The sequence below is a fragment of the Phalacrocorax carbo genome, chromosome Z, assembly GCF_963921805.1.
Source record: "Phalacrocorax carbo chromosome Z, bPhaCar2.1, whole genome shotgun sequence".
NCBI lineage: Eukaryota > Metazoa > Chordata > Aves > Suliformes > Phalacrocoracidae > Phalacrocorax > Phalacrocorax carbo.
Genome location: NC_087548.1, coordinates 15,392,034 through 15,536,212, shown reverse-complemented (window position 1 = coordinate 15,536,212; position 144,179 = coordinate 15,392,034). Strand labels below are relative to the sequence as shown.

At 37.6% G+C, this 144,179-nt stretch overlaps 1 protein-coding gene across 1 annotated transcript; it reads right to left on the bottom strand.

Moving 5' to 3' along the window:
* Positions 1-59,500: 59,500 nt before the first annotated feature.
* On the bottom strand, positions 59,501-130,317 carry SLC1A3 (solute carrier family 1 member 3). Its single transcript, XM_064438438.1, has 10 exons — positions 130,156-130,317; positions 128,309-128,583; positions 109,402-109,539; positions 81,230-81,434; positions 79,802-79,844; positions 70,896-71,191; positions 67,632-67,865; positions 64,882-65,076; positions 63,310-63,444; positions 59,501-62,074 (listed from the first exon to the last, which is right to left on the bottom strand). The coding sequence occupies exons 2-10, from the start codon at positions 128,487-128,489 to the stop codon at positions 61,870-61,872; spliced, it is 1,632 nt and encodes a 543-aa protein (XP_064294508.1). The 5' UTR covers positions 128,490-128,583; positions 130,156-130,317; the 3' UTR covers positions 59,501-61,869.
* Positions 130,318-144,179: the final 13,862 nt, after the last annotated feature.

The following is a 144,179-nucleotide window of genomic DNA, read 5'->3' as shown; positions in this document are numbered from 1 at the left end:
TGCAAAGAAACATACTCTTTCAAATAAACTTTTTTAGGATTTGTGTACAGTCTTAAATTGTGTCAGTTTCTGCTAATATAATTCATAGCAGATGCATTTTCATAATAGAAGGTGTCACAGGAAAGGGTAAAAACTGTTTACAGTTGTCTTAAAGCATCATTTAAAGTCTGTGCTATGCCCCAAATGGATAAGACTGCAGACACTAGGTCCATGGCCAGGACATATCCAAAGGTGTTGCCATTTAGGGTGGTTTCCATACCATGACTCTTATCTAATCACATCAAAAGAATGAAGAAAGCTTCCCCCCAGTAAAATCTCAGTGGAGGTTAATGGTGCAAATACTGCCTGCTCTCCTGCAAAGATGTATCTTGTGTGCTCAGTGGGAGTAGTACAGCCTCATCTGGAGCAAAGTTTCATCTGCACATTGCGTACCTGCAGTGATGAACAGCCCTCAGAATCTGGAAGAACAACATGCTGTGTCTTCTACCCAGGAAAAGCTTATTTGGAAATTGTATTGTTACATTTTGGTAGCTCCTATGGACAATGTGATTCCTTTCTGGTCTGGTCAACAAAACAGCCTGTTAAATGCTAATATACTGCTTTACTTTCTGTTTCACTGGCTAACTGCATATACTGCTAGGGAATCTGATGGAATGAAGTGTGGATTTTCAGAGAAATTTCCTGCTTACAATTCTGCAACCATTTAATTATCCTAAGTTTCCCTAGGACTCTAAGTAGCTATTGCTTCAGACCTAACAGATGTACTATGCTATTATTACCAAATCATATTATTTACTTCCTAGAATGTTCATAAATGATTCATTGAACAAGACATACAAATAAATATATTGAAATGAACAATATATTAAAATCATATTCAAATTAAGGTGCACTTCCCACAAAATATACATTCTAAATTATATTATTAAATATCTTACTAAAACAGCAATTAAAGGAACCCTCAAAAAGAAACAATAAGCTTAAAAGGTTTTCTTATTTGGCTGTAAATTATCTTAGGGGAAACTAAATGAAAATATAAGGAGACTTTTGAAATTGTACCAGCCAGTCCATCCATTGTTCCTGATATATTTTAGTATTACAGGTCTATGAAATAAATTCAAAATAATTTTTTTCCCTAAGTAGCAATGTCATAATAATATAAATATATTTTGATGCTTGGATAGGTATTTGGTAATAGGCTAATAACATTACCGTAGCTTGACATCTTCCTGGCATTATTTAGCTGTTGAAAAACTGTGGATCTAAGACTTGCATCAGACATTTTCTCATTTTAAAGAAGTTCTGTTACCCGTAATATTAATATATTTGTTAATGTGGATAATTTGATTTAGTGTTATGAGTTTGCCAGGTTTAAAAAGCATGCTAACATTTTCCTGTTTGAAAACCTAGGCAGTAAAGCACCCATTTGCTCAATGAGAACAAAAACAAATTAATCAGATAAAAACTAACTGTCCAAGATTAATTAAATTCAATTTAATACAAATAGGACTGAGTTTATATTTTATTTACAAACCACCACATTAAGTCATTTCTTCTAGTAAGGTATACTTACACAAGAAATATCAAAATAAAGAGCTGGAAATCTTATTACCTTATCAAGATTGTGATCTGTTTGGCATAACAGTAACTTCATAGGTTGTCTCATGATTGAAGTATAAATATAGAATGTTAAACCTTATTAGGAAGGACAGACAGAAGAAGAGAAGTATGATACTGCTCTGTATATTGAGGCACACATGATTGCTCTGAGAAGCAGAATCTGTCAGGAGATAAACCTGTTTAAAGTCCACAGTGCAATAAAAGAGAAAAATAATAAAGGTGCTTTCGTGGTTAGTAAAATATAAAATATCAATCCAAGGTGATGACGTGGATTAAATCATTTCAAATAGGCTGAACTTTGGTAGAAGTACAGCATGTAGCAGGGTGCAAAGTATGAAGGAGTTCTTGGAACACATTGGCCAAAATTTTTATTGCCACAGTAAGAAGGAAAACAGGGTGAAGTGCATCTGACATTGAAATCGTGGGTATAGAGTTATTTGAGAATTTGAAGGTGAAAAGCAGCATTGATGACTGTGGTAGCAAAATTATAGAATTCATGATTCCTAGGAAGGGAATAAAAATAACTTCAATAAACAAAATCCCATAGGAAAGGATTCTAATGGGAAAAAGAGCTCAAGAATGCCATCAGAGACTTAGAAAAAAGATATTAAGGGCATAAATGAGAACTATTTCAAAGTGAAGGGGGTTGGAATGATAAAATGAAAAATGCAGGGTGGACAATGACAAATTTGTAAGGTAAAATTAGGGAGTAGTAGTAGCTATCCTGAATATCTATCAGCACTGGCATGCTCCTGTCCAATAATCAAGCACAATATTTAGATGCTTAAGTAAGAATATAATCAGTAAGATAAATGAATATGTGCACTGTATTTGAAACTGATAAACCCTAAAGTGAAGTGTTTTGTTCAGTTTTGATCCCTATATTTCAAGAAAGTTTTGGATGACTGGAGAAAATCTACAAAGGATCATTGAGAATAACCTGCTGGAAAACATGACCCACCTGATAACTCTGAATGAGTTCAGGTTGTTCAGCTAAAGGAAGGAAGGCTTAAGGAAGGTCTCAGATCTGTGTTCAAATATGCAAAGTGTATCTGAAAATGGCAAGGGAACACCAGTGTTTGCTCTGGACGGGACAAGAAGTAACAGCTCAGTTTGCAGGAAGGAAGACTTATGTTAAGCATAAAAAAAAAAAGACATCAGTATTTTCACACTCAGGTAAATACAAGTAGATGAAGTAGATGGCCTGGATAGGTGCTGTGAATAGAGTAGATCTTGTCATTGGGCAAGAGAATGGGCTAAATGAGTTTGCTTTCAGTTCTTTATGGTTCTTAGATTTTATATCTACTTTACAGAATGAAGTCAGCTGTCACAGAGTAGTGACAAGGTAAATAAACAGGGTTTTTGTCTGGCTGATTATCCTCTATTAATGCAGGTAGAGATTTGCATAGTGGTTTTAAAAACAAGAGACCTGCATTTTCAGGTTCTGGCTGAAATGTAAATTTGCAAGAAAGAATGTAAAATTTCATCTCTCTACTGAGACATTGATGATGAACATGTATTTTGTAATAAGTCATTGTATTCTGGAGCTAATGGGATTTGTATTGAAGGTATTTCCTGTAGATCCACACTAATATAAGAGAGGTAAAGCCAAAATTCTTTCTCAAGGAGGTCTGATTTGATTTAAAACCCTTCAGATTATATTTATTGTGGAATTATTTATTTCTAATGAATCTGCATTAGGCAATAGCTGCAGAGCATCACTTGTAGGTCTGATCCCTAGCCATCACAGTGGCTCTCTTGAGGCTGGTCTTGACTGTGGTACTACATTTAAGATATTAAACAATATTAAAGAAATTTAAAGTATGGAACTGCAGTCAAGAAGCTCTTTGGCCATTAACACTATGCACATTAGTGAATAGAAATTCTATTCTTTTAACTTTTTATTGTTTGTTTGGGTTTTTTTCCACAGACTACAGCAACTCATAGATGATACAAATCTTTCTCAAGTTGAAAACAGTAAGGAGTTTGCTATCAAAAATTGCTTTTGATTAATTGATTTGCTTTTGATAATTTCTGCTTTGTTATTATATTTACTTTAGTATTCATGAGCTATAATTCAGATATTATAAGAGTGGTGTGATAGCTATGATGGTTTAACGATGTAAGCAAAGCTGAAATTGTCCAAGGTTATCAGGGATTGTAGATTTTATATCCAGTGGTGGTGATGATGACTTCCCTGCATAAACATTGAAAGTAGCTCCCACAGGATAGTCTGCTTTCTTCTCGTGTGTATGTTGGGGGACTCCATTTCAAATAACACATTTCAGTGTCTTCTGTGTTTTAGTTAAGGTATGTATTACGGTTGTGGTTTAGTTTTGCTCTGTCTATTTGATGCATTTGGTTGGTGAATTATTCAGGGATGATAAGGGGCCTGACCTAAAATCCAATTCTCTCAGTAAGAATTTCGTATGCACTTAAAAGGAAATAGAGGTATGCTCTAAAGAAGTCAGCATGGCTTTAATAAGCAGCTTTTATTCCAACAAGCTATTTCAATTTTGCTCTTAGTTTGTATAACACAGCCTTTGTACGTTTGTAATATTAGGAAAGACAAAGAGTACAGGGGTCATCTCCAGAATGGAAATTCACTTTTTGCAAGTGCATGATTTTTTTTCTGCTGTTTAACATTTTCCAAGGAAGGGTGATCATCAAGGGAAACCCAGACTGATCTGATTTTATTTCTTTGTATATTTGTTGCAGGGGGGTTGTGCCTACAGTGACCAGTTGAAGCAAATGACTAAGTAGCTATATTTAAATTATTTTGTATTTTACTTTTCAGAAATGTAGAGGATGCATCTTGAAGAAGCACAGGAAGAAACATTTGCTAGAGGATTACAGAACTACACAGTTCTATTGCATTTTCCAGAGTGAAATAAATGGTCACTGTTCTCATGTCATGTACATTCAGTTTTTAATTATTACAGTAAAATCAACCACTGCCTGTCCTCTAGAGGTTTTATTACTAGCACCTGTCCAGCTCCACTGTGTTACAAATGTATAGGAAGGCTAATTTCAGTCTTCACCCCAGCAACATTCACATCTCTTCTGCCCAACAAACGTCTACTCCAGACAGCATCCATTTTGCATTCCCTCCTCTTGTCCTTGTGATTGGGAAAAACTCTTGTGACAAAAACAATGAAGTAATTTGTTTCACAATTCTTTTCCAAATCTTTTCCCATGATGCTTACAGTGACTACATTGTGCTCATTTTTAGCAACAGTTATATATATAATTTTACATAACTTTCTTGTTTAGCTGCTACTTTGTTGTCCCTTTCCGTGCATGCACCTTATCTATTTAATTTCCTTGTATTTGAAGGTGGTACTCTATTCTTCTTGAAACAGGTAATGGCTTTATTTTTGCTCATTATTTAGGACCATGATCAAGTCTGTTGGGTGGTAGATAACCCAGATAATAACAGTAAACAAGAAAAGAGATAACTTGTTGGTTTCAGTAGGACTTCAATTCATGCCTTATATGATTTGAATTTCTGGTCTGAGAACTTACTTACCTAATCATGTTCCTTTTGGGGTGTCTTCAGTGTTTTTCCAGGGATAAGGTTAGCAAGTTGGGTGCACTAGCACTTAATTAAATTTGATTCAAATTAATATGTAAGTCCTAAACTTGCATACAAAAAGAATTAGTTTCCCTGTAGAAAAGTGACACACATTTAAAAGTAAATCTTGGTAAATCTTATCAGGTTTTATTTCTCCTCCTCATCTCCTGATTTTCTGAATATCCACCATACCTTTCCTTTAAGGTGGTGTTTTTCTAAAAAACTGCTTTCTGCAACACTATTCTATCATTAGGCAATGCTGTTCATTCAATATTCACTTAACATCATCAAATTAATTAAAGGTGCGCCTTCATTAGTTTTTTAGTTTTGAAGCAACTATCTCACTCAGCTTTGGTCTGCATTGCAAAAGAGTCTCAGAAAACGCTGAAGCAGCACGTGCATGCCAGTGCACCCAGTGCAGTCTCACCACTGATGGTCATTCAGTTCACGGGACCAAGGCCCGCAATACAGGCAGGCAGGACATTGGTCCTCAGCACTGATTTCACTGCACAAATTGACTCCTATTGCCCTCTGCTACTTGCTAACACAGACAGCACTTGTTTAATTCTTTGAAGTGTTTGTATCTGAAGGAACTATTACTGTTGGATATAAGCAACTGACATAGTAGTTTACGAAAAATTGTGGTCTCCTGTAATGAGAGACAAAAGGAAGGCTGTATTTTAGAAAATCCCTGAATGAGGAGTTGGGTATTTAATCTTTTTTCCCCTAATGCTGTAAAAATTAATTTAGTGATGCTTAGCTGATGTTAAACTTTGAAAGTACTACTCCAACGTTTTCCTCTTCATCTTTGCAATAATTCTGGCTGCTTTGAGAAAAAAGGTGTGACAGGCTGTCACTGGGAAAGAGGAGACTAGAAGGCTGTGAACTGAGAGGAGGAAATTACTTCAGCTCCCAAATTCCTTGTGTTCCACAGGTGTGTACTCACAAGCTTGTAGCTCATGCAAGATCAATTAATTTTCACCATCATCACTTTTTTCACTTCATCACATTTAAAAGATTAATTCCACTAACACATACGAAGCCAAAGGACAACCGCCTTAAATACTGGTTTTTTTATGTATGAAACAGATTTCTGGGTTTGATGACTGTATTTTTAAAGTATGTTGAAGTGATTTTGGCATAAAAAGTACTATGGAAATGAAGATGGCGTGTTTTCCTTCTGTTACTGTAGTGTCATCCCAGTACGTGACATCATTGGGATTGTGGGATGGGAAACTAAATCCCTTGAAGATAAATGATGGAAGCAATGTCATGACAAATGAGGTTACAGAAAGTAATTACTCTCTACGCCCAATAATGGTTTTCCAAATGTACAAATACTATCATTTTTAATATAGTGAAATGGCTCCGTCTGTTAGCTACTTGAAAATGTTACTTCTTCAATGTAAGTTCAAAACAAGGGAAGATTATTTTCAACTCAGCAGGAAGAAGCAGAAATCTATACACTTTTTAGAAAAGAAAAAAAGAAATATTCCATCTTTACCAATAGTATACTATTCACAAAGCTCCAGGCTATTTTAGTGTGTTGGAATATTACAGGCTGTAGAGTGGGCTTTAAAATAGAAAGTCAACCCAGCCTTAATTGCAGGAGCGTTCCATGCATTATTATAACAACAATTTGTCCTGTGATTCTTTTTCCATTCATTAAATCTGGCAGTCTTTGGCAGTTGAGGTGTGCATTTATAATCATATATAGCTTTCATTTAACACCATTAAACCAGAAAATACTTTTCTTGTTACGAATAGACAAGATATAAGTTCAGTGGCCATGAATACTGTCACCTTTAGGGTGAAATGTGGCAATGTAACTAAATGAAGTAATGCTCCTTAGGTATCTTTAATATGAGAATAAAGATGATTGTATCATGCATCAAAAACTGCAGGAAGAATTTTGGTAGAAGTCATTTTACTACTCAGGATACAATTTGATGAAATCACAAAAAGAAGGTGTCAGTCAGTTCTTAATGATAGGATTTGCTGTAAGTGCAAATGAAACAGAGATGTCACAGAAAACATAAACCCTATCTGCAGCAAATATATTCCTGACAGTTCTCCAATTCAAAGGCTGGCCAGCTTGACCTAATGTAACTTCTCATGTAATCTTGAGATAAATGTAAAAGTGTGAGAGTGAAAACATCTCTTTATCTCTTTCATTCCCACTAATTTATAAAAAACATAATTTTTTGCTGCAGTGATTCACTTTGTATCTCCATATTTCATAAGAGAGATCTAAATATGTGCTCTTTGTACATAACCATTCCAGTTGAGTACAGCTTATCATTATTTAATCCCTGTTGCTTTCTCTGATTGCTATATTATGAAGGTTTCTGCTAAAAAGTCCTTCAGAAATTAATGTTCTGGTCTCTCATATCCCTACTCTCACTCATCTGTGACCATATATTAACGATACTTTTGAGACATCGATTCCCCAAAAGTTCTATCATTCAGTATCTCCATTGTTTATATTTGTTTATTTGTCCTCTGAACTACAGCTTAAATCTGTGGATTCATATAGCCTCTGCTTCTGCTGACGTCCTTATTCATTCCATAATTATCTCTTATTTTCAACCTTACAGTTCTTCCTTTAAAACAATCCTTTAAAAAAGCCCTTCCTAAATTTTGAGAAACAAACTAGTTGTGGAGACTGACCATATCAGTTTATTTAATTCTCTTATATGTTTGTAGAGTACTAATTTTTTGGAATCTATATAACGATCCCCTCCCCTGGCCCAAATGTTGTATCCATCATTTGTTTTTATTCCCTTGGCTGCTCTGATCTTATTCTCTTTGCAGTAATTCTTGCATGTTTGAGAGAGGAGATGTCAGTGGTGACAGTGCATTGTCCCACAGAAACTAGATCTCACTTTAAAGCCTTCTGTTTGTCCTTGGCCTTTCCTTATTGTTTCATAACATTACACATACTATGAATATTACAAAGCAGCAGGGAGTGAATGAAAGCTATATTGTTCTACAAAGCAAAATTCAATGCTTGGACACATAGAAAGATTATATTATCTGTTCAGAAATTCAGATATTTTTTTATTGGACAACCACTGCCAGCACCGATAATGTCTGATGCAAATGCCTTGGCTAATAAAGCTCTCATACTTCCTTTGTCTCCTGTGTTTTTCTTTATCAATAATGTAATTTTACTGTAGTTATTTTATTATATTTTATAAGGAGTTTACTGCAAATTAAATTGAATTTGTATTGTTTGAAAGGATTAACTTTTTCTACCACCTTTTTCTGAGAAATTGATTTCTTCAGGACCACCTTCTGAAAAGAGAAATGACCTTTTTATTTTTAAAGACAATAGCATCTTATTCAAGAAAGTATGATTTTTCAAATATAAGCTAAAACCAGAATCCCTTTCTTTTGGGGAAAGACCCAAAAGTAAGGGTATAGCAACACTTCACCTCTACATAACAGTTTGAAGTTTCCCGCAGTTACTGCTTACTGGTTTTGTCGCAGGTCAGTCCCTTTCCTTCCTACCCTCCCATATTGGGAAATGCTGTATACAACCATAACAAAACAATGTTCCCCATTCTTACAGCAGTTACTGCAGGGTAACTAGGGAGACTGAGGTAATTAAGAATAACACACATGAGAAGCACTTTCAGTTACAGGCTGGGAAAAGCAAATATTGTCCCTGAATAAGAAAAATAATAAACATGTTTATCTTCATATAAATTCGGGTTAGCCTCACTAAAATTACTAAGTCTATTTTCAGCCTGGAAGTTTAGGTATATTCCCTGATTACCCAACTTTTCACTGGTAACATACTAATGTCAAAAATTTCAAAACATTTAATGAACTTCAGGTAAATATAATGACAGACCATTGTCTTCGAGCTAAAACTCTGTGACAGCTTCTGATCCTGCTCCTGCAAACCAGAATGACTAAAACTCCATGAACTTCAGTGAGACAAGTTAGGGCCCTAAGAACACGTTTAGGATACCAAGGTACTAGTTGGTTATGAATATGGCTTTGTGTTGAATGCCACTGAAGACTTGCATACTCTTCCTAACAGGATATTTAGTCAAGTAGAATGTTATAGATTGTCACATTTTTTGAGTGACAGCTGTTCTGATGAAGTAGGATGTTTCTCATAGAAGTTCTTCTAAAACAAGTAGGATAGAAAGTTTTAACTTTGTATAATTTCAATATAAATCTTACTACATATTGCATTGTGTTACTATCTTTATTCTGTAAGCTAAGAAAGTGACATTAAAAAATATTTACTGGCAATATTAATATCTTCTAAATACCTTAGTCCTTTGAAATACTGTTGAGAAATCAATGATATTTACAATTATGAGAATCTCTTATACAAATTAGCAAATAATGGTGTTTCTGAAGATCCTGTAGCTGGGCCTGTAATTCAGCGGAGGAAATCGTTATCAAGAAGAAAATAATTCTATTCATCAGCTGCATGAAAATTTAGAAGGCAGTTAGTAAGTGTTTCTTCTTGTATTTGATGATGCAGGCAGTAAAAAGATCTTCACCTTAAGAATTGAAAGGAGAAATTATCATTAGACACTCACGTGATGAAAGCTTGAACACAATAAATCCTATCACCAGAACAGAGCATTGGCTTTCTAATCAGACAAGATTAGGCAGAGTTCAGCATTGAAGCTGCTGATTATGGCTGAGAAAGTCATGTAATATGGCTGAAATGGAAACTGCTGAAGAGATTTAAGGAGGAGGCACAATATCTATGTAATTGCACAGAATGTAATTATATATATTCTTAAATCAATGGCAAAATAATTGCTGATACCAATAGAAACAGAACAGAGTCAATTATTTTTGAGCAGCAAAATTTGTTCATAGGTTTTTTTATATGTAGCCAGCACATGCGTTTACAAAGAAACGAAACCTATGGGAAGTATGATGGACCAGTAAAAAGTTATCTTTGATATAGGGTCAAAGAAGTGTGAAACAAAATAAAACCATTTTAGTAATTTTCTGTTGTTCTGCATTAAAAAAGTATGACAGCTCTCTGTCAAAGTTCAAAGGAAGATCCTACTTTATATTCAGTGTACATCTTGTAATTTCTAGGCAGAGGGAAAATACCGGTGCAGGTTACAATACTACTAAACCAAAGTGGTAGAAGAGTAACCTGGTTATCAGTCTTAGCTATGAAAAGAATGCTGTGACTTCTCAATATCAGTTATTCTTTTGGAAAAGAATTGGGGTGATAAAGTACTGCCATTTTGGGAAGGAACACTGTTCTTTGGTGGATTGGCTGAAATGCTATGCATTTATACTTTTTGCTGTACAGGAGAAACACCAGTGATTTAATCTGAGAAGTTTTACAAATTAGTAGGGAACCTGTATGAGAAAACTTAAACATACACTTTATGATTGGCTGCTGAAGAATAATACGTTTACATTACTAGGTTTTGTATTTCATAAGTAAGTTGATTCACCATTGCTGTGGTTTAGCCCCAGTCAGCAACCAAGCCCCACGCAGCTGCTCGCTCACTCCCCCCTGGTGGGACGGGGGAGTGAATCGGAAGAGTAAAAGTGAGGCAACTCATGGGTTGAGATAAAGACAGTTCAATAGGTAAAGCAAAAGCTGCGCGGGGAAGCAAAGCAAAACAAGGAATTAATTCACTCGTTCTCATGGGCAGGCAGGTGCTCAGCCGTCTCCAGGAAAGCAGGGCTCCATCACGTGTAACGGTTACTTGGGAAGACAAACACCATCACTCTGAATGTCCCCCCTTCCTTCTTATTCCCCAGCTTTATATACTGAGCATGACGTCATATGGTATAGAATATCCCTTGGGTCAGTTGGGGTCAGCTGTCCCAGCTGTGCCCCCTCCCAGCTCCTTGTGCACCCGGCAGAGCACGGGGAGCAGAAAAAGTCCTTAACCAGTGTAAGCACTACTTAGCAACAGCCCAAACATCTCCTCATTATCACCACTGTTTCCAGCACAAATCCAAAACATAGCCCCATAGTAGCTACTACAAAGAAATTTAACTCTATCCCAGCTGAAACCAGGATAAACATGTAGCAGGAGATAAAACATAAAATCTGGTTAAGTGCCATGTTTTAAACTAAAGCAGTGGAAAGATAGGGGACTTCTGGGTGTGTTTACATCACTAATATTACAGATAAGATATGCAGTCAAGCAAAAGCAGACCCAAAATTAATCAGCTACCCTTTTCTGTTACTGCTACCCAACATGCTTTCATACGCAAGCATATTTGCAAAATTAGTATCAATTATTATTTCTTTTCTTTTTTATTTATTCTGGCCACAGAACAACACCCTTTCAGTATTCTTCCCTTCGTTATAATTGCATCATTACCAATTATAATCCAAGCTAAATCCTGCTAATATGAACAATGGCAAACTGCTTTTTAAGTGCTGTTCTGTGGGTGCAGAATATCTATTCTCCATTCCACTCCTCCTCAGACATCGGCTCAGTGATGTCTCTTTCATCTTCATTCATAAAGAGGCAAGTATCGGACATTTCATGAACCTACACCAGCAGTGAGAAATAGGTTGCAAAAATTAGATGTGATGCAAATTATGCTGATCTCCTTCTCCCTGATTCTGAAAAAAAGTCCACCTTGAGCTTTACTGCATAATTTTGATGGTCCACAGTTGGATTGATAAACAACTTCTGTGATAACAACATTCTGTGCTTTGCTTCTTTACAGTTGTTTGCTTGCTTAGATTTGTTTCTTTAGGATCTGCGAGGGTATAAGGTAGGTATAGTTAGGAGTGGGACCATTTGACACATTGAAGAGAGGCAGACTGTTAAAGCTCAAGAGCCTTTGAGAGGTTCAGTTTGCTTATTTTAATCACATTAGGCTAACTCTGCTGTGTGTTCTAAATTGTGATATTTATATGGAATAATGTTACTTATTTATACCACATAAGGGAATGTCAGTTTACATTTGTGTTCGATATCTATATGTGATAAGGAGGCGTTAATTACAAGGAATACAGCAATAAACTGTGAGAATAAGATTGCTTTTTGCCTTTGATCCACCTGAGAATTACATCAAATATCTGACTGTTGCACACCTTGAGATGGCTTATAGCTATCATAGTGAATCATCATTTCATTTGGGAGAAAGAAAATGAAAATGGTAAGTCTATAAGTAATGGTCACCTCCCATTTTAAAAATATTTACCATTTGTGTTTGCTGTTTGCCAAATACAGCACTTTGGAGCAGCAGCTGCTGCACAGAAATCAATACAGGCCTTTGATTTCATAGCTACTGAGAAGTTCGAGCTAACTTGTTTCCTCCAAAACAGCAAAGCAAAATGTTTGAGGGGACCACAAACAGCTGCTGAAGAACCTTATCTGGATGTGGAGTATTTTGAAACTGTCATTTTGGTTTTCTGTCAGTAATTCTTCTCATCCCCAGTTCTTATGTGGGGTTATATTAGCTTTTTCTTTCCTCTGTCCTGTCTTTCCCATTTCCTGCAGCTGGTGTTTGCACGTGTCATTAATTGGTGTGTGATTTGTTACTATGTCCCAGCTGAGCAGGGTTGAGAATTAATTCGTGGGTGTCCCAGTCAGGAATCAGGATGTGGCTTTGTAAAGCCAGTGTGTGTAACTGTGTTTTCAGAGTGGTTAATCACACCTTGTGGTTTGCACTGAAACTGTGATAGATGTATTCCAGTATGATAAAGTAGGGTTACATATGAGAACAGTGCTTGTCAAGCTTCTAGCACCTGGATCTTCGCCATTTACTTTGAAGATTCTAGATATATTTATCTCGTAAATTGTAATTCATTGCAGTTCTGTCTATATGCACATACATACATAAAGCATCCAACATATATGTACACGTGCATTCAGTCTTGTTAGAACTAATGGTAGGGTTTTGCCAGAACTCTTTTAACATCTGCAGAATATTGTGGGTGATATCTTTAAGCCAGTTTGTAAGAAAATGCCTGACTTGCACAAGGAGGAATGAATCTTTTGTAGGAGCCTCATTTTATTGTGATTGAAAAGAAATATTTCGTGTGTTCTAAGAGAAAAAAAAAACTTATTAACATTTTCAAACTATGGGTGTAATCATTAACGTCTGAAAATAATATTTAACAATATTTGTAGGACATTCTCAATTCCAAAGTTCAAGGGAAATTGCATCTAAATATGCTTATGATATTTGGGATGATGTGGGACATCCTGGACTACCCATTTGAAAAGCAGAGGGCCTGTGCAATAAAATCTGTGGGAGACTCTGAGTAGAGGATCTAAATTGAAGATGTTTGTAGATTCTTCAGCTACTAATTTCTAAATCAGTTCCCTCTCAGATTTCTCACAGCACTTATTTAGTTCTTCTAAAGATGTTTCCAGGAAAAAATACCTAGTATGTACCATTAAGCAAGAAACCTGTAATAAGCTTTAACTACTATAAAATTGATGTGTAGGTGATAAAGTTGTGAGGCAGGTCCACCTGCCTGTAACCTGAAAAGAACTTTCAATTAATTAAAAGTACTTTATCTTTCACCATTCTAAAACATGACTAGTATTTCCTTCTTATGTTTCTGTGCATGGTGTTTCTAAATGCAGTCAGTCAGTCTGATTTGACTCTGTGGTGTAACTGCACATTTTTGCTTAATGCTCTGTAGTACTCCCATATTTCAGACTTAAGAAATTTGTTCGACATCACTTCTGATTTTGTAAATTCTTTTGATGATCCTTGTAGATTTCTTGTCATTGGACAAAAAGACACATCTTGTCATCAGAGGCAGCAAAGACTTTAAACTCAATAGATAGCTTACATTGTTTTAAGACATTAAAAAAATTATGGCAAATATTTCCAGATTTTATTGCCTAAACAAAGGGACATTTTTTCCCCCCAGAGAAGATAGACAAATAAAATGGGATAGATTTAGTAAGTGAAGATGACTTGCTGAAGTATGGCTTTAGGAACAGTGAAAAATGTTTCACTTTTTACATACTTTTGTTTGTTTTTTTTTCAAATACCTGCTCAATTAATCTGAAACTTTCCCAAAAAGCTCATCTTCAGCATATCATGTTGTTCAGGAATGGGCATATGTCAGCAGTGAATTTGAACTACAATATAAAGTTAACACTAGAATAACTACACTGCCACCATGGTATGTAGGGACTGAAGAATATTGTTTGGGACAAATAAGACAATTAAAGGATAAAGTTCTAAAATGATGAGTGTTCTTGCTTTTTTTGTTTCCTTGGATTTTTCTTGTTTAATATTTCCATGCCTGCTAGTGTTACAAAAAGTCAGAGAGTGCTGATAGAAGAACTTACTTACAAAATTTGACAGCAAAAATGATTGACAAACTTTTAAGATTCACTGATTTGAGATTATAAAAAAGAGGGATGTAAAAGTTGGTTATGACTATGTATTACACCCCTGAAAAAGACAATAGTTAGCCTGCCTTGGATCAGATAAAGCATCCCTTACAACAATCAGGAATAATTACTATACAAATAAAAGACACTTACAAGCCATAATCTAGGCCACTCTAAGCAAGACTGGCCTCCCATATTTAAGTAAAATGAACTAAATAGGGGAAAATTCAGAGGTTTATAACCATTAAGGAAATGAAGTTTCATGGCAGCTTTCTAATAGTTGAAGCAGTAGTGAGTAACCTGTCTCTTTTGAAAGTGGAGCTTGATAAATGTATGAGAAGATATATATTAATACTGAATTTGAAATTATACTTTTAAAAGAGCACCACCATCTCTTTAATGCCTGGACTGTGGTTGTGGTCTCTGTGAAGCTGTCATTTTTCTGTAGATGTCCCTGAGATGTACCCAGCAATTTTCAGTGCTGAAGCTTTATTCATCTTAAGCAGTTATTGCTGTAAATTGGTAGAACTGAACAGGGATCCATGCATTTCTGCATCTCTGAGACTTGTAGAAGTACAAAAGAAATCTCTTTCAAAAAATACATCTGAACTGGGGACAAAGGCAGTTTCAAAGTTGTTATATGACAAAATTAAATAACTAACCAAATCATCTTTGAATTTCCCTGTAATGACTTTGAAAGATTCTGCCTTTGTCGTGCATTCCAATGGGAGAAGCATTCCATGAGTCCCCTGTACTCCATTAGTCTGTCAAAATGGCACTATCCTATTTTATTGCTAATTACTCTTTTTTGTTCCATGGGTAAAGACGCTTTGCATGTGGTTTTTAAGTGATTTACTCTTCCTTTTAATTAGATGGTGTGATTAAAATATACTTTATATTATGTCACTGTTTCTTTTAAAGAATGTTGGGGGGAGAAGAAGCTTATAAAATAATGACAACCTGCTTTGATAGGATTGTCCCTTTAGTGAATTCCTATGGTATCAAAAGGCCAGTAATTTTTCTTTGTTCACAAGTCATACTGTAAAAAGGCAATCTACATTTAAATAGTATACTGTAAGTTATTTGAGAGCTTATAAAAATGCTTACAAGATACAGGCTTCATTATCATTCTCTTAGAAAACACAGCTTACTAATGGAACACGGGAAACTTCTTGGCATTCTCAGCCAGTTTACACGGATAGCTGTTTTCCCATGAATGACTCATTTTTCTGTATTTGGAACTAGTTCACCAATATTAGAAATTAATGAAGGTATCTGTTAGGTAGTCGTACTCTTTGTCATTTATTGTTACATTTATACATTTTTCATCATTCTTCATGTGCTATATCCAAGATATTTCATATCTCCCTCCCCCTTTCCCTTTTGCAGTCAGGCACTATGCTCAATTTCAGACAAAATATTACTAAAAATATTAATTTTATCATGCTCCTACAGAAATCCTATTAAAGATATCTGGACTTGGCTCTTCGACTAATATTTACAGACATCGATAACCTCTGATTCAGTTACACTGTAGTGCATACAATCTACAAAGTTTTAATTGGTATGACATTTGTTGACATTTGCACTATCAGAGCAGGAGCTGGCAGTGCAGTGGAAGGAAGTTTGTCACAGTTTCCTCACCCACCAAGTGACTAGAGGGCATTCTGCTGGTTAAGTAGGCCACAAAGAAAAGATGAATGGTTATCTAGAGAAAGAACTGATCCTGGTTCGAAGGACTATTCCTGTATCTGCTAACAATTTCTTATGAGGCCTTGAGCATGTGTTGTGGTTTAACCTCACTCAGCAACTCAGCACCACGCAGCCGCACGCTCACTCCCCCAACCCTGTGGGATGGGGGAGAGAATCAGGAGGGCCAGAAGAAAACTCGTGGGTTGAGATAAGAACAATTTAATAGTATTATATTAATTATATACTATTATAAGATATTATAATGATAATTTTAATAATAATAATAATAATGATTATTATTATTATTATTATGATAATAATAATAATGTAATGGAAAGGAAAACAATGAGAGAGAGGAGCAAATTCCAGGGGAAAAACCAAGTGATGCAACCACTCACCACCCACCAACCAATGCTGTCAGCCCCTGAGCTGTGATTGCTGTCCCCCTGGCCAGCTCCTCCCAGTTAGTATACTGAGCATGATGTCACATGGTATGGAATATCCCTTTGGCCAGTTTGGATCAGCTGTCTGGGCTGTGCCCCCTCCCCTCTCAGATTCTTGTGCACCTGGCAGAGCATGAGAGGCTGGAAAAGTCCTTGACTAGTGTAAGCACTGCCCAGCCACAACTAAAACATTGGTGTGTTGTCAACATTATTCTCATCCTAACTCCAAAACACAGCACTGTACCAGCTACTAGGAAGAAAATTAACTCTATCCTAGCTGAAACCAGGACAGCATGTCTCTCAGGGTGACATCTGTAATACTTGTGAGAGTTTCTTTTTTAAGGTCCCAAGTACACTATTCTGAGGGGAATTAAATGGGTCCCTGGCTGCAGAAACCTAGATGGGGACAAGAAGGTAGCACGTGCTTGTTTTCTATTGCTCTGCTTATTATTCACACGGTCCTCAGCAAATTTGACTCTGCAGGCCTTGTGGGCTGCTAGATGTCCAAGTCCCCATGTTCTTACCACTTCTCCACATCTGCAGGCCACATCTTCCAGACGGGTGTGTAAAAGACTGTGCCTAGCAGTCCTCAAAGCAGTTATTTATAACCTGCATCTGTGAGGAGCTATAGTGCTGGCACAAAGTCGTACAACTTATGAGACCTGACGTGTGATTAATGTTTGCCTGGACTGTGCCTAGATACAGGTGTCTACTGCTGGGAAAGCTCCAAGGCAATAATATGAAGATACTGGGTTGAAGTTAAGCATCTTCACATAAACTGGCAAATATCAAGTTCAGGAAACTTGTTGTTTCATACACTGATATGATACACAGTCATACACTCTCATGTATTGTGTCTACAAAGAAGACAAGAACTCAGCTTACCTGCCAATTGTATGGTAAGTTGTATGAGATATTCAGCAAGGAGCTGAACTTGAACTTCTGACAGTCCAAAGTCCAAAGGGTGTCATAGGTAGCTGACACCAAGGAAATCAAGGGTATAAGGGAAGGACCCTTGTTGCCAAACCACAGAAGTCCACATTGTCATCTTTTCACTGTCAGAGGGATTGGCTAGTCTAGAGCCAGCCTCTGGTCTGCCAGGAGCCTAGATTTAATGCGTTTTCTTAAACATCACTTATAGCATCCCAAATGCAATCCTATTCAAGAGACACGATCCTGGCAACCCTCCTATGCAGCAGGTTGCTGTCGGCCAGTCAGGACAGTCCAAGGAGATTAGAGCACACCAGTTTAAGTTCAGTCTAACTAGGGATTTTATGTTAGATCACCTGCCACAATCCACTGGTCTCAACTATCAAATCTATTTTCCAGAGGAGCATCTGAAGTAGCAGAAAGTTCTCAATCTGTTCAACATTCATAGCTAAGCTGTAAAGATGCAGCAAGGACCAGCAAGTGTGGTATCTCACAGAGGAGGTCTCACACAGAAAGTTAAAAGCTATTTGTTTTCAGCTAAATATATAGATGAACTGAAATAACTTCAATTAAGAGATGTAGGAAGAAGAGACAAGTTTTCCAACAGTATATTGAGAATCAGCTCTAGTTGGTGAAACACAGGGAGCCTCATGCCTGTTCCCAGAAATCTTAGAGCTAAATGCATGTAGCTGAAGCACCAGTGTAGAAAGAATATAGTGGCTGTTGGAATCAACAATATCCAAAATATCCAAATTCCAAAGATGGAATCAAACCTGGACATGTCTAAGGTACCCTCATACATATATGCTACGGCAGAGACAAGCTTCCATGTACTCAAGGGTGCTAGCTGCTCATGATTCCCACCCAAACGGTATATGGAAACGTGAGTAGCAGTAGCCTCAGAAAGAAAGTAGATGTTGACCCCTCCTGCCCTGATCTCTTACAATTTAATTATTTGATATTTAAAACCCCTTAAGATTTTTGAAAGAAAATGGTTTCTCAAAATGGAAATGCATACAGACAGAATGAATTGAAAACTGCATTTCTGAAATGCTGAAGGGGATGAAATCTTACTAATTGTTTTGAGTGAAGTTTCCTGTGAGACTTAGGTATTATGTAGAAGTATAATATATAGGAAAGATGGACATGAATTTGGAAATAACAAATACTTGCAAGGATAGTAAAAATTCTGTAAGCTATAAAAAATGAGGGGTTCATCTAATTAAAATAGGATATGAAAGAAAGAGGATTGGATACAAGGACAAACATTTTTCATTAAGAGACAAAGAGATCACAACACAAATCGGTGGCATCAGGCAAAAGGCTGGTTGTGTCCTCCTTTTAGTAAAAGGACCAAATGCATAAACTACCTGCTTTTCTCCATGGTTTTCCAAGATTTGCAGAACCATTGTTACTGAGCAATAGGACAAAGCTCGGATAAGCCTGCAGCAATGATATCTTGGTTGGATTTCTTGACAGGTGTAGAAAGTTTACCTGAAGAGTGGTTTGTGACTCCAGAAAAACACTAACTGAAACTGAGGTAGGTGGTTTAAGTTGGTGTACGCCAGCATTGCCAAAACAAAGTTGTCCTGCTCTCCTAAGTCACTGCTGCTATCAGCCCCCTGTCCGTTCTAGCGCAGGTGTTCATGCAGCCAGTGAACCCTATCAGACTTTTTGCCTGTGCTGGTTTTGGCAGGTGTTTCACTTGTGGCTGGGAAAACACTTGTGCCAGGACAAAGAAAATGTTGCAGAGGTGGGAACAATGAGAAGTTAAGACTGCTTGTTTGGCAGCATTGCTGACTTATTTGGCTCAAGACATACATAAAATTATAGCCTGCATTTCCTGACAGGCACCCAGCCACAAAAAATAAGCAGAGATGAGAAGATTACAGTTCCGCAGGAAGAAATGGGTTGTTTTATACAGTAACACAAAGGCACCTGCATCTCAAAGGGATTTGACCTGACTTCAATGGAGAAATCCCACACTTTTGAGTGGAAAGGCTGGGGCGTTAGGTTGAAGCGTACAGTATTATCCTGGTATTATCCAACAGACCTAGAACTTGCCTAGTTGCCCTATACAGGATGCAAAAAATAATCTTTAAGGACTGGGTGACTTTAGTAAACTAGCATACATTATAGATGGTATCTCCTATTGACAAGGATCCCAATAGGATGTAAAAAGAATTATGAATTAAATGACTTTTAAATAGCACCAAGAAATGAATTACATGATTTTCATGTGGCAGCAAGAAATGAAAACACCTTTGTGTTTGCCAAATAATGAGATTGCTATTAAACAAATATGCTGCTAGGTTACTGGACAATCATTATGATAAAACCAGATAAGCTAAGAATTATTATAGACCAGAGTAATGTCCTTAAATATCAGCATTACATCATGAAAATTGCTCATGGAGAGATTTTCAGCTGTGTATGCAAGCAAAGAGTTTTGGCAGCATCAGTTACATAAAAAAAACACAGATTGGAATTTTCTTCACTCTGTTTCTATTTATGTGACTTTCCTTCAGTATGGCCTGAGTAGCAAGGCACACTGATCTGAGACCTTCAGGGTGAAAATAAGTATCAGTGAGTTCTTGATATTTGATGAGCTTGATGACAACGCTGGGCTGTGTAATGCTCTGCTAAGTATGAAAGAAAAGAACTTGTCAATGAAGAGAAGCAAATGCCAGACAGGACTGAATGAGATTAATTTGAGACATGCTTAGTAACAAAGGCACAGGAGAAAGGTGAATTGTATTGTACACGTGGAAAATGAGAGATTATAAAAGCTTCATGATACTAATTAACTTATTTTGGTTAATTAATCCAATATTCAGTAAAACTAAATGTTTTGCTCAAAATTCCTTGGACTGAGTGTACAGAGTGAGGTGAATGAGGTGAGGAAGAGAAACACTGGAAGAACTATAATTTTAAAAATTAACAACAGCAGTGTATTCTGAATATTTTTTGAAATTAATCATATAATCTTAATTAGTGTAAGCACATGCAGCATGGAAGTCCTTTTTGTAAGATCATCAAATTGTTTGTGTTTGCCGAGCACTGAGTAAAATGGAAAAAAATGGCTGAAACAGGAAAACTGGCAATTGTTACGTTTTCAAGTGGCTTCTTGGATCTGTGGTCATTGGGAGTTCCATTACATTTGTGTAAGGCATTATCTACATTTCAGAAAATTATACTGCCATTACATAATTGATTGTTAAATGTGAAAAGCAAGCATGGACAGGAACTTCTGAGTCATATATTCAACTAACTACAAATAGTGAAAGCAAGGAACTGCTTGAACAGGATTCTGAAGGGGGTGTAGTGCAAGACCTCCAAGTTTTTAGAGCAAAATTTGAAAATCTTAAAGGAAAAACACATAATGATCCAATCTGAAGATCTTAAGAAAGAAACTGTACATAGTTGCTCAACAGAAAAATTTCCAAGCATCTGGAAGCAGAGAAGTGTTCTGGGCTATTGAGGTGAAATTGCTCCCTGTGACGGCATTGTGTACAAAGCAGTATTAATATTTCACAGTTTCCAGGAAATTGATGTAAGGCTATGTTACACTCACAAACAACTTAATTTCTGTCAGATTTAGATAGACAAGTTAGAAATTTTCTGTAACAGTGAATGGTTTGGGTCTTTGGTCTGGTTTTTCTAATGGATTCTTATCCCTTCTGACAAGATTTGGAAAACTACTGTATCACTGAAAGGAGGATTTTCTGTTCTCAAGGTGTGCTGCTAATTATTTATTACAATATAAGTTCACGCTCTTCTGAACAGACACACCCAGTCTCTTGTGAAGGATTCAGGAAATCAGTCTGACTTGCACATTTCTGTGTTAGAAACGTGCTTTTAGAATTACCACTACAATACTTTTACAGCAGTGAGCCATTCCTCACAAACAGGAGGGTCATTTTCATTGTCAGTGTCTTGTTCAGAGGATTTAATGAACATCAAAGTCATCCTTTTAGTACCCAATTTTGCCTTTATATACCGTAAGTGGTTTATCTACAGATATAGCTGATCCTGCTGAGATACATGGTAGCCAGCAAGATCTACTGTCATTAGTAATGCCTCTTGTTTGTTCTGTATTTTTTAAAGGTGAAAATGCAATTTTGCATTTATTTAAATGGGATCTACACTGTAGTGAAGAAAATTCAGTGAAAGAACATAGACACTATTCTGGGCTATAAGGTACTTACTGCAAATACTCTAACTCACTTTTTGCTTGCAATGGTAGTGGTTGAATATGGCACCTCTCCCTTTTGTCATGTTTGCACTTCAGAGTGTCAACTTAATTTTCCATCTTATTTTTTAACTGTTCATTAGAAATTGCTAATGTTCTTGAAGAAGGTTATTCTTTGCCTGATGCCTTCCCTCTGGATACCAGGACACTATGACAGCAGGGTGGGGAAGCGTTTCTGCGTTTTGAATATATTAAGAGCATCCCGCAAATTTTCTTGGTTAAGGTGTTTACAAAAATAGCATAGTGCACAGGAGCAGTTACAGAAATGACATATTGTTTCTACAAATAGAGCGTTGACTGCTGTTTTTTATTTTTCACAACCATGGTTTATTATAGTACCAGTGTGTACGAATCACACACTCCCATAATTCTGAACTCAATTTATGATTTATTTAACAACTTGGAGTATGTCAACATTTATTTAAATGGTAAGTGGTCTACCACATCCACATCAGCCCTCCACAAAGGCAACACTTTAATACACTATTCTCGGGAGAGTTAGCAGTGAAATTTCTTCCTCCAGACACTGCTACCATCTGCACACAATGAAATGACATACTGTTGATCACCACTGACCAGGCCGGATATTTGCAGGTCATTTGTGATAGGAAAGGAAGGCAGTTTCATCACCAGAGTGAATAATGAAAGAGATAAAATGTAATCTTGATAGATAATCCTGTTAAGAGGGAAATTGGAAAGTATTTAAACATCCTGCTTGATACTAATAGGCTATTCTATAGGATTAGATCTAAGATTAATACTCAGCGTTCATAGACAAAGCTTCCTCTGCACAATTACAAGCTTCTCGTAAGTCTTAGGTGATTTGGTTTTTTAGAGATATTCTTTTCCTCTGAGTATCAGAGCAAAACCATATATGCTTTTAGAAAAAAATAGGATTTTTTAAAGGAATATCTATCAACATTTTATTCTATTTATTATTATTATTTTATTTCAAAGACACAATTTATTTTCTTTTAAAAGTTGACCTATTTAATAATTTTCTTGTGAGTTGAAAAACGACTGGAAGGCGTTTCTTTCTACCAGCTGTAATGGAAGCTAAAGTACCTTTCCTAGGAAACCAAATCTTCAGGTGCTTTCTTGAAGCTAGGTTCTGTTTTACACAAGAGGGGAGGAAAGAATGGCTCAGGACTGCTCCCTGCTTTGGGCGGCTCATGAAAATGCCAAGTAAAGTTGCAGCCTTTTTGTAGATGGGGATGGAAAGGGCACTTCGCATTCCTGCTCTTTCCAGTAGAGTAATACAGATCTCCACTGCACTGTAAACTATGTTTAACAGATTAACTCTCATTGTTATCTTGGGACTATCTCAACATTTGCTCTGTGCTAATGTAGAATTAGTAAATATGTGAAACTGATGTGTTTTTAGGTACAATTCATCATTCCTTACTAGCATAATAAAGATTTCATGATTTAGTTGAAGTCTGAACAGGAGAATATGGACTTTAGATAGTTGAATGCATCTGTTGGACATATCATTAGACTATATAGTTAAAATATTTTAGGAGCAACAGGAAAAATCTGTGAGTTGTTTCAATCTGCTAGTTTTTATGAGTCCTAATAATAAAAGTAATTTTCACATTTTAACTTATCTTTTTTATACACCTGAGTGAAAAATTGAGAACTAGAGATTCATGAGAATAAAAATACCTGCAGAATTACACCACCTCTTCTGTACCACTTCTGTTATGTAAATATGATAAATTGAACTTTGAAATATACAATTGTAGTAGGGTCAGATTTTCAGAAGAACAGTCATGTGCAATTTCTACATTTGAATTTTGGAGAAGAATGCGAATATCTATGCAATAATGTCTTGAATATTGACACCATATGGCAAGGTCTGAATCAGTGGAAACCAATGTACATAGTTAACTCCATGTACTTTAACTTATTCATCACAGACTGTATTTATTTTTACTTTGCTGGATTAAGGCCTGTGTTACAAACAGTGCAGTCAGAAGGGAGAGTCTTTGGAGAGTCTTAGGGGGCTAGAAGAGTAAGAGATTCCTGCAGCAAGAACGTGAAGAATGAAGTAGGAGCTCTGGAAGAAAAGAGGGAGGTTGTTTTGAGTTAAAACAGGTGTAACTGATGTTATGTCAGTATCCAGCATAGATAGCTATAAGCATTATGAATGGAAAATATTGAGATAATGAAAATTGGAAAAAAGCCTGGAAGAAGAGATCACAACACAAAGTGAAACTACTTTGTATGACAAAACATTGTATAGATGACAAATTAATGGTATAATAATTTGATTATAGATGTTATTGCTTTTGTCTTGCATTCATAACTGAAGCATTTTCTCCTCTTCTTCCCCTTATTTTCTTCTACTCTATGCTCCTTCCTGCTTTGCTGCTTCTTTTTCTTCCCATTGAACATAAAAATTCTTTTCTAATCTGTGATTACTATGATTTTATGGTATAATGTGCTCCACATACCATCTTGTTAATATATTTAGAGGAGCTTTATGTGCATTTTCACTGTAAACAGAAAGAAGTAAAAAATATATATTGAGTTATGGATAGGCATATTGGAAATGAATGTGGGATTCAGATATTACTACACTCTGAAGGTTCCACATGGAAAGAATGCTGTCAGCCTGCCTCAGGGAAGCTAGCTGTGGGACCTGTAACTGAAGGGCCACTATAGCCTTCCACTTCGAAACAGGAGATGCAGTACAGAATCCTTTCACGAGGCTAAGTGTTGTTTCCTGCAGACTTGAAAAAAAGAGGTATACCTGGATGAAAAGAAGAACATTAACAGAGGCGCCCCAGTGTGTGTGTTTGTTACTGTGATTGCAGCTACCCTGCACTTTCACAGGCTATGCAGAGAATGTCTTACACATTACTGAGAAATATATAGGGCAGCAAAGAAATATTTTCGCTAATTCTAATATCCTTACTATGACTCCTTCCAATTCCAGGCTGTGAAAGGTGTGAAACAAAGAACAATACTTTTCTGCTGAAGAGTCAGGTTTGGGAGGAAACGGCAGTCTCTTCTCTCCTAAAAGCTAGTTGGCTTTTGCAAACCAGAATAGAAATGGCTCTTTTCCTATCACTCTGGGGAAAAGAGAGGTAAGATTTAAGATGTATATTGAAAGAGAGGGGGAGAATTCTTCCACATGGGAAGTAAGATTTTTCCAAGCACTTGAGGCAATATGAGAGAAGTCACTGAATTTCAAAGAGACAAAAAAAGCTCTGAAAAGAGGAGTGAGCAAAGCTTCAGTAATACTGAGGAAGGAATGTAAATAAATTACCTTGACCTGTAGTACAAAATAAAGTGATTCAGCTGCATCTACCATATATGCTTAATATCTGAGTGGAGGTCTGAAGAGAGTGTCTTTTTAGTGGTTTTTACTTCTATAGCATAGAGCTGCAAGGACCAAAACAAGTACCAGGTGTAATGTATGAAAACAATATGGTTAAAGAAATACGTAAACATTTTATTTCAGTGTGAAATGACTCATTCCCAACACTTGACTTAGGATAACAATCTTGTCAGCATTAAAGCTGCCACACCTGCTAGCTTTACAAACTTGTTTCAGTACTAAGAGTGGAGACGTTTGGTGCATAAGAGATCTGACATCCTTAGGGAAAAAGGACACAGATGCAAAGGGTAGGAGTTAGCTCAGGTTCTGGTGATTGTTTACTGAAAATAACACTCTGAATCGTTGGTACTGAAGATCTCACACTAAACTAAGACAATGCTGTGATCAGGAAGACCCACCAGACATCACAGGTGGGAATACAGACCATATGAGCAATTTCTAATACTACACACCCTTGGCACACTGAGCTGCAGCGCAAACTAACCCTCTCAATCTTGACTGGAGACAACAGTTTATTGGTAGGTTTTCCTACCAGTGTTGTCTCTTTCATCGTAGCTAGAGTGAGGTGGTTTTACCAGAATGCAAGGACTGTGGCATTGTCATCTTCTGCAACAGGCTGACAATGCAGTTACAAAGACAGCATGGAAAGAAGTGTATATTTCTTTCTTCCATAGTGTTCAGGGAAGATAATCTGGAACTGGCTGCTGAAAACTTTTCATTTTTTCTTTGCTAGCTTTATAAAAGCCGTATCAGACCAAATCCTCAGTGTAAATTAGCTTAGTTCCTTGCCTCCTGAATATAGATAATGCCGAAGAGTGTGGTTGTTTGAAGTTGTTTGCTTTTGATGAGTGATATACAACATGTCCTACCGGCTCCCCACCCCGCCTCAGGCACACACACCCCGCCCCCCCGCTCCCTGCCCCGCGGTGGTAAACAGTGAACCTACACATCCCATCCAGCCCCTGAAGGCACAGGCACTGAGACATCAGGACCCGGAGTCAGGACCTGACTAAGTGACTGAATCATTTACGAAGTGTTCCACAGTGTTTATTGCTTGATTTCAGTGTTTACTGATTGAGCTGCTTTTTGGAATTTTTCAGACCCCTTTCATCAGTCTGAACTTGAGATAATTAAGCTCTGAGGAGGGGTTTAAGTTTATCAGCTTTTACTTACATATTTCAATAGCTTGGGTTTTTTTGTTTCTATTTCATAAGTTACATTAATATTACATAGTCTATAATAAATGTTCATTGATTACTTAGTAGGGTTAATTTTTAGGTGCTATTGTATTCTATCTGAGTTTGCTAAATCATTCTGTAGCTTGACTAGATAAAAAATGACTAATTTTAAATAGCACAAAGGAAATTTATCACTTATGATAGAGTACTAAGAGGTCCTCATAAAATATTACAAGCTGATACTGATGCTTTAAATCTTATCAAACTGTAAGTTTGCTTATTACCTCTGAAGTATTAAAAATAGGGAGGTCCAAGGCATGCATAACTTTGAATTCAGTATTTTCTTCTTCTCTTTCCTTCTCCCCTCTCTTGCAGAAAAAAATGTTGAAAGAAGTTGCTATAGAAATGCAGGCATCTCACTTAAAAACTGCTGAAGTTACAGTAAAAGCTGAAAAAACTTTAAATGAACTTCCTGTTCATCTAGTTAGCTCCCAACTAAACATTGTTTTATTATTATATATGACTCCAATGGCACTCATGAGGAAGGGTGGAAGAATCTGGATCTTAGTTAATTTCAAACCAAAGATTTAATAAAATTAATTATTCTTAAAGATATTATGGAGATTCTAAACCACCTATTACAGCATGACTATTCCATCAACATTTTTCAAGAGAGATAAGAGAAAATAAGTAGGAATTAATTCACTAGCATTATAGCTATATGGAACATTTATTGTTGTAAAATGAATCACACATGAGAAAGTTTCGGAAGCAGAGCTTAGAAATGGGCCTGTCTTCATACATTGGGTTATGTGACTGGATGTCAGATGGACCTCTAGACCTTCTAGAAGAAAATGGGGACCATTTTTTCTTTAAAGAGATGAGAATAAGAAACCATGAAAATAAGCATTCTGTTGTTTACTAACACTAGATTAACAGTAAAATCAATATTTGCAAAAAATTATTCAAAAATTTTAAAGGATCTGATAGAACAGGATGAGAATATCTGAAAATTACTATCTGCTATTCAGTTTGTAATAATTCAAATTATTATAAATGTAGTTCTTTAATATTTGCTTTACTGTGTTGGCCATAGACCTCATCAAGGGCTTTCAGTTTAATTCTACCTTTCTTGATTTAATAGAATTTTTCTGTAATTACAGTAGCTCTTATATAGCATTTTTCAGCCATAGATCTTAGAGCATGATGAATAAAATGATATAATTAATTATGTGGAAGATATGCTTAGTCAAACACACACCACTGGGATTAATGTAACACTCCCTTTGGCCTTAAAAATCTTGGGATGTTTGCACTTAGTTTACAAATGAAAGTAGAGAGGATGGAAATGAGTCAGCAGAGTGAGATGCAGTAAAGCAGAGCAGAGATGACACGTCTCCTGTTTCTACATTGAACACCCTCTCAAGCCCTTGCCGAATTTAAACAGAAACCAACTACTCTAACAAAAGTTAACGGCACTATTCAGGCCTCTGAGTGACACAGGCAAAATCAGAATATCTCTTTCTACTTAGCAAACTAATAACTGAAGCTGATAAGCAGCACTTGCTGCAGTCAATTGTGTCAAAGTCCACTTTGACAACATTTGGTTTGCAGATCAATAACTTGGAAGACAGTAACTACTCAGAGTCTACTGCAGTTAGTGGATCAATAGAAGTGTTGTTTACCGACAAGCTATAATAGTTAGGCAGGAGATGTTTTTATATCTTGTGCCAAAGATGATTGCATCACTGACTTTATAAAGTCCTCTGAACTGTAACAAGCTATCTGGTCAATGACATACAGCTGAATCATAATTTTGCTATTGTCTGTGTGTACATGCATATTATACAGACTAAATAGTGTGCATTTGTAAAGATAAATCCTGGTGTTACCCTGTGCTCCAGACAGTCATTTTCATGCAGGTGCTCCCCATTAGGCCCCTCCTTCCTTTACTTTGCTCATTTTGACTAAGGAGATCAATGCTGCTCTGTGCGACAGCTAGCAAGCATCACTCAAAACCAATTCAAGATGCTTGATCACTAAAGGGGACAGTTCAGGTTTCCCAGGTGCTGCTGGTATGAAGATGGAGGTACCAAACTTCAGATTGTCAGATATGGTCAGGGTAACAGGTGGTTTTATGTGTGCAAATGTCTCTGTTTTCCAATTTGTCTTTCTGCTCAGTACTGAAAATGCACATAAGTCTTTTTTTAGTTAATTATTATTATGATTTGAATTAAACACTAGATACCTAGAACAGATAATAGCAGTCTGGAAAAAAAAAACCCAAATGTCATGCAGAGTAATAAAAACAACATAAAATCTGCGGAACACTGCACACTGCAACTTAGTTGTTCCAAGAGATCCTAAAGGATATGTAATTAAAGGAGTTTCCACTACATTAAAAAAAATGTTATCAGCCTATAATCTGAAAATATTTTTGTTTAATTATTTTATAAAATGTATTTTTATTCCTTTGTTTCAGGAAAGGGTACAGAAATTTAAGTAAATCACCCGTACATTTGCCCTTTTCTAAAGTCAAAAGAAAAGATCAGTCTTCTCCAAATCAGTTCCTGCCCCTGCATCTGCAAAAGATGATCTCCTGAGGAACAAAGGAAAAGTCTTTCACTGAGTTTATCAACACTGAGTTATCAACAAAAGCTGTTAGTCGATTTAGAAGGAGCTTATATTGTAAGTGGAAGTCTTTTACTTTGCAGAGGATAAATAAATAACAGCACCCTTCTTTATCTGAATAGCAAATTATCGTAAGGTTCTATCTGACCTTAATTATCATGCAGATCAGTGACAGGTGATCTCTTTCGACTGTGTCTAGGACTTTATAAACCAGAACTTCAATGTGGAAGCAAAGAGGAAATCATTGTAGCAAGGCATAACCAGTCAAAAAGCTGGTGTAACTTCTGCTCCTTATAAACCCTCATGTAGTAAACACTCAGTCATGTCCTTTGTGGATTTATGTCTTTAGTGTCCTAAAATGCATTCAGTGCAGATCACCTGAAGTGATTCAGTCCAGATGTCAGAGGCATGGGGGAGCTGAGGGAACTCTGTAATGACAGGAGAAGCCTACAAGAGATGCCAAGAGATGTGGAAAGAATTAGTGCTACTTGTGATTTGAGGAATTACTTACATTGAAGAGCATATTGCAGCTTGAACAATCATTAATGGGAGCAGAAAGCTGTGCCTATCAAATGTAGGATATTTTTCTGCAAACCAATGGCGTGACTATAAACTTGTTTGGCCTGTACTTCATCCCTGTTGTGCCTTTTTGTTCAGTCACGCTTAGCAAAGAAAGTTTCCGCTGGCTAATTGCAACCAGTGTCTATGCGTTCTGAGCAGAGCAAAGGGTCTGTATTTTACTTGGAATGCAGCATGACTGCTACACTTTGGTCTGTTGCAGACTGTTCACAGGCAGAGATGATCCACAAGCTGCTCTAGAGTGAATTGACTCTTTGGAGGTACTTGACTGATTAAATAGCCATCCTGCTGACTCAGTGTAGAAGTCAGACTTCCTCAGAAGCATAATGGATAGACCGTCCCTGAGGTGTAGACAGAAAGGTCAGAAATGAAGCTGTCCTGTCAAACCTGAGGTATAGTGAAGTTCAGACTGAGATTTATGATTTTTATTATTCAACTTAGCAAAGAAAGCAAATGAGGACAGGGAGGACATATACACCATATCCACTGAAAGAACATTAGAAACAATGGAAAGTGGGCTGGCTGGCTAGGCAGCGTCTGGGAAATGGATCCTTATCCTTTATGCGAAGTCATTTGTGTTGTCACCATCTGTATTTGCACCTGCAAGTACCACAGCTGTTTATACAGCTGCATCTGCATGTGCTGTGAAGAATATTTTTATAGCTACTGTATTTATGTATGTAAAAGGTCATAAAAGCAGCAAGGACAATTTGTGATAAGAACAGAAATGAACAATATGTTCATAAGAGAACTAAAACTACTGATTTCTCTCTAGGGCTGGTCAAAAAATATACTAAGCCATCAGTTTCTGGAGGTTCTTCTGCAGGAAAAGGAAATGTGGGGCATTTGGATTTTTTTCCTGAGCTTTATTTTCCATTAATTCTAATCTCCTTTTGACAGCCTTGCTCTACAATGCTTCAGTGTTGCTAAATAACTTGATAATTAGTTTAAAATACTAGTCCAGCCAACTGAATTCACATCTGTGTCTTGGATATAATCTACATTTTACATTCCTCTAAATAAAATTTCGTCTGTTGACTTTGATATTTTTTATTCACTTTGATAGTGTGTTTTTATAATAAGCTCTAATTTCTCCTGCCTCTGCCTTTTCTTAGTTGGCTTCTACTTGATGACACAGAGCAACATTCGTCTAGTAGCTGTGCTGGGTCACCAGCATAGATCAGTATCATTGCAGTCTTATCATCTAAGGATTTGGGAGGGAACAAAAGCAGGACTGCATGTCAACCACAGAGAAGGTGGGGAAGCTAGTAGACCTGCCAGGCTCAAAGTGGATTAGGGAATCTGGGTAACCAGGGTCTTTTTAGTCAGAGAAGGAAAAATTTCTCTGTGAAAGAAGGTCCTTCACTAAGGAAGAGGTGACATTTAAACAGTGAAAGCTGAATAGTTCTGACCACATTTCATAGCCAAATCCTGTGCCTGGGTAGGAAAAGGGTAGAACTTGGTTAGTACCTAGAGGATCTATACATTGCAGCTTGTGGAGTGCTTTTGTGCTTTTCTGCCAGAACTTTTGGAAGTAGTGTATTACCCTGGTCCCTTCACTGTGCTGAAATACAGGCTTGATGTATTTCCAACTGTAGAGAAGTTTTTGCTTTGGTCACGCAACCCCAGTGCCAGGAGAGTGAATCTAATGCATCATTCATTGTGCTGTTTATAAGTTCAGTATGTGGACTTCTGTAAGACTTGCCTTGTATCTTAAAACATACTAAGATGAATGTGGACTCATAGTATCTAAACCGACCTGTTTACACACTCATAGTGTCTAAAAAAACCCTATTTAAATGTGCACAAGACCTTACTTTCCAGAGTACTAGAAAAGCCTTCCTTTGCCTAGTAAGAGTCTTTCCCTAATACACATTCACAGTATGGCTACACTTTGAACTTTTAATGCAAATTCATGCTGTTTAGTATTTAAGCTGCTTCTCAGCTCTGTTAACTTGTGGAGTCCAGTGTATACTTTGTTTGTGCAGTGGATGTTGTCAAGACATAAGAGTGCTACCTGTAAGCTACGTCTAATTGTCACTCTTCGTTACTTAGCATATCTAGAAGAAATATTTCCATTCTCTCTATCCTTTTCTCTTCACTGTGGGATTTAAACAAGCACAGGTGAAAATTAAGGCTGTAATTTACAACTATAAAAAGGCTCTTGTTGGCACTGTAGAAAAATAGTAATGAAAATGTTCTTAAGTGTACAATATGAAAAGTGGGAAAATACATGCAGGTTGGGCAGGTGAAGGATTTGCAACATCTTTGTAGTAGTTTCAAAATCCTATTATTCTGAATGAGAAACTATCTGTATGAAATCCAAGTGTTTACATTAGCATGTGCTGTAAGCAGGCTTGGCCATGTGGCTGAACCTGACTAAAGCTTAGCATCTCTTTCTTCTGGGTTCTAAATAAAAAAATCTATTAATAAACAGGCATTGGCTACCACACATCACATGAGTCTTCAGAAAGGATTAACCTTAGAAATTCTGAGACCTCAGGGAAACCTTTTCTGTACTTTCTGCCTCTCCCTCACTCTCATACAGACTATATATCCCTTTCTGCTACACTTTACAGAATTATTTTTTCTAGTCAGAGCTAAATATTTCCTTTATGCTATGAAGAGGAAATCTCTTGCAACTACAGAAAAATACCATCCTGTTGCATAGTGACAGCTCACTATTCAGTGTTCCTGCACATTACCACAGTGGCAGGATGTGTTGCTAGGAAGTTTTTCCAGTGTTTCTTAGGATGCTGACTCGAATGTTTAAACCTTAAAAAGACTGCTAGAATGTGCATTTTCAATGATAAGCAAAAGAAATTAAATAGTTCCTTGATACTAACAGGTTGTTCTAAAATGCTCAGCAATAAAAGCACTTTTGTAGCAAGACCCCAGCAATTCTCGAAGGTAGTGGTCTAGTTTTCTGCTCCGGTGGCCTAGAAGCTCATATAGCTTCTGGGCAGAATTCAGCTATTCAGAATTCAGTTTTCAAATCACAAATCTTTGCTGTGGCACCAAAGATTTTCTATTACCTGCCATGAGAGGAAGCTGGACAGCCTTGTTCCCCCTGCAAAGAGGTTGTCCAAAAAGCTCATTACTGTGTTTATGTCTGTGTTGCAGCCTGAGGCTCATATTCAGGATGAGTTTGTCTAAGGACTAATTAAGGGCTAAGCTGAGAAAACACTAAGATAACAGAAGGAGAATGAAGCAAGAATGCTAAATAGGAGCCCCACATTTCTTTTCCACCTTATTCTAGATAAGCAAAAGGATCTGTTATGTTGGTCACATCTACTTTCCTACTTTTCAAGTTATTGCCACTGATTGACTCTTGAGAGTTATTTTAGGCACAGATGAAATTTTAAAACTGGAAGGTGCAAAACATTCCTTTAACTATGTTACTTAGAAGATCAGAACTGAAAGAAGTTTTTGTATCTTGCTTGTTCTGTTTTGGATATCGCTTAATTCCTCAGAAACCATGTATTTAAAAAAATCCATTGCATGGATTGCAAACCCTGCAGGGACTGTTTGTCTTCTTTAACATACTGTTATTCCATTTGGAATAAAAAATACCTTGAAACACTCTGCTAGAGTTTGTAATATTAAGTTTTATAAAACCCATAATCTGGGATTCCATTTAGGTCAGCAATTTCTCATTAAAAAAATTAAATAATGAAAAGTTTGCAAAACTGATTTGGGGAAGGGGAATCCGATTGTTTGTACTTTACTGCAGCAGTGTAAATGTGCTGGAAACATTTATAAGAGAAGCTTCTGAGCTTGCAGGCATGTATAGAGCAATACTACCTGAAATATCAAATGCTGGGGCTTGCTGCTGTTGTATGCTAATGAAAAGTAACAAAGAGATATGCTATTACACTGCAGAGCTCAAAGCTATTACATCAGAGAGGTTCTGCTAGAAAATGTGTCGTTTTAGAAGGAACAGTGATCTGGATAATTTTTTCATTCCTCCTCTCTTCTCTTTACGTAATGTTCTGAACAGAGAGGTCTATAGACCAGGCCTATGTGACAGATTCTACATAAAGATGTCTTTGCCTGGAGGTCATTGAGTGTCATCACTTTCCAATTCCCGTTTCTTTCGTATCATTCATGATTACAACAATGCAACTCTGCATCATGAAGTTCTAAGGCTAGGACTGGGAGAGAGGTTTGAGAACGAATAGGTACAGTCAGGTTGTCCAAGTGTAATTAAGCTAAATTAACAGCATTGGAGAACCTTAAAAGTGTAGTTCTTAAACTCGCACTCAAGTAGCCTTTAGGGTCAGTCCCATGGCAGATGTGGCTATTCTGCCAAGATTACAAGAAGAGATTGGGAGGAGTAAGCAATACTAAGGGACTTACACACCAACTGGTACCTCAAGCAAAGGAGTTAAAATCTGAGTTAACTCATCCTTAGGGCTGCAGGTAGAGTATCTTTGTAGATTTATAATAATAGTTTTGAGGAGAAGAATCTGGGAAAGGCTCCTAGTTTAGGATTTATTATTTATAAAAATAGGATTTCAAAATTAGACATAAATCTTATTAAGAATTGGACTCCAAAGTGAAAAAGCAGCTGAAGACTTGTGTATTCCTGGTCCTGCTATTTGTACTTCTGGTTCAGTTATTATAATTTTTCTGAGTTGTTCTCTGATTTGAAGTGCAGTCCAGAGAGGTACATAAACTCAAGTTTGAGCTACCTCTGCAGTCATATTAACTGCTGGGTGTCATGCATAGCTCACCTCAGGTCAGCACCATTTAGGTGACAGTTGAGTCAGTGCCTGGGAAATTTCTAAACTCGGAGCCATAAATATGCAATGTTTGTATATGGCTCTAAGTGTTGGCTAATTTTCCTTTCCTGCTGTCCTGACAGTTTTTCTGTTACCAACACGTAATCCGTCTTGGTGGGACTCTCCTCTATTCATGCTGGTGATATGACTGGAACTCTTTACTGCCAGGCTGACTTTTGGGAAGAACTGTTCTTATATGTGACAGAACTGTGCCTGTATTTATAGCTAGTAAATCCTGTACTTTTGTGACTAACTTTTCCATCCAGGTGAGGGACTGTTTATATGGAAAAAACACACAATGATGTAAGGTCCAGACCGCATTTATGTATTAACTGTCTACTGTCTGTATCTTTACTTATGCCTAGGTGTCCAGGCTATAGGAAACCTAACACATACTTCAGGAGAATTGAGTGCTTCAGGTTGAGAAACTGTAAATAGTTTTACAGTTTTATCCTCCAAACAGACTTAAAAAATAATAAAAAGCAGTGCCTGTCAAACTTGACTAATGCAAAATCAACAACACTTAGAAGGAGCATCTGTTCTGCTCTATTGTGTTATGAGGATTCCAGTCTACTTTAACTGTCCAATACTGCACCCCAGAGGTAAGAGAGCATTGCCAACTTTCTAACATGAAAGAAACGAAAGCATAATGCTTCAGTACCATTTTGGCCTTCAATGCTCATTTTAAGCACCATCTAGCACAATTCTGATCTTTCATAACTGCTCTGTGTCTTGCCATAGAATGACTTGGTTTTGCATTTGAGAATTAATGTAAGTAGTGTATTTTGTCCAGGACAAAGGGCTTAGTTGCTGCCAGTGCCACTACATTGCTAGTGAAACCATCACTAGTGGTGCCTGATGGTTAAGTGAGAAAGCAGTTGGATGTGTCAGCAGTTTCTCATTGCAGTGTGTCCCAAAGATGTATCTTGGCTCTATTTTGCCTATATATTTCCTTTCTTGAACATGGTATTAGTGCGTGCAAGTTTTGTGCAAATCTGCTGAAGCCTAGGCAGATTCTGAGTATCGATGACCCCTTTAGAAGCCGAATGCACCTGTGCTGCTCCCACAAAAGACTGGAATATGCAGTGGGCATGTATTACAACTAATGGCTAAGGAGAACCTCCTGATGGATGTGAATTCAGCTTGTGCAAAAGGCAGTTTCAGATTACAAAGCACAACACACTAAATGTAACATAGCAGCATTGAAAACACTCACCTCTCAGTGTAATTAAGAGCCCAGTAGGCTCTGCTTTGAGTAGAATTAGCCTGTCTCAGTAACAGGAAAGTAAGAGTCTCACGTGAAAACAGTGCTTTTAACAAGATAAGTAGTAAATATTGCCTGGGGAGCAAATCAAGTTGTTGCAGATGTGGATTTCTGTTCCTAAGTCTTTAATTCATGGTGTGGCCAGGCTAAATCAGATCCTACCCCTTCATTTTCTCAGATATTTTCCCAACTTTTTTTAGATAAAATCTAAAAGCAAAGTATTAGCACTGCTGCAGTTCTGTTGCCTTCTGAGCTATTTCTCTTCTGATTCTCTCTGGTGAGCATACTTCCACTGCACAAAGCTTGCAGTCATTTTAATTACCTATCTTTCTTTTGATTGACAAGCCATTTTCTAGAAACTCCTGTCTGTCTGTACAAAATAAGCACTTACTATATGTGATGTTTATAAAATGTAGCTGATTTCCCAGGTTTTGGGAACCCTGCAAACCCATGAATGGAATGTGCCTTCCATCATCACTGATAACATACTATTTCTGTATCTTGCTTTGTTCATTTTATACTGCATACCTGCAAGTTACAGTTCCTTAAGTTTCAGTGTGGTCTTTGGGCCTTCTTAATTACATTAGTATAAATGTTACCATACTGAAACCAGGGAGAGTTTAATTTCTGTAACAGTTTTCATATCTGGGAAAGCAGTCAGTTCCTTTTGGAACTAAACAATCTCAAACTTTGAAGAACTCTTAAGTGGGGCTTTTGTTCCTAGGCTGTTACCCCTGTGGTTTCAATGTAAGAAGCCTAGAACTTCCTAGTGTCATGGGTCTTGAGGTAAATGTCTTCCTGTCCTCATTGATCTGGGTGATCCTAAATAGACATCAAGACTGTCTAGATACTGGTTCCGCATAACATCCTGTTTTCTGGATTATAGTAATTTTGTCTTTCTTAGAAGCACCTTCTATGCTCTAAATGGCCTTTCTTTGTTACTCAAGTCTGAGTTTTATTTAAAACCTAAAGTGGAAAGCCAAATACTCTGCAGGCAAATGACATGAAATGAAGAGTCCACTCTCAATTTTGTAAGAAGAAATATAACCTCTGAAATCATCTACTCTTTTTTAGCTATCAGTTTCGCTGTAGTTCTCCCTGCCCTCCTCCCCTCTGCCCCTTGCCCCCCACCCCCTTTGATCAGTAATTTAATCATCAGCTTCCTTAGATTTAACTGAATAGTCAGCTCTACCATAAACACAGTTCTGGGGTTCTTCTACAAGGCAGTATTTGCATATACATGATTGGAAGAGATTCTGTATATAGATTTCATGCCAGCAGTAGTAAAGGCATCATGCGCTGACTGTTGCACATCAGCAGATGTTCAAAATTAACTGAAGTTTACCCAGTTAGTTAAACACCTTTCTCTGCCTGAAAATGTATTGAAGAGATCATAGTTCTGTCTTGTTCTAGACCCCCAGCATCCCACACCACCTCAGAGTACAAATTCAGAGCGTCAGAACAAAACGAATTGATGCATTGTTCTGTTTTTGTCATTTTCTTCAGAATGCCTTCTTTCACATATTCTCATTGCTCCTTGGTATTTTTTCTTTGGTATATGAAAGTAAAAATCCCATTTCTGGTTTTCTATGAAAATTAGAATGATGAAAATGTTGAAGAAATGAGATAATGTATTTTGAGTTTTGTAAAAATGGTTTTTAATATTTATATTTACAAAATTTGAATGCTTTAAATGCAAGATGGTTTCGTTTAGAGCCCACTTTCTAGTACCTTGTAAAATCAACCTTATTACATTGCCCTCTGGTGGTATGAATTGGTAGTTTAAAATACTTTTTACATCGTGAGGAAAACATTGCCTTGAGGAATTAATTGGAGAAAACCCAGTTAAGGCAGCAATGATATTACAGTTCAATATCAATGTGAAACTAATCAGCATTTTCTGCTCTGGTTGAATACACAATCATTCAAATTATAGAAATTAGTTTGGTTGGAACAATTGCAAAAATAAGTTTGAAATAGCCTGTAATAATTTTACTGTCCTAAAAACTTCCAGTACAATAATTTGTCCTAGAGGTTTTCCAATATGATGCTTTAGAAGAGGGAATTTAATTTTAAAGACCAAGATAACAAGAATAGTCATCCTTTCTGATAAGCACAAACAACATGCTTGCTTGCAATTAAACATGGATAGATATAATGAGAAGGCTTTGTGCCATTTTTATAAAGGGCTAGAAATTTCAGTAATCTATCTGCTGCAGATAGATTTCCACTCTCATGGAGAACTCACTACAGATCATATGAATAAAAGGTCAGTATTCTAAGTTGTTTTATTTTACCTAGAACCTTTTGCCCACCTGTACCTTACTAGAATGTATAAACAGAAATAAATAATTAACAATCAACAATAATGTGCCACATTCCTCACCAAATGGCAGTTCCTTATTATGGCATGAAGCTCCTCAAATACACTAGGTTCTACACAAATGTCTAGGAGCATGCATCCCTGCCTTTAAGCAGATTACCTGCTTTACTTTCTGTGAGAAAACAAAGTGGAATTTTCTGCTAATTATTCAATCTGTAAAATTTTGTCTTGTAGTTGGATTTAAATTACTTGGCATGAGTTTACTCTCAGTGTTACTGGTTCTGTATCTGCATCAGTACACTGCTTTCAGTTGGTTGCCTACTTCATAAAAATGAGAGAAAATAATTTTGTGCCATTTTGTTCTCTAGCATAGCATTCCCACAACCTGTAGCTGAAGTAAAACCCTCTGCTTCTCTCTCCCTTCCCCCCAAAAGAAGAGATTTCATGTTGTACAGGCAAAGTGTCCAGTGTAAGCCATGCTTTCTCATCATGTCTTAGGGTAACTAACAGCCTCCATATGCAGACCATAATTATGTGTAAGTGGGGTAGTCTTGGTCTTCAGTGCGTACAGACACTTAGCAGTAATAGGCCATATTTTGACACGTTGTTTCTTTCTTGCTTGTGCTATGAAAGGAGAAAGTGTCATTGTCCGCTGTGCAGAGATTCTCCCCGAAGTAGATGAGCCTGTCAAACTCCTGCTTTGGATGTAGAGGTGCAGTTCAGTGGCTCCCACCTCTTCTCCTCTTGATGTGTTATCTGCCTTTCATGCAGTGCCGAACTGCTCTTCCCTCCCCTCCTGCTTCCAGCAGGGCTGTGAGCTGTGACCTGCTGTGCCTGACTCAGGGCTCCTTCACAGGGGACAGGCAGTGTGCAGGTAGTATTGCTTGCTTCCTCCTTTTCTACGACACCCCTGCAGCTTGACTCAGAGCAGGCAATGCTGCATCTATCACATAATATCCTGTGACCTGGTTTGTGATCTTGGGATGCCAGCTTTTTGTTCTTTAAGATCTTCATGTTCTTGCTGCAAGCAATATCTGACGAGTAGAGAAGAAATGTAACTTGACCACTGGCTATTCCAGCTAGGTAAAAGTGGACAAGACAAGTCATAGACAGGAATAACTAAAACCAGCCTTAAGATTGTTCTTGGCATGGAGTCTTAGGTCACAGGGAACTGCAGATTTGCATATATGCCAATTAAGTCACATCCTCAACTGATTTTTTTTTAATAAATGTTTTCTATTAAAGCATCAAGCAGTATGTTGCCAGTCTGTCTTATTGCTCTTAGCATTTCTTGAGCATTTTCAGATAACTGATTTGCTCCAGGAAGTGGCTTATTCTTTTTCTCTGGAAAGAAGAACCACAAGTGGTGGGGTTTAAACATATTGGAGCATGGAAGAGTTTCAAAACATCTGGCTCCTAGAATCATCCCCCAAAAGTCCACCTGGGAATGAAAGTTAAACCATCAAGGCAGCCAAACAAGGCTGACATCGATCTTAGCACTGATCGAAAAGATGCCACCACTGTTTTGTACAAATTTCAGGTATTATGTACCGAACACAGCAAGCTAGTTTGTTTTTCCTAAATATAAATGAAAATTAATGTGTCATTTAGCAGAAATTTCGCTGGATTATTTATAATTTCTCTTAAAACTGGTAAAGTGTGCTATATCACAAAGCATTATTTTTGAGGATTTTTTTAGTGATATTTCTCTTTCACTAGCATTTATGAAAAGATTTCCATTTTGACTTATAAATTAGAGAAAACGGTGAAGGTCACAGGATGCTTGTGCCTGCGGTCAAATCGGGAGGATGCAGAACAGTAGACTTAAGTGATATTTAGGGGTTTTACCCTTCTTTTGGGTCTCTCTAGCCACCAGTTCAGTCACCACATATCTTTCCAGTGGAGATACTGTCTGCAGAGCCTCGTTGGGGGTAGAGGAACAAAATGCTTCCATGCACTGATGGAGGACATGAGCACCAGTCCAGGGCTTCTGGTGGGCTCATGGCTTCCCTTTGCAATGAGCAGCCACAGGGACTGCAACATTGCAAAGTCAACAGAGATCATTGTGCTTTCCAGAGTACTTTCAGTGATGTCCTTAAAGGTTGAAACTCTGAAGATAATGGAAATAGCCATAAAGTTGCCGTACATTTCTGGGAGAGACAAAGGCAAGTCTGTTCCCATTTCTTGTAATTGCTTCAGTCTTGCAAAGTCATTTCTTTCTACCTGTTTCTGTTACACTGATAGATGTGTTTCCAGAGTATATCCGAGATGGGCAGAGGAACCCAGCAATGTTGCATCAGATGTAATTGGAAAAAAAAAATTATCCTAGTATTTGCCCTCATGCTGAGCTTCTGGAAGACTGTCTTGAGATTGTTGGATTCATTTGGACCAAATCTGTCAATCTGCCTTTGACCCTCCAACACCTTAGAAGCAGGAAGCTTTTAAACTCTTATTGGAAAGAGCCCATAACATCATTACACAAAAAAAACTCAGATAAAGATGATTTAGTTGATGTAATTAGTGCAACAAGTAGACCAAAATAAACATTTCTCTCAGTGGCAACCATTCCTTTTTCTTAACATTTGTCTCCTGCTACCTCTGTCCACTGTATCCTCTCTTGAACACTAGGACCATGGCTACCATTGGGGCTAAAGCCAGCAGGAAATTTCCTTTGCACCAGAATTGACTATGTTCTTCTCACTTGTCCTCTCATCTCTCTGCTCTCCCCCAACTCTTCCTTACTTTTAATCTGCTTTGCTTGGCCTGTTGAATGCTCAGAGCTTCACTAACTGCAGAGCAGCAGAGCCTGACCCAGCTCTAGCCTGAGAGACAGCAGTTCCTAAGAAGCTGATAATGCCAGCTGACCTTCTGATCCCTGTAGAATGAATATACTACCCTGTATCTTGTTTCAGCCCAAATGTCCCTGGATTTACCACAGCATGAGATTAGTCTTCTCTGTGTGCACAGGGGCTGTAGTTATAGTGATCTGCGGTTAGTCGCAGGACCCTTTGACTAGAAAGACCGATAAAACAAGTAGATCCGCATTGCTGATTTTCCTGTACTTTTGGTTATTTGTGTGGTGCTTGCATTGGATTTGGGTAAGGAGAGCTTTGTCTACCAACATTCAGTCCAACTACCACATTTTGACACCAAGGAATTGCATTTATTTTCTTTAGCAGATGCACAAGGAAAGAAGCATGTGAGCTTTTCCACAAAAGGCACCATTAATGCAGTGAGTTGCATGCACTGGGAGTGATGCTTGCCCATTTCTCCTCCTTACACTGTATGAACCATGCATGCTCAGTGCCCTGAGCTTCCTCCTGGAAGCAGAGGACCCCGACCTTAGTGGAAAATCTCCTATGCAATGCAAGCAGATTTTACTCTGTGGGACTAAAATTCCCAGAGTTGAGTTAGAACAAAATGATACAGCAGCAGAAGGGATGAGACATGGCATATATGAATCCCTTCGTCTGATCTAAAGCAGACATGTAGGCTCAATATTACTGAGTAGTATGAATGGTTATAGGCAAAAGCCTGGCTTTTTGATTATACTGTAACTTGTACACACATCTTTTCTCTGGGTATACTGCATGGCTATTATTTATCCCTAGTGGAGAAGCTAAAACTTACAGTTATGAACCTGCAACACATTGTGTTGGACAACATTATGCTCAAACGTTTCACAAATATCTGTCCCTGCCCATTGGAAACTAGCCTCTCTGTAGCATTTCTCCTAATTCTGTGGACTTGTGTTTGGTGATTTTTCCTGGGACGGATTTGAGGAAAGAAATCTGGAGAAAGCACATTGTACACCAAAGGGATTTTACATACTTTTTTTAGACTGACAAGCAACAGTGTTTTTTGTTTTGTCTGTTGTGAAATCAGTGATGTAGAATAGGAATAGAATAGAATAGAATAGAATAGAATAGAATAGAATAGAATAGAATAGAATAGAATAGAATAGGAGTAATTCAGTTGAAAGGGACTTAAAATTATCATCTAGTCCAACTGCCTGACCACTTTAGGGCTGACCAAAAGTTAAAGCCTGTTATTAAGGGCACTGTCCAAATGGCCTTAAACACTGACAGGCTTGGGGCATCAACAACCCTTCTTGGTAAAGAAATGCTTCCTAATGTCCAGTCCAAACCTCCCCTGCTTTGAACAATTCCCAATGTAATTCTTGATCCACTAAAAAGGCTTTTGTTTTGGAAGAAACAGTGTACAGTGATCCATACAAAGAAGCTGGAGTTATTCTGGAGTTTGCCAATTTGTGTAAAATAAATTTCACCTTTGCATTTCTAGCTGCTACCAAACACCTTGTTCTCTGCTGTGCTGAACCAGGATTGCAAGAGGCAACATCTTCTATTACTCACTTCAAGGAGCGATTACTCTGTTTTGTAATGTGATGAGAGACTAATTTTTAAATCCTGCTCTTTGGCTTTATGGGTATATCTTCGCAGTAGCAGAGGTTTAGTAGTCCTCTTTTACGCTAGTTCAGGTTGTATTACTTGTGAACCTCATAACCTTGCTTTTCCAATATACGAACTTTATAATATCTATATAAGCTCAGCCTACAGTGAAAGAAAATTAGGCTAAGTCCCATTGCTTTGCAATTGCTGAGGACTTAGAGATTAGTTTCCTGCAGCTCACCCAGTGTTCAAAAACCTGTTTGCCTTTGCCCACAGGGATGATGTTACAGTAACATTGATCTAGATGCGAAGTATGAATTCTGTTTTTCTGTATAAAGCCTGGGCCAAGGATCTTTCTGGGATGTCAGACATGTGACTGAAAAGCCAGGCATAAAGCTGCACAGCAATAACTACAGAGCCATTCTGGGTCCAGCATGGATTTTAGTTTTGTTGTTCATGTTTTCTAATAAGAAATCCAGATCCCCAAGATGATAGTCCATCTAGTTTGCATCCCCAAGATTCTCTCCCAGGTGAAGCAGCTTACAGGATTAATCCTGTACAGAGGTTGATGAGTAGGGACAGCATAGTGCTTAAATCATTTGAACAAAAGAGCTGATTAAACATCTCTCAGGACAGAATATATACTGTAATCTCATGAACATCAGTAAAGGCTGGAAATGAGCTAGGCTCTAGATTAACTTGGTGTTTTATGTTTGCAGTATTCTAATCTCTTAATTAACAAGATCTTAGCTCCGTCACTTTACTTTTTGGTGATCTCAGCTGATGCTACATCTTCAGATTCTATCTTTGTATTGACAGATCACAAACCAACCTGAGTCCTTCGGATCCACCCTCCTTTCATCCACTCATTTCTGTCTTTGCTCTCTTATGAGATCAGTTGTTCACATTCCCACCCCAACCCAAGCCGTTGCTGCTCCCCACATTTCCAGGCATTAACATTGCTACCTCCCTGCTGTTTAACCTTCCACTCAGCCACATAGCTGGGGACTTTTACTCTGCTTCCAGGACTTGTTGTTTCTGTGCCTAAATGAGGGACGGCTCCACCCAGCTGATAATGATCCTAAGAGATAGTTTGGATATCACCAACTGTTACAGCATTTTTGTCCTAGGGCCATCCCTACACTTTGCCACAGCAACTACTCTGTTGGTTTCAGATAGAGGTGTTTGTGTTAACCCACCACTTGCCCTAAAAAAACCCTTTTGCTCTGCACCTTGGTGAGCTTAGAGGTACAAGCACAGTTTTATCAGGCTTTGTGCATGATTTTGACTATAGGTGATCAGTAGGATCTTCCAGTTTGAGACTTGTGGGATGCAAAACAGTTGAATGCTTGGGGTGAGGCTGATTCCCATGGATGCATTGTTTATAGTTTCTTAGCATTTAATTTTGAAAGCAGTGATAGGTTTCCTGTTCCCCTTGGGTGAAAGGAAGTGCTGCTGGAACCACAGACCTCCCCAGGGCTACAGGGAAGTATGGCAAATTTATCTGTCTGCTCCCTTTGCTCATAAGGCTTCCATATATCCTGCTGGCCCTGAATGCACCAATGTAATGCCAGAGGCAAGTTTGTGGTGGCAAGGAGGGTTACACTGCAGTAACTCCCTGTCTCTGCCTTGTGCTTTGGTTTTGTTGCCCTGTTTGTATTTTGCTTCACACATTTTCAGAGTTCACAGAGGAATGGAACAGAAAGGCTGGAATTAGTCCTCAGTGTTCAGAAAGCATTTCAAAGATGCCAACACATGACTGCTATTGCCATTGTAAAATGCATCTTCCACCTCTACCATGCATGACATAATCAACACATGCTTGTTCTGAGGGCAATCCTACCAGCACTTGGCTCTCTCAGGTGACAGTGCAGAGTACTGCTGCCCTGCTGGGCCTGCTTACTAAGCCATCCCTTTTTACATCTGACTCATGCATTTTATGGTGGCTGAATAATTAGCCTCTGAAGTTAAAATGGTTCCAACCTATGTACGGCAGAGATTCCTTACTTTAAATTAACATTAAATGTTGCGTGCATGAATCCTGCATAGATTGGAAAAGGAAGGGTGGGGTTGTTTTGTGGCATCCAGTTCCCACATCAGATGATAGGAAATGAATAAACAAGTAAGTGCCAGGAGCTGGGTTTTCACAGGCTGGCTAGAAGTGCAGTGGAAGATCTTCAATATAGGAGAACTGTGGCTGCAAACATGACTTGGGCTCAATAATGAAGACAGTGGGATATTTACTTGAGTGAGCTTGAAAGGCTCAGACTGAGATAGATTTGCTGTTTCTGGCAGAAATAGATTCCCCAGGAGAATTTAGTCATTTGAAGATATCTGCCAGCAGATTCAGACAGGTGCTATCTTAGCTTATAGAACTCTTTGTCACCTGATCTCTCCTGTTACAAATGTCACTTACTTCAAGTAGGAAAACAGAAGATCTGCGAAATGAGCAAACAGCCAGTTCAAATAACTAGTTACCTACTGCTCAAGATGACAGTAAATACTTCATTGAAAATCTTAGGATCCATGCAGAAAACTGAGCTCACTGTGCTGGCTTAAGAAAAGATGCTGGTGCATCTGGCACAGGGGCTGTATCTGGCCACATTCCTTCCCAATTTGCTGATGTGCTTAGGTAAATACCTAACAGTGAGCAGTTGGGTAGTTCCTGTGGCTTTTGGAGACTTACAGGTAGATCCTGCAGGAACATCTAAAGTCCTGCATAGGTCAGAGCACAATATCCCATTGTCCATGCCGAACTTTACAGAAGTTACTCTGTTGCTGAATCAAGATGATTTATTTCCCTTATAAAGTTACTCAAATATGAACTGAGAAGGTCCGTGATCATCTGAGGGGAATTCAACACAGTCCACTGCTGGCACTGACTCTGACAGAAGATAAACAAATATAATTTCATACCTTGTTCTTTCCCATGCTGGAAAATGTGCTGAAAAATTTTATTGCATTTCCTTTCTCACTTTCCCAGCCCCGCTCCCTTTTCTTCCTCTCCCTTGCCTGATACTAAACCCAGTTTTAATGAAGATGCTTCTGCCAGTAAAATGGTGGCTATATTTGTTTAATGAGCCTGTTCCAATGTGTTGTTTAATTGCTCCATTATTTCCTTTGTCAGCACTCTGGATAACAAACTTATTGGTATTTGACTGATTTTTCATGCTTGAATTAAAATATATCGGTAAATACAATGTCAGCTGCGAAAAGGAACTACCAGCACACTATAGGGATTTAAGTACATCCTTTTTTTTTCTGTCTCCCTAAACAGTAATTACTGAGGTAAATGAAACTTCTGGGAACTGTTATTTCAAATTGAATTTTAACTGCTTGCTTCCTGGAAGGGAAGACATCAAGCTTACTGTCTGAGTGAAGCATTACCAAGAATAAGTATGGAGATACTTGGTGAAGGACTTACAGGGAAGGCAGACAGTGGGATGTTTATGCTCAGTGTTATGCCCTTCATATTTAGGTAACAAAAAATGAAGTAACTCAAGTGACTGCTACCAATGTAATGTTTTTATCTGGGACAGGTTCGTCTCCTTCCCTGATGAGATATACTCAAGAGGCGTTTCAGGTCCATTTTCTTATTTTCCTTTCCAAAGAGGGAGGGGCTTATAGCATGATCACTTGGAAATCAGAGCACAAGGCTCCAAGAGTAAAATACGCTGCAGTCCCTATGGTGGCTGCTGTAAGGGCAGGACTAGACCTGGCTCCTATAGTACGGCTTCCTCTGCAGCCTGTGTCCACCTCTCCTGTTCCTCAGGGAAAGGAAGGGAAAGGAACAGAGAGAGGAGAGAGGAGAGGGGAATGGAGGGGAGAGGAGATGAGAAAAGAGACGGAAAAAGAAAGTCCGATTAAATTCCACACTGGGCTTTTCACTATGCCTGAAATGAGTGGTTGGGTAAGCAGGTAAGGGTAGAGTGTGACCCATAGTGATATAAAACCCAGCAACTGTACTCAGAGAATGAGCGGGTAAAAGCAGGTGAAAGCTCTGTTGTCTTTTTGCAAGAAGATACTTTCAAGGAGAACTTTCAAGGCAACAAAGACAGTTTCCATATCCTTTTAAGCTACAGAAGACAGAATGCGTTGCTGTGCAAGCCCAGGCTTCTATAACCCCTTGAGACATCCTGTCACTAATTACCATAGAGCATCAGAAAGCCATTGGAAAGCTACCTGGGACTGTAACTCAATCTCATTATAAAACCTGTGATTGCTGCAGGACAACATCCTTTCTAGCTCACTGCATTTAAGCACAGGGCAGCACAAGGTGAGATGAGAGCAAGTCACTGAAAGTCCTACTGCCACAATAAGCATAGTGAGGAACAGAGGAGAGGTGGGGATCTCAGGACTCTCTGAGACACATAAACAGAGGGGTTTAAGTTAAGATGTGGTTAATAAGGTACAGCTGCCACTTGGGGACTGTGCTCTTGCATCAGATATTCAGGTGCTTTCATCATGGTTGTTTGGACAAGACGACTGGAATTCAAACCTCTAAACTGATGCAACAGTGCTTATGGAGCTGGCAGCAAGGGATTAGTTACCTCTGTGATGGAAAGGAGTGAAAGGAAAAACTAAACATACAGTTTATGCTCTGAATTAGAATACAAAGGAGACCTTCAAAATAAACGGTGCTGCAGAAAAAAAAAGTGTGAGATAGATGAAATTTTATCCTCTGTCAAAATAATAAACAGATCTTTAAAAAAAAGGATAAAATCTGGAAAGGGCTAGTACTTTACTAAGGCATCTACATGGGGAAAGGCTCCATGGAAAAAGCCTTAGGAATGCCTTGCAGCAAAGGATAGGAGATTTTGGAGCATGGCAAGACTCAGCTTTCCAAGATAAGTCTCCAAGAGTCTATATGATTTTGTATGTCTATGTTCAGACGTTCTATCTGCTGAACATCTCTTTTGATTATTGCATATGGAAACATGGGATCAAAATACCTACCTTCTTTTAAATGTAATATGATGGATTTCTGGGCAGGCAATGTTACATCACTGTTCACATACCTAAGAGAGAAAATCTCTAGATCTCAGTTCCTGCTTCAAGCCACGGTTACATGTTTGTAATTAATGGATTGTTTAATATAATTATTTAAGTGTGCATTGGGTAAATGCCAGAACATAGCTGTGTATTCAAATCACCAAACAACAGAATGATGCTATTTCTAGCTCAGCATCTTAAATTCTTTTCCATGTAGTGGTACAACAGACTACACTGTTCCCATCTGCCCCCATCCTGAGAGTTTTTTATAGGGCTAGTTCTTACCTTTTGGGCAGGTGCAACCACTGCAGCTGTGTAATGAAAGGTATTTTCCTTCTGCTTTATCCAAGAATCAGTCAAGGGGAGAACTGCAGCCTTTTGCTGGCAAAACAAACATGGCAGAGCAGCAGCCATTTACAAAGATCTGTCTCTTCCAGAGAGAGCAGGGTACTTTGCAAGTACAAGCAGGCAGGCACTGCTGGATTACTCTGTGATGAGTTCTTGCAGGAAGACTGGAAGTGGAAAGTTACCCATTGACTGAAATTTTGTTTGGATATTCTTTGAATAGTTTGAATATTGTAGAAACTGGTAAAAATTTTGTGCTGTTCATAGATGTAATGAGTCTGTTAGCTGTCTTAGGAACTATTTACAAAATGTAGACTTTTATGTGTTAATAATAATTCTTTTAAAGTAGTAATCAAGAACAATAGGCATGAACTCTGTAGAGTGATTGAAGTGACTTAACTTTTCAAGTCTGTAGGATCAGGGCTTCAGGCACGTAGAGAGGAAAAAAATGAATACTTCAAATGGGCAGCAGGTGCATCTATTTGACTGATACACGGTGAAAACATTTGCTTCACTAGTTACCAGGCTTAGGTGGATCTTGGGTGTATTTGTTTGTGCAGGCACCAGTGTCCCTGTGTATGTGTTGCACAACAAATACTCACTGTACTGGTTACCAAGTTTCATTCATGCTTGAAACAGGAATTACAGGATTGCAGGGAAATTATACACTAAATTATAATGAATAGGTTAGAGTATATAGTCGTTTAAATATTATTAAATAAACTGAATAAAGTCCTAGAGAGAATGTGAACAAATACAACTAATTTTCCTGAGAAAAACAATTTACTAGATCTCGTTTATTTGGTATTCAACATAGTGTTTGTATGATGCCTTGAAGAAAATTATTAACTGAACTGAAGAAGATTGATTTGTGTAGAACTGCTCAGGAGTTTGAGACACTGGTTGAAAGAGAAAGAGAGAAACATTGAAGGGGGGGGTTACTAGTGAAGTTCCCCACTTGAGACAAGTCTTAGTAATTCTGTTAACAGCTTTGATATAAAAAGAAGTCAAGTACTGATTGAATGCAATGATATTAATTTTGCAAAGTGCAAAGTCATTGCACTTAGGGACTAATAAAAACAATTTTTGCTCTAAACTGGGAGATAATTAGTTGAAAATGTTTAAAGGATGACTGCATGTGGAGAGAAAGAGATGGTAGGAAATCAGTAAATGAGATCTTGGAATGTGCCAGTGAAGTATTTGGTAGCTGTTAGGAAGAATTAATGTTTTTGTCATCTCTAACTTCAGTTGAAATGCCATCAGCAATTCTGGTCACATATATGCAAGAAGGGTAAGGGCACAAGTGTAGAAGGGGACTGCTACCACAATCAGGGGAGCAGAAAGACGTAGGAGTAGACTTGAAAAAAGTTTACTCAGTCCAGCCAAAAGAAGGCTGAAAAGGAATTCTGTAACTCAACGTGGGGAGTGAAAGAGCTACTTATATGCTAGAATACCTAGAATAAGAACAAATGGATATAAAATAATTTTATTAAATAGGAAATTAAAAGGGAATTCCTAACCATTGGATAGGTTAACAAGCAGCTTCCCAATTATAATGACAGAGGTAAAAAGCCAAATCCTAATTGCTTTTAAAATGGAGCTTGGTAAATTCATGCCTGAAGATGTATGATTTGGTATCAATGATAAAGAGGGCACCTGCCTTGCAAGCTCGTGCTTCCTTGCCTCCCCGTCCTCCAGCAAAAAAAACATACAGGTCTTTTGTTTTCACATGCTGCTGTGGTAGCTGGGGACATGAGAACTGCCATCCTGGATCAGACCTCCAGTTCATTTCATTTGATAATTTGATTTTGGCAACACAGCAAGCCAAAGCTTCAGAGAAAGTGCAAAACTGCTAAAGAAGGCATGTGATCTAGCATGCCCCTGGGGGATTTTCCTCCTCCTCAGCACACAGAGACTGGTGGGTGTCCTGAAGCATGAGAATTTCTACCCTTTTAGAATTTTATATATGAATTTATCTGATGTGTGTATGGATGTTCTCATTGTCCTGACAAACATGGAAACTATTCTGGATTCTGCTGAAATCTTCACCTCAATATAATCTGAATTGACTAAGTGTAATGGGTGAATTTTCAGCTTCTCATTTCGTGGACTGCCACTTTGCTTCATTAGAAGGGAGCATATATAGCACATCTTCTTTCCACTTAATGCAGATCATGGCCACTTAATGTCTTTTTAGTAGAACTCCAACTAGTTCTACTACTTCTATGCTTCTTTCATCTAGAAGGTTTACCATTCATTCAATATAATCTCTCTTGCCTTTCTTGGAATGCCCTTTTGCTGTTCTGTAGTTTTTGAAGTGATACAGCCAAAGATGAACACTGAGGAGTTGCTATTCAGCCCATTGGAACACCCCCCACCCCACCCTCCAACTATTTTCTGCTTTGATATATCCTTTCTGTGTATAGACTTTTTTGATACTGTGTTTGATACTAGTAGTTCTTTGGTATTTTTTTGTAAACTGTAATTGAAAGCGATATTAAATCCTAAATGAGAATAATGAAGAGTGACAAGTAAGGTATATAAAATCCAAGAAGAATTTCCACATATCACTTATACGGAGTGCTAAATGTCTAAAGTGAACATGTTTATTCCATAAAATCTTTATTTTGGCTATTTTTAAAAAAGAGGATGATTGTGTAGCATAGTACAGTTTTTTTACTGGTCATCTATCAGAGCTCTTCTTCTGCACAACATGCTTGTGCACATGGCAAAGACCCAGGGCAAGTGATTCTCTTTAATATTGATTGACATCTCTATACTTTTATTTAAGTTTTTACTTCACTTGAAAGGTAAACAGAATACTGATAAAAATGCTGATTTAAGTACTTTTCAGGGAAAAAATGCTAGAAAAGGCCACAGGTCCACCACCTGAAACAGTAAAGCTTCACATGATGCTCAGGCTGAGTCTGTACTACCCAAAAGGGGAACTTGAGGAAAAAGCCATTCAGAGTTGTTGAAAGTATTTCTGTTTAGGACCACTAGATGTCAGACAGAACAAAGAATTCACACTGCCTGATTTGTGGTGAATTTCATCCTGGTGTAAGGCATGAATCCCCTTGAGGAAGGGAGGAGGAAACAAGCTCACAGTCCTTGGACTGGCTTTCTCTGCAGGGCTGTATGGCACATCTACTGCTCAAGCTTTCTCTGAACTTCTCCGTTTGGTGAGCCTCTGCCCTTATGAAGATTGAAATTAGATATTGTATGGACAGTGCATCTTCTGGACAAAAGCAGTCTGCTGAAAAAGCTTTAAACCTCACCAACTTAGTGCAGCTTTTAGATCCAAAATTTCTAGCACGTTGGAGCTAACAAATTCCGTGCTGCTCCTTGAGTCAGCTGATTTCATGTCTTGAGCATAGATGACCACTGCCCATTCTCCGAGAGGGACTTCAGAGAGCCCTCTTGCTTAACAATGACTGTACAAAAAATGCCAGTCCTAGCTCCAGAGAGCACGAGGCAGGAGGGAAAACTGAGTAAAGAAGGAAACAGATTAAAAGAGTTAAAAATCAAATGAACAGAGGTGCTATCCTTTACAGTTTGCTATAAATGTGTGCTTCGTTCAGTGATGTCAGCTGAAGGAATGTTTAATCTTGGCAAAACTAGCTAATCAGGCAAATGAATGATGACCCCATGGTTGGGTTATTACTGTTCACAGTCCTGACCTGTTAAGGGGAGGAAATAATGAGTCTTATATTCCCTCACACTTGGCATGCTAGTTAAAATAGAGACATCACATTATATCTGGAGCCCTCAGGATTTTACTAGTAATGATATTTGTGTCAGTCATGAATTCTCCCAGATAAATGCATTAGAGGGATTCTAAATCAACTTGTAAGTCTGATTTGCTATATGGTACAAACCTTCTGCATACTTTTTTCCAGAACTGCTTTTCAACACAATAAAAACTTACAATACTCAGTACCTTGTGGGAGAGAGAAAATTAGCAACTTCATAGTACACTGTTTCTGAATATCCTTATGCTGGGTTTCCTAAGTGACTTTCTTTTAGTAACGTGATTTCATAGATTTGCTAACCAAAGATGAAAATCCATTAAAAAATTGTACAAAAACATTTTAAATAATATTTTATTAACAAATTAATAATTTAATTTATTCAGATTAAAATAATAATTTGTATTAACAAATTAAAAGTAATTCATTTGTTTTGTCTTAAATTTTAAACTGAGCTCTTCAGTGATTGAATCTGACAGCACTTTCATTAACAGACACTGAATTACTGTAGCAAATTGCTGTCTTTATCTCCAGTCAAAGGAGTGGGATGAATCTGGAAAAAAGTCTGTTTCTGGAGTCTTTTTTTTCACAGTCCCAATAATTCCCTAAGTTCTTTGAAAGGATATTGCATAAAGTGGCAGAAACACCTGAATAACAAAAGCAGTATTTCAGGAAAATACATGTAGATGACCTGAAGTCTCTGTGCTTCAGACTTTGAGTTTTCTCTACATGAGTGGATTGGCTGGAAAGAAACGGAGCGCAGCTCTACAGCTTTGTATCGACACTTACCAGGCCACTCCAAAAGGAGGTTGGATGTGTTGAAATTAATTAAGGAACAGAAAAACAAGAGATGAGAAGATATGACATTTTGTTCACTATTTCTCTTGGCCTTCCTTGCATTGCCCAAACTACAAAATGGTACTTACTGGAAGATCTAGGAAGCAGGTCTTTCTGCTCCAAGTCTAGAAGAGAGGTCTGTGCCTAAGGAGGTCATGACACTTTTGTAAAAGGAAACAAGGGAACTTTGTAACATGCTGCAAAGGAAGATTATACACATAAGCACACACAGTGTGAAAGTAGAAAATTGTTCTTCCTGAGAGATATTAACAATCAATTTGCAGCTCCAGGGTAACAACTATATTCAAGATGCAGAATTTCAAGGCATGAGTCAGTAAAGTGGGAAGCTGCAGAAGGAATTACTGGTGCCATAGGTTACCTACCAGCAGATTGCAGAATGGGCAATGTTGTGTTGCCCAAATGCCTGCTGTTGTGGGACAGGTGGAAAAAGTAAACACATTAGAAATGTCCTGCTAGGTCAGACCAATGCTCTGTTAAACTCAGTATTTTCTCACTGCCCTGCAGTGGAGACACTATTTAGTGAAAGCATGTGAGCTGGCCACTTCTGTGACTTCCTTAACTTCCAAAGCTGTTGTAGTAATGATGCTGGAGGATTTGTCCTTCCTTATTCCTTTTGCTGTCTGCTTTTAGGCCTGTTCATGAATGTATTTAATCACATTTTAAACCTGTTAATACTGTTGCCTCCACTGTGATACTGTCTGCCTGCACATCCTGTGATAGCCAAGTTCCAAAGTTCACTATCCACTTTGTAAAGATGTACTCTCTTCTAGCTAGTTTAAACAGTATATTTTAAAATGCTTTTCCAGGAGTGTCATCAAGTTCTCCCTGTGTCTAGTGGTGTTGGACATGGTGAATAGCAGTTCTACATTTACCTCATGCGTTGCCTTGTTGATTTTGTTATTATTCATCATAAAGCTGCTTCAAGTAAGGAATCTCAGCCTTTTTGTATCACCTCATCAGGCAGCTGTTTTATTTCCATTCTCATTTCTCTGTACCTCTCTTAACTCCATACATCCTCCTTGAAATGCAAAGACCTGGACTGTCTATAGGTCTTGAGATGTGGTTACACCAAGGCCTTTACATAGCAGCAAAATTATGTCCACTGTTATTCTTGTTCTGACTATTTTTGCTGATGACACCCAGGATCTCGTTGCCTTTTTTTGGCCAGTGCATTGATCCAATGATTTCAGGAAACTATCAGTGACAACCCTAATATCATTTTTCTTGGCTCATAACTGCCGGTGTTGAGTTTAGCATCATGCAGACATGGTTTAGATTTTTTTTCCATAGGAGCACTCCATTATATTTGTCTAAAGGGAAGCTTACCTGGCAGCCATTTACCCAGTCAATTTTGTGAGCTCATTCTGGAATTTGGCATCATTGGCAAGGAATTTAACTACTTGAAAGAGCATAATGTCATCTGCACACTTAAAGAGATTTCACTGCAAACTTCCTTCTCCAGGCATTGATACCAGTGTTCAATAAAACTAGTCCCAGCACCAATTTCTGTGAGGACTCACTTTGGACACTTCTTAATCCTGAGAAATATTAGTTAAGCCCTACCAATTTTTTCTTATCTTTTAACAAGCTATAAGTCAATAAAGGACCTAACACTTATTTTCTGTATTAACCTTTTGTGTAGGACATTTTGAAAATTCAAATATATTGCATCCACTAGTTTCCCTACTAGAGCACTTACAGAAATCCAGCAGGTCCATGAGGCAGGTTTTCCCTTTACAGAAACTACGTCAGCTCCTTCCTGATACCCTGTTTGTCATGTGCTGAGTGGGTTTATGTTATTATCTTACCACAGCAGGACAGGAAGCCAGAATTTCTGCTCTGTAGTTCCCAGTATCTCCCCCAGCACCCCTTTACCATTCCAATACTGTCTTTCTTGTGTTCACAGCTGAGCTTATATCTGGAGAGTGCTTTACTCACCAGACTAAGGTATGCTGTGAAAAGTCATGAACTGAAAGGAACGAAAGAACAGACAAAGCCTGACTCTGTAGTTCATTGATTGTGGCTCTGAAATAGAATAGACATGATTTTAAAACTCTTTATATTTTTAGCATATATGATGCGTTTTTTGATAGTGGTGGAGTTTCACGGTGGTTGGTTGTTGCTAAACTGTGAAAGTCCTAGTGCAGTTTGACACAGATATTAATCAACATGAATTTTCTCAAACCAGTATTTGCTGGACTAGCTTTTGAGGGATGTTATTTTAGTAGGATTTGGTATTACAGACATAGGATTCAGTATTACAGACATCAAATGTTCAAAATCATGAGTTCAGCCCTTTTAAGCCTGACTTAAATATAAGAATTTGGAACTCTTTTTCTTTGCTTTCTGGTCCTTTATATCACATCATATTTTCAGACAGCAGTGAGGGCTGGAAATGTATTTTAAGACAGTGTAAACAAAATTCTCCTAATTCTGATTCTAGGAGTTTGCAATACAATATTCAGTATTACAAGGCTTGGCAGCACTGCTGCTATGCAGAGGAAAAGCTCAGGCGCTGGCCAGATGCCACACAGCATTTGCTTCATGCAAACAGAGAGCACCTGGTGGATGTGGCCCTGGAAGATCTCACCTGAGTCACCTGAATTCTGAAGTAGTTCAGAGATTTTTGAGGCAAATCATGAGCCCCCCAGGAGGAAACACAAAGAAGAAAAGTTCAGGACTCATGCTTGCTTTGTACTCTGAGGTGCTCTGTAGCTTGTCAGCCAGTTACAACAGCTGAGTTGGGAAAGTGGCCTGGGCCAGACTCTGTCTTAGCAGAAAGAAAACTCTTTTGTTCTGTATGTTCTTCTCTTCATCAAATATATCAAATGCTCTTTGGCCACAGCTGACAGCCTGGATGATATTTTTTCAGGTTAGGTGTTAATCAAGGGTTCCTGTAGAAAGACTATCATTTGGCCTGACTCTCAAGTCCCCTCAAAATATGTTACATCAAGGTACTGTCTGTATACTTCAGTAGGGACGTTTGGCAGGTATAGATTCCAACTGTGAAATCTAGCATTTTCATAGCACCTTGGGGGGACATAATATTACCAGGAAAAAGCTCCTTCAAAGAGAAAGGATTGAGAAGAGAACTAAATAGCTGTGTGGAACTCCACTGTATTAGCAATTAGTGTTAGCAAATTAGCCCATACAACACCATTCCCCCAATATCTAAAAGAATGTTTCAGAAACTGTGGCACACATTTTCCCTTGCCTGAGAGATGCTCAGATAAAGTACACAAAAATGAACACATGCATAAAAGAATCAATATGAGAATGAAGGTGTTCATAGGTGAACCTCTTTAAGCTGTGCTAAACAGAGGACAAGATGAATATTGTTTATGTGAATAAACTAGATTATAATGATTATAATAACAACAACAACAATATCATTCTGCAGCGGAGGCAAACGTTAAGTGCTCGAGTTAAGGTTAAGTTGTGCTCAACTGTCACAGGATTTAACTTAATTTTTTCAATTGGGGGGAAAATGTTACTTGTAAAAAACATTTGCCACGCGATGGCAGCATAATCCAATGAGACAAGAATTTCAACTGTCATTGCTGGGAAACATTTGCAGTTTTTAGGAGGCTGATTGTTTCGGAGGCACAGTACATCTGAAAATGAAGTGTTGGCAGCATCTGAATAGCTCTTTCGCACTGCGGAGGCTAAGTGGCACAGTGGATTAGTACCGTAGTCTTTTTCTTCTGCAGACTCAGCCTTACATCCTGGCTTAGCCTGTAAATGAATGCAAGCTGGGTGGTCTCATTCCAGTCCCCATTTGTGCATATCACAAAACCACCAGGCAATTTGGCACGACCAGGAGTTGCTGCCTGGGAGAGGAGCAGGATTCAAATAGGAGAGGAACTGCGGGTCACGAAGCAGGTGAACCAGCAGATCTGTGAAGGGAGGTTTGTGCAGTACCTGCCTAGACCAAATGGCAGTCACCATCTGTCACCAGTACTAATTTTATTCTGAATAGATTTGCACTGTAGTTTATTCCCTGTTCATGAAATCCAAGCCAGGTCTTTATTTTATCCTTCTCCCTATTGCTAATCATGGTAGTTTTGGCCAGTGAAAGGAGCCAGCAAACACAACAGGATTTGGCTTGGTTTTATCTACACTTACGATGAACAAAATCACTTAAGTTTTGTTTTGAAGAGAAGGTAGTATAAATTCTTAAATACACCCTAATTATCTACAGCACAGGAGGTGATAGTGTAAAGGCATGATGCACTTGGGGCAAATCCTCAGGGTTTGGATGGTGCATGAGACATGACCCAGGTGTGTGTGTGTCAGCTTAATTGTAGGGGCTCTTCACAATCTTGATTTCTCCGGAAACAACCCTGGTTCTAGGGCAATGCTATTGTCCCTGTTATATTGGTCAGGTACCAAAACTGAGAAAGGCAGAGTCATGTCTACATTTATGAAGAAGACCAGGAATAATACTGAGACCTGAATCTGGGTTTGTGAAGACCTGCTGCAGTAGAGTTCTTGGAGGAGTAGCTATATAAATGAAGGGTAGAACCAGGAGAGAAAGTAGGGTAGGTGGAGAAAGGAATATGGTACTCCAGAAAACGGGAAACTGTCTAAGGCATTGAAAAAAACCCTATGATACAGAAAATGAACACAAGTTTAGGAACAAGAGTAAGAGTAACAATATTGGAAATACATCAGGAAAAACTCTTAAAAGCCAATAGTGCAATGAAGAAAAAATGTAAGCAATCAGGAGAAGCAAAAACTGTGCAATGTCTGGAGAAAAGAAGTTGTAAAGAGCAAAGAAAAAGCATTTGTATAAAAATATACTGCTGAAAAATGCAGTTTTGAGGGAAGTAGTGGTGAAGATGTGCCAAGTTCTGTAAATACAATTGGCTTAACAGTGAGCAGCTATTATAGAAAAGCTGAAATACTTAATTTTGTTATTTTCCCAGGAAAATTGTCAGATGTTTTGTTTCCAAGTTACAGTTCATTTAATAGCTGAATTAGTTTTAATTTAAAATAGAGTAAAATTGATCCAGAAGTGAGATAGGATGTTTCAAAAAGTGGAGAATGCAACATTTCATTATACCTGAAAGAGACTGTTCTTTTTTTAAGAAAAAAAATATGTTTCATGATGCCCTGGAAGAATTATTCTCCCCAGTTTTTCAGTTCTTTCACTGAAGTGAAAAATCAATTATTAGTGCAGCCCTAGTTGTGTAATGAGGCATGTTGAAGCAAAGCTTTGGGTAGAGATGCAAATGCTCCTGCTCTAAAATTCTAAAATTTTGGAATTTTAGGTACTTCTGGGGATCATAGAGACATCTGAGAAGCCAGGTGGGGGAAGAGGTGAATGGGAAGGGCTCACCATGCAGGATTATATCATCTGTCTACAGCTTTCTGTTATCAGCAGAAATCTTGCTGCCACACAGACGTTGCAAGTCTGTTTTTTTGGTTTGGCATGGAGTCGTACAAGCCTTTTTCCATCTTGCAAAAGTCTTTCTCCATTTTACTTCATGCTTCCAGGGTAAGCTGATCTCTTTAAAAAGATGTCTCAGAAATCCAGACAGGGAGTGATCTAACAGTTCATCTCAGATTTTTTATCCTATTCTGGGAAACAGTTGATTCACTGGAAACAAGTTGATCATATACTGTTGATCACACTAGAAGCACACTACACTCTTCTGTACCATTTCCATTGTAACTTTATTAAACAATGGGTGTGTTACAAGGTTAGTTGAAAAAAAAATGCCCTAAATTTCTTAGGCATGTGCCTGCATTGGAACACAAATGTCACTTGTACAAATTCAGTACTTCAGAAAGGAAGACAGAAATACTTTCCTGTGCCAGTAGTTCATTTTCCACATGCATGATCACTTTGCTTTATCCTGGCCACACACTGTTACAGAGACATAAATTCTTGCCTAAGAATGGCATGGCTGTTTCATATCCCAACTTCCAAATGAAAACATTGCTGAAAAATTATGGAATACGGATCTTTGTTCTGCATGGGGGCCCAGAAGAGTAAGCAAGGCCACTGTGCCAGTAGTATCTGCAAGTGATACACTAACCCTCTTTCTTTAGCTCTTCCCATCATGACAGTAGGTCTAGAAACACAAAGATACTTACCTGAATTGAGTGAAAAATGTGTAGGTAACTAGAAAAAAAATTGAGAAAAGTTATGCTCATGCACTTCAGAACACCATGTCTTCTCTGAATTATTTTTTTTTTTTACCAAACTGGTTGCATTATATATTGTTTTCACTTAAAAGTCCACAGACAAATTTATAGAGGTCATTGTCCAGTGATTTTTTGGTGTATGTTCAAGAAGGCAGGATTTCTCCCTGCTGCCTCCATCTACTCCAACCAGCACAACTTTCCAGATGCAAGTGGTTCAGGTCATGCCTTTTATACCTCCCCGGTCCTTCTGACAAGACCTTCAGTTCCATGTCCACAAAGGAACATGGCAGGTGCCTTCACAGATCCAATAATTCCAGACAGTTCTGAGTCTCCTGGAAGAAAGTGGTATATATCAGGAGGCACATGCTGCAGTAAGAGCCAAAGGGAAATGCCTGTTAGGTTTCCAGAGAGGCAACACACCTTGCCCTTTGTAAAGGGCCTTATGATTTACAGCAACCACACCTCCAGCCAGTGCAAGTCCTCCTTATCCTTCACACCTAATCTCAAACGTTCTCATTGCTGACTCATTCTAGACCTGTTAATAGCCTGCTACCTGAAGTTGTTGCTGAATCAACCCTGACACCATCACAAACCACTTTTGTGAGAAAAACAGTAGATTGTCTAAGACGGCTGTAATGTTAAATGCTGTAATACCCCAGTCAATGGGGGTTTTGGACCATCTAATTATACATCCAAAATGAACTGGCAGCTTTCCAGTAACTCAATCAAAGAAAATGTGAAAATTTTTTTTAGTATTTTTCAGATACCAATATAAATTTATATACTTGAATTTGAATGAGCTTAAGTAAGATGAACAGTGGTTCCTTTAATTTTTAATGTTCCTCCCTCCTCCCCCCTTTAACTTATTCTTGATCATGAAACTGTAAGCAGGTATTTGAAGTGAGGAAGCCATGCTATATCAAAGCCCTGGTGTGAAAAATGGCCTGGTATTCCTGATATCCTATATTATGAGTTTGCTGGCTCTGAGTTTGTGCGAGGTTTCTATTAGAGAGCATTTGAAAGAAATTCTGAATCACAAAAAAGCAGTAATGTAAAACTATTTTTATTGAAAATACATCTACAAAGTAATGTTTCTCAATCCGCTCTGGGTGCATACCAATGCAGAACCATTGAGGGATGGGGAAGGGAATCTTTCTATAATACCTGATTTCCATAACAAACAAAGTTAGTATAAAAAAAGATCACATTCTTTGTGACACAATTCATTTTTCTCAGCTGATGTCATAGAAAGACAGCCATTTACATTGTCTTTGCAATGTATTTCCAACCAAAACCTTAACAAAAAATTAAATTGTTATGCCATAAATTCTAAAGTTAATGTTTATACACACATTCTGAATACAGTATCTATATAAAAATATCTCTAATTACATATCAGAAAATGCCTGTCTATATCCTAGATTTGCATTCTCTTAGCAAAAAAAATCCATCCCCATGCTTGTGTTTTGTTTTGTTTTTTTTTTTTTTTTTTTTTTTTTTGTTTTTTTTTTTTTTTTTTAGTCAGAGATTCATTTAGAGCTTTGTTGGTTTGACTGCTCAATGCTCTGTATTAAACCGTGCTCACTTCATTCACTAGAGAGTTCCTGCTTGTATTGTCTGGGTTACTCAGCTGGAGAAGATGGGCAGGAGTTTTTCAGACCTAAAAAAACAGGTCTTGCCTGGCAAAAGATCTGTATTCAACCAGCATGTTGATGTTTTCACTACAGTTATTTGTGCACCTTATTTATGTTCTTTTAGTGGCAGAAGCAACATATTAAATTATTTTTGATTGGCAACTGTGACATGGCAAGGGAATCCTTCATTTACATTATCAGAAAATCAGATTTTTTTGGTAGGGGGAGGGAGAAAGAAGACAAAAGAACATTTTTCATGAAAAAGATCACTCAGCACTGCTGTGCATTTTGATTAATATTTTTTTGTTCCGTCAACTGTAACGGCATTATAAAACTTTTCAGTTTAACCTCGATAATAATACAAGGCAAAAAGGAAAAAATACATAATTTATATTTTTAGAAAAAGGCTTAATCAGGGAATAATCTTGAATTGAACAAAAAAAAAAAAATGCACAAGATTACAAGTGCATTGTCTCCTTTTTTTCATTCTTTCCTTATCTATTCCCTGAAAGAAACCTACAATATTGCTCTTTAAAATCCTTTCAAATTAAAATGTCAACATTTATTATAGTATTTACTATTTTGCAGTTTATATATATTTCCTAGCAAAAAAGCACCCATTAGTTTTATGTTCTACTGGGTTATTTTTTCTTTTTGATATGCTACTCATAAACACACAAGGATTTTGAAATTTCGCATTGAGATAGGGAGTCACTCTTTCCAGACGGAAAAATGTAAATCCAGCTAGTAGCTCTATAACATATCAGTGGGATGACCAAGCATTTGGGAGGGAGACCAATCCGAAAACCTCCTGTTGGTCTCAGGGATTCAGATTTAGAATCCAGTCCTTTTAGGATCTGAGCTTCTCTCCCTTCTGCACCTCCTGCAGAAGGCTGGCAATGCCTTCTATTCCTGTTATTGCATGTTACAATTTTTTTTTTCCAAACAGACATGAAGGCATATTTTCTGTCCCAGCTGGGGGCCTTGCTCCTACAAACACTTGCACACATAGATTGTTCAGCTAGGTTGTGATGTTGAAATTAAGGGGGAAAATCCAGACTGGAGGTACATACGTACATACGTAAATGTTTGCAAATCAATGGGAGCTGACTAGGATAAGTGTTCATCAAGATCAGCTGAGGCTAATGCAAAAAGCTGTGTCTAAATAAAATAACTTTTTCAGGAAGAGTTCAACTCAGCTGATAAAAGTGATGATTTGGGATTTTTTTCTTTATTTATGTATCTTTCCCCTTTTTAGCCTTTCAGTTAATGTCCTTCTTTTTATTGTCCTGCTAGTATTTGAACAAAGGTATAACACTAGAAAAAAAATCAGATAAAAAAAGCAAAAATCCTGTTAATTTACTTAGCTGGATGCAGTTATCAAGTTAGAAGCATTGATTGTGTGTTTATAGATGTTAAGAAATTTGCAACAGGTATTTAAAAATTTTTCAGGCTCTGTTATCTGCTTTTACTTTCCAGTGCGTTAAAGAAAAAGAAAATGTTCACAGGACTGAGTAACATATACACTGATTTTTGTTTTCATTTAATTGACAATCTCTCTTCTTTTATCCTCATTTAGCACATGTCTAGCAGGACCAGTGTTGTTGCCTGTTATTTTTTTTTAAAGTAGGAAGCCATGATCACTGCTAATTTGGAATATATTTTCATTAATTCTTTCCAGTGCTAGCATAAAGGGAGAAAACAAGGAACTTGTTGAATTGGTGAACTTGGTGAATTCAAGATATAAATGGCTGTAGTGTTGGACTCATGCTCTTTTTGCCCTACATCTTGGTTTCACTGTCTAATGGTTTCTCGCTCTCATTTTCTTGTGAGATCAGTTGGTATGGTTTCTTCATTTCATTCTCCTCTATCACAGAATTACCCATTTCAGCATCCCTGTTCTTCAGCTCGTGCCGTGATAAATGTTCAACAATTCCTGCTCCGATGGAGTCTCCCAAGACGTTGGTAGTGGTACGGAGACGATCCCTAAGGAGAAATAGTAACTTAGCCTTGATTTCACCACTTGTTCAGGGAAGCATGCAGACTAGCTCTTAAAATGGCCTTTAAATATCTACTAGACGATTTGGCTGTTTTATTTGAACTATTAACACCATGATTTCTTCTACAGAAATTAACAAATATACTAGGATTTGGAGTCACTATGTTAATACTCCTGGTAACTTCACAGCAAGAAACAGCTGTGTGATGAGGGTGACAAAGGGAGCATATGGCAGATGCTTCTCAGAGGCATTTCTGTACTCTGGTGGTTTGGGATTATATCCTCTGAACATGTTAAGCCAACAAGAATCTACCTTGTTAGGGTCATTTCCCTCCTGACCATAAAATACTGTCAGTAATTTAGGGTGTAATTCTGCAGAAATAATTCAAATTAAACGACAATTCAGCTCTCTTAGAGGGCTCTGCCCAGATGTCAGAAGCAGCTTGATGAAGAGCGACTGGCACTGTTACTCGGTAAGTATCCATCTACATAAGGTATGGGCATGTGGTTAGATAATAATTTGGAGGCACTGTGTTCTAATAGCAACATGGGCAACTTCTTGCGGGGATCACTTGAGACGACTGAAGAGTGAAAGCCTCTGGAAACCATAACTAATAGAGGTTAGACAAAATAGAGGTCAGAGGAAACCTTCTGCCTTTGATTTAGTTCCTGGACCTGAATTTCCCAATATATCTGCAGGTGTCAGTTAGTCTTCTATAGAGAGAAGAGTGGAAAAAAGGAGGGGCTGGATAAGAGAGTTACACAACTGTTTTTCTTTCCTGTGTCCCTGGGGTAGACAACTGAACTTTTCCTAGATTAGATACTCAGCAGGGTTGCAATGAACTCGGTCAGATCTGAACCAGCTCTAAGCCTGATTGATGGAAAAGTTTTCATTGTCACCCTACATAAAATAGAAGACTAAAGCAATTCTTTGCTAATTTAATTACAGTGTGTCTGAAAATTTTCTAAGTACCCTACGGATCTAGGTTTCTAAGTAACCCTTTTGCAGGCAAGAAGACCCATCATTAAGTAACACCCCTCACCATCTCCTTTAAGAAAATGGATTAATAGCAAGAATTTGTGATCCTTTTTAACACTTTTTTTCCAACTGCCTTCCACAGCAAAAGAAGTACACCACTGATTGCAGCATTGCCAGAATGTCCCTGGCTACTGCATTTCTAAATATGGTCTAAGCCATTAGTGACTCCATAAAAATACTTACAAGAACCAGTCCACTGCAATGATAAGAGTGATATCATCTGTAGGTAAACCTACTGATGTAAGCACAATGACCATGGTGACCAGCCCAGCTTGAGGAATGCCTGCAGCCCCAATACTGGCAGCTGTAGCGGTGATACTGTGCAAAGAGATGGCAAGAGCAATTAAATTACTTCCGTAATAAACTCTCCTTATGATCTGGCAAACATTAAAAACAGATAGGAAGCAAGAGGGCATTTGCTTGGTAGTAAATAAAAAGATGAGCCCATTCCCTTATCTGAACACTGCATAGCTGCAGGGAAGTGTGGATCTTAATCCAAAATGTTTATACCAAACTTTTACCCAGAATCCTTGAAACACGATTTTGTTAGGTGGTGAATTCCTTGCTAGATGCTAAGGACCAGACAAAAACATGCTAGCTACATGCCCCCACCCATTGAGCAAACTCACTCCACAAGTTCAAACATGTTAAAAGAAAAGCCAAGAGGTAATTTTGTCCCACCAGATATAATGCAAGAACTTTTATTCTCTGTCCCTCTCACTATAACTTCACGCCAGGTGAAGTATCTCTTCTCCAGCAGTTGGCATTCGGCCATCAGAAAACAGAAAGCTGCCAGAAACCCTGAATCATAGAGTCTAGTAACTTGATAGAAATATGCCTGTTTACACCTGCTTTAGGACGAATTCTTTGTCAGGTGATTTGGCAAGCAGCAGCTCTTGCACTAATGAATGAGGAACTATTGCTTTGGTGTGCAAAAGCAGAGTTTTGCCTTCTGTTGATGAATATTGAATTAAGCCAATGGTTTTTATGGAGAGAAACACTTCTGCTTGGAAATATTCTACCTTTCCTGTTCACCATTTCTGAACTTTCAGTGTTCCTGAGTGATAAACATGTGTCTCGCTGTCCTACAGTGTGCCTCTCTCCCCTTGCTGACATTTGTTTCTTCTCTACCCATCAACCTTTTCTATTAAGCTGAGTAACATAATGAAATTAATGCAGATCAGTTATCTTTGAGTGCTACTTAGTGGGTTGTTTGCTGTTCTATTTCAAACATGAAGGCTTGTGTGCTTGAAAACATACCTACCTTTTCCACCTCTACCAGCTGGTATTATAAAAGGTATCACTGCTCCTTACACAGCTTGCACTATTTGTATCCTGAGACCATCAGGTCTAGGAAAACACTACCTCCTCTAGCATTAGCACTGTGACACTTCTATGCTACTGCTTTGTACGTACATTATGGACAACCTGGTACTGGTTGTAAGCCTATAGCTCCCAACACCTGCACGAGTTCTTAAGAAAGAAAATATAAAAGTCATTAAAAACTGTTCTTGTTGACTGCTAAGTGCAGTGATAGGTGTGTCATGTTACAGTTTTTTAAAGGTTTCCCTAATGGAGAATATGTGCTGGGGGTGCCTCTTCTGTGCAGAAGATGTAAATCATTATGGATAGTCGGCTACTGTATCTGTTCTTGGTTTTAGCTCTAGATGCTTTTGTTTAATCCCACATATAACAGCAAGAAGGAGTCATCACAAAGGTGCTTTTGTTAGAGGTAGGTAATAATGGCTTCTGTACCTGATTGTGATAATCTGCCCAAAGTTCAGATCAAAGTTGTTAACCTGTGCAATGAAAATTGCAGCCAAAGCCTCGTATAAAGCAGTTCCATCCATATTAATTGTAGCACCAACTGGGAGTACAAATCTTGTAACTCGTTTGTCCACTCCATTTATTTCTTCTAGACACTTAAATGTAACAGGTAGTGTTGCAGAACTGAAACAAAAAAAAGGTAATACATGATATAAATTCTACAAAGAGGGAGCAAAAAGAGTGTCATGCATTGTGATGACAAGAAAGATTGTTCTAACTCTCTTAATTTTTATGTGATCTGCCAAAATACATTTTTAGAAAGGAGAAGGGTGAATTTATACACTGCTAATGATGGAGGTTCTTCTAATGCTCTTGAAAAGTTTTTCCAGTGGTTAATTACTATCACTGTCTATGTAGTCCCTAGTATGAATGTGTCTAACTTCAGTATTTTGTCATGAGTCCTGCTTGTCATCTTTTATGTCATGGAATTATGATTGAATCATTCCTAAGGATTTTTTTTTCCTGAAGTTATACAAATTGAGCTACTCAAGCCTTCAGTAAACAGCATTTTTTCTCTTATTTATTTGCTGGCTCCTCTGGAAAGGGCATTTTGGTGGACAATTACACTACTTTACCACTTGTGGGTTAACACCAGTAGGCAGCTAAGCACTGCACAGTCACTTGCTTACTCGCTCCCACATGCTCAGTGGGACAGGCAAAGAGGAAAGGAACAGTAAAGCAAGAAAATGTAGGGGCTGAGATTAATTTAAAAAGTTTAAAAAATTAATTATATGTGGAAGAAGAGAAAAAGAAAAGAAAGGAAAAGAAAATATCTGAGGCAAAGGCCATCACTCACCACCTCCCAGAAGTAGACCAAAGCCTAGGCAGTTCCCCAGTAAAAGATGGCTAGCTTCCTTAAAATCCTCTTTTTTCCCTTTTTATTGCTGAGCATGATGTTATATGGCATAGAATATCTCTTTGGTTAGTTCAGGTCATCTGCCTGGTTATGTGCCCTCCCAACTTATTCTGCACCCCTCAATCTACTCACTGCGGTGGCAGAGTGAGAAACAGAGAAGGCCTTGATACTGGGCAAATACTGTTCAGCAACAACTAGAACATCACTGTTGTTTTGGACACAAATCTAAAATAAGGCACCATATGAGCTTCTATGGAGAAAGTTAACTCTGTCCCAGCCAGGCCCCATGCACCACTTAATCTTGTTCCCCTACTGCTATGTCTAAATATGATATAAATGATAATTTCATTTAAAGACTAACCCAACTGAACATTATGGCTTCATAAGCTACAGAAGTGCCCATTCAGCCCACATTATGCATAGTTCATTTTCAGAGACACTGCCGCAGAAGGAGGGATAAGGTATTTATTTTGTCAGAGCTGCCTGGGCTCTTTGTTCTTCAAGATGTATCTCTACATGTGATCACACCAAAGTAAAGAGTCTTTCAAGACCCAGCAATTCAGATTATTCTGTCTCAGTGACCTCTTAATTGCCAACTGCTTAACAGACTTTCATGTGTTTGAAAACTTTGTCAATATTAATGAAATAAAATACTGATAAAATGTAAAGTAAAGAGGGGCTGTGGAAGATTGTGCTAGAAAATCTCTTTGATGACAGTCAACATACAGCTGAATTTTAAAGAGCTTTTAAATCCACCAGCAGTGTAGTATGCTCTCTTGCATCAATCTAGGTTCTTAGAATCTTGAGCAGTGCCAGGTGGAATGTCTTACAGAAGCTGGAACATATCCTCTTAACACTATTACTGTTACCCACCAAAGCTGTAGTTTCATTTTAATTTCTCTTAAATGATGTTGAGTGGCATTTGTTTTATTATCTTCTTATAAAAATTACTATTAATCAAATTACCTTTTAGGCATTCCACAAATTTGCAAGCATTGACATCAAAATGTCAAATGTGAGATTAGTATATGCTGTCATAATTTTAAGTCCTCAAGAGCTTTTTCAGCTATACAAAACTTAAATCATATTCTACATTAAAGTTTACAATAGCTTCTCATCCAGATCTTCAAAATGATCCCAAACACCAGGGACTTGAATTTGGTAATACAGAGTTTGGACTTACAACATTCTTTAGTGTCTTTAGGAGACACTTTTAAAATCTATAAAAATGAAAGGTGTTTTATGAAAGGTCATATGGTATAGAAATGTACATTTGATTACAATAAAGTTTCCTTCCATCATAGATGCAAACAGGTTTTTTATCATGTGACGTACCTATGACTTCATCAACAAAGAGCAACAGTGGCATTTCTGTTGCAGGTTGTATATCCATCACTGGCTATCAGGATTTTGAGCACAAAACATCACCTGTCAATAAGGGCTCTCAAGGTCTCTCAGAATCCCCTCTGAACTTTCCTGTTTGCTGCTTCATTTTGCCATGCATATCATCTGTAATTGCATCCTTTACCAGGAAGCCATTTCAAACAACTTAAAAATCTCAAACACCAAGGCTAATCAAAGTTCATCCATAGAGTCTGCATCACCAAACAGACTCATTACATCTCTCTGTTCAGGGATTCTTATAGATAATAGAATTCAAGTCACTATAATGATAACAATTATCTCTGTTGGAGAATAGCAGAACTGAAATAAAGTTTCCAAGTGAATACTTGAATACACAGTCAACTAATTACATTAGACAAAATTGTTTCTCAAGCCAGTGATATTACAAAAAATAGGGCCTTAAAATATTGTATTATACCTGGAAGATGTTCCCAAAGCTGTGACTAATGCCTGGATTAAGCCTCCAATAAATACCCAAGGGTTCTTACGAGTGATCAGGAAGTAGAGAAGAGGTAGGACAATGACAGCATGAATTAGCAAACCGATGATAACTGTTACAGTGTACATGGCAAGCTGACCACCAATCACACCCATATCTTCCATCTCAACAATTTTTCCAGCAATCAAGAAGAGGATTCCAAGTGGAGCATACCTGCAAATAAGAAGTCAAATCAATATTGTACTGAATAAAGTAGAAATTCACTCTCCCATCCATACCATTGGTGTTTCCATGAATGCATAAATGTAGGATTTCACTGTCAGGAGGACTGCAATTATTCAGAAGCAGTAGAAGAGTTTAACTCTTTAACTCTTTAACTCTTAACAGTTCAACTTGGATTAAACCACAGCAGTGAAGGTTTCTGATAGGCTCCATTTGATTTAGGATCTGGTAAGGATTTTGAGATCAATGGCAGGCCTTTCAGAGACGTAAGAGATGAGCTCATATACAGAGATGAGCTCACTTTGTAATTCAAATGTCATTTAAAAGCTGTTTAGCCAATTCTGTTAAAATTCTGTCTGTATGAATGAAGGCTTAACTGACATATTTGTCGACTATGCTAAGTGCCCAGTTCTGTTATCTTGCCAGTGCTGTTTCCCATGTTGCTGGGGAAGGAACCCACATAGAAGGCTAACTTCCGATGATTTCAAGCTGCTTCTGGCCATGCCCCATTTTATTCAGTGCGGCAGTAGATAAGTCCTTTAGCATGAAGCCTTCTGTATGCCAGAGGTTAGCTGTATCATGGGGCAGCAACAAAAGTGGTATGATCTGCTTTTTCCTATTGGTAAGCACAGCTACAGATGAAGAAAGAGTTAGTGCTGAGCATAAAACTCTAACATAATTCTGCTGCAGCTGGACTTTTACTATAGCCTTATTTCTATAAATGTCTACTTGTCTTTTCACACCAAGTTAACACAGAACAAAATTTATCCAGCATATCTTAATTGCACTTTAAGCCATCAAATACATGTAGAAATTTCTCAGAGGTAACAATTCTTATCCACTTCTTTATCATCTTAAGCATGCTTGTAAAGAAGAAGGAAAGATTTTTGCTTTGTATTGATGTTTCCTGGCAGAATAAAATTTTGGTTACTGGACAATATATACTAATTTTTAGTTTTGTATCTAGTACTGCAACGTATATGCGTGCTTTGGGGTAGGCTTTTGGAATTTATTCATGTGTTTGTTTTCTGTAGTAAAGAAAGTACAAGGCATAATTTCTTTTCATAATTAACCTTCTACCTGACAAAAAATGAATCTTCATTGTTGAAAAGACTTTATACCTAATGTTTGAGGGAAAAGGTATTTGGTTTATTTACCTATTGAACACAGCAAAGAAAGTAGGAAAATCATGTGTACGTGTAAGCAGTGCAGCTACAATGCAAGGATGTACATATACACTACACAACTGCAGGTACCAGTTGTGATGGAAGCTAATGATAACAAGGTGTTGCTGTGTAGAAATAAGATTATGTGAGACGTTTGTTGGTTTCCTTTAGTGAAGTCAGATTAGGATATAAGGAAACTGATAGCATACTGTTGTGATCACTATCTTTATGAAGATGTAGAATGGCTCTGTATAAGCTTAGTAAGTTCTGCCATTGACCCTGTTTTATCATGTCAAAAGGTAAACACACTGAAAGAGTAGGTATGTTTGGGCCAATTATTGACATACAGAATTACCATTCTTGGATTCAAGACCTGGGGAACTACAGGCCAGGCGGTCTCACCTTTGTGCCTAGCAAGATCAAGGAGGACATCCTCCTGGAAAGTATGCTAAGGAACATGGGAGATAAGGAGGTCATTGGTGACAGCCAACATGGCTTCACTAAGGGCAAATCATACCTGACAAATCTGGTGGCTTTTTATGACAGGCTTACAGTGTTGGTGGATAGGGAAGAGGAAGTGATGTCATCTTCCTGGACTTGTGCAAGGCATTTGACTCTGTCCTGTACAGCATCCTTGTCTCTAAATTGGAGAGACATGGATTTGACAGATGGGCCATTCACTGGATAAGGAACTGGCTGGATGGTTGCCCTCAAAGAGTTGTGGTCAACAGCTCAATGTCCAGGTGGAGACCAGTGGCATTCATCAGTGGTTGGTATTGGGACCAGTGCTGTTTAACACCTTTGTCAGCAACATGGACAGGGGGACTGAGTGCACCCTCAGCAAGTTTGCTGACTACAGCAAACTGTGTTGTATGGTCAACATGCTGGAGAGAAGGGATGCCATCCAGGGGGACCTTGATAGGCTTGAGAGGTGGGCCCCAGTGACCCTCATGAAGTTCAGCAAGGCCAAGTGCAAGGTCCTGTGCATGGGTTGAGGCAATCCCAAGCACACATACAGGATGAGCAGAGAATGGATTGAGAGCAGCCCTGCCAAAAAGGACTTGGGGCTTTTGGTTGATGAGAAGCTCAACATGACCTGGCAATGGATGATTGCAACCCAGAAAGCCAGCTGTGTCCTGGGCTGCATCAAAGCAAGTGTGACCAGCAGGTCAAGGGAAGTGATTCTACCCCTCTGCTCTGCTCTGGTGAGACCCCACCTGGAGTACTTCATCCAGCTCTGGAGTCCTCAGCACAGGAAAGACATAGACTTGTTGAACCAAGTCCAGAGGAGGGCCACAAAATAATCAGAGGGCTGGAGCACCTCTCCTGTGAAACCAGGCTGAGGGTTGTTCAGCCTGGAGAATAGAAGGCTCTGGACAGATGTTATTGCAGCCTTCCAGTACCTGAAGGGGCCTGCAAGAAAGCTGGAGAGGGACTTTTTACAAGGGCATGTAGTGATAGGACAAGGGGTAATGGCTTAAACTGAAAGATTCGGATTAGAGATAAGGAAGAAATTTTTTACTGTGAGGGTGGGGAGGTACTGGAACAGGTTGCCCAGAGAAGCTGTGGATGCCCCACCCCTGGCAGAGTTCAAGGCCAGGTTGGAAGGGGCTTTGAGCAACCTGGTCTAGTGGAAGGTGTCCCTGCCCACGGCGGGGGGGTTGGAACTAGATGGTCTTTACAGTCCCTTCCAACCCAAACCATACTAAGTTCTATGATTCTATGTTTCATTTATGAAAAAAAGCTACAAGGTAGTTAAGATCTAATTGTCTGACTTCCTGCCAAACAATCCAGTGCATGACTGTGATACAAAAATATTGTAACTTAAAACGGAATTTATCAAAAAGGCACTTACCACATGATTAGAGCTACCAATCTCATGATAGCCTCATTAAGGCTATCAAAGAAGTCTTTTAATGCCTGACCTTGCTCCTTCATGCTTCCAATCACCAGGCCAAAGCTTATTGAGAAAACCACCAAGCCAAGGGCATTCACTCCATTTACAGAACCTGGAACAGGAACTATTTCCTCTTTCATTCGGCTGAGGGTTTCCATTGCTTCTGACACATTGCTTATTATGGAAGCCACTGTGGATGTGTCATTGGATGGAATATCTGCTTTAAACATTCTCTTTTCATAGTTAGTTTTGAACTGTTAAAACAAAAATAAAATACAGGAATTCCATGAATTATAGGAAACAAAGGTAAAAATCACATATTAAGTTATTAATTACTGTTGTAGGATATTTGAATTCTTTGTGTAATATTTGTTAGTAAAATGTATTGTGATGAAAACCTGGATTTCCTGAAGGCAACAAAAATCCACGTTAACCTCAAGAGCTAAATCTTCACCTTTACCTTCCTCAACTGATTTTCTTATAAATGTCAAAATTAAAGATGAAACTTTGTCATGCTCAAGAGTTTTGTGGCAAAACTCTTGATTCATAGTTTGCATTTTTATAAATTGCTATATTTTTCAACAACTTATTGCTATATTTCCCCAAAACATGTCTCCAACTGTTAAATAAATAGGTCTTTTTTGGCTAGTGAAAATATTTTCATGTGCTCTGGAGTTTACTTATTTTTTCATCTTTTTAAATTAGAAAAAATTAGACTGATAGGAACTTAAATATAACATACCTCTTTTTTCCTTTGCTATGGCAATGACATTAGTTTGCCATGCTTTGCAGTAACAAATCACCAATTTTCTTAATTAAGAAAAGGGTTCTACCTTGAGTGGTTCCATTAGGGAATGGGCAAATGAATGTCTGCTTTGAAACCTAGTCTTTCATCACCTAATGCTTTTGCAAAATGTTAATTCTGAATATTTCTGTCTGGACTCAAAAAGCCCTGCATCCTTGTCCTGTTTAAATTCTGGTGAACACAAAGAATACTAAGTATCACTAGTAAAATGTTTCTAATGTATCTCAGGATGCTAAATACCCTACTAAAGCAGTGGGATGCTGGTATCAAGGTTATTCAGCGACTTTGGACTTTTATTCCTTTGGGCCTGCCAACAAAACGCAAATATTAAATCCAGGAGCTGTAGTGTTATTAGTAGTATCTGGAGACTGTTGCACACTCCAAAAGTAATTGAGTGAAATAGACTAAGATGGGAAACCTGAATATCAGCATCTATCAAACCTGACCTAATATGCTGTTATTTTCTACACCTGAATAGTATTATGCGCTCCTTCCACATTTTTGGTGTATCCCCCTGAAGGCTTGAAATCTTTCAGAATTTCAATGCTTAGAGGAGATTTATGGAAAGTTTCTGACTAAGATGTAGCAGAAAAAATCTCCATGGAGGTCAGATACTCTCAACTTGGAAATGAAACATGCTAAAATATTTTAAGATTTGGACTGTGGTTAGAGGAGACAGCTGAGCTTTTCGAACAGCAGGATGACACAGAAAGGCCCAATTCCACTCCCTTGCCTACTCACATCCAACCTGTGATAATTTCTCCTTTGTGTCAGTTCTAGTCTGATCTCTCAGTAAGCCAATTCTACTTTTTAATTGACAGAAAACTTATCAAGCAAAAAAAGTGGCCATTTATGGGTAAAGGCTACAGACATGAATCAGGTCACTGACTGATGAATGCCAGAGAGGGCAAAACACTGAGACTGGAACCACACAGCTGCAGAAGGAGGGATGGGATTGCCTTTTTAAGTGACAGAGAGGTGTTAAAGTGGAAATAGAAATTTTCTAGAAGTTCTCACAAAAGGGTTTTTAATTCAGTCCTGACAACAATGTTAAAATCCTGACTAACACTGTACATCAAACACTTCTAATTATTTTTTTTAATGTGTACAGTTATATGTTTATTTTTATTATAGTCTTTCAGTAGAAAAAAACCCTTATGTAAAAATTCCTTAATGCAAATGTCTGAAGGGTGCAATTATGCTGGACTTGAGTTCATACAGATTAGACAAACATAAACAAGCAAGCTGCCTAATGAGGACTGAAATGAAAACCTGATTTTCTACCAGATTTCCTATTAATTTCCTACATTCCCTAGACACATCATAACTAACTTTGTCCTGACTCTCCTCCATTACTGTCAGGTCCTTTTCTCATTCCCACCTATATGACTATGTCAAAAGCAACATGTGATATAGCTGTTAGCCAGTGTTAGATGTGTGCTGCCTGGCGGGTTGGCTGCTGCCTGTTGGAACAGGCCACGAGCCAAGTCATAAACCGCTTTTCTTTCAGCAGCACCACAGACTTGATTTGCCTGAGAATCACCCCCCTCATGTCAAATTAGGTTGGAGCTGGCCTTTGGGCTCCAAAATTATGACAAGTGACTGAGAAGATGTTAGGCAGCTACAGGGAGAAAGCGCAATCACATGAAGTTTCTTACCTTTAAAAATCCCAGTTAGAAATTAGGTCCTAACAAGCATATTCCTTCTTTTTTTTGTCTTAATTCTGGAATTCTGTCCCAGCAGGAAGATGCCTTTAATTCTTTATTATATAGGTCTCTTTAGGGGTATAATATGGGTTTTAGGACCTCACTTAGTGAAGTCCATTTCCATCTCGGCTACCAGACTGATATACAGAGATGCAGATTTTATCTGTTGACTCATCTGTTGACTTAAGTATTCAGAAATGTTACTAGGGCGAAGAGGCTTTTCAGAACCCTCTCTAGAGCAGTGGAAAAATGGTTTATTTACAGTAAGAATCAAAATGGATATCTGAGCAACAGGAATCAGAGCAACTTACTTTGCTCTGGGACAGTCACTTGAGCTAGTCTTTCATTGCTGCTAAATGAGGTTAGGGATAACTCTGTGGATGTGTCTGTCTTCTAATGCCCAAAGCTATCTATCAAAAGTCATACAAATGTTCTTAGTGAAGCAAAAGAAATTAAGGAAAACCAAATACAGGAAATGCAAAGGAGATATCTGTTAAGGAAAAAGTGTAGGTTGAGGTTTATTCTTGTTAGTGCTTTTTCAGATGACACTGAAAGCAAAATACAAGATTGTTTGACCACCACAAAACAATTTTTCTGTGTCTAACAGTGAAAATGGCAACTGTTTATAGGAAGTGACAGGATGAAAGACCATCTTCAAGATGATAGAAAATGTCAAGGGTTTTGAAATAGGTGAGTTAATAGCAGAGTTGACTATTACTGCTCTGTAGAGAAACTGGTGATAAGAGATCATTTTGTGAGCTTTTATGAGATTCCTACTGTCGGGCAGATCTCTATCTTGGTGGGAATCAGAGTTATCAGCTGTTCATGTAGCTCAAACTGACATTTTAATATCACAGTGTGATTCTGCAGATCTGTGTTCTTTTGCAATATTCAGTAACGGGAGAAATTAGACAAACAGCTCATATTAACAGATTGTAGGCTGAGGGGGCTCAGAAGAGCTGGTTGTGTTTTACTAGAATTCCACACACCTACACGGATAATCTGTGATGCGCTAGACAACATCACCGAAGTTATAATTTTTCCTTAAGTTCATGTACAGAGAACAAATGAGGAGTGAGGTAAATATAGTTTGAAACACAGTCATACTAAGATCATTCTGTGAACAACCTTATCTGCAAGTAAAATATAAAAATAATGGCATTTCTGGATTTTTTTACAAGACACGGTAATGAGCAACATGAATTTTAATTAAGTTATCTCATTATGAAATAGGCAATATAATTACTTTACTGCATAATATAATTAATTAGTTGTTTACACTTTTATTATTATTTTGTTTTCATTAGCAGTGCAAAATACCCACAGTCATTTGACTTGAAGATTGCTTGACTTTTTGAGAAACAACATTATAACATGGCAGTAGCATATTCCAGTGGTTAACTTGCAGGCAAGGTAATTGTATGGGCAACTGCTCTGAAAACTCATAATTTACTGTCAGTACTCCGAGGTAGTATAATCAGCACTGTCTCTGCTATGTCTGCATGATGATGATGTAGTTTTTAAGTGAATGATAATTTTAAAAACAGCAAGTTTGCTTAAATGCAAGCCTAAAAATGAAAATAGGTTAAAATAAGGCAGTGATATCCCATCTTCCTAATTATTTTTTCCTTTCATTTCCATATGGATATGTGTGAAAGCATTCTAAATTGTCTACAGAAGAACTGATGACACAGGTTAAAAAATATCTTAACTAGCCAAAATTATGATGAAGAATAGACAACATATATTAGTTAGTATTCATGTCTGGGTGTGTGATTAACACTTCCAATCCCCTTGATAAGGATGAATTCAAGAAAGAAAATTTAATTAAAAATGTATCAGAGGAAATGCAGTTATCAGATGAACCTTTCCAGTTCTTAAATATTTCAGCTATTCACAACAGAAAGACCCTTCCCAAATTGTTAGACTGATTCTGTTTCTTTTGATGTCCTAAGTTCACTTGTGTTTCTTTTGTCTTTTAATATATCCCCCGAGTACAGCACAAAGAACAAACAGTTAAAAAGCAGTATCTGCTTAATAAGGAGACTGCTTATGACTGCTTAGCCCCAGGCTAGGTAGCATTTTTGAATTTAGCAAAGAAAGAGAAATGAAGATATAACGGCCAGGGCTGAAAGATAAATCCAAAGATTTCTTTAGATATCCCTAAACTGGGGTGATATAGTGGTATAGAGGGAATATTGAACAAAGTAATCTAGTTTTAGGTAAGTGTGGAATATTTATCTGCAGTCAGTACTTTCAGATTCTCCTATTACTGATAAAAGTCACAAAAGCCCCCAGATGATCTATGCTTAGTGAAGGCAGCAACATGTGTCATATGGAAATAACAAGCATCAGAAAGTATGCTGTTTGGATCTGCTGTTTCCAGTGATCCCTATATGCCACTGATTTAATTGTAGGAGGTCCTGGTATAGAGAAGGTGCCAAAGGGACTTTGGTCTTTCAGAGGGAGAGAAGGATTAACTAGTGAAGAACTCAGTGAAGCTAAAGCCCAACATTTTCCAGATTATTCTTCTTAACTTGACATGTTTATCAAGGCTGGCTCTTTGTACCTGTAGAATTTCCTGGGGCATGGAGCTGAATGCCACCAGCTAAGCCTGAAATGGTTCTGCCAATTCTCAGCTTAAAGGTTTGAATGAAAGGATTCCCTTAGCTTTTCCATGGGCTCTCTTTCTCTCCTACAGGGACTCCTCCTGGCTTCTGGGATCCACAATGGGGGGTCCTTTTTGGAGTGGAAGGGGTATTTTGTTCTACCAGTCTTCCTGTTTCTGGGAAAGAAAATGTGCAAAGGAGGAGGAGGAGAAGAAGAAGAAGAAAGAAGAGGCAGCTTTGTCTGCCTCACAGACTTGCTGGGAAGGAAGAACAGGAAAGGGAATCCAAAGGACCAGAAGACTGAATGAGGAACAGTAGAAAATTTAGGAAGATCCTTCCTAGATAAGTCCTAAGGTCCCATAGGTCCTAAGCTCCTAAAGTCCATAGGAAGACCCAAAGGTCTTCCTTTATGACTCTTCTCCCAGCAGCAATCCTATAACAACTTTCCCAACTCCATGAGAAGCCCTCTCCACCTTGGTTACCCTATCCACACAGCTCTATTTCATTTTGCAGAAGAGCAATTCCACATCCAGGAAACTAAATTCACTTCATTAAAATTAATTATGCAAAGGGATGTACAATTTTCCACATCTTGGTGGTGTTACAAAATTTGAGTAATAGTTGATATTTTGAGGTCAAAAACTTTGGAAATAATAGTTCACCCTGTGTGTTAGTGGAGCTGCTTTGGGAAGTGCTTGCTGTTGATGGGGAAAAAAAGAGGTTACAAACTTGCTGTGCATGCTAACACACGCATTAGAGGACCTGTCTGCTGGCCATGGTGAGAAAGAATGAAAAACCTTCCAATGGGTTCCAATGCTGATCTTTATCAGGAAAGAAACCTGCCTAAGGATGCTATAAAACAGAATACAAGCATCTAACATGTCAAAATATATGATTTGAATGCAAGGTGCATATGGCAGTGATGGTTCCCAGGTATGCAAAGCTGTGGATCAGTATTACATATTTGGTGGATGACTATAAGCAGTAGTCTGTTTTGTGTTTGGGCCACCAAACATGGCATTACAGAAACAGATTAGTGCCAGATGTATCATCCTTCCTCATAAATCTTCTGAGAAACATATGAAAACCTGATGTAAACTTTTGAAAAGGAAGTTATGGATACCTACGAGTCTTACACATACTTGTTTCTCCTGTAAAACATTTTTAGTTTAACAAATCTGCTACAACAGAATAACTTATACCTAAAAATTCTAGGTTTTGGTACCTGTTTCAAAAGGTAATCGTATCAGTATGACAAATTTAAAATTCTGGTGCTTAGTAAGCATATCTGCCGCTGAAAGTCAGAAAAAACTTTCATTAAACATTTCCTGGTTTTTTAATAGTTTTTTGGAAATCCCTTTAAGCTGTAAAGCACATGAGAAATACAATATATGTAATGTAAACAGAATCTACAGAGCATCTTTAATTAAGAACACAGATTTAGGATGTTTAGTCACTGAGTCAGGTTTCCTGTTGCTGTAGGATACTTTCTCAAAAGAATTTTTCAAGCTCTGTCTTAAAACTGATGAGGTAGTTTGTTCCCATGACTCCTAACTGAAGACGTTTCCAGGACCTCACCTTTTAGGTAACGAAGGTTAAAAACCTTACTAATTCACACTTTAAATTCAGTCATAGTGATTTCCATTTCTTCTTGTATAAACATTTTTCTTTATCCTATACAACTCTGTTCCCACTTTGGTTTTAGTGCCTGAATAGTTTTAACATAAAGCTTCTTTCTGATTTATATACCGTGTTCTTTGATAATCCCAGCAACCTCTCTCTCCATTGTGCTCATTTTGCATGAATCTTCCTATGAATATAATGACTCAGATATACTCAGTATTCCAGACAGTCACATTCCTCTGGCTTTATTTCCTCTCTTAGAGTTATGTCACCTAACATACCCTAAAGCTGAATTAGAGGGGTTTAATTTTTTTTTCTTTCTGATGATGACTTCCCATCTCAAAGGAGAAATTACTCTTGATTTCTAAATATTTACTTCACATGTGATGAAGAGCTACAAGGAGATAACCAAACATGCCAATGTCTGCAAGAGCCAATTCACTCTGTTGTTGTGACTTTATAGGGTTGCAGTGTGTCAGGGACATACCAACTGGCAACATCATTAATAAAAATATCAGTTATTGAGGCAGGCCCAGTCCTTCAGTAACTTCCATTGCTATCTCCACAAATTTTACAGTTCTTGCAATAAACTTATCCCCTGCTCAACTATTTCACTTTCCTTATATTAAAAACTCTGTTTCACAGAAGTCCGAAGAGAGTAAATGCATCGCACTTCTGTGGCACACCAAAAAAAAAAAAAAAAAAAAAGAAGAAGAACAGTCTTGTGGAAGAAAGTTGGAAGGTTATTCTGGTACAATCTATATTTCAGAAGCCTATGCTATTCTGTTATTCTTTTCTTTTTTTTTTTTTTTTTAATATAGCTTTCATTTTCATTTATTATGAAGTCTTTACTCTGTCTTTCAAGGTACTTATCTCCTTTAGTACAATTGGGATCAAGCTAATGGGTTAACTGTTTAAATCAATTCCCAAATCCTTTTGAAACTGCAGTTTGAAAGGCACTATGATTACTTTCACCAGTTACAGATAATAACTTGAGATATTTATTAAAATTATTTGCTGCTAGATCTGTAACTTTATACCCTAATTCTTCCATTATTTTCAGATAAAAAATATATAATTCCCTGACTTTATTACATTAAATACTTTGAATTTTGCTTCTAGTTAAGATATAGACTTTTGTGTTTCAATATTGTTTTTCTGCATCACTGTCGTGGGTTCATCATCATCCTTACTGAAAACAGAGGCATAGCATTTGTTGGTTTTGGACTTCGATCTAGTTTATCTTTAATCTTGACCAAATCTTTAATCTAGAAAGTCACTGCTTTTTATTGGTCTTTGTTTATATAACTAAAGGAAATGTTACTGTTTCTTTTCAATTCTTCTGCAAGATGTAACTCAGCTGGATTTTGGGAAGTTTCTACTTTATCCTCTTGCTTCTTGACCTCCACTTTTCAGCTTTTTTTTTATTGCTACAGCAATAACTGGCAAATAATATCTTTTCTGTGGGGTCAATATGAAGGAATTAGATTATGGAAGTACACATTCTAGGTTTCACTGGATCTATAATGTCCTCTTAAAATGTAATGTAACTAGTTACTATTATCTTCTCTGTAGAACTGTTAAGGTTAAGGCCAGGCTAATGATAGAGGAATTTGGGAAGAAACATAGATGATGGACATTCCTATGCTCTCCTATCATAGGTGACAGTTTGATTTTATTATTGATGTCACAATCTTGTTGCCTCTGTTTTGAACCTATGCACATTTCTCACGTGACATTCTTGAATATCTTCCAGTCTTTTTAAAGATGATGCATATCTCAGTATCTCACATTTAACATAACACTGTTTTTAAAAAATAAATTCTGTATTGACTTTAATGAAGCTTGCTGTAGACTTAAGAATGCAACATTTTGAAAAACCTTGGTTTTTGATTTGCTGTGCCTGGTGTGTTTTCTTCGTTTCTTATAGCAAATATTCAGATAATATTATTGAAAATGAAGCACAGATTTGGTTGGTTTGGATTTTGTTGACAGCTGGCAGCATACGTAAGATTTGTATCTGCTGTAAGTACAAGTACGCAATATTCCTAAAGAAATTCTTATTACATTTTAATTTCTTCCTTTGTTATGTTTTAGCTGGAAATAACGAAACATTTTTACCTGTTTAAAGCAAGCTTCCACCAGATTGGGAGGGAACATATTTCTGTGAAAAAGAAAGAAAATAACATGTGAAGTAATAAGACTCTAGTAATATCTTAAGCTAATGAAAGAATAGACCAGCTAATTTTCAAAGGAATCCTAAGACACATATGTAATTATGTATACAGGGAGTAAAGCTTTGCATATAGCATTGGCCTGGTTAGCTTTATTAGGGTGAAATGTAGTAGGATTGGGTATATCCTGGCAATTGCAATCTCTGTATCCAATATTGTATAGCAGGTCTGGTTATGGAGCAGAATATTAGCTAAATTACCAAATGAACAAAGCTCTGTGGATCAGTGCTGACTTTTGATTTTTTCTTTATTAATGCTTTCTGAATCCATATTAATAAAGAAGTTATAATTATTTAATGCATTTCTATTTCTCAAACAATTTTTGCCATCATGTAGGCTAGTACATCATTACATTTGCCACTTGATTTAAGGTCTTGTCATGGTTAAGAAATAAATACACCTGAAGTTTCAGTATTCTTTGGTAATAACACATACACATATAAGTTTGTGTACACTTGCTACATATGGGGGTTTGTTTCTTTGCTTTCCAGAAAGGTGACATTTCTGAGGGAATTAGAAGGAGCCTAACTGAATAAATCTTGAGGAATCCGAGTGCAAACCTCTTCATGGGTCTTTCTGAAGTCCCCCTTCCTGGCAGCATGACTCTTGGAGGCCTTTCTCCATGTCTCTGGCTTCTCCAAATGGGTTAGTGGAACACAAAATTTTGGTGGCTTTACCTGTGGAAAAGCTCCTGAGTTCAAAACCTCAGCTTCCCTACTCCCTGGAATACATCTGTGACATATTAGCTCTACAAAAGAGGCATTGCAGAGTCTCTGAGCAAGGAGAAAACAAGAATTTATATCTGTGCCCCTCTATTTCAAGCATTTTACTTGCCGGTTCCTGGAATCTATTTCCCATCCATACAATTTAACAAGTTGAGTAGATGCACCCAGATTGGTGGCTACAATTCAAAATTAAGATGAATAGCTAAATCAGGGGTTCAAGTGAAGTGAGAAAACTGTCAAAAGTTGGAAGTAAAGGAAAGCAGAGGGATTTGGCAATAAGGATTGTGCTATGGAAGGAGGGGGAAAGACCCATGCAGATAGCAGAACAGAAGTCTTTCTTTTGTGCGTGAAAGAATTTTTCTTTGAATATTAAAAGCAGTTTCTTCCCTTGCAACAGCTTGATTTGAAAATAAATTCATGTATTCTTTTGTTGCGTTGTAGGTGTTAGAGATATTGGTATTGCATATTTGAAAGAAATTTGGCTAGTTTATGCAGTCACTGTCTAAAATTCTCTACTTTTGTTCTTGTGTGAATTGAAATATTACTGACATTGCTATTGGTACAGAAAATGTGCAATATCATAGCCATACCTGATTAAATCAAGAAAGGCATCTGCTGCTGTCACTTGTACAATTTTGCCTTCTCTGTGCATGTTTTCTTTAGTACCTTTCCCAGGGTGGATGATGACCACAATGATTATACCAATCAGTACAGCAATGATCGTAGTACTCATGTAGTAGACTACTGCTCGGACTCCCATCTTCCCTGATGCTTTACTATCCAGGGCAGCAATTCCTAGTAAATTTAAGCACAAGTACATTCACCTTGTACAGTTGTGAGTAAAGAGTATAAACTCAGCATGATGAAAACTGTTTTGTGGGAAGAGTTTTGATAATCAGTATATTTAAAGCTACCCAAGGTAAGCTGCCCCTCTTTGCAGCTCATACTGCCACTGCCTTCCCATCCAACCCCTAATGCTTGTTATTACATAATTTTCTATTACAAGAGTTACAACATTCTGTGCTTTATTAACACTTTGTTAAAAACAAAGATTATTGGTCTGATGCAGTGTGGCACTTCATGTATTCCAGTGACTCAGTAAATGGTTTTTGATGACCAAAATTACCATAATCTGAAAAACGTGCCTTAGAAATGTGCTGCACCTGATTTGTGATAGTAAGAAAGAAAACAGAGTACCCTAAAGTAATGTTGATAATATTTGCTACAATTAATGCGTATGAAGAGTTTTCTTCAATTCCTAATGGAATGACCTCAGTTTACCTCTGTCCCAAGCCATGGGAGTTTAAAACAGATTAAAAGCTGTTAGCTTTTTTCAGAAAATCCTTACTATTGTATGAATAAGCGCTTAGAGTCTTTTATAAGCTTTGCAAAACTTGCGACATTAATCCTAATTCTTGGCTCGTCTTAATGCATCTGATCTAATGTGAATACTAGGGTGCTCACTATGGCATCTGCTAAAGTGTTTGTTCATCAGACTGCACCAACAGGGCTGCACTGTGTTTTTTAAATGAAGGTGCAGTTCTGCCAGGGAAAAAGCTCTGAATCTCTAAGGAGCATCTCGTGTGGACTGTTAGAAATGGAAATGTTCTTTCTCTTTCCAAGCAGGTGCAGTTAGTCTTCTCCTTGAAATGCCCCTTTGCTCCTTCTTAAAATTTCAAGTAGGCAATAACTTCCCCATACTTCTTCCGGAGGGCAACGCCGCCTGTCTCAAAACAGTGCTGATGCTTCCTGTTGGAATCACGCTTTCAAAGTGCAGAATAATAGAAGAGGTCAGGAAAGGACCTCTTTGATTTATCATCTCCTTCTAAGGAGCCCTTATGGCACTGTCTAATCCAGGCTTCTGTGGACTGCCCACACATTATCTAGATGCCGTCTTTGAACATATAAAATATAATGAAAGTTGACCACCTTCTGCTCTGGGTACCTGTCTTAGAGGAGAAAGCATTTAAAATAAGACAACAGGACTGCATTAATATAAATAATACAGGAACATAAAACTAGAATCATGACTTGGCAAAACTAAATGTTTTCTCAAATCTTCTAAAGGAGGAAATATGTGCCACTGGAGTTACAGTGACAGTACTCTAGTCACTGATGTAACCGAGATCAAGACTCTGTTCCAGCCCCTGATCAAATCTTCGAAGTATAAAACCAATCACACGCTTCATACTTACCCTTTCATTTCAGCTAGTATTTGCCTTTCAGGAGAAACCATTAGAGTCAGTAAGATTTGTACCCACAAAATTAATTGCAAAGGGAGATCACTAGATTTGCACCCTTAATTGCTTGATTTACATGTGGCATTATAGTGGAAGAATAAAGTGTTGCTGGCACAGTAAGAAACTGAAAATGGAAATACAACATTTGAAGCACTTGATCCTTCATGTCTCTGGTCAGCTTTTCCATCTGTAAAACCATATGATAATGCTTGTGGTAAGTTTACATTTATGTTTTGAAATTCTGTGAGTAAAATGGTAAATACTAGCAAGTAATAAATAGTTTTCTTATCTTTACAAATAGAAAGTAATTCCTGTAGCTCTCTTGTTGGTGGATGGAGGAGAGGGTTTTCTGACAGCCCTTAAAATTATGCAAATGCAAAGTAATGCAAATATAATTAATGCTTAAAAATAAAGTCAATAATTTTTGAGATTTCAGATCTGCTACTAAGTTGCACAATGTTTATATCAGACAGCATTTTTTCCAAATTTTATTTTTGAAGTATCAGTAAGTAACTTAAAATGAAGCATAATTTAAAAAGTGAAAAATGAATGCATGCATACTAGTCTAGTCCAGTCAGCTTTATCTTAGTATATTTTAATTGCTATTTTATGTTCTTACTTGCTATTTCTAAAGCAGCAGCAATGGGCTGTTTATGTTCTTTGTTTTAGCTAAGATCAACTTTAAACTTGGTTTACACCCCGAGCATGAGAAGGTTAACCTATATAGCTTGTTAGGAAGGTTTGGAAATGCACAGATGTAGGTCAGTCAGTTCCCAGTATCCTGTCCTTGACAGGTAATAGACTGAGGACGAGATACTAAGCACTGTCAGTCTATGGGGCTCACAGGCATAAATACTTATTGCTTTAACCAAGCTTGATCTTCCTTCGTACTCCACACTTGATAACAGTCTGAGTCTCCTACACGCCAAAAATCACTAGGAGTCACTGTAGGGCATACCTTACCACTAAAGACTGCTGTGTTGAAGAATTAGAGCTTGTGATCCTATTTCTTTCTTGGACTGACTCTGCGATTGAGTGGTGAACCACGTGCAAGGGCTACATCAGGGAGCAAGAGTCATGCTCCTCTCTTTATAAGCTGCTTTCCAGCTTCTTTTCCTATTATGCACTCTGGCTGTGACTACATGGCCCATTATTTTAGGTTGCTCAGTCTCATTCCTGCTCTTGCTTTTCACATGACTTCTCAGCTTGAAAGTAAGGAACAGCAGTTCCTGTCCTCTTGAGCTCTAACTGCTCGTGGCATTCAAAGCAGAAGGAAGACAGGCCCAAGTATGAACAAAAGCTATATGAGGAGGAAGCAAGTTCTCACCTCAGAGCCCTTACTGGGCAGCTGCTGGGCAGACTTCTCTCCCTCTGAAGTTAATGGGAATTCAGGGAACTCACAAGAAGGATACTTGGTACTGTCCAGGGCTGAAACTGCAAAAGCTTCTGGCATACCAACAACAAGAATTATCTAAAAAGATATTTTAAATCTGTTTCTAAAACATGAGAAAATGAAGGGGTTTGTTTTCTTTGCATTTTAAGACATTGACAAAATTTCTTAGAGCTGAATGGGACTCTGGAAAGTCCTTAATGCAGAAGCAATAAAGTTTTCTCCAAAGCTTTTATTTGTCACAGACCATTGTATCCTCAGTGGGTCCTTTCACAGCCAGCCAGCAAAACGCCCGTTGTCCTGTGGGAGATGTATGTGCCCCTTTCATACTGCTTGCTGCTCTCTCCTCCACACGGGTGCTGGCTCCATCACCTCTGCCTCCTCTCTTCCTCTCTGCTCCCCTTCCCCAAGGGGCCTGGGAAACTTTGCTGTGCCACCAGTCCCCACGCACAGGGATGCCTTGAAGTTGTCAAGGCAACCTGGAGCAGAGTGCCTGTAATTTCTCCCAGCGTGTGCATGCACACAACATGAATGGGAATGATTTTTCGAGTATTCATGGGGAGGGAGGGAGGTGAAGAAGGAGGAAGGGAAGCGAAGAAAGAAGGGGGCAGGCGTAAGTCTCTAAAACTGCAAACAAGCCCAAGCCCTTACCCCTTTCTTCTCCTTTCACCTACTCTTTCCCTCTCTTGAGAAGTAAGTGAGGAATCAGTCATTCTGTGGGTGAAATTCAGACATGACAAGGAGTTCTCCAGAGTGTCAGGCCAAAAACCAAAGCACTACATTGTTTTTTAACAAAGGTCTTAGAGCAGAAGTGAAAATATTTTAGGATGTAGAAAAGGCAGCAAGCAAGTAAGTATGTAATTACAAGAGAAGGAGAAAGAGAGAGAAAGGATGCAGGGAAAAGGAGAAAAAAAATCTAGTTAGAACAACCTGTTAAAAATTCTGAATTGTTAATCTGATGGTTCTGGTTGTTCACCTAAATTGTTCCTGGTTCTGCAAATTAGCATGAACTAATGATGCAGCAACTTTCCTGAACAGCTACTATACTATGACTGGTTTTGTGTCAATTATATTTTTATATTGTACTTATGATTCTAGATTTTACAGAATTCTAGAATTTACAAATCCAGAGTTGCTTCTATTGTTTTTAATTTTCTTGACATTGAAAGTATGTTGTACATAATCCGTGTGTAATCTTGGATTATACTAGGATGCACTAATGCAGAGGGATGGTACTGTACTCCTCAGTAAGATCAAAGCTAAAATATACTGAGCATAGTTTCTTTAGATAACATTCTAAAAGCCAAAAAGCAGAGCCTATGCTAAAAAATCCTGCAACTTCAGAAAACTTTCTTACTTTAATTAGCCCAACTGCATCAACTGATTTTTTCAGAGCGGTACAATGTCCTCAAGCCATAAGTTATGAGCTATTTCAGTCTGAGGTATGAGTTTAATCACATACCTAATTTTCCTGTTACGGTACCTAAGAGTTTCTGCCTGTGGGATTTTTTTTTTAGAAAGAAGGAATACACATATTTACACTATTAGACCTAATATGCATATTTATCACAATGGTAACTAGTTGGCAGCTGGTATGACTGAGGCCTTACTTCTGTGTGTAAACTCCTAGTAAGCAAAGCACTCTTGGAGTTATATTTGTCCATAACGTTAATCACTAAATAATGTGGTTTGCTGAATCAGGGCCCATAACTAGCAGTTTTTAAATGGACCTTTTTCTTTACACTCAACAGTAAAGAGAATGTCACTAAAACAACTGGGCCAGTAGCAAGATTCACTTTCTTTAGTCTTTCCTAAAAAAAACAGTCAGTACTTAGGACTGATCCTAGTACCTTCAGTGATTTTATAATTTGTCAGAGCAATGGAGACTCTGTCACTGGGGGAGGGTGTGCGTATGTAAGTGTGTGCATATGTACATGTGTAAAATTTCAGTTTGAAAACAATTAAAATGCTCTGTTACTGCTTTTTATGTTGAAAGTCCCTGTTTCTGAAATCTTTTTGCTGCCCTTAAAAACTTTTGTTAAAAATAAGTTTAAATGTTTGCTTTCCTATACTAAAATCTTCTGTTTTTAGCAAGAGAATCCAACATTTTACCCACAATATATTTAATTTTTATTTTCTTTAAAATTACTTTTGATGCATAATGATGAAAATTTTAAATATAGCATAGAGTAGTTCAGCTGGAACGGAACTACAATGACAACCTAGCCCAGTTGCCTGACCGCTTCAGGGCTGACCAAAAGTTAAAGCATATTATTAAGGGCACTGTACAAATGCCAATTAAACGCTGTCAGGCTTGGGGCATTGACCACCTCTCTTGGAAAGCCTATTCCAGTGTTTGACCACCCCCTCAGTAAAGAAATGCTTCCTAACATCCAGTCTAAACCTCCCCTGGTGCAGCTTTGAACCATTCCCACACATTCTGTCACTGGATCCCAGGGAGAAGAGACCAGCACCTCCCTCTCCACTTCCCCTCCTCAGGAAGCTCTAGAGAGTGATGCAGTTGCCCCTGAGCCTCCTTTTCTCCAAACTAGACAAGCCCAGAGTCCTCAGCCCCTCCTCATAAGATAAAAGTAATCCTGCTCAGAACGAGAGGAGCCACAGGTCAGAGCCCTGGTACAGGCACTTGGCTGAGGAGCCACTGGTGTGAAGCTGCCATCTGTGGGCATATGACTGAATGCCTCTAAGTCAGAATCCTGCTGAGACACAGCGATATGTTGTTGCAAATGTATAAAATTATGAACCAGTTCTGAATGAATGTGTAGAACAAACTGTACATTCTGATCCTCATACATATTAAGTACTGGAAATAAAAAGACAGGATTTCTATGATCATGATGAATTCTTTCCATATTCAACATATTAGAACTGAATCGATGGCACTTCCTTGCTAATGCAGATTTTTATATAAATTTCCTGTAGATGTTTTGGACTCTGTTTAAAAACAAAACATTATGAACAGAGCATCTTTTTATTGCTAATTATTTTCCTATTAATATTTTTATGGTCTCTTCATTAGGAAATTGCAGTTGCTTGTTAAGGGCTCCTATGGTGGAACAGAAATAATGGCAACTGTTGACTCAGGAGTGTTGCCCTAATTTTGTTTCTTTAAGGTTGTCTTTCATTCCCCTAATGAAGCAGTCTTAAATGGGCTACTCCCAACCCCCTACATCCACTAAGCACTGTGGGATGAGTAAACTCTCAGTGTGAGACCATGAGAACAATCCTTTTTGTGTATGTTGATGAGGATTTGCGGAAATTAATAACACTGTGCAGGGTCACGGTAAAATATGCTGACAGAAAAATTGTAAAGAAAAGCAACAGTTAGATGAAGACAGTGGATGTATTGCCTGAGTTTAATTACCATGATTAAGCTCTAGATCTTTATTCTGGTAGCTGCTGAGCATTTCCTGAGTGGTGATGAGCATTCCCAGAAAACAAGAGTTAAATAATATTTAAAGCTTTGACAATTAAGCCCTTCACAAGATCAGGTCCAAAATTAGACCAAACTCTAGAGTATTATTTTTAATAGCAGTAGGAGTAAATTGTAAAAAAAAGTTAAATAACATTTTCATAGAACTATAAGCATTGGTGAAGTTAATTATTATTAAATCAATACAGCTAGTGACCTCCTAAGGCCACATAAAATACACGCCTGAAATACAGCTCTGTATGCCTTTTTCCATTAACTGATGGGACAAGCTGCTTCCAAATCTCCCTTTAACTTATCCTTATTTGAATATGGAAATTTAAATAATGAAATCAGGTATTTTGTTAATTCTTCCAGATCCAGTAAGAACACTGGGCAAATATCTCACAGGAAAATTAGCAGTTGTATTTGATCCAAAATTATGTGACCGTGAGTAAGCTAAGCTGACTAATGAAATCCATGTCTGTGATATAGTAATGCAATTTAATGAGCCAATAAAATGGCTGAGAGTGGCTCCTAAAGGAAGAGACCTGCCCCACAGCTTTGTAGTCCTGCCCCATCCGTTGCCACCAGAAAACTATTAACTTTGGGTTTTGTACGGTGGGTTTGTCATTCTGAACCATCTCAGAGTTGTGTCATATGAGCACCAGAACTTGTACAAGGGAAGCAGAAGGAGACTCTGTCTGGGGGCAGAAAACTAGCATGTTGGCAGTGGTTTGCTGTTACTTTAATTTGGCTGTATTATTAAGCTGCATCCTTTGCCCTTTGGTGGCAGTGCTGCTAAAGAAAGTTAAGCATTCCTTATCCCCCCCCCGCTTATCTTTAAGCTGGCTCTGTTCTCACCAGGGAGAGCAAATACCACCCACCATTTGATGACAAGGGGAGAGCAAGGGTGTGTGAAAGAGCACCTGGGCTCAGGAGAGCTTTGGAGGGCCATGGCTACTCAAACCAGCACTGCCTTCAAAAAAATTCAGCATAAAAATACACCCTTACACACATGTTCCTGTTACATGTAAGAAAAAAATCTCACTGCATGAGTGAATCAGAGAAATCACAGACTTTTAAAGAAAGCTGGGACTTAACAACATGTAGAAGAGTCTACATAAGCATTTAAATAAAGCAGTATACCTTTCTTTGTGGATTCTCCACTACCACAGTGATGAGAAAGGTTGTATATGGGGAAAAAAGACCTTTTCTAGAGGATGCTAACCTAACCCTGCCATACATACTTATTTCTAATATTCATAGAGCGCTTGTTTTGAAATATACCTGAATGTGGATGCTGGATACCTCTCAGTGATTCTGGAGGGTTTTGCACATGCAAAATTTATGGAAACCGGACATTGTGCTCTTTATGTTGGTCCCATACTTCGTGATGGAAACAGCATAAAAATATGCTATCAAATACGTGTAATGTGTGCTACCTTCAAATGTATTTCCTTCATTGCTTTCTAACTCTTGTTAAGGGAAAATATTTTGTAGTAGATCATGTTTTTTCATCCTTTATCCTCTTGACTGCTACCATATGCTCTTCCAGCCATGGTTAATTCATTAGAATGAAAATGTTTGTGAAACCATGGTAAGATAATGCCAGAACATCACTGGCTGGTTTAAATGGTAGAGGTCCAAATAATCTCTAGTGACTGAACAGTGATTTTTACCTTTCAGTTAACCATGAATAACAAAAGACCATTTTGTTGTTATTCATAACTGATACCACTCTTTCAGCGTCACAACTTCACTTTGTGAAACTCTGCTTCATTTCAATGCATCAAGATTAGTTGTTCTCTTATATATATAAAAAAAAGACAGTAATGTATGCGGGAAAGTATCTCCTAGGCCATCAGGTATAGCATCCTGACATAGCAGGCAAATATATTATACAGTCTTGGTTAGAAATCAGTACTATTCATATCTTCATCAGTGACACAGACAGTGGGATCAAGTGCACCCTCAGCAAGTTTGCAGATGACACTAAGCTGAGGGGTGCCATTGACACGCCTGAGGGATGTGATGCCATCCAGGGGGACCTGCGCAAGCTCAAGAAGTGGGCCCACATGAACCTCATGAGGTTCAATAAGGCCAAGCGCAAGGTCCTGCACCTGGGTCAGGGCAACCGCCGGTATCAATACAGCCTAGGGAATTGAAGGGATTGAGAACAGCCCTGCAGAGAAGGACTTGGGGGTACTGGTGGATGAAAAGTGAGGCATGAGCCAACAAAGTGCGCTTGCAGCCCAGAAAGCCAACCGTATCCTGGGCTGCATCAAAAGCAGCGTGGCCAGCAGGTCGAGGGAGGTGATTCCACCCCTCTGCTCCGCTCTGGTGAGACCCCACCTGCAGTGCTGCGTCCAGCCCTGGAGCCCTCAGCACAGGAAGGGCATGGAGCTGTTGGAGCAGGTCCAGAGGAGGCCACAAAAATGATCTGAGGGATGGAATGCCTCCCCTCTGAAGAAAGGTGGAGAGGGCTTGTTCAGCCTGGAGAAGAGAAGGCTCCAGGAGGTCTTATTGCAGCCTTTCAATCCTTAAGGGGCTTATAAGAAAGATGGGTACAGACTTTTTAGCAGGGCTTGTTGCCATAGGACAATGGGTAATGGTTTTAAACTAAAGGAGGGTAGATTTAGACTAGATACAAGGAAGGTATTTTTTACGATAAGGGTGGTGGAATACTGGAACAGGTTGACTGGAAAGGCAATGCCCCATCCCTGGCAACTTTCAAGGTCAGGTTGGGTGGGGCTCTGTGCAACCTGATCTAGTGGAAGATGTCCCTGCTTACTGCAGGGGGGATGGACTAGATGACCTTTAAAGGTGCCTTCCAACAAAAACCATTCTATGATTCTCCCTTTAAATTCTTCTCTGTGTCAGGACAGCATCAGTCAGTGAGGGCGGGGAAGAATTCTGTAAACATCCCAAGACCATGCTTGTTGTTGCTAAATAATTTGTAGACATCAAAGTGTTACACCTCTCAGTAAAATGAAATATGTAAATATGGACACTTACATGATGCATGTATTGAGTGTCAGTGATATTTGTGTTACTACAAGAACCCTCCTGCAAGAATATGCTATACTGTTCTGAAAGGTATAGTTGATTTACTTCTCAGGTTTGCAATATAACAGAATGAATTTGGAGACCAGTAGGAAAGTACATTTCCTGAATCTCACATCTGCCTGAGAAGGACCCTGCTGTGGGGCTGTTTAGATACCCATTTAACTCTTCACATTATTCCATCTTTTGCTCACAGTATTGGAATGTGCCAAACAATATGCTTTTTGAAGGGAAACTAGGGAGTAATTTATCTTCTTTATGTGTGCTAAGCAGAGCAGGAGGGAGAGGCAAGCAGGGATTCACAGCAAGCCATGGAGCAGTGATTAGTAACAGCTGACAGTCTCAAACCAAGACTCTCTTTCTTTGGTTACCTCATTGTAATAACAGAGTACAAAGGACTGACTGTCTTCAAGCCAAGAATCAGAGACCCAGGAACACAGAAAATAGCAGCTCACCATTTTTTTGGTAACAAAACACTGCTGCTACCTGCACAGTGCAATTCTAAAAAGACATCCTTTTATGTCCAGACATTTGGACAAAGCTTTCCTGAAAAAGGGATTCTTCTGTTGGGCATAAGGCTGCTTATTTTCTGCATCAGGAGTGAAAAAACCAGCACATTTGCCTAAGAAAAATCATAACATAACATGGTAAATAATTTCACTTTAATTAGGAAAAAATTAATTGTGGTAGCCGATAAAGCAAAGCACATTAAATTAGCTTGAATCCTACATGACGTGTTGTTACAAGACTGAAATAAATATGCTAGTAGTTGGAAGACTGCTACCCTATTCCCCAAGGATGAAAATATTAAGTTTCACTTATTCTGAACATATTGCTAAAAGTGTCTACTTTAAACATGAAACGCACTGCATCCTGGCAAGATACCACTGGTAAAGATACCTTTGCCTTCTGGATGACGTTAAGCACATTACTTAGTGCTCCATATAAATCTATATTGCAATTCTTAAAATACGTGTGGAAGCTTTTAATCTGCTAAAACACTGGTCTGAGTTGGCAGACTGTGCCTGGAGTCCTTCAGAGACATGTTTTTGTATGTGCAGCACTCATTAAACAACATTCCACAAATGTGCAGTGCTTCTGCTATCTAACTGGCCGTATACCGTATGATGAAGCTGTAAACTATTTACTATGCTAAATTACTCCTGATCTACTTCAGCTGCTACTGAAAAAATAATATGATGTACTTGAGAATACAAATGTGAGATTAGAGGTATCCATAAAGGAACGGTAGCTAATAATGCAGTCTAATGTAAAAATGCATTTGCTTTTACATTTTCAGTATGTAACAGATGTCGAAGAGATACTTGTGCTGAATTACTAGAAAAATGAAGTGAACATAATTCTAGTCAGAGAGGTACAAGATGTAAAGAATGGAAGAATAAGGCTGCCTGTCCAAAAAAAAAAAAAGCAGAGGCATATCTCTGTGTGCAAAATGACATGGGATTTGGGATATGGGATTGTACTGATCTGTAACTTGTCACAGCTCTATGCTGGAGGCATCACCTTCTCGCTCAAAATGTGATCCAGTGTTGTTGGCCAGCCAGTTCTTGGCTTCTTCACTAAAACTTCCAATAATAGACTCTGTTGCAGTGATAGTGTCTTTTATTTGGATGATTGTCCACTAGGATCTCACACTAGTTAAGTTAATTTTATAGAGTTCATGCAGCAGCCATCATTTGTAAAGAAGCTTTGCCCAGTTTTATGTGACTCAGTTAAGATTTGAACTTACTAATGCATCTGGTAACAACCTGACCTTTGGATTTCTGCTTGGAATTTTAATTTTAGTACATTTTTTTAAAACCATGAGATAATCTTTCTTTGCTAATTCATCAATATTAAGGTAATTTGGAAAAGAACAGTGTGACATTGCCTTTAGAGATGTTAAACAAGACTTGATTTTTTGGAGTAGTCTGAAGTTACTCCAGTAACTGACCACTCACTAAAGAATCCTTCTTATTTTTAGTTTTTGCAGTAGCTGCTACCTATCCTTGTACAAGGTTTACTAATTAAAAGAAATTCTTTTTTTTTCTTCCTCCCTCCCCCGAAATCTTGTCAATGACACAACACTAGTGCATCTGTGTCCAACTTAAAAGTGATAAATTTTCATTTCGCTTTCAAGCTAGCAGTTCATTCATCTGCTGCTGTTTTATCGGTTGATCTTTCAGAGAATTTATCTGAGTTGATCATGGAGCTCTTTCCTTCTTGTCTATGTTACACACACCCTGCTGGTGTTTACATGTTCTTGTAATCCTTTTAGTTTATTACATTCCTTCCCATGTGCCAGGCATTTTTTCAGTTTGCACTATTTTGCAACAGTGTGTATGCTTCTTTGAGCTGTTCTTGATGTATTCACACTTTGTTTGCTGACTTTTCTTCTCTCATACCTCAAGTATAATTTTAATTTCCACCAAGTTGTATTGCTATCTGCATTCACGTGAAGCAACATAAATCACTTTGAATGGAGGTCCATGCTGCTGTTGCTCTCCTGCTCCCCATATTGATATAAAACTAGATCAGTCCATTAGTCTATGACAGTGCAGTCAGGAATGTTGACATAACTTCTTCTCAGTCTGGGGAAGTTTGTCCTGAAAGACATTACCCCGTGATAGTTCAGGTACAAACAAGCCGCAACACTACATAGTATTATCTATGCATATCGAAAGGAAATCATGGAACTCTTTCATGTCCTCAAGTTATTATCTGCGTTAGAAACCACAGAACAGTAACTGAATTGGCAATATGGAGTACTTATAGATTCTTGTTTTTCAAAGAATCACATTAACTTGTATTTGATAAGAAAAAAATCTGCATATAAAGTTTTATATGGCAATAAAAATTAATCTTGTATTAATAAAGAATCTAGAAGCAATCTGAGACTTCTGTTATGAAGTATAACAAAGTCAATTTAAAGAGTACAGGAAGAGGGGGAGGGGAGGGAAGTAAGGGGACATGTTTTTTGTGGGGCGCCTGTGTTTGAGGTTTACAGTGATTGCTTTTCAGGCCATAGGCCTTGATGAAAAGCCAAGCAGGAACTTCTATGACTTATTTTGTACTTTTTTGGGGGGTGTGCTTTTTTTTAGGGGGGTTGGCAGTTGCATCTAACACTTTGCCATACTATGAGGTAGTTGGTTTGCTGTTTGTGTGTGCTGTAGTCTGTGGGTGCCTGTTGAGTTTGGGGCTTTTCTTTGGGTCGTTGGTACTATTTATGGTCTATTTGGGTGGAATGTTGGTGGGGTTTGTATATTCTGTGTCTTTAGCAGCTGATACTTTTCCTGAGGCTTGGGGGGATTAAAGTGTTATGGGGTATAGTGTGGGGTTTGTTTTGGTACTTGTGGTTAGAGTGGTTGTTTGTCTTGTTGAGTGTTGAAAGTTGGGGGTGGTTACTGTTGACAATGGGGGATATCTTCAGTTCAGTTAGATGTTAGTGGTGTGGCCACATTTTATTTGTGTGGAGTGGGAATGTTAGTGGAGTCAGGGTGGGGGTTGTTGTTGACTTTGTTGTGTTGGAGATTGTATGAGGGTTACCTTGTGGGGCCATACAGGCAGTTTAGAGTTTTGGGGAAAGATCAGAGAACAGTTTAATGTAAAATACCAGCTTTGGGAGTTGGAGATAGAGGTTTAAGTCCTTTTCTCTGAGGTAATGGTTGGTGATGTTGGGTGGAATTCTAAGAAGGAGGTATAGTCCTCATTCTTTGTTTTACAAGACCAATGTTATTTGTAAACTATTAGACTATTTTTAATAGTTGATTATTTTGTTTTCTAGGGCTCCGATGATGGGGAAGAGGGTTAGGAAGATGGTGAAGTAGGTGAGGGAGGCTAGTTGATTGATAATAATGAACAGGTGTTCTACTTGTTGTCTGCCCACTCACGTTAGGATGAAGGGGTTAGCCACTAGGATTCAGAACAGGAGTTGGGAGAGAGGGTGGAAGGCTCTTATGTGTTGCTTGGATTTGTGGAGGAGTGGGCTTAGGAAGAGAACTAGTATGGAGGTGGCTAGGGCTAATACTCCTCCTAATTTGTTGGGAATTGAGCGTAAGACAGCAGACATAATTTGAAAAAATTTGTATAGATATTTTTTAATTTATGAACTATCAGCCTTTTAAAACACCACTTCTAATCCATAAATTAATATCTTAATAATAAATAAGAACACCCTAATGCATAACCTCATAAGCATTTTTCCACTTTTTAATGGACCATAGAAGTAAATAGTAATTTAAATACACCCTAAATCTCTCCCTGAGAATTTAATGGGTAAATCAACTTTAGGAAAACTAATGCTTCCTACTTGTGAATTTAAGGTCCTCTGGTAATATGCCATGTGAATACTAAGGAGTCATTACTTTAGCTGAAATTAGTCTATTACATTTTAAGTTATAATTTGGGTTTCTTTTTCACAGTTCAGTAATAATGTTAAGGCTGTTCTGAGAACTCATTATGAAAGTGTGGAATTGGAGTTTCATGTGAACAGGCTTTTGTTTTCCTTCTTTTCTCTCCTTTGTTTCAGTGACCTCTTTGGGTCACTGGTTCAGTTATAGCCTTGCAACATCAAAGCTGTACATTTTTTGCTTTGCTTTCTCCACCTTACAGACTTGTAAGAGGGAATGGAAAGAAGTTAAGACTTCCTCTGGAATGCCTGACGATAGTAATCAGTGTTTTTTAATAAAATTATTCATCTCTTTCCCAGGATGTTACAGTGCTAAGTACAGCTGAAAAATAGGTTTTGGCTTCCACAATTCAAGTATTATACAGACGCCATCTGGGCATCATCTGCTTGCAGGCAGGACTGAGGATATGAATTACTATGAGATGTCTGATATACCAAAGAAAATATCAGCTGATTTTAAACCAAACAGATGAAAGAGGTTTTTTTAAGATCACTGTTGTTATCGGACCGTGATGCTCTACAGAATGGGAAAGAAGTCCATTTACTTTTTAATGACTATAAAACATTCTATCTTGAATTTGAAAGCTTTATTTTCTCTATGGATGTGGGCCCTTTGGACAGCTTCTTAGCCTTTAGATGGATATTAGGCAGGCTTAGCAAGCTAAGATTATCTAGCTTTCTTGTCAGGGTTTGGGGAGTTAAGACATACTGCAATTGGAAATATAGAACAAAGCTGATTTTCAGGGCAAGAATGTATTCATTAATGAAATAGCCATTCATTAGGTGAACTCTTGACCAAAACCTACTTTTTCTCTAGCTCTGAAAAGAAACTATATTCACTGGAGAATCTTTGTTATTATCTAAGTATTCAGATCTAAGAAGTGGGTGGTAAAATATCAGAATAGAGTAAGTATTTAGCTTTGCATATGAGTAGAGAGAAAATAAGAGAGCTGTTTATGGAAGAAAGAATCAGCATCAGTGTGTTAATTCTAGTGCAGATAGTATAATTCTAGTATTATGCTGTAATTTTCATTTTCTTATCTACCACCTGTAAGGAGCTAGCAGTATAGTTGTATACTGTAATTCTGTTTAAGTATATAATTATTACAAACCAAAGCCAGAACCTGAAAATGTGCTTAACTGAGGCATCTAAATAAATGTTTGTGTTCATGTGCTTAGTCCAAAAAACTCTTTACAACTTGTGGTGTGCTTGAAGCCCTTCAGCCTCTTCAGGGAAGTAGAGAAGATGAATATCGCTTACAGGTTAATACCGGACCTGATGACTCTAACTACTCAAGAATCACAAGTCATGCTCTCCAAGTACTGGAATACACTAAACCCCAACATTTTTTCAAATAAATGCTCTTTGTTCTGTGACTCTGGAGTTTTCAGAATATAGCCAGGATCTATTTCTGATCTTTGCTTTGATACTTGACTTCCAGAGATGATGGGTCTTTAAGAATAACTTTAAGATCTGAAAGCTTCTTTTGGCATAAGAGTTGAACACTTGACTGTTTTCTTTATTTGCGTGTTTCTTACTCAGTGTTAGAACTGAATTGCTATTCAGTTGTTAGAAACTGTAAAGAATTTTATCTTTTCACTTGCCATAATATGGCCCCATAAATAATGAAACTTTTTTTTTTTTTGCACAAGTCCTTCTGTATCCTAATAGATTTTACTTCTCTTTGTAGAGCAACGTTGGTGTATCTGGTTTTGATAGATGCCTGCAGAGAAAAAGGTCCTTTTAAGATACTATCAATAGAAGGACTACATGGAACTTATGTATCTCGTGAGCCAAGGAATGAAAATTTAAGATCTCCCCATCCCAGGTGCTTTTCTTGTCATTTTGCTAGAGACAACTGTTTTCACAATAGCAGGAACTGAAGGTTTGTGGTGTACTAAATCGCCCTGTTTTGCTAAGTGTACAAACCTCTGAGGAATCTGATTGTACCGATTGCACATGTTCCTCTTTGAGATGGAAATGCCATGCTTTACAATGATGAACTCTTGGCCAAGACCAGAAATGCCAAAAAATACAAACTTTGTAGACCTGAGAAACACTGAGACAGGTAACTCAAGAGAGGTCAGTCTTGAGAACAAGTAGACGCCTGTAGAAATTTCTTTTTCCCCATTTCAGGAATTCAGATGGCAACTCTAGATACCTTCCAGAGAGAGACATAGATAGGATTTTTGGTAAATTTAATTAACTTTGCTGTGGTATGTATCAGTAGCATCATTCAGTCAAACCTGGGAAGATCAAGTCCTAGAAAGAATCAAAGGAAAAAGGCCTTGTGCAAATGGGGAAAAGTGTCATCAGGGTGGCACAAGTGAAGTATCTGAGGCAGTGCATAGAAGTGACAGAGTATGCCCAGACCTAGCCAAAACTGATGCATTCTAGAATAAGCCATCACAGCAAAACCCAGTAATTTTGGGGGCTGCTGGTGTGTTACAAGAGTGTTGCATCAAACTTCAGCAGTATAACAGCACCCTGGACTCACTTGCATGAAGAAAACAGAACAGACTGTGTGGGCCTGAAAAATTTCACATCAAGAGACTTTCCACCTAACTAAAAAAGGCTGGCAATTCTGTAAGGAAATTCTAGGTTTCAGCAAAAGTTTTGCTGTGTTTACAGCTGCCTCAAGCATTCATCTGGAGACAACATTGCAACAAAGACATAAGGAAAATGTATTTTTACCCTGTGCCAGCCACATCTCTGCAAAAAATTATCAACTATGAAGAAGGAACTATGACACAACTGGAAAGCAATTCCTAGCAACCAGGCAAGCTCTTAAATATTTGCAGTGATATATCTGAAGAGATGCTTCATGCATATACAATGGCATTTTTTATATTTTGTTGCATTTTTTTCTCAAGGTCTGAACTGGAGGATATAGAATATATTCAGAAACAGCCTGAAAGAGAAAGTAAAGAAAAACATGCGCTAACAGGAGTATCTGGATGAAAGGAATTGTCGCTGATGCAGGATCTGCTTGTGACTCTCTAGCACGCACCTCAAATTCCAGATGTTGCTGATCCGTAGTTATACCTGTAGTCTCAACAAATCATTAAAGATTGCTGTCCTGAGTGGCTCTGTTTTCTCCTTATTATCCTCCATCACCAGTGAGAGTTGTGTCATGCAGCCAGATACCAGCATGAACAGTTAAGTTAGCTGGGCAACCTTCCTCCTCTTCCACAGAACCCAATATCTTACTGGAACCCAGACCCAAGGCTTGAGTCCTGTAGCTCTTGTGGTGCACAGTGACTTTCCTCATTCTCCATTGCTCAGAACTCAGGTGGGGCATCCAGCAGTGCTATCCAGAGACAAGTACTCAGTATCTCTGTCTCCGGTAATGATAATAATGACGGATCTGCCTTGTAGAAGTTTATAATGCAAATACATGGCTGAAGGACAGCATGTAGCAGTTCAGCAATTAATTTTGAGAATTAAATGGAAATAATATACTATAGGTCAACAACTTCCCATTATCAAAAAATGGGAAAAAAAACAGGGGTGAAAAAAAGGGTGGAGGACATAATGATAGAATTACAGTCTCCAGTTTCTGAAAGATGACAACTTTCTGCACATGATTTGGTTTGCAGCCGGCCCTTCTGCGATGGTCTGTATAGCTGATGCAGTGATTCAGAAGTACTTTGTGTCTGTTGGATTTTACAGCATTGATGAAAGGATGATACATGTTATTTCTGCCAGAGTGCAAGTACTCCCAGTAATGTTCTTGGTGTCCCCAAAGTGCAGCCTCAGGAACTTTCTTGATTAGATTCTTTTGGTTGTTATGATCAGTTATAGCAAAGACAAACTGACAAGGAAGCAAATATGATGGAGTTGTGCTACATTCACATGTAGGATATGGGGTTGCAGATGATGGGGTTCAGGTTAGAGGTGAAGTGGTGAAAGAAGTAGGAAACTGTTAAAGCCTGAATGAAGCCTCTCTGTACCTAACTATCTCTGAGTGTAAATCTTCTCTTCACAAGTTTTCAGGCTGTTTTTTGTCATGCTTTGATATGTCTCTTACACTGTTGTTATCTGTCAGCTTCCCAAGAGTGGCATAATTAAGAGCTGCTGATAATGTGCATAGTTCTTTCCTTCTTTCTTGACATATGCTTTGTCTTACCTTTTTTATTTTTAAGTCTAATTTCATATCAGTGGAGTGAATTTAAAGTTGCTGAGGTTGAGATGATTCTCAGATGCTGGAAGAGTTTCTCCTTCATTTCGAACTGGGTCTCAAAAGAGCTCTGTGTGTCAGAAAGCTGAAACTGTTGACAGTAGTCATTGCCTTAGAGCAACTGGTAGGTAAAACCTTAACACGTAAAAACAGGGACTTCTACAATCTGATAAGAAATTCCATGGAGTGAAAAATAACATAAACCTGTAGGACATCAGTTAGTCCAATGGTCAGCCAACCTATTTGTTTTCAGCTCTACCTGACAACAGATTCTTACTGAAAGACTATGAGAAACAGAAAAATATAGTGTTCACTGCCCTTGCTTGCCCTCCCTGGATCTAGCCACCAGTGGGAACCAGGGCCTTCCTGAATTGCTAGTTCCCCAAATTTAATAGTCAGTGATGGCTGTATCTATGAACTCTCTAGTTCCATTTTGAAATTATTAACTTCTGGCTTATGGCACTGTACAACACAATTTAATTGTGTGCTGTGTGAAAAAGTACTTCATTTTCTTTATTATAAATATGCTCCCTACTTATTTCATTGAACACCCCATATTTCCTTTATTATGAAAAATAATTATAAGATATAATAATAAATCGTTACTTTATCTAAGCTTCTACAAATGATTAATGCTTTCTGCTGACTTCTGTGGCAATCTTCCACAGCTGTATCTTTTTCAAGCCAAAAAGTTGTAGTCTGTTTAATCCCTCCTTGCATTTCACTAGAACTCCGTTCCACTAATACGCCTGGTCAAATTTTCTGGACTGTTGACAGTGAGTCTGAGAACTCTTGCCTGTGTACTAACGGCCAGCTCAGAGATTGCGATTAGGTGTAGTGTAGGTGTAGCATGTTCCCCTTTTCCAGGTGTATTACTTTGCACTTGGCACCATTCTAGTTCATCTGTCATGATATCACAGAGCCATTCATTACTGAAAACATTGGTCTTTACAGCTCCTGTCTTCAGTATCCTAAATAAAATACTTTCTTTCAGTGTCCTAATTCCCAAAATGCTGGGGAGACATGGTTTTGCATTTTAGACATTTTGCTGTACAAAATACAAACCCAAGTCTTGTCCATTTACAATTTAATGTAGCTAATTTTACATTTAATAATATTTTTGAGTTTTTTATTTTTCAGGCATGTTATTTTTCTGTAACCAATTAATATTTGTTTGTATTAAACTCAAAGCATTGTTCTGAGTTGTTCCTAAGATATTTTTAGTCCTTCTACCTTTGATTGAAATAGAAATGCTAATAAAGAGACAGTGTGGATTTACAATGGTCCGTCAGTGCTCAGGCAAGATGCTTTAACTCTTACATGTTCTTCCAAATAGTTTTTGCTTTTTGTTTTGCCAGTGACTTGCCTGTAAGCAAGCAAAGTCTTGATGTTATGCATTTGAGCTAAGATAAAAAAATCAAAACTAAATATTTGTGGATGGAAGTTGTTACCTATTATCAACTCAGTTAGAATTCTATGCAGAATGCAAACTGAATAAAAGTGTGTAACAAGCTGTTATTCAATATATTGTGAAATAACTAAAAGCAGTTGTCCTCTAAGAAAAGCTAATTTTGCAATGAAATTTAAATCAGCATTTAATTAAGGGCTTCTAGCAAACTTGAATGATTTTAGAGATCTTTTGAAATTTTGCAGTCTTTAATTATTGCAGACTTTGTTCTTGAACACCCTTGCTGTTTATGTGTTATTGCTTGCAGAGACTGACTTCAAAAACGATGCTGCTGTGTACTTTCTGCGTTTGGATGCTGTATATCATGCTTATGTTTTCTTTTTTAAGCTGTAATGAAATTTTATTTTATACAGAGTGTCTTTATAAGCAGGAATTTAATCTCTGCTCTTACTGCATTTTAATTTTTACTGGGATCTGTGTTCACTCAGAATGTTCTCCCAGCCTTTTGTGAAGATAGGTTGCTACGTATTTCCTATTGCAAAATTGTTTCAGATATTGTTCAGAAATGAGTTATATTTTCATTTTATGATTCTTTTTGTAGCTCCTTGCTTTTATTATTTGCATAGATTAAGATATATAGCACTTTCTGAGCAGGTGGTTCCACCCAAAGGTGTATTTATTGCACAAACATGTATGACATTTCCTTACGATTTTCTAACATCCATGCATTGCACAATGCCTTCTGACTTCCAACTGGGTATAGTTTGTTTCCTCTTGTAGCACTTTCTGTACAAAAATTTGCTGTGGAAACATATTCAGGAAATCATAGTCAAATTGATTGTCAACACACACTGAATCTTCATAGAGTTCTGTGTTTTGACTTGAAAACCTATGTTTCCAGGTGCTGAATAGTTTCCAACCTAAATTTTTTTTCTTATAGATTTTTCAAAATGTAGCTGCATGCTACTTAAGCTATTTTTTTAACTTTTAAAAATTTTTATCCAAAATACCCTAGAATTTAATGACAAAATTATTAAACTTGTCCTGTCCACATTCTCTTAAAGACTGTGGGGGGGAACAGTAGAAGAAGGTTCCAATTTTTTCATCTTTGAGTGCCTGCCTAAATAATGATTATTAGAGGCTATATGCCACACTTGATAGACATTTCTTTTATTCAGTAATACAGGTACTGAAGAGCATGTGTTTAAAGTAATTATGTGTGTAAAGTTTCATGTTTGTATATTTTCAGCTGCTGTTGGCCTGAACCTACCATACAGATGCTAGCTTGGGATGAAATTTTTACAGAACATGGATCAACACTAGTAATATTGCTTCAGCTGTTTCTTTATCCCTACAGGAAATCAGTTTACAAGATGACAAAGATCTTTATAAACTTAGTAACTTACATGCCCACATTTTTAGCTAGTCTGGGTTTTGGAGATACACAAATCAAAGCATGAGTTTTCCCTTATTTGTGGAAAAAAGTATTTGGATGTTCGAATTAAAGATCAGTGTTGTCTAGTTATGCAAATTCCATATGTAAATACCTAAACGAATGCATAAACTGATGTGTGCATGAAATGTACAAGTGCATAAAATTAAAGCTGCCATGCAATTCAGCTTTTACAATGTTGATATGCTTATACAGTATTGAGTGGGGGAAAAAGAGGGAAGAGTTCCCTGAAAAAGAAGGTAAGTTACTTTTAAAATAATATTTAATGTGATAGAAGAAAGGCAAAAGTAAAAAAATAGCACACTCCTGGGATGTTCATGGACTAGTTATTCACAGCAGGCTTAGGAGATACCTACTGGGTTCCCTGTAGGAAGCTTGCAATATAAATATAGAGGCAGCTCAAAATATACTGGCAATCCAAAAAGTGCTTCACTGACAGAGAATCTGTCAGCTCTCCTCTTTTGCCTATAACTAGAGTCAATTGAGATCAGTATAAAACTTTTAATTTACTTGATGTGTTTTGATTACTTCGACTTCTAAAATAAGTTCTTCAGGACATGCAAAAGTCAGAGAATTTTGGGAAAATTAGAAAATTTCCAATTTTTAGAATTTGGAAAATGGGTTCATTGCTCTAATGATCAGCTAAATTGAGGAAGCTGACTAATTGTTTCTCACTTTTCCTGTATGAACTATATGAACTGAATCAGGAATGCTGTGTTTCTTAAACTGAAATGCAGAAGAATAAGACTGACTTTTGGTAGCACTTTTGGCTTCCAGCTTTACTGTGAGTACCCAAGATGTCACAAAGACACTGGTTATAAGTCTGTTCTCCCAGAATGAATTAAAGGGAATTACTGCTAGGCCCATCGTGGGAGAAGGATAATGGTGGCTTCACAGTATTTATTCCCCTGTTTGGACTCCTGCTGAATGAGAGACTTTCCATCTGTTGAAATTACCATAAACATTTGTGGCTCATATGAGAGAGAACCTGGGACCTTTTAGTATGTTTGTTTGGTGTTTTTCTTCCCACAATAGACTTGTCAGCAAGCAGACAGGAGAACACTGGAAATACATAGAGATTTCATGAAGTATGGCTCCTGCTTCCACAAACCTAGACACAGGGTTGGTTCCCAGCCTCTTTTTAGGAAGAGGTCATACACAGGTTTCTTTATGAGACCTTCCTATTGTGTGCTCTGATGTGAGGGGTTAGGATGAGCAAATTCAAAGTTTTGGCCCTTTATGTTGGCTGCTATTAATTTAATATGTTAATAAAGAACATTACAATTGTCAAAATGTAAAATGCTAATAATTTGCTAGAGGATAGGTGTTTTCATAAGATTTAATAGCATTTGCATCCAATTATACTTTATAGGTCATTTAGTGCCTCATTCCAAATATTGCAAAGGCAAATAGGAAACTCAATTTCTTTAATAATGTGAGACTGCATTATTTTCTAAAATTATTTCTTTACAGAAGACTGGGTACAGCTGCTATCTGGATGTGGGATGCTATGCCATTGTATCACAGTTCTCTATCATACAAACTAGTTTAGGTCCATCACACCATTTGATAGCTTCAGAAGAATTTTTTTTTTAACTTCATGGCTAACATATTCCTGTTAAGGAGTTGTATCTAGTAAAAAAATATGGTCCATTCATACATATCCAATTATTGGTGATGTTATCATAGCTAGTTGCAAGCAGTCACTAGGTAACTTTGGGTGTAATATTTCTACAGCAACTGTCTCAGTGATGGCCCCATGTACCATTCTTGCTGTAATTATTTGCTTATTTCCGTATCTACAGTGGTATAACTAAAACAGCTATATGCTTTGCATCTGCTGAGCTGTGACAACTTAATCTACATGCCTCCGTTAAAATTTGTCATATATAGTCATCTTCTTTCCTGCCTAGTTGCTGCAAAAAAACTTCTCCAGCAGTACATCTGAAAAGGGAAAGCATAAATATAAAAGGGAAACACGATTTGCGTAAGGTTATACAACATGTCACAGCATTAATTTTCCACATTTTACATCCATAAATTGCTTTGGTCAAAATTTGGCTTTTCAGCAGTTGAATCTGTTGATATCCAGATGCTGCGTTTTTCCTGACTTATGTAAGGGAGTGGCTTGGAGGCTATTTCAAGTTCAGCAGTTCCTTTGAATATTATCCTTGTTTCATTATAGGTAATTTCAAGCAACTGGATCTGCAACTTGGCTGTTAATTGTGATCTCTACTCATGTTTTGTTTTATTACTTGATTCACTTTGTGTGCCTTTGTTTTTATCTCAGTGAGGAGACCCCATATTCCTTACTACTTGTTTTTAACATTTTCACCATTCATTGCACTCCTTTGGTAGCTGAAATCACAGGCATCATATGTACATCAGAGAATAGTTAAGAGGCATCCACACATGGAAATTCCAGCTTTCTGCACTTTGTCAACACTTTCCATAGTTTTTGTGGTGGTAAATACTATGAACATATTGAAAAAGTCTGGGGACAAAACCTTGTGCCTCTGAGCCTGCCCAAAGGAAAGTCACTTTTGTCTCCTGCAGTTGCAACTGTAGTAGTCAGATATTGAAAGGCTGTATCAGAGTCAGGGAAGTTTCTGTATCTTCCAGAATCCATGAATGACATTCATGTAATTAATGGAATTAGAAAGGGGAGTGAATATAAACATAATAAGACATAAGATATTTTTCACCTCTGAAGTAAACCTTTCATACTCAGTCTTCTAAACTGTCCTACTATACAGCCTTCTTTTGTGTAAGAAGATTCACAGTCTTTTTCTTTGTGTTTGCATAGGGTCTTGCACACAAAATCCTGGTCTGTGATTAAGATTCATTTGTACTGTTTACTCTCATTAACAGTTTCATCTGTTCATCTGTTCATTAACATTATCATCTAATGCACAGTGTGTTGTACTGATTCATGATTGGGATCTTTGCTTGATTCTGCTGTTGCTGACCTGCTGTATAATCTTTGGCAAGCCAGCAGACCTTGCTGCTTCACTGTTTCTACATTCCCTTTCTCTCCCACCAGCTTGATTTATGTTAGTAAATAAACTTTTTATTATTATTATTTCTGCAATGTGCAGCAAAAATTAGTCTCAGATTTTGACTGGGCTTTTTATGCTTTGCTATACTTTACCAGACAAAGATATTTGAAGGCCAGACAAAGATATTTGAAGGAAGCTCAGAATTTAATCCTAGTTTACTTGCATTTAAAAGTAGCAGTCCCTGTACAACTCAATTCCAAGCTTCCAAAATTTTGGGGAAGGAGAAGCAGCCTGTCTATCAGACTGAGCTACAACCAGAATTGTGCAAAATATTTGCAAATAACCCTTATAAAATTTCTCTAACTTTAATGTTTGTCACAAACGTTGTGCTCCAACTATGCTTTTTATAAAGATTCATCATGAACAATTTTTGTGAATGTGATTTCAGGAAATACATAGTGTGGTTAAGGTACCTCATTTGGATCCCCTTATAGTTAGTGAATAACTGAAACATGCAGATGAAACTTGTGGGTCAGTTTTAAGGGCTGGAATTTCAGTTTCATTATGACTTTGCTGTAACAGCTAAAAAAATATTAATGCATAGTGCTCTTAATGCTAGTACAAATCTTGCAGTCTTTGCCTATTTCATGATGAATTAAATTGTTAGTATGTATGTATGTATTTATTTAATATACCTTTTAGGGACAATGCATATTTTGTAATAATTATGTCAAGCAAATTCTTTATGTCAAATGCTTCAAGTTATAATGGTGTAAGAAGGTATACAATATTCTGAACCCCTGTAACTGCAGAAAATTCAAAACAGAAATGGAGCAAAATTGTCAGCCCAGTGTTTGTATAAGAATTCAGGCCAGATTTGGCCACAAAATAATCCAAATGGGAATTTAATCTATTTATTTGGTTATTTATGTTATTTCCCATATACTGTGCATTAATTTTGCTTTTGCCTTTGTAAGAGGTACTGTTTGGGAATGCTGACTTAGTTCTCCCATTTGAAAGACTGTAGAGAATAAAGAACAGCATAGAGTAGGCAGCTGGATTTGTGTCTAAGCCACAAAAGATGAAGAATACAGATATTCATATAATCATATTTTCCTATAAACAGTAAAAGATGGTGAAAGGAATGCAAATAACCTCTGTTTTCTCTCCATGTTAGTACATGCCTGGTAGCACACACATCAGAAGATAAGATACAATCTCATGGAGAAAACAGCATACCTGCTTGAGCCACATGCAATAATGGTAAGTCATAAAGCAAATGTGAGTAAAATCTCTGAATGTGATTCTGCATTTTTTCTTTCATGAAAGTACCAAAACAGGCTATAGAGAAATGTGTCGGGGTTGACTTCACCTTTTATAGTTTATTCTCCCAAGAGTCTGTGACTAAGAGTCAGAACTGTTTACCTCTATGGCAGAAGTCTTCAGTTTCTTAATTTATCTCTCACTTACGTTACAGTCCACAGCTTCTGTAATTATGACTTTGTTTTTATTGTTCCAATTTCTTTGACATTAACAAAATTTGCAAAGGAATATAATCACCCACAGTCTATTTCTAATACCTCAGAGGCCATATGTTCTGATATTGTCATAACCAGTTATATTGAGCACAGACATAAATACAAATGGAAGCCCAGAACATCATACCTGGGAGATGCTGTCATGCCTGCAAAGAGCAAAAATATTTATTCAGATCATTTACAATCAGAGGAAGCAATTATATTATCAGTGTGCAAGACCCTGGAGGAATCTTTCTGAGGTTAGTTAAGAGGCATCCATCTTGCTTAGCCAAACAAAACACAGGAAATAAGAGATTTGGCTCATGGATGCCAAGAGTGGTCTTAAGACTGACTCAAGAAGCGGAAGACTTTTGTCCAGTGAATTATCCTATAATGTGTAAAAAAAAGAAAGAAATAGCATCTATAAAATTGCACAGTAGTACACCTGTAAAGGTTATAGTTCATTATTATTTAGATATTCAATACCTGTATGTTTACTTGAGTATTGAGAGTTCTGCAGCAAATATGTAAAATCATGTTTTTTAAAAAATCAATTTGTATGCTAAATGTGGTATTGTTCAGTGTAGGAAACAGTTTTCTCACTGTTTTTAGCAATAAACTAGGAAATGTCTTTTAATCCCATGAAAAAAAAGATATAGCCTTGTTGTATTTAACGTTTTTTTAAGAGAATGAAATCTGTCATTTGTGAATCGCATTGAATTTTCTCTAGTTGTTCCCTGCCCTACTAAAGAAGTTCAAAATTTTCATATTCACCTTGAAAATTACCATCTCTACCTCAAAGGGAAACTCTAAAAATTATCTGCTTAATATTGCAAGGCACTTCTATGATAATAAGACAAATCTCAGATAAGATTTCTCTTTGCCAAAAGCCATTATATATTAAAGGAAATGATTGTTATGAAGAAAGGGTATAAAAAAGGATAAAGGGCTCCAAGGAATTTTAAAGAAAAAAAAAAGCTATCAAAAAGAAGGGTATTGTTTGAATCCAGAGACAGAAGGTTTTTTCCAGAATAGAATTTGTTGGAAACTCATTGTTCTGCTATTTCACAATATCTATGCTGAGGCCTGTTGATACAGCAAATGAGCTTGTTTTATCACAAAGCCAGCTCCTTGTGACACTTGTGACTCTCTGAAGTGGATTTGCTCATCTTTACCTGAACAAAGTGTTTCTGCTTAGAATTTTGAAAGTGAATTCCAGTCCTTACGTAGAACGATCTACCTAATTTGCTGTTTTACCCTGAGCTCTCTCAGAGAACCAATATGGATGCAGAGTTACAAGAAGCTGAGCAGGTAATTCCTCCTGCAATAGCTCATCCTACAAAATGGGGCAGCAGTGCCAGTCTCAGCTGACACTGAAGAAAGATAAATGTCTCTCCTTTTCTACTTTCAATGGTTCTTCCATCAGTGTCCAGCCAACCTGGGGACTTCTGCAGGTGAAAAGGATGACAAGACAGCAAGGAGACATGACATGTAACAGAATTATACACTGGTTGGGAATAAAACCTGTCATTGTTTCCCCTACAAGATTTACAGATGTCTCGCTAATTTCAATGTGAATTAAGCTTTCAGTATCCATATAATATGTGTCTATAGAAACAAGCTTTACTTTCTTCTTGAAATATGTGGAGGCAAATGATTTTTAACTGTGAATACCCTGTTAACTGTGGTATTAAGAGATTATATACATACATATTATCTTTGGTATCTGTGAAGATGGGATCTCTGCTCATTTGTATATGTAAGAGGAGGTCTGAATATTAAAATATTTAAAAATCAATGAAATAGAGAATAGCTTATAGTCTCTGGATCCTCTCACAGTTAAGGTAGTGTATTAGGTGTTTAGATCCTAGGACTGCACAGTGGGTGAATTTGATTAAGTTCTCCAAGCTGTACCATTGATATGCTGACGACCAAAGTCCATGCTTTCTTTTCTTCAGACAATTAATGGGGTAAATACAACACAGGTGCATCCTGAACATTCATAAAAAAATACCTTCCATTAAACTTAAGTAGAATAACAAGGCATACATCATCATAAAAAAAATTTAATTATTATATCTCTAGCTCAAGGAACAACTTAGTAAAAAGGGCTTAAAGCTTAATAGAGTTGCTGACCAGAAGACAGGAAACCAGAACTGATGGGATGAAGTTTGTTCCAAACTATCTAATCTATCCCATCTATCACCTATTTTTTTTCTAATCTGTTGCTAACACACTGGGAGATAGACAGATGTTTTGCAGATCTGGGTTTACAGGCATGGGCTATTGCCCATGATCAATAGTTTAAACTCTCTTGGGTCCTGGAACTATTTTTCTGAGATACATTATCTTTGATAACAATAGGATATTGTGGAGAAAATATCTCTTCAGAAAGAAAGAAAAGAAAGTAGAGTACAGAATCAGCTTCATAGCAGCTACATATAGTAACTTGTACAATTAGATTGTCTTGGAATTCGGAAAAGTATTTTTAGTTTCTTTGTATATTAATTCAAACCTTTTGTTACATTGTGTCTAAAACAGCAATAGCAAAGGTATCACCTTCTGGAGGTTATAACACTTGTAAGACATGGAATGTTCATTTTTTTTACGATTTGGTGTGTGCACTCTCAATCAAATTATTTAAAAGAACAAAAAAAAGTTTCTTTTTTTTACCTGTGACTAAACTGGATACAATTAGTGGTAGGACCAGCATCTGCAGCATTCTCATGAGTAGTTCTCCTGGAAATGAAAAGTACTTGACTTCCCGATAGCTCATCTTATATGATCGGAGGGAAAATCCAAGGATTACACCTGAAGAGAGGGAAAAGATATCATGACTTATTCTTCTAAAGTAGTAGTGACATCTGAACACGAATATCTGTATAGTACTTACTTGACATATGTGATTGTAACATGCAGTTTTTATTATGCCCCAGATCACACTCCTGATTTGCTCTCTCAAATATCCACTACTATTATGAGTACTCCTACTGAAGCCATTAAATTATTTCTCACTCTAACAGGTTCGAAGGCTATTCATGCTGCTATTTTTTAAAATCTGGATTAATGTAAAAGTTACATCTTGAGCTTTAATGAAAAGGAAACAGTCCCTGCTACTGCACTCAACTGCTTTGACTCCTAGGATTGAATGTAATCATATATGCAATGCATATACATACTAGCTACCAACCTTCAGAAGTCTTGTCCATGCCTGTTTACTCTGTGGGGCCTGATCCTATAGATGTGCTTCAGATTGGATGAGATAACCAGGACAGACATATTTGAAAATCTCCTTGTGGTTAGCTCTTTACACAGCAAAACAGCATCAGGAGGTAAGTAGCTTTACAGAGGCCTACCTTCAGAAACACAGGCACTTGCAAAGAAGCAGATAATCAGGGTTGAAAGGTCTTACTGGATGATTAAGTGGTAGGTTTCAATGCCTAAGGGAGTGTGGTAAGGGAGTGCCTGGATCCATTTATCTTGCTGGGAACAGATAAATGGTTCTTGAGATATATTTACAAATGGAAGCCACAGACGGGCTGACATGTGGCAACCTAAACTTCTCAGCCAGAACTTCACAGATTTTGTCCTGTACTTGGCACCAACTGCTTTATTTGCTGATTTGGTTGATTATTTGGTTAACTAACATAACTAGTTACAATTTACTGAATGTTAAATGGTTTGGTGCCTACCTGATGCAGGTTTTCTATATCCAACCAGGATCTGGAACACTACTTAACCATACAGATGGTGAAATGCAACTATCCCTCCTTCTCAGTCCTGACTCCATGTTCTTCCACACTGTCTAGTACCGGCATTTCTGCTAATTGTGGCTGCACAGAAAGTTTGATCAGAGAATTAATCCTGCTGCAAAAAGAATTTCTTTAACTGGCTTAGTTTTCAGCCAGGTCAATTCCTTGAGGAAATCTGTTTGCAAGGCTGCACAATTGTTGGTACCTTCACAAGGGAATAAATAGAAATGTGCCTTGGAGAAGACTGGCGCTGCCCTTCTTGGCAGATAGGCAGACTTAGGCTTCCTAAAAATTTTCATGAAACTGCAACTTCAGTGATGTTAGGCAGCAGAGCATTCAAATTCACTTCTAGATCATGTTAGAACTTGGTCATGTCCTGAAAATGACATAACATCTAACACTGGTTAGTTCTGGAAACTGCTAGTTCCAATTCTTAATCACTTTGTGGTTTGGGGGTTTTTTAAATCAGATTTTAGATTGGTACATCCATCCAGCAGATAATATCTTCATGCCAAATTTTACTAGCTAAAATATGCTGTTATGCCTCCTACACTAGCTTATTGCCATCTGCTGATGCAAGGAAACAGCTATCATTCTGATGTTAGTGACCCCTGTCCGCCTGACCATGTTGTTAGGGACTTCAGCAGGTTAGACGAGTCCAAAAATGTCTTGTGTAGGGCAGAAAAATCTCAGTGTTACAGGGTGGGAGAAGAGTGATTAGAGCACAACTGGAACCAAGCGTGGAGTTCACACTATGGAAGAGAGCGGTGGAACTAGAACGCATTTGTTTTAGTCTTATTCATGTTCTTTAGGATCTGGTAGTCAAAGTGCATTTTGCATAAATGATCTTTTTAGGTAAAAGTAGATCATAAACTGCATAGAGGAAGGGCTTCTGAATTATTAGTGATTAAAATACCTTTATTAGAGTTTCTCTTCTTTCCAATAAGGTTTTAAATTCTATTGCAGTGTTACTGATTATTTGCTTTTTACATGGGAAACACATTTATCAGATATAAAGAATCCGTCTGGACCCTTTGTTTCTGCATTTAATGAGCACTACATTTTGACAACTGGGTAACAAGCAAATAGAGCTAGACCAGTTTCTTACTTGGGCCACAGTGATGCAATTAGTTCTACATGAATTAATCTCTGCACTAGTACAAAGCCTCACTGAAGTTAGTAAGGGTTTCTGAGGCTGCTATAAGAACTAGTCCTTATGCTATACTGTAAGGGCTTGATCATCTGGTCCACTACTGTCTGAGCAGTACAAAGTAGCGTAAGAGACAATCAGCATCTGAGTAGATGGCTGTTTGAATAAATAATATTGGTAGTTACAGTAAGTTTCCGAAGCTCCGTGTAAACCTGTTAGGCCAAAAATTATGGCTTTTTTTTTTTCCTAAAGTGCTCTGTGCGTAATTACAGGGTTGCCCAGCACTGTAGTTCACAAAAAAATTTTTGTGATGTGGAAAAAATGTGCCCTGGTAGCGTATTCTGGTGAACTGGGTCAAGATCCAATAATTATGTATTCTTCAGCCTTACCCTTAGCACTGTTATTAATTTATATGCAGTCATGCCTAAGCCATAGGAACATTTCTCTGACTTAGTTTGCCTACTTGTAAAATAGGTATAGTAGTAGTTGCTTCACAGATGTTTCGGAAAATTTTGTTCGCATAGCGATCTTAGCAGTGCAAGAGGAATTTAAGCAAATGATTTCCTCATTGTAGTCTGTGACAATGAAACAAGAACTGCATGATTTTACCAGTCTCTCTTGATTTTATAATATATGGAGATGAAACTTTATTTTCTGTTCTGAGTTTAAATACCTAGAGGTAATACCATCATGTCTCACAAAGTTTTAACAACAAAACTTACGAACTTGAAACAGAAAAGTCAAACTTGGCAAGGTAGCTTTTAATTCTTTGAATTCACTTCTCAGAACCTACATTCACAGGCTTTAAATAGTGAGATGACAGCATACAATGATGATTTAAAGATAGGCACAGTGACAAAGTGTCAAAATAAAATTGGGCAGTAAGACCTGGTAGAACATACTAAACCTTTGGAAGATATATTTGCAGTATTTCAAAAACCATCCATGTCTGTTTGTGTGTGGTAAGAGCTGTGCTTAGCACCCTCCATGATCAAGACTGAGAAGATTAAATACTGGAGCTGGCCTTTCTCAGTAAAAGTTTCAAGTTTCTGATTAATTCTGAAAATTGTAAGGGAACAAAGCCGTGTGTGAAACAAGCTCCTACAACCTGTTGTGCAGGTTTCTGCCTACCCTTTGTAACAGAAAAGAACAACTAATCAACGCTATCAGAGCCTGAGTTCTCAAACGCTAAATAGTGTACCATTTCTGCACTGCAGGGAAGAGTATCTTTCTCAACAGAATTTTTTAGGCTTTTTCTGGACAAAAATCAGTAGTGCTTGTTTAAGTTAAGGAGCTGAATTCTATACATGTGTATAGAGTGGTTGTATGACAGATCCAAATTGCTGAATAATCATAATGAAGAAGCAAATCAGATTAGATTTATAAAAATTTTTTTGAGGTGTTCTGTCAATGGTATAGTAAAATTTATGGAAACCTTGGTTTGCAGATAATCCTGATGACAGTCAGAACAATCCTTCAACTAAACCATTTTATTGCATTTTTATACCAACGTAGATGTTAAAAATAAAATTCAATCTGTATGAATGCATTGAAGAGAATGTTTAAAACTTGAAAGGAGCAGAAGGTGAAAATAATTCTGATAGTGATGGGAATGGGATGGAAGTGGCAAAAATGGCAGATATCATTTGGTATTGCTTATTCCTAATGTAGGAATAAATTTATGAATGGCCTAGAGTTTTCAATTCTAGGATGCAGTACCAGAAAGAAAACAGTAAAGTCTTCATGTCAGACTTAAAAGCTATGGGCATAGCTGTAACTGTTAAGAAACATACAACATTCTATATAAGATTTCTTAAATGGATTAACATCAAAGTGTGATGAAGTGAGCACTAAAATCAAGGTCTGAAGATGCAAGAAAAAATATATATTTTTTTTAATACTCAGTTTTTTAGAAATAGATTTGGTTCTTTTTGTTTTGGTTGTTTTTGGTTTTGGTTTTGGTTTTGGTTTTTCTTTTTTGAATTGTAGTGATCTACTAGAATATCATCAAATTCTAAATAATTTCCTAAATTGAATTTGAAAATAAACTTTAAAATCCTCCATGGGGAAAATGAAGTTCTTAACTGTATTACAGAATGCTTTGATCTCACAATGGTAGAGAGCTTGTTCACATGACTCTTTTTGTTGCACAGATGAAATAGGTTGTACACCTACACATGGGTTTAAAACACAACATCAGTTAAAAATAAAACCACCCATAACTCTTGGAAGATGAGAGATGAGGCTTTACTCAGATCTAAATGCTCATTCAAGAACTTTAGGGAAGCTTCAATCTATCTTCTTCCTTGGCCTACTTAGAAGAATTATATATAAAAATTTAACAAAGAAAGAGGACTGGTTATTTCACCACTTCAAATAATTAATAATTTTAAGAGAATAAGGAAGCTTCTAGCTGGCATGAAGTTTTAAAGTGAACAATACCAGCAGTTTTGTTAAATAAGGTAAGTAATAATTTTTAAAATTAATCCTTATGAGCTTCTAGTCTCTATCTTATTTCAGAAACACACAGGAATTAAGACCATACCATTATTTGGAGTTAGTATTTTTTAAAATGTCCATGCTTCGTACCGTATTTTCATACAGAAAGTAGGAAATATAGCAGTATTACTTTTCAGTTAATCAAAAATCACTCAAGCATATTTCAAGAGGAAATTACTAGGAGATATATTCCTGAGAGTGCAAGATCTGCCTTTTCCATATTAGCACTTGCCAGTTCAACTGAAACACACGAGGAAGAGTTACATACACTTCTGTAACTCTCAAAACACTGTTAAATGAGGTCCGCTTCAATGTCCTTTCCTTTAATAGATGAGGTACAGACTTTACTTTTTCTTTTCTGGGAAGAAATAGGAAACTTCATAATAACTGGAAAGAATACATAAACTAGGTAGAACAGTGCACTAAAGTAACAGCTGTCAATAGTGCTTTTCCAGAAAACCTTGTAAGCAGCAAGCAAATAACATTTTATTCAACAGATTGGGCTAGGGTCAGTAAGAGAATTGTGCTCCTATTAATGGGACACTGTATGTTTTTGTTAGCTGCACAGCCATTATGTTCCTGCAGAGGTCTGGAAAGAATGCTTTTGTTCTTTGGGTCTTGTTTCTGCTTAATTTGCCATTCTGTTCTGACACCTTTTCATCTAAGAACCAGTTTCAGATAAGGCTGCAACTGTAACTTGATACCAACAGGTAAATAACTTTTCTAGTGATAAGGGACACTTCAAGCTGCCAGCAAAATTACAGTCTTAATCTCTTTCTTTGCCTGCCACAGGAACCACCAATTCACTTGCATGCTTTCGATTTCACTCCCCACCCCATTTTTATATTGATCCTCCTCCCCACCCTTTTGTATATCACCTGCTCTTTCCTTACTTTCTGGTTTTCCTTATGTACCTAGGGAGGTATATTCCCTTTGAAATGATTTTGCTGAACCTAAATCCTAGGTACCCAACCAAAATATTCAACACCTAAATACTGCAGCAGACTTTTCTTTGTGATTGTTTTGTTACTTTTAATAATTTTATCTTAAAGATTGGGTCTTACTATGCTAATTATAGTTTAGAAGCTAACTAGTTACTTTTTTTTACTCAATTCATTATATTTAGGACTGCAGCAGAGTTACTGCTCTTAAGCATTTGAGAACTACTTCTTGTATTATACAATAATCAGTCCTGCCTTACTACATCTCTGTCCTTTTTATTCCTAAAGGTGTAAGATTATGACCCTCTTTAAAGGTCCTTCACACAAAGTATATTTGATGGAATAAGTGCTAAAAAGCACTTCATGAGTCTTCATTCCAAAAAAGGAGAAATTGCCTTGGTTCAGGAGAGCCGGTTACAGTCTCTTATGTCCAAGTCCTGTGGTAGGCAAATAACTAAGATAAGGAAGGGTGTGTATAGCATCAAACTGAGGGGAGTAATGCCATGGAGAACATCAAGTTGATACAGCCAGGAGGAGAATACAACTTAAGCTGATCTTTTTTAATGGAATGGAATGGAATAGAATAGAATAGAATAGAATAGAATAGAATAGAATAGAATAGAATAGAATAGAATAGAATAGAATAGAATAGAATAGAATAGAATAGAATAGAATAGAATAGAATAGAATAGAATAGAATAGAATAGAATAGAATAGAATAGAATAGAATAGAATAGAATAGAATAGAATAGAATATCTTCCATTGGAAGGGACCTACAAGCCCAACCACCTGACCATTTTAGGGCTGACCAAAAGTTAAAGCATGTTATTAAGGGCACTGTTCAAATGACCCTTAAACACTGACCGGCTCGGGGCATTGACCACCTCTCTAGGAAGCCTGTTCCAGTGTTTGACCACCCCCTCAGTAAAGAAATGCTTCATAATGTCCAGTCTAAACTTCCCCTGGTGCAGCTTTGAACCATTCCCACACATTCTGTCACTGGATCCCAGGGAGAAGAGATCAGCACCTCCTTCTCCACTTCCCCTCCTCAGGAAGCTCTAGAGAGTGATGCAGTCACCCCTGAGTCTCCTTTTCTCCAAACTAGAGAAGCCCAAAGTCCTTACTTCAATGCACTTGTAGTTGTCAGATACTGAGATGAGCTCATTTGGGGGCTAATCAAGGGAGGAACTATTTTTTACTGGGTTAGACTTCTGCCAAATTAGTTCCCTGGACAGGTTTACTGCTGTGCTAGATGATGGTGGTGTTGGTGTGATGGCAAGGGAGGGAAGAAAACATTTGGAGGTGGAAATATACAGCCAGAAACAGAGGTAGGACTGGCTTAATCAATCACAGAAACACACACTTAAGCAACCAGTTACTCTTTCTATGGCAATCCAGAACTGGAGCTAATAGTTGGCTTAAAATGCCTTTAATTCTCTTCTTCTGAGGCTGAATTTAGAGGAAATGTTTTCCACGTGAACCTGTTTCTGTTTCAGACCTGAAGAAGACCAAGTATCAATTGGCTTTATAAACTAGCTCTTAAAGCTCTCATCTGACAGAGACCCAGCAGAGAATCTCACATGTATAGGTGTATATATGTTTGTTAGTGTGGTAGGTTCCTTCTCTCTTAACTGGATGATTTGTGGCAGGCCTGACACTTTCTGGGAGTGCTAAAGTCATTGCCCACACGCTAAAAAGTCTACTGTGCATGCACACATGCACCCTGGGGCTCTCTGAGACTTCCAGACATCGAGCAATTTACCTGAAACTCCTGTTTCAATTAAGCTTTGAAAGATCAGAAAACATCTGGGCAGACTGGAGAGCTGGGCAATCACCAGTCATATGAAGTTTAACAAGGGCAAGTGCTGTATTTTGCACCTGGGGCACGGCAACCCTGGATGTACAGACAGACTGGGGAACAAGAGGCTGGAGAGGAGCCTCATGGAGAGGGATCTGGGGGTTCTGGCTGACGGCAAGTTGAACATGAGCCAACAGTGTGCCCTGGCAGCCAAGAGGGTCAACCGTGTCCTGGGGTGCATCAAGCCCTGCATTGCAGCCGGTCAAGGGAGGGGATTGTCCCACTCTGCTCTGCACTGGTGTGGTTTCACCTTGGGTACTGGGTGCAGTTTTGGGTGCCACAGCACATTAAGGATATAAAGCTACTAGAGAGTGGCCAGAGGAGGGCCATGGAGTTGGTGAAGGGTTTACAGGAGAAACCATATGAGGAGCAGCTAAAGTCACTTGGTTTGTTCAGCCTGGAGAAGAGGAGACTGAGGGCAGACCTCATCATGGTCTGCAGCTTCCTCAAAAGGGGAGGAGGAGGGGCAGGCGCTGATCTCTTTTCTCTGGTGACCAACAACAGGACCCGAGGGAATGGCAGGAAGACGTGCCAGGGGAGGGTTAGGTTGGATATTAGGAAAAGGTTCTTCCCCCAGAGGGTGGCGGAGCACTGGAACAGGCTGCCCAGGGAGGCAGGCACGGTGCCAAACCTGACAATATTCAAGAAGCACTTGGACAATGCCCTCGGAGACACGGTGTGAATTTTGGGGTTGTCCTGTGCAGGGACAGGAGTTGGACTCGATGACCCTTGCGGGTGGCTTCCAACTCAGAACATTCTATGATTCTGTGGTTCTATGATCAGGCAAAAAACCTCCAATTCTGCTTGGATAGAATTCTAAGGCTGTAAACCAAGACATGTCCAGAGAAAAGTAAATGTAAAGTGAAGTAAGAGTTACATTGATGTCAAAGAGTTGTTTCCTGCATCCAAAGAGAAGTCAGTGTGTTACCTTTGCTCAGGGGTCATGAGAGTGCCATAGTGCTCTCAGCTATACTGAGGAGACAGAGCTGCAGTGTGTCAGGAACATGGGCCTCCTGAACCTGTCCCTGAAGATTTACTTTACCCAGCAAGAACTATTACCGTCAAAAAAAATCACATCAGACTTCTAACATCATTATTAAGTTACAATCTGCAGAGATCCAGAGACATTTTCTAATATTAATGTATTTTATAGGAATTTAGATCTAGATTAACATAGATACATAGGCACTTAATTTGTAGCTCAAAATTAAGACACTTAAAACCTCTGCCTGCCACTGCCTATCTCTGGAGGCACCTGAACTCCTGAAACATCTTCATAGCTATGACTGGGCACCTGCATGTTGGTTTTACTTGCAGATGCAGCAGCCCCTCCTTGGATTTTGTGGACAGAGGCATAGAATCGGAATAGGGAGTCTGAAGCTGTAGGGAGGAACTGATATGACTAAGGAATGGGTAAAATCACTGGCTTATGAGGTATTGCCTAAACCAGGACACTTCTTATAACAGCACATAACAGTTATAACTTCTTCAACAGCATCTGAGTGCTGTTAAAAGTGTTTTTTAAAAAATTACAGAAATCTGTCCTTTGCTACTTCTTGGCTCCAGTACTACACTCATACATTTTTCCCTTCTCTCTCTAGTTATTTGGTTCTTTTGCCCTTCTTCCCCAGGTAGGAGGTAGTTTTCTTCCTTTGAGAACATGTCAAAAAAAAATATAATTCTCTTTTATCCAACTTCTGCTTCTCTGTTTGCTTTCAAATTTGTTCTTTATTTTTATTTCCTTGTTTTCCTTGAACTGTTTCTGTATTTGTTTATCAATCATCTTTGATTTCTCTTTGGTTGTTATTTATAAGGCAAGTAGAGAATTTGGAATGAAGAAGAGTTTTTACTGCTGGTACTGAAGCAGGCTGTTCTTTGTGGAATAGGGACATTATTCCTGATTTCATCCTCAGACAAAAGACTTTATTGAAAGACAAACTACTCCTAGTTTATGTACTCTTATTAGTCTCTGAGCTATAGAAAAAACACTTTTGATGCAAAAACCCCCAAATAATTCCATCAAAATTCAGGAATTCTCTCTTACTATGAATATAAAAAGATCAGGCATTCAAAATATATGCCAGATTGTATTTTGTGTTGTTTAGAATCATTGTACTACTCAGTGCTTTACAAAGTAACTGTAATAACTGTGTTTTATCATGCCTGGGTTTACTTTTCTGCTTCACCTTCTTGTCTAATGTTGATGTTTTTACTGACATGAAGAATAGTTCACAAGAGATATCTGCTTTCTTAAAGTTTACATAGCTCCTTTCTTACCTTTACATTTCTTTCTTTCCTGTTTTTCCTCATCTAGAAGCAGACATAGTCCTTAACAGCACCGAATTCTTTCTCTCTACTACAGTTTCAGCTACTCAGCTGTATTATTTTGTATTTTTAACAGTATAGTAGTACTGAGAAATTGCAGTCAATAAGACTGAGATCCCTCAGTACCAAGAACTTTGTGCAAACATGGTCAGAAAACAGAGCTCTACTCTGAAGAACTTCTAGTGTAGTTTAACGGAGAGCCTGAGGTTAGACCTTGATAGTTGCCTTCAGTTGTGTGTTTAATTCCACCTTAGACATACACTACAATACAGTTCATTGTAGGCTTGGCTTCCTTGATATGCAGTTTTACACCATCATTTGTGGGACATTCAAATTATGCATTCATATCTCTATGGAGCTAGCCCAACTTTTCATTCCTACAAAACCACCTGTTAATTTAGCTTAGTGCTGATAGTCTAAATCTGTAACTGAGACGTTTGCTACAGAGGATTAAGTATTTTGTTGAATCAAGATATACCGATGCCAGAGCTGTTTGGGTCATGGAACATAACTTGTGGCAGACACTGTTACAAGATTTTAAAGAATCTTTTTTCCCAGTATTTTGCTGTCACATGCAAACAACCTGGACAAACTGAGAGGAAGCGTTTCCCGTTGTAGAATACAAGACTTTTGCCATATCAGGTATAAGCATTACCAGAATACTTCATTTATGACTGATTTATCATTCAGTGAATTCTTTTGATAAAGAGATCAGGGTCATGACTGAAATTCATGGAATCATGTTACCACCTTTTTAAAAAGATAGCTAGGATGTTTTCAGCCCCTAGCTGTTTGATTTTGTTAGTTGAGCCTCCACATCCCTAAAAACCTCAATCTGACTATGAAACTATTCATAGCTAGAACCTTCCATCTATTTAGTTTGCTGGTCAACAGCCTCTTTCAACACAAGATTTTCCAGAAGTGCTTTATTTCAGTTGATTAAAAAGAGGTCTCATGCCTAACTTCTTCTGAGTAAACTCAACTGAAGGATGTGTTGTAACACAGAAGATTAATTTAGATGTAGCCTCTGTACAGGTTATGATACCTCTCTTCTCACTGCTAGGTGTTATTCAGAATGGTGGAATTTCCCTATCTCAAAGGTGACAAAAATGGCAAAGGGAAACTAGCACCTGGAACCATACTTAATTACATAGTAAGAATCTGAGTCCAAACTGTGACCTCTAAAGTCTCTCTAGATAGTTCTGCATATCTAAGAGATAAAGCCTTTCTAGCTTAGTTCTGCAAATCTGTAAAGTTAATGCACGCTTCTATGTTTGTTTTGGGAGACCCCTCACTTACTGTTCTGCTTGCAGTTTTCTCAGAATTGCCATGACCTAAACATGTATTTGCCTAATTCCGGGCTAAGTCCTGGGGATCTAGAGACTGAATATGACTGATGCATGTAGAGAATCACTTGGATTTGGGATGCCTTTTCTTCCTGGTCTTGCTCAAATGATTACTTCACAAGCTGGGGCTCTGTGTTATAGATGAGTGTTTTAGCCATTAGGTTAAAACATCATGCTGCCTTTTGCTCTCTTGGTGTATGCATTTGCCATTAGAAATCTTGCATTTCCTTCTGCCTGATGACACAACTTTGAAAGGAATGGTAGAATTGTGTCCTCCTGTAACCTGCCTTTTGAAGGAAAAGAGTAAGCCATTTCCTCAAGCGCTGACACCATTCCCAAGGTGAAGACTCTTGTGCTTCTGGATCTTGACTGGATGAAAATATCTGACATGATCCTGACTCACTCAGAAAGGAGTGGGAGTAGGAATGCGAATCTGTTTGTTGTTTTTTTTTTTCCCTCCTGGCAAGTTTTAGGTAGTAATATGCTTAGCTTGTGGACTTGTGGGGTTACACTTTTGAGTCTCCTAGCTCTTTCTTATGCACTAAAAAGACACCCAGCTCTGAGATTTGGATTCCATATGCAGCCTCTTTTGCTTATGATTTAGGCTTTGAAGGACTAGATTGTACATCCATGTCTGTTTGACGTATGTATTCTCAAGTCAAAACTGTTTTAAAAGATATCAAAGCATATGCAGCAGCCTTATTTATCAACTGTCTTTGGTTAGTACTCCCAGGAATTCCCTGATTAATGGTCCTGCTATATTCATACAATGGCGATTTTATTAATTAATTTAATTTAGTCATTGTGAATAGTAAAACCAGAGTATTTACTAGAGCCAGTTTGAAGCATCAGCTTATGTTGCAGTGTAAATAATGCTTAACATTTAAGCCCCATCTTTCATATATTTTTTTTGAATAACTGAGTTTTCAGTTATGCCAAATTACAGTAAATAGTGAATACTAAGCATACACTTTGCAACTGTCAAGCTGATTTCCATTTATGATCTTCTATCTATGCCAATAGAAAATACATAGTCATGTCAAATTTCAAGCAAGAAAATGCATTTCTTCAATGTATAGAACTGAACAACAATACAAAAGGTGGAAATAACTGCTGTCAGGAGAAAGAACATGGGAGAACAGCCACAAAATATGCTTAACGCTAACACTTTGTTATCCTCCTGATTCTCCTGTTATCCTTCTGGTTTTCTTTGCCTCTTTTCCTGCTTTTAACTGTTTTCCTTTTCACTGGTGTACAGTTCACTGGACCTATTACGTTCCTCTTTTGTTAAAAAATGCCTTATAAGATCTATCATCACATTTATTTTGTATGGATCTTTAAAAGTTACACACCGTGTGGTTTCATCCTGTTGATTAAAAGTGTCAGTACAAGTTCAAGTTTGATGGGTTGACATAATAAATGGAATAATCCAGCTCTCAGTAAAATTTCCCTAGAATAATTTCCATTTGATCTTTCCCTATTTTCCATAGTTTCTTCCCTATTCCATACCCTTTCTTTTTTTGTTGTTTCAATGACCAATTTAAAACTCCTTTGTCAGGAGCCTAGTTGTTTTCTAATGTTCATTGTAGACTCTGTGGCATATTCTATGAACAACACAGTTGGAGAAATCAGTATGGTAGGAAAAAATCTCTTAGCTCCTTACTATTTCTTTTTATTTATCACTTGCATGATTTATTATTGCTCCAAAGCTCCAGGTTGAACTGAGCTATAATATGCTGAGAAACAAATATATGACAAAACATGCTAAAGCCCAAGGAAGCTGAGTTGTAATCTGAAACTTAATGAAATGCACAGTCTGAAGGGAATGGACAGTAAACAAAAAGAATTGGAAGGATGGATAGGGGTTATACACAAGTAATGTGACTGTATTGATTATTTTATGCATTTGGTGGTTCCAGGACATCTGACTTTTTTAACAAGACATTAAAAAATAAAAAAGGAGATATCTCTCAGCTGCTGATCTAGACATCAGTGCTACAGTACAAACTATCACAATGCCTATGCTTAACTCTTACTTATTTAGCAGCCTTATTAATATACATAAAATCTAATTTATTTACCTCTCTTTAGTACTGGATGTCTTTGTATATACTTTCAACTGCACTTTATCTTGATTCACCTAAAAAGATAAGTATTTTATAAAAATATTTTTTTCTGGGTATCATAAAATACCCAGAAACAGATTATTTCAAGAAATTATGTGATAAATTTAAGGCACATGATCAAAAGTTTCAGGAATTCATAAACAACCAAACGTGCCATCTTCAGCTACACCTTCATCGTGGCCAACTCAAAAGCATTCCAGTGCAGATGACAACTCATTCTAGCTTTGCAATAGCTAGGGTGCTAGTAAGGTTCTAACAACTTTAAACATTTACTCAGCATACAAATCATTGGCACCTTGCTTATGATTTTGTGGAGCTTTGCAGTCATCATAGTGACTACAGTGCAGACATGCTGAAAAGTGGAAAGGACTGGCAAGCCCTAATACTAGTTCATTTGATGCTGAAATGTCTTTTTGTCCCTTTGATGCTCAACACAAAGATTTTTTTTACAGTCTTTGAGATGACCACTGTTTCTGTTGTAACATATCTTTTGATAGCATGATTGCCATATTCTACTGGCATTCAGGAAATTTTCTTGTAAAACCACTGAGAAACCATGTAAACATCCTAAATGTCTCATGCAGGTACTATCTGGCATTCCACCCAGGTTAGCCTTGAAATCTGCTTTGTGATGCGTTATTACATAAATAAATTTAAACTTAATTACTAGGGTGAGTTTTGAGAATATCACCTTCCTTTTCACAAGCTGTATGCAGGGTACAGTGAATGTGTGTTTCTCTGGACTGTTTTGTGATGACTCAGACATACTGTTTTCGAACATCACTTTGCAAGTCCACTGATTTGACGATTTAGAGCAATTAAGAAGGCAGTAAGGCTATATTTACCACATTTTGTATCTATACTTTAGTGTTGTTACTCTGTGGCATGTATGGCAGTCCAACAACCTGTGCTGTAACATTTCAGTTACACCAGAGTGTATGATAAGAAATTAAGATTGTCATAATAAATTAACATTATTTTATTTTGCAAGAAACTGCTAAACTAGTGTACTGTTCATATTTCACTACTGGCTACTTAATAGCAGAATTAATGTTCTTTGTATTGCTATAGTTTTTCTCCTTTTTGAAAAGGATCATCATCTTTGAATTTTTAAGTGTTACTCTGGATCTTACAGTGTCTGTTTATGTTTTTTTTTCCCTAAAATGATAACTATTTCTTAACCTCAAAAAGAATTAAAATTTTGTTTAGCAACTTTTTCAGAGTATTACTTAGGAAGGTTTTGTGCTGGGCAGGCTCTTTAGGAGAGCACTGGGACAGAGGCAACCTCTGAGTTCAGCATAAATAGAATTAATTTCTCCTTAGCTGTCCCCAAACTGTCTTGATTTTCTTGTATATATCTTAATCTTTTTTATAGTATTATATTTCTCTCATGTTTTAACATATTGTCTCATCTAGGACTCACCTCCCACAGCTGTTTCTCCTAGAGTGATGGATCTTTGCTTTGTTGTCAGGCAAATTTTGCCAAGGCTGCCTTAGGCACTCTTATCGTGTTCATTGTTGGTGTGTAATGGGTCAAATACCCTTCTCTGGGTACGTCAGCCTCAGACTTCAGTGGATACTGAGGATCTGCCAGTCGCAGAAAAGATGTCACTTCAACACACAAAAGACTGTCTGTTTTGGGGGTGTTATCCAGGATTCTGTCTACCTTTTCAGACTTGTACCTCTTAGGACTCAGTTTAAACTATTCAGACAAGGAGTGTGTTGAGATAGGAGAATCTGCTACTCTGCACAGCTTTTCACTGTTCAGATATTTTAGGGCTTTTGTGTCTGTTTTTTTTTTTTTCCCTTCTGTACTGTGAAGGATCATCTGTGGGCTTTATTTAACTCTGCTTCTTTTCAGAGACATAGGGACATAGGCAATGCCTATCTCTCCTAACTTCTTCCTATACTTTTAACTAAGTTTTTCTATAACGATGGAAAGTTTTGGAATCTTACATATGGTGCATGCTATTGTAGAACAGATGTTGTATGGGCCTATCTACATTTCACATCTATTGTGAGGTTGCCCGCAATTACAGAGACCAGGTTCAATGACACAGTCAGTCCTGTGCTCCCTTCAGTGGGCAGGTAGCCAGGAAACAGAACAAGATCCATCTCCATGCCTCTTGAATGTCCCAGTGGACAACTGCAGCATATAACTTCAGCAGTGTAAAGAGGATTTTAGCTAATGATTTGGAGCTGTAATGGCTTCATAACTATGTAGAAATTGCTTTTTATAGTACTTGCTCCACAACATTCCTCTACTTCACTGAGCCCCTCAATTAAAACTATTTCTCTGTGAACAGCTTTTCAGGACCTCTGTTCAGCAGCTTTGTGTGTCTCAATCTTACCTTCAGTACAAGTTCATAATCCACAGGAGATTCTTTGGCATTTAGGAGTCCTGCCTAAAGTCTCAACTCTTGTGGCATTTTGGAAACTGGGAGGTGAGTAGCAGGGAATCAAGACAGTCTGCTGAAGGAAGGGTATCTGAAAGGAAGGCATTTTGGGGACAGGGTGATGGAGCTAAGTAGCGTGGGAGCGAGGCCACTGCCTGAGATTTTGCCAGTAATTTGGCTAGCACTTCAAAGTTTGTAAGACTTCCTGCAGATTTTCCATGAGCCACCATGACCCCCAGCCTACCTTAAGTTACTCCTGGCATCATGACACTGAATTTACCAGTGGTCAGCTTCCCAAACTCACCTCATATAATTGCTCTCATCTATTGGCTCTTGCCAAGAACCACTGCTGAAAACTAATGTGGTATTTCTAGGTGTACCAGAAGGATCTGCAGAACTGCATCATAACTCACTATTGACCATGCTTTCCTCCAAACTTCTCAAAGGGCTTGAAAGCAGTTTAAATTTCACTGAAAATAGCAGCAACAATGATAAAGACAATGTGCTAGACAGACCCTACCTATGCAGAATGTGAAGTCAGAAGGACCTTTCTTGAGGTTTTTGGGAAATGAATAATAGTGCTAAGTAATCATGTGAATGTGAATCTCCATTCTGTCTGCAAAATATCGGTATGCAACACAAAGAAATGTATATTGCAGCTGCCCACTTCATAACAAAATGCATATTTCCACAGACACACTCAAGTGTCTGCTATAAACTACAGTCCTGAAACGGGACTAAGACATATGATCCTATCCACTTAACCTCCACCAGCATCAATCCCCCACAGCAAAGAAATGGGAAATGTTCTATGAAATAGGCTTTTTCATATCAGTCCCTTGACAAAAGAGGCCTGAAAGAAATGTTTCTGAAGAAATGTTGCTCTTTTTAAAGCTAAAATTTTGCTTTTCCTGAGTTTAGTCTTTACGCAAATTGCTGGACTGACAGTCCTAAAAACTGATGTCATCTGTCTGGTTAGATTATAGAGAGCGTTAAACATCATTTCTTGTAAATGATACAACCCAAGCCTGAGAATAATTTGGTTTCCACTACACTCACATCCAAGCAACTCTGATGAGACAGCCAGTGGTGCTAATTGGTGTGTTAATTTCGCAATGTTGATTACTGTCTGCTAGGAAAGGGATCAAACCCACTATCTGATTTTTCACAATCACCAAACAACTGAGAGATTGTAACAATTTCGTCCTTGTCAAACTAGACACATGGAGTTCAACCACTGACTGTTTTCCAAACTCTTTAGCCATCTGTTCCCTACTTCTGAATATTTCCACAATAGCAAAAAACTCTCCAAAAGACCCAAATCTTACCTTTTTTTTGAGCTACCAAGTGTGGACTTACTGTTCTAATTGTGTACATGCTGTAAAATTACACGAAAAATAACAAATGTGAGAAAATTTTGGAATATTCCATCGTACTAATGAGAAGACTTTTTTCCACATATTGCATCAGATATGTCTGCAGGTTCATGAGCAAAATTGGAGCAGCCAGCTCATCCTAGGCTCCACAGTTTCATTAGTTCTCCATCTTGTGTTCCAGCCTTACTGGCACTTGGCCATTGCTGTAGGTGGTAGTGGAGCTGTGGGCTGTTGTTTGTCACTAGTCATCAAAAGCTAATTGGAACATTCAATAACAGTTACAACACTTGTCCAGCCTACATTTCTGTTCCCACATTGCCAAATTTATGGAAGTCACACTGGAGCTAAATGACAGTGAAAAAATTGCAAGAGCACATTGGTTTTGTGCAGTATAGACAAGTGACAATCTAAGAATTGCATTCCTTTGAGGCTGGACTGTGTTTCAAAGCCTGCTTAATTTGTTCTGTCTTTCCTGACCATTGTAGATAAAATGCCTAAATTATTTAGCCCTGATATTAATGGGGTTTTTGCATTGAACAGGTTCTTATTTAGGAATTAAAAGCACTTGTGAACAAATACTGTTGATAAATATGAGAGACTGACATTTCTGTTATAGCAACGAATTATTTTACCAATATGCAAATTCACAAAATTATCTTCCAGAAAAAGACCATCAAACCTGAAATTAATTTAAAATAACCCTAGAAATCTGGTATCAAGCAACAATATTAGTAAACACCTAAAATTTTAATTCCTAAAACAGCTGTAGAAATATAGCAAGCAGGTTTATATGGAATAGCATTATTAAGGACATTAGGGCCTACATAGGTGTAGGATATATACCCTTATCTTTAGGTGCTAACATCTGGATTTTCATGAGAGCAGATTCATAGTTTTATATTTTAAACTAATTAGAAAATAAAAATGAAAGTATTATAGTAAAGCCGTAGTGTTCTTGTTCACACAATAAAGAATGGTATTTCATACAGTGTCATTTAGAAAACCTGTAGTTAAAGGAAAACTACCAAAAGTGATCACAAAATTGTGAAAAGGAGAATTTAAAAACTTTACCCTTTTCTCAGATGATTCTCTTTCTAATGTAAATTCAAAATGTGTAGCAATATATTAAATTTACATTTTTGTGCATTCCAAATCTAAATACCGTTTGATGTTCTGGATTCCTCTCCATATACTCTAAAAAGGCACTTAATCAGGTGCTATCTTGCAGTCCTTTGAATAAGTAGCATTGCTATTGTCGCCCCAATTGCATCTGAAAGATGCATGTGTAAGATTGTGAGTGACGGACAGAGCAAAAGCTAGTACTTTGGTTTGATTGTTTTGTATTTGTCAAGGGAAAACTGAAAAGATTGAGGCTCTAATATATACTTTTGCTTCAAATGTCACTTCATTTCATTCATTGAGGACTTCTGTTTGTCATTGCAAGGTGTTATTTTTTGATAGATTAGGTAAACAAAAGTTGCATCCTGAGCATTTTCCTGGAGCTGGCTTTGGTAGAAAAAGATTTCACTGAAAGCATTCAATTCAGTTATTATATTTTATTCTTTAAAAGAAGAATTAATAAAACAGCTAGTATTTTTCACCAAAATTCTCCTTAGGAATAGTAGAATAATTAAAATATCTCTTCCTGAAACTTTAAAATGCAGCTGTCAAAGCCAAAACTCTCCAAGCTAGAACATTCTTATCAGTGCAGAAGAATTTGGGATCTCATTTGTAATGCAAATTGACTAGGCAAATCCTCATTGTCAAATGCAGTGGAGAACAGAATATTCCTATTGTACAAATTACTCACCAAGAATCACAGCAACAACGGTGAAGAGCACAAAGGCATTCCTCAATAAATAACTTTTAACATCATCCTTTGTTATGCTCTGCACTTTTTTTTTTGCCAAAAGTGTACGTTTCCGGACTCCTTGTTGAATGCGTTCCATCCTACTTCCAGTTTTTGGATCTTCTCCGTTACCTTTAGTCATCTGTCTTGCAGAAAGTTTTCTTTTACAATTAACTTCTGTCAATATCCCTTCAGAAAAATGGAAGACTCTTTTCTGTGGGAGGTACTGGAGAAACCTGCAAGACCAGAAAATATTGCAGTAAGAATTTAGGGGAATGATTAACAACATGTTTGCACAGAAGCAAAAACTCTTCATGTTTCAGTACAATTTATATTAGTTGTAATATCTAAGTTGTTGATAATTTTTGATAAATAGGTTCAATGACTGTTAAAAAACCCTTTGAAAGGATATATGGACTAATCAGATATGTGTCCCACGTCTTCAGAAATTAATTGGAATTGCTGTCATGCTGTAAAACCCAGGAGTATCTTTGTTTTTGCCATTGCTACAGATATCCTAATGTAAAATCAATACAATTCATAGAAGTGTAAGGTGCTATAATGTTTATAACTATGTTAGGCTTGCTTTTCATCTGTTTAGCAGACCCATATTACCTGAAAAAAAATCTAGCTCATCTTCACATTAACCATTGGAGAGAAATAGTCCTCTTGAACTGATATATTTAAAAAGTTCTGCATTTCTGATGTTTTTACATGGTTGAATGCATTGGCTGAATTCTTACTTTTCACACGGCAAAACACAGCAGGAATAGTTTCTTTTTCCCTCAACCACTATTTAGAAGATATGACTTTGACAGTTTTATGCTGATAACATTCATCTTTGAAGTGTATAAACTATACAGAGCACGTGTGTAAAACATCAGAAGTTATATCCCACTTAGTTTATCGCTTCAGACTGTAATACAAGTTCACATTGCAAAGTAATGCTTAGCTTGGCCTGAGAGCAATTATGGAGATATAATCTGATTTTAAGAAATCACACACTAAATCAACCTTAAAATGTTTTAATATCAAAAATCTTTCATCAGAACACTAATTTTTGCTTTAAATTATTTTTGTGCCTGCTTGGCATTAATATATTTAATAACGGAGCCTGCACAAATGTATTTCCCAGACTGAGAATCCCATTTTCTGAAGTCTTAGTTAATACACTGGCATGTTTTTATGAAGAAATTAGAAATTAATGAATGGATAGAGTTACTTCCACTGAAAGCTCGCTCCATTTATACACAGTCTAAGTCTAACATATCACTTTTAATAAATCTCATGCCTAAATACATTTTTTTAGGAAACACTTAGAATATAAATGCACAGGGTTTGCAAACAGCATGCTTTAAAGAACTACCATGTTGTAACAAATTTATTTGGATTGGATCTGATCACTGCTTCTACCATATGTTCCATCATTAGCACTTCAGGGCAATATCCTGTCTGAATTTTAACAAAATGCATATGCTTTGCTTCTTAAGAGAGTGGAAACATTCTGAGACTGAGATAGATGGTTAAGTTAGTAAGTATTCTAGCATGGACACAACTAGTGTGTGTATGCAAGGTTTTTTTTCAGAACAATTAATTTTAGTATTTTGTTAAAAAAAAAGATTCACTTACAGTGCCTTTTCTTTCCATGATGATTAATGCAGCTAATCTGTCCTTTATAACTTAAATTAAGATCCAGAAACAACATGGGTCCAGCCAAAAGGATCATTACATGCAGTAACATACAAAGGCAGAGAGTGAAAAATTAGGACTTCGTAATCAAAACCCACCAAACGAAACAATCGGCTCACCTTTTCAGATCTTCAGTGTTCTAGGGACACAGTGGTAGCAGGTAAAGTAGGGGTTTCCCAGCAAATATAACAGAGCTGCAGAGTTGAGTGAGCAGGAGACAGAGAAAACTGACAATCTGCATGTGCTCCGGAATACAGCAACTTACTATCGCTGTAACTTAAGGAAAGGGGAGGAGACTGTTAGCCCAACTCTGAAAAAAAAATAAAAACACATCAGAAGAGAGGGGAAAGCTGAGCTTCTGGAATATTGATTAGTCTTGGCACAATGAAAGCAAGGTCACTTTCTTTGTTTTCCCTTTTAGACCACTTTCACGCTTTGTCAGTTCAGCTTTGTTAGAAATGCAAAATCAGAACCCAGGAAGAATTAAAGGATGGCGCACAAACACACAGAGCAAGGCAGGCTGGAGCGCTTCTTCATTAGATATTCCAGACTGGAAATCCGAAAAGCCTAAGCATAATTATATAACACTATCCCTGTGCTTTTTAAAATAAATTGTAAAATACATGAGCAGGCTAGTTTCTTCTAAAAAGAGACACGGTGTGAGGCTATCATGTATTTTCTAATTCTTAAAGACGGTTATTCATGTTCTACTCTTCCCAGGGTGGGGAACCAGACATATCTTTCAGAAGCAACTGGAGCATTATCAAGAATAGAGAAAAACATAATCAGTTATAATTCTTTGTATGTTTCTTGTAGATATTCAAAACACATGATGAGACTTGCCTCTTGTTTAGCAATTCAGACTCACTGGTACTAAGCCCCATTCAGCCTGTTTCAATAGCATGGAATGAATGATGAAGGGAAAAGCATAAAACATTCAGTTTTGAGAAATAAGTAGCCTTCAGTATTTTTAGTATTTAAAAGTTTGTACTAGTGAAAAGATATTTGCAGAGGAGCATCAGGGGAATTCCCAAAGACCTTCTTTCACCTTTTAAAGGAACATTTTCATTTTAAATGTTGGTAAAGCCAGTCTAAAATATTCAATAATTATATTTCAGTGCACCTTTCAGAAAATTTTATAGTGTATTTCCTTATAAGATGAACAATTTCTACAAATGTATGCTAAACATACAATGTAAGAAGTTTGTTCATAGATGATGTGGCTTTTAATTCCTCCCCCCGCCCCCGAAAGTTATTTTAAGTGTACAGAAATAATCTTATATACTAGACACACAAAAAATAGTTAGGTATGGAACAAAATTAAGAGCAGTGTTAATTCCACACTAATGTAATTCACAGTAATGGTTTTGCTAAGTTGTTTTCTAAATCAAATGTGCTTCAAATAATTTATAATGTAGAGAAAAATAATCTTACAGTATAACGTAAACTTGCTTATCATTAAGGTAGGTTTGAGATTGAACTGTGTAATATGGAATCTTGATCTTAGGTATGTAACTTAAGAAAGAAAGTAAGCATCTAAATTAAGTTATTAATTTCCTTTAGAAAGCAAGAAAAAATGTTGACAGCTTTTGCTGCAAAGACAGAACACACATGCTGTATTTTCTTATACCTGGCAGCTTAAACATCTAACTCATTCTTATTTTTCATGGTGCAGTTTTTAAATACTTATCTCCATTTTTCCTGGAGATGGGAACTGACCTCTCAACTGACCTTCGGCCTTCAGTGATCTGCTTGTTTGATCTTTCTTTTTGGAGTATGGCATGCTTTCTGTGAAACCACCCAGATAAGCACTTCATTCTGCCCTCTGTTCCTATGAATAGTAATATTCCAGTTGCTTTAATGGGACAGGCATCAGGTCCCAAATGAGGTGATCCTAAAGTGTGTCATCATTTAATGTTTTCATTAATAATTAAGTCTATGGAAAACAAGGGTAATCCTGTGAGAGATTTACCTATTCAGTGAGACAAAATGAAAATAGACAGTAAGCAGTTGTACAGCTTCCTTAACCTCAGCAGTGATACTTCTATTAGCTCTCATGAGCAACAGGCATTATTACACAATGCTTAGAAAAACAGAGCTTTTTGGCAACATGTTATTGTTCAAAATTTTCTATCTGTCTATTTTCCTCTCTCCTTCCTTTCCTGACATCCATTTCTTTTATTGATTTTAGCTTTGATGGTAAAATAAGGAAACTATACTATATAAAGAGTATTATCCTTTATGTTACAAAAAATAGTCACTGTTTATAGTACAGTGTTACCCTGCAATACATGAAATTACAATGCACCGGAATTTCCTTTTACATATACAATAGGATTAACAGAATTACTACACAGTATTTAATACTAGGACTAGGAGAAATTTAAAGTGTTACTGGTTAAGTGCTTCTATGTGTAATTTTCAGTAATATTATTACTTTCTAGGAAGAGCAACTTAAAACATAAATGTTACTAGAAACACTGTGGACTTCAGATTGGATCAGCCAACACTAAGAATATACAAAAGATTTGCTATGTTTTGTGGAGTAACACAGAGCAGCAGTCATTGGTGTTACCACCAATTTTACACTGACAAAATAATTTCTACATGTGTCAGGGTTTTATTCATAAAAATCAACAGCAAATAACCTAAGGCCTTGATGAGCCTGTCTGTATTGTCCTATTAGCTGAGCACTCTACTTTGTGCTTTGAGTTTTGGTTTCAGCCCTTCTTTGACCATGCACCAGGTGGCTTGGAAAGCAGGGAAATGCAAGTATAGGGTAAGGACTGACTTTAATTTGAACCTTGTTGAAATGAGCTTTTTAACACTCCAAGTAACTCAGGCTCCACATTAATAAATCAGCACTATTAATACTGTCTGCATCTTTGAAGTTCTGGAGTTTTAGGTAAAAGCTCAGTGAAGTATTGTTGAAACCACTATGGCAAAACTGGAATAAAATTCTTGTGAATTAATATGTTTATTAATGGTAAATTGTTTATCGGTATGTCCCCAGTCTTTAATTAAGTTAGACAAAATAAGAATTTATATGATTCCCTTGCAAGCTCCAATCCAGCTTAGAGCTGTTAATTACCATTATACCCTGTTGTACCGATGAAGAAACTGAGTCTCTAAGAGGTCAAATCTAATCCATACAAGTTAGAAAATAGTTGGCAGAGCTAAGACACAGCCTTAGGCTCTTCAGTATTTCCACAGGACCACAGTATGGGTTTTTTTTCCCTGACACACTTGATTGGCTCTTGCTTTTTTGACTGTGGTAAAATGAGTATGAGAAATTGAGGTTTGGTGTTTGTTTCTTTTCAAATCTCTTTATCACAGTGAGATTTGACAAATACCACAGTTTAGCCTGCCAAATGTGAAAAATATACTTCATTTTTTATTAAGACCTGATGCAGTGGAAGTCAACACTTTGCTTTATTGAAGACAGTGAGAAGAGATTGTGTGTTCTTATTTATATACTTGCGTGTGTGTTACACATGTCAAGAAAGACATAGGCTATGTTCTGTTAGCAAATACACAGAGCTGCAAGAAAAGATCTGTAGCACTGTAGTTGGTATTGAGGACATGGCATTTGCAGTGTATGCACTGCAGGATTGTTACTTGGGATTACTTCTAACTTTGTTTTGTGGCCCAAACACCGGTTAGTGCTTAGTGGTTTTGCTTCTCCTAAAGGGATCCAGTTCACACCGTCTAAGACCATTCCATGATATTAATCAAAACATATTGCTGTTGGACACTTCTAGGGGGAAACTTCCTCTACTGGTTATGCTGAACTTCAGTTTATCTTTGTTACATTGCCAATCATTGGTCAAGCCCCATTATCAATAAAAATTATGTTGTAAAATGTTCTGTTGATGGTAAAGATTAAATTATTATTATAAAATGCTATTATACCATCAAAAGAACATTTCAAAAGCAAAGTGTTTTGCCTGAGATTAAGCAGAATGATTACTAGCAATGGCCAATCTAATCAGCAGGGCTCGGATTTCTAGTCAGTGTCTCAGTACAGTCTTAACATTGCGTACTCAACCCAGCCAACAAATCCTCTTGGTCATTTTTTTTCCTTCATTTCAAGGACTTGTACCATGAGAATAATTGTGATTTTATGCTTTGGAGCTCTGTCAGTTTTCAGTCAGAAGTTGTACAACAAAAATGTGTCATTCCTTTTCTGCTCTCTGAAAATTCCCAGCAGAGAAACATGAACCTCTAGTATCTCAATTCAGCATCATGGGCTGTCTGAGCCTTAACACATACTGTATGTCTGACTGCAGCTGAATAGACAACCTTGTTTCCTTTCAACACAGGGCGTCAGATCACCCACTCACTCTTGGGAGAAGGGGGAAAAGAAAAGAAGCTATACCAGCAGAGGATGTGGCTCATGAACTTTTTCCCTGTCTTACCAAGAATGTGAATGTATGTACAATGGAGCAATTCTCACCAAAGAACAGGCAAGGTTGTCTATGAAGAATGGGAGATATGATGGGATTGTGTCATTGTAAGAAATCTAATGGGATCGCATTGATAGCTGATAGTGTTTCAGATCCAAGCTGCTGTATAGTATGGCTTCACTGGCTTTCCCACAGCTAATGGCAACCACTCAAATGGGTGCTGAGGAAGAGACAGGTTCGTTTGAAAAGTTAATACAGCTTTGTGGCTAGTTACAAAAGAATGTGGCATTGGAGCCAGAATCTTGCTATCCCCTTTCTCTCAGACCCCTCTCTGTTTACTCTTCCTGATTTATTTTTTTTAATACCTTTTCTCTGATCAGCTGTAAAATTCAGTAGCTTGTGAATTGTCTGAGCTACTGAGAGTTCCCTGCTCTGGCTGGAAGTGCACACTGTCATGGGTGCTCTACATCAGGACCTCCAATCCCTGCTTGTCACGGTAGTAACATGGTAAGGATCCCACATAGGTCCTATTTTGTGATAATAACCCCATTCGTGGGTGTCCCACCACCTGCACTGTTTCTGTCTTTATTCCCTCCCAGACCGGTTGTTGAAGAAGCCCATTTCTTGGATGTTGTGATGCTCTTTTTATTCGATGTTCTTTACACAGGGCACAGGCTTATCACTAGTACATGTGCTAGCCTGTATAACAGACATGGTCTCAGATTCCTTTTTCCTTTTTCCTTGCTTTATTTTCTTGACATGGTCTCAAATAGAGCAAGGTCAGATAGGTGATAAACAGGACTAAAGAGAAATGTGCACTTCTGAGTTAGAACCTGGTATTATCTGTGTGAAACACATTTCATATAAAACATCACTTTTCATTTTACATCTTTGTCCATAGTTATTTTTATAATGAAATAATGGTTTATCAGCTGGTTAATACATCCTAGTGCATTTTAGCATAGCAAGTAAGATAAATACAAAGAAAACCACTCATTTGTATGAAGTTCATTTAATGAAATTCATTTATTTGGGGCAGTAAGCTAACATGACTTTTTAAATACACATTTACTACTACGGAATCATAATTACTGCAATCAAGACACATAAAAATCTTTTGTAAAAATAATTATAATTTAAAAGCACACAGCTTGAAGTTGTTGTTATAATATTGAGTATAATAGCAACTGTTTAGCATTTGGACATTTTTTTGGCAGGAGGGCTTTGCATTGTTTATTGTGAGAAAGAAACAGGCTCTGAGAAAACATGTAAATTTTCAGCAAGGGAAAAAGCAGCATCAGGTTTGGAAAACAGAAGGGCAGAAAATCTTTGCTTCTATCTTTCCAGTCCACATAGGCTGAGATGATCTAAAGTTATTATGTTCTTCTGGATGATCTCTGTTTAGTATACCATGGAAGATTTCAAAATATCTGTTTCATAGTACCCCTGACATCCAGACACTCCGGTTGCTTGGTGGTCAGCATTTATTTTCTTGTTGTGTTCTTCATTCTGAAATTCTGTTCCCTGTTGGGATCCAGGGCTCACAGAACTCATTGGTAAGCTGTCATTTACTTAAAGGAAAATAGGAACAGTCCTTTAATATTTATTACTCATTCTTCTTGAATTGTGATTAAATGCCTGTCATCAGATCTATAGAAAAATTAAGCAGTAGATAGCAGGGCGAACAAGTATGTTTCAAAGGAAAGATAACATATCACCAGTGTGATCTGTTAGCTCAATTTGTTCTGTTCAGAAGGACTAGGTTCTTCATGCAGTGACTGAGAGGATATGAATGTTACTGTTGTACAAAAGGAATTCAGAAAATTAAAATTTAAGAAAAATCAAGAAACCAAAATGTGTTGAGTCTGCGATTTAAAACTGTCTTTTCTGTAAAAACACAAAGGACTGATACACTGTATATTGTTTTTATTTAGATTTATTTGGTATACAAGGAAAGCTCCTCTGACATACATTTTAAATGCATCTGTAGAAAGAACACAAACAGTAGTCTTTTCATCCAGACCAGAAACTGTTAAAAGAAAGAAGAAAATAAATTATTTCAGCCATACTATAGTATCCTATCCTTCATTTGCAAATTCACTATATAATACACACAAGGTTTATTTTTTCATGCCGCCACTTACTCCATCCTTTCTGAACTTCAGCTTCAAGAACACACTACCTTCCCCCCTTGTCCCCTTTTCCTTGGTAGAGCAACTAGTCCCCACGTTTTTGCAGGTTCATTGCTCTCCTCCTCCCTTTACTTTCATTAAGTCTATCTCCCTTTTCACACCTTAGCCCACCAATACTTTCCTTTGAGTCAGAGAAATATGGTTAAGGACAGGTCTTGTCTTCATCTGAATCAGTGAATCCAAGTTTTTAGGGAAGCTTAGATCTTGGCCCTATTTTGTTCTTAGACAGCTATTCCAAACCATCTCTTATTTTATGCTCCTTCTGCATGTAGTCTGTAATACTCCTTTTCTCTTTGTTCTCTGATATTCTTTATTCCCTGTAGGCTTTCTTGTCCTGCTATTTTGTTCTTCTTCTTCACTTCACTCTACCTCCTTTTCCACCTTTAGCTTTTCCCTGTGTCCAGCTTATACCAACTCTCATTTGAGCTGGGAAATGGGATTGAAAGCCTCACTCATACTGATACGTGTTCATGGAGGAGTTTGTATCACAAATGTATAGCTGGGAGTGTGGCTATAGAACAGTGGCTATGCACTTACATAGCACCATGCTGAGAACTGGTTAGCTAGAAACCTCCCCCTCCTCCAACTGAACAATGATAGAGGGTATGGACGGTGGAACAAATTTCCGTTTTCAGCTGCAAGGATGTGAACTCTTCCTCTCCAAACAGGGATTTCTCTTCCGACTACAGACTGCAAGAAAAGGGAAAATATTTTAATTAATTTGTTAAACCAAAGGGAGTGTTGAAACGAACAGCCAGATACCTTTCAAAACAAAAACATTTAGGCAGAAATAGGGGGAAATAAGAGACAATGCATTTGAAGTGCTGCTTTATACAAGTCTTTCACATGGCTCCAAAAATGTCTGTATTTCTTCCAGTTATGTCTACCACCTAGTGTTAACTTCAAAATGGTGATGTATTGGGTGCTTTACTTAGCTGCTCTGTGAATGGCTCCCATTCACCAGAAGTCCCAGCTCACTCCATATGCAGGCAAAACTCCCAGTGAAGACAATGGGACTCCAGGTCTCCTGACTCACATTTTGCTCAGGCAAAACCCCCATTGTCCAGTGATTGCTTTGCTCAATGAGCAGTGATTCAAAAGTGCTGAAAAGGAATCCAGTCAGCTGTGCTTTGATATTAATTTCCTGATGATTCATTAATTCTGTAACATCACCATCAAATTATTTATAGAATTTGCCAGGAGTTTTGTTTTAGCATAAACATTAAAAACATATCACCTATGAGAATGTGTCATCTTGGGAAAAGTATCCCTCAACCAGTATTTTCTCTGAGATCTGTATACTTGTTGAAAACTATTTGCTATTCTTGACTTCCTCTAAGCCCAAGAATATGAAAGCATTTAATTCTTTGATCAGGTTCCTGATAAGTTATTAAGAGACAATTCCAGTGATTCAGTGGCTCAAAATAAGAGAATAAAATGAGATGAATGAAATGAGATGATCACATTCAGCTGCTTTTGTCACGCTGTATTCAAACAGTTTAAAACAAGATATGTGAACTTTGTATAATCAGAATCTATTAAAGTCTACAATGGTTCAGGAACAAATGAAACTCAGAATTCTTGTCTGCACATAAAAAGTAGTTAGAACAGTTGAAATCTTGTTTGAACAGTAGGAATAATATTTTACTTTGATGAACATATGTGAATGCCATGAAAATCAAATACACTTTGCCTCAGATCAATTTTTTAAATTTTGTATTTCCTCCATTTTATGAGTGATATGAATGGCTTCTTTCTTTTTTTTTCCTCTAATACCTAAAGGTTCTCTAAATGTAGTGCAAAAGAAGTGTAAAATACTGCTAATTTCACTTTCCACGAATTCCACTGATGTGAATGCTTATGTAGGTTTTGTGTATTTAATGTTTAATCTGTAAACATTTTGATAAGAAGCTTTTTTTCACACATTCACAATGTACTACAAAATTACACTTTAAAGAGAAATGAGGCATAGCCCATGATATATGTCATTTGCATTACCAGAAACTCCTGGAACCATATGTAACCCTAAGTCCCATCTTCCACAGATGACTCACTGCTCCTTAAAATGTGGGAGCAGTGATCCAGAAAGTGCAGCTCTCTGCCTACCACAGAACTTCCCTTGGATTACAATTAAAATGTACATGTTTAGTATAAGCCCCTCAAAGCCTCAAAATTGAGACCATAGTGCAGGAGTCATGAAGCACATCATTAGTGTATCAGACTAATGAATTAGTGGGGAATTTATTAAATAAGAATCTTTAGATAATCCTGGAAAAGCATTTCACCCAGTATTCTGGGTTGGAGATCAGCTAGGTATCAGATTTCCATCACCAGTAATCAATCAGGATTTCGCCTTCATTGGGATTCTGGTTCTTTCGTTTTCCCCATTAGGCGTCCTATCATCCTGTTGTGTAAGATCATTTTAAACATAGCATTCATATAGAATATTCCAACACTTCTCATCCTACAATAGAAAGCTCTCTGCTGATGGTTCTTTTCCTTGTATGGTTTTTATTTGGTTTTAATGGCTTTTTGAAGTGCTTTTCTTTTCCTACAAGGTAACCTTCTCCTACCAGATTACTGTGATGGATATTGAGGTTCATACAGGGTAATCATGGGCCTTCTTCCCATCCCACATATTGGGTTCTTCAAAATTCTTCCAGTAAACATCACCAACTAATCTCCATAAAATCCTAAGTCTCCCAACAATCTTGAAACATAAATATAAACACTTTTTTTTTTCCTTCTTCTGTGTCCAACTGTTTCCTGAACTGTGTTCCTCTGAAAACACATTGGTAAATGTAAAAGGACGTATCACATCTCTTTTAATAAGTTACCAGTATGTTCTAACCTTTAAATTATTTTCTTTTTTCATTGTGATTATATAGTTTACAGTAACAAAGCTGTTTGAAGAGGCTTACAAGAGATCTTTTAGCTTCCTCTTGATTTTTCAAATTATTACTAAACTGCTTTCCAGAGGGATGTTTCAGCTCTGGACTTCTAAGCACTGTTAGAACAATTTACAGTTCTATTCATTTTCTGAGTGCTTCAGATAAGAACCCTGGAGAAGGGACACTCAGTTCCCACAGTACAGCATCCATACGTTATAGCCTCTACCAGTCTCAAGATCTCAGACTATTCTCTTCATTCTGGTACTTACAACACAACACAATATAAGAGGACTTTCAGAGTCCTCATACATCACTTCCAGCTGAGGTCTCAGCACCCAGGATGGACAGCAATCTTCAAGAACAGCTCTAGAAAGCTAACTGGTTTTAGAGCATGTTCTATTTTTTGTTTTCCATGACACGCTCATGATCTCTGAAAATTAACATACACACATATATAAAACTTATTTGTAAGTACATAAGAGTATGAATATGTATAGTGTATGTGTAAATTAGAACCCCAGCCATCATTTTGAAAATATGATTTGTAACAGACTATAAATTCTATTGTATACTATGGTACATCAGACTATGGCAAAATGAACAAAAATTTTCAGTTATTTTTATTATTTTTTATTTTTATTTGCTCTAGACATTATAGGCAATAGTAATAATACTTGCAGCTCCTCTGTAATAAAACATGCAGCAGGTTGCAGTAGTTTGAGTTTAATAAAATAATGACTTTTAGAATAACCACTAAAAAAGAAAGCTGGTATAAAGTTTCTGCATGAAATTCTGCATTCTGCAACTGATTAAAATCAAATAGATGAAATCTCAACTTACTCTGGAATTTTAGCAATAATATTCTATATATAATCCAACTTTTGTTCTTTACATGGAAAATGTTATGAACAACCACAAGCAGGTGTAATTCTGTCTGAATAATCATGTTTAGTCTGATATTACTGTCAGTTATCCATGTATGACACTATTTTGACAAGTTTCTGAATAAGAAGACAGAAGACATTCAGCCAGGGGACTAACTATTGAAACTATTTAAACTACGTGAATGTATATTATTCAATCCTTACATGGTGTGATTTTTTCCTTTTTAAAGGCAAAATGAGCAAATTCTTCAAGCGGCTTCCACTAAATGAGAGTTAGAAGGTTTTGAGGTAATTTTTAAGCATCATAAGAAATAGTAGAAAAGGCCCATTCTCCCCAGTATAGATGAATCCACATCTTCCTACACTGTAATGTTAAGAAACCTTATAGATAAGGTTATTGATTTTAGCTGGCATTTGCATAAATCCATAGCTTTGACTGTGTTGAAAGCTAGATGTTTTAAAAAGGTGTCACTGTGAAGGATCCTGTGAAACTTCTGTTTAGAAGCTGACTTTTATCTTGTTCAGAAGACATTCTTCAGTCTGAGATACGTGTTAAGGTAACCACCAATTACTTTGGATTTTTCTTAAGAAAAGATTTTTTAAAAAGACCTTTACCCTCATTAATATGCTGTAGGGGGCCATTTGATCACATTACTTAGTAGGAACACTCCATAGAAAATATGACTTTTCTGACAACTCTATTTGCCTTTTATGGGCCAGCAAAATTTGCATTTTGTATTAAAAGCTATATGTAGCTTTTGAATGAATCCTTGACAAACAAGTGAGATTACTGGAATATAACCTGGGCTACAAGGTCATCTACAGATTGTTTAGGAACTTTCCTATTTCAAAACTCCTTGTTGCTTTGTAACTTGAAGCAAATTACAAAAGGATCCAACAAACATCAGAGCCAGGTAGGAATAAAAAACAGGAGAGTACAGCTGGGCGTACAAAGGTGGGCAGAGTTGAGGGAAGATGACCCTTTGGAAGAGCTGTGGTCTTTGATGACCTCACCCATCTTATGAAATTAACTGGCATCAGGTATGCAACTATTGCCAGGGAAGCCAAGGAAGACGTTTAAGCATATGTTGTGTTTACTGACACTCGCAGCATTGGTTTTCCATTGTTTATTCATTGTTTTTGTTGTATCAGTCCTTGACTACAATACTAAATTCTTTCATGTCAAAGACTTAGTCTTATCAGTTCTCAAATGTCATTTATGTAATTTTTGAAATGCCTTTTGGATTAACTTCTTTTCAAAAATAGCTTTGGTGTTGTGCATAAAGCAAATGCAGTGTATCTGTCAGAAAGCTGTAAAGAGCTGATTATGTGTATAAGGTTATTCATTCCCTCATTCATTATTTAATATCCTTAGCTAGTACAGGTTTTTATCATTTGGGCTGAAACTACAATGTTTTTAAATGCCAAGTGGTGATTTTTATTTTTTGTCATAGACAAGATAATGTCTGTGTTTGTTATGATAATGGTAGAAAATTTTCGTGTAATAGATTTTATTTTTAGAAAAGATGGTAAATGAAGGAATAGTCAGATTTTCCTTTGTGAACCAACAGGACTGCGGCCCAAAGCCATAGCTGAGGTGGAAAAGCCAATAAGAAACTACCTCAAAGGGACTGGTGTGTTATAAATATGAGGCTGCAGGTTCGACAGACCGTAGTTCTTGATGTGTGTGTTTGCCAGAAGCAGAGAGCAAGAGAAAGCAAAAATGGCAGTGATGAGCACAATCTTATTAGGCAACTGAGAGTCAGAGCTTTGGAAAACAGTGGTGACTTGAAGTGTATTCTTTTCCGAATTTGGAAATGGCCTATTAGTTCATATGCTTAACACATAGTGAAACAGGATCTTGTGCACATTTTTGAAAATAAAGATGTACCTAGCTACCAACTTTCTAGTCAACAATCTGCTTCTGCTCCTAAAACTGCCTAAATGCTGAGGGCTCTACATCTTTACTTGCCCCTCTTTACCATTATCAACAGACCAAATAGCTCTTGAGTGAGAGAAATACTCAGTGAAATCTGGATGCTGCCATAGAGTGAGTACAAGCAATTCTAAACCTAGGCTTTAATATTTAAATAAGCTATATGTGTTAACTGAAAAACTATTCTTCTCATGGTAAGATCTTTTAAGTCTTTCACTCTCTGGACAGGAATGTTAGTTCCAGCACAGGGCAGAATAAATAGATGTAGTTTTATTTGGAATTAATGAGAGCAGCCAGATCCAAGTACTTTACATCCTGCCTATCTTGCTGTCCTAATAATAAGATTTTCTTCCTGGATTTGATCACAAACAGCTTGGCCTTTCATAAACAAACAAGCAAAAAGATCCTCCAGCTTACCAATACTGCTTTCTCATTTTCTAACAATGTATGCAAGATCATTCCCTGGATTTTTTCTTTACTCGTACTTCTGAAAGTCAGTACATGCACTGACTTGAATCACAGGAGTTCTGTGCAAACCACGCAACTGATCAGAAAATATGCAAATAGAAAAGTTCTGGACTGATGGATTTGGGACAGAAAAGGTTTAAAAGCAATCCTCAAAGAATAAACGCTTTAGGACCAACTTTATATGCTATTTGTCTAGTTTTACTGCCACTATAGCTTATTCTGTTAAATTAACTTGATCATGTCTTTTGGGGCCATCGGTATAGTGCTTTGTAGTATATTTGAACAAGTCTTGCAGATAGGGGAGCATTAACTTCCTTCTCCCTGTAGGTACTCCTGCATTTTCTCATTGTAAAATCTACCATGATTAAAACAAGAATGTTATTAGAAAAGTTTACTATTGCAATAATTTTAACATAGGTGCTCTCAGAAAATTCCAGGAGAGACAGTTCCAAACAGCTACAGCACTGCTTTTAAACCAGACATTCTGCTGCGTTCAGAAAGCTTCCAAACCTCTCAATTCCAGCATGTTAATCCACCAGTGATTATATTACACACATACAAAACTTGAAGGACAAATCCCTCAGCTACGTTTTTGCAACCTCATTAACATCATTCTGCCTTTCTTCTTTATGCCTGCCTCTCCCCTTTGTTCACAAATGTGGTAATGAGTGAAATCTTCTTGGTATGAATGTACAATGACTTTGTATAGTTAAAGTGGTTTTGTTTTCCTATTCTTCATTGTTTTCTTGATAAATCTGCACTTTGATCTTGAAGCTGCCTTACCCCTGGCACAGCTCTCGTTCCGGTGGTGCCTGTGGATTCTTTGTGAATGAAGAGTAAAAAGTAGAGTCTCCAAGCAAATGAAAATGTGAGAGTTGTGATTCAGATGAAGTATAGAAATCTGCTGTTTTGTTTTTAGAAAAACGTGCAAATTCTTGGTAAACTCAGAGAAAAAATATGACTTTTTACACAGCTTACAGTAAAAGCTAGTTATGAATTCCTTCCCAGGGCTACTGTGAAGAAATTTTGTATAAAACTTAGATGTAAGTTAACTGGAAGAGTGAAACTCGATTGAAACAGTTTTCCCATTATTTCCCATCACTGGACTGTCTTCTATCAAAATTTAAAAATGGAACAATCGAAACAACTTTAGAAAACTATTTCTTTTTCTCAGATCGCTTTCAAATTAACATTCTAATTAAATTATAACTGAAAAGAGATAATTCAAATTATTAAAATGTATTTTGTCACAGGTGGTTTATATGAAGTTCTGTTCCTACAGTATGTGCCTTCTCCATAACCCCCTCAGCTGCAGGAAGTTTGTGACAGAAGAGGCTGGGAGAGCTGTTGTCCTTAAATACAGCAT

Coding starts and splice junctions, on each gene's coding strand:
- SLC1A3 (XM_064438438.1), bottom strand. CDS start 128,489: ATGACTAAAGGTAACGGAGAAGATCCAAAAACTGGAAGTAGGATGGAA. Junction 79,845..81,229: donor GCCTTTCTTGATTTAATCAG/GTATGGCTATGA, acceptor TCTTTTTCACAG/AAATATGTTCCCTCCCAATC. Junction 63,445..64,881: donor GGGCAGATTATCACAATCAG/GTACAGAAGCCA, acceptor CTCTTTGCACAG/TATCACCGCTACAGCTGCCA.